This window comes from Arvicanthis niloticus, chromosome 1 (genome assembly GCF_011762505.2).
Source record: "Arvicanthis niloticus isolate mArvNil1 chromosome 1, mArvNil1.pat.X, whole genome shotgun sequence".
Taxonomy (NCBI): domain Eukaryota; kingdom Metazoa; phylum Chordata; class Mammalia; order Rodentia; family Muridae; genus Arvicanthis; species Arvicanthis niloticus.
The window spans coordinates 67,591,088-67,714,466 of NC_047658.1; the positions used below are offsets into that span (position 1 = coordinate 67,591,088).

The 123,379-nt window shown below is 39.5% G+C and overlaps 2 protein-coding genes and 1 pseudogene across 3 annotated transcripts; all 3 read right to left on the reverse strand.

Moving 5' to 3' along the window:
* Positions 1 to 228: 228 nt before the first annotated feature.
* B3gnt6 (UDP-GlcNAc:betaGal beta-1,3-N-acetylglucosaminyltransferase 6) lies at positions 229 to 10,760 on the reverse strand. The gene is made up of 2 exons (XM_034494755.2): positions 9,850 to 10,760; positions 229 to 4,264 (listed from the first exon to the last, which is right to left on the reverse strand). The coding sequence occupies exon 2, from the start codon at positions 4,262 to 4,264 to the stop codon at positions 3,086 to 3,088; it is 1,179 nt and encodes a 392-aa protein (XP_034350646.1). The 5' UTR covers positions 9,850 to 10,760; the 3' UTR covers positions 229 to 3,085.
* Positions 10,761 to 21,226: 10,466 nt separating this feature from the next.
* Positions 21,227 to 103,761, reverse strand: Acer3 (alkaline ceramidase 3). Of its 2 annotated transcripts, XM_034516349.2 has the most exons (11): positions 103,576 to 103,753; positions 73,882 to 73,992; positions 63,280 to 63,332; positions 61,042 to 61,094; positions 59,390 to 59,471; positions 53,378 to 53,413; positions 44,038 to 44,096; positions 33,550 to 33,651; positions 31,017 to 31,121; positions 25,855 to 25,900; positions 21,227 to 24,553 (listed from the first exon to the last, which is right to left on the reverse strand). In XM_034516349.2, the coding sequence occupies exons 1-11, from the start codon at positions 103,676 to 103,678 to the stop codon at positions 24,500 to 24,502; spliced, it is 804 nt and encodes a 267-aa protein (XP_034372240.1). In that variant the 5' UTR covers positions 103,679 to 103,753; the 3' UTR covers positions 21,227 to 24,499. The 2 variants fall into 2 exon arrangements, with proteins under 2 accessions (XP_034372240.1, XP_034372250.1); XM_034516359.2 differs by lacking the exon at positions 61,042 to 61,094 and having other exon boundaries at positions 103,576 to 103,761.
* On the reverse strand, positions 66,119 to 72,634 carry LOC117718605 (heterogeneous nuclear ribonucleoprotein A1-like 2; annotated as a pseudogene).
* Positions 103,762 to 123,379: the final 19,618 nt, after the last annotated feature.

A 123,379-nucleotide genomic window follows, 5' to 3' on the forward strand; every position in this document is an offset into this window, starting at 1 on the left:
AGGTAAATCTGGAAAGACCCCTCTTGTATTGAGGCAAGCACAGCTGGGGGGGAGGGGCAGCCTACAGCAGCCAGGATTAGTCTGAAATGACTGTCCCAGGGTGGAGAGGGCCTGTCTCGGGAAGACATTGCTAGGATGTTGATTTAATGATGAAAGACTGGCAGTTCCTCAAGCACTATAGGGCAAAAGCAGGGCCAGTCCAGCAGTGTTCAGACACTATAAAGATAACAGACAACCAAATTGCTGTCTGTCTCCTCCTGGAAGCTCCTGGCCTCTGCAGCTCTCTGCTCAGGGGATGAGTGACCAGCAGGTGTGGGGGCTGGTCAGAGCTCAGGAAGAGGCAGGAGGCAGGGTACTTAGTCCCTGATGCTCTGTAGATCCTTGTGATCTTGAAGAACGCTCCTGTCTACCTGGACATCAGTGTTCATCTTAACCACAGGAGACCGTAACAGTCTGATAGTTACTGTTTCTGGCGACGAGAATCCAATGAATCAGAGGTTTAGCTATAGCTTGATGACATGCTGTCTCTAGACATTAATTTACATATTTAAAGACATCTTAAAACATATTACTGTTTTTTATACGTGTCTTCTCATACTCAGTCTCAAGTATATTGATTTCTATTATACTGACATTTTACATTGTTTTGTTTTGGTTTTTGGAGACTTGCTCTGTAACCCAGGCTACCCTAGACCTTAGGCAATCCTCTTGCCTCAGCTTGAGCACTGGGATTACAAAGCATGAGTTCAGGACCAGCCTGGGCATGTGGGTGTCAGAGACTTCCATGTCCCTTCCATAGGCGTGGAACAACAGGCAACAGGGCAAGACCCTGTCTCAAAACACTGAAATAAACAAATGAAACCAAAATAAATCGACATCCACAAAGCAATAGCAAGCTTTTCTTGATGTCTTGATATAGATACTACATTTATTTTATACACTGATTTTGCATCTGGAAAAGGGCGTATTTCCTTACTAATTTAATCAGTTATCTGTCTGTGAAGGGTCTCTGTGCAGCCTGTCCTCAAGAAGGTAGTCTGCCCCCTAGAGGAATGTTTTGAAATATGTAGAGACAATTTTTGATATGCCAAAGTTGTACTTATTTTAACATGTTTTTTTGTTTAAACTTTATATAAAATTAAGCACTACATTATTTTTTTAAAGTGTGATTATGTCATGTAAGAACTTTATTCCAGGATGGAGGCCGGGGTGATATCCTTATAAAACGACTTAGAAAAGCAGCACTTGGAATTCCAGAGCAGATCAGGAATTCAGGGCCATTCTCAGCTATGCAACCAATTGTGCTTTCCCTGGGCCTTGTGAGATCATGTCTTTCTTACATACATACATACATACATACATACATACATACATACATACACACACATACACACACATACATTCATACATACATACATACATACATATTTTAAAAAGAAGTTAATTTGATTTAGCTGTAAACTTCTGAGGCTTAAAAAAATTGAAACTGTGTATGTACCTGGGTGAGTTCATGAACATTACGTGAATCCATGAGTGATCCCCCAAAGCCAGAAGACGGCACTGGACCCCAAGAACAGGGATTCTAGATGTTTCTGAGTCACCACGTGGCTTCTGGGAACTGAACCCTGGTCTTCTAGTATTAAGACCTCTTAAGCACGGAGCCACCACTCCTGTCCCTTCTAAGACACAACAAAACAACACCCCCCCCCCCCCCAATCCTCACACCTTTATTTTTGTGTATCTGCTGTCTGGCAGTAAGTGTCTTTAACTGCTGAGCCATCTTTCCAGGCCTAACTTCTGAGATTTTAAAAAATAATTTTGGAGGCTGGTTATGGTGGAGCTGGCTTATAATTCCAGGAATTGGGAACCAGTGGCAGAAAAAAAAATCAGTATTTCAAAGCCTTTCTCAATTCAACATGATTTCAGGCAAGCCTAAGCTTTTCTTTTTCCTCTCCTTTTGAGACAGGGTCATGTTATAGTAGTTTTAGCCCAGGCTTAGAACTTAGGGCCCTGCGCCTCAGCCTCAGGAGGGCTGGGGGGGTTGACATGTATCATCGGCCTTCTAGAGGCTATTGTATTTACATAGGATTTTTGGATCTATTGTCGTGAGTCAGGCATATCTTTTCCAACTCCTGAGGTCTTTGGGAAGTCAGAGGATGCTATGCTAGGCTTTTCAAAGCAGTCGGGGCACCCAGGGGTGGTCGCTCCCTGAGAGTGACCGTGCAGAGTGAGGGCAGGTGACAGGAGGTATGGTCCAGCCGCTATTCTATTCTAACTGTTCTGGTGCTCCCAGGAAACCTCAGCCCAGCTTGCCGGCTCAGCGACACCAAGGAGAAGAAAGAAGAGTCAGAGAAATTTGGCTGTAAAGAAACGTAGCATTGCTGGTTTTGAAGGAGAAGAACCTCTCCCCATAGAAGCTAGGGATGGGGAATGGGGGATGGGGGAAGTTCTCCCCTATAGAATGTTAGGGAAGAAAGCAGTTTTACCAACATCTTGACATTAGCCTAGTGAGACCCGTGTTGTCAGAGAACTATAGGATAAGTGCGCTTGTGCCTAGACTTCGAAAGTTAACGAGAATTTGTTATAGCAGCAACAGGAAACTAATATAATGTTCTCACAGACATACTCCACACCACTGGGACAGGTGGCCACTGTTCACTCAAACATACACTTCCTAAAGCATTGGGGAGGCAAGGCTGTATGGGAGTTCACAGAAAGCTGCCTCCCACTGCTGCCCTTAAGGGCCTTCGCCTTTTACTGACCTCACAAGAGTCCTGGAGCATAGTAGAAGCCCGGCTGCCAGACACCTCTTTAGTTCTAAGAGTAACTCTACTCATTGGTGGAGCAAAGAGTGGAAATGGCTATTCATAATTGCGCTGCATTTGGCAGCTGGCACTGACTTTGGTCACCATGCCTTTCTCTCGCTGCCCACAAAGAATTGAGGATAGAAGACAGATGCCCTGGAAGGCTGGTGTGTGAGGGTGAACAGATAGATATTCTGACCAAGAGGATCAGAACCCCTGAACTTAAGGGCAGGAACATGCACTAGGATATAGTGTTCTCCAGATCCATCCTCAAGGTGACATCAGTGTGAATCGGGGTTCAGCTCTCCTTTGGCGTTGGAAGACCCTGCACCGTGTTTGTGGCTACAGTGCAGTGTCGGGTTGTGCAGCGCCTTCCACATGAGCAGCATCTCATACGGCGCGAAGCGGTGCACCAGCAGCAGCTCGCGGTACACGCAGGGGTCGAAGGATGCGCGCTGCGCACCAGGCAGCTGCACGCCGAAGGGGCGGATGCCCTCGTGGCTGCTGGGCGCCAGGCCGGCCTGCTGCAGACACATGCCCATGTAGGCGTCGTCGATGGGGAAGAGCGGGACGTGGTGTGCCGCGCTGCGCAGGTCGCGGGCTGTGCGGCGGGACAGAAGGAAGCCGCCGCCGCTACAGTACGCAGGGTAAGCTACGCCCGAGAAGAGCTGTTCGGGCACGAAGTACTTGCTCCAGCTTTCGCGGATGGGCACAGAACCCACCATGAGCTGCCCGGTGAAGAGGTGGCGCTCGGGCGACTGCACCTCCAGGAAGCTCAGCACGTTGGCCGTGTGCACGAAGACGTCGTCGTCGCAGCTGAGCAGGAAGCTCAAACCCGGGCAGTGCTCCGCTGTCCAGTCGAGCAGGTGCAGGTGCTTGAGTGAGAGGTTGAGGAAGGTGTCACTGAAGTCCCACTGCAGCATGTCGCCGTGCTCGCGCGCCTCCAGGCTTAGCAGATCGGCCAGCTGAGGCTCACGAGCCGCCTCCTCCGGAGGGGAGGTCCCCACCAGAAAGAGGCGACGCACCTGCCGGCCGCTGTAGCTGCGCTCCTGGCCCCACGTGCGCCGGATCAGCTCGCGCCGCTCGTAGTGCGCAGGCGAGGACTTCACGGCCAGCAGCAGAAAGACGCCGCGGGGCCCCGCGCACTTATGCGGCACGTCCCACAGTTGCGGGAAGCGGCGGCAGTGGCGGTAGCGCAGAAAGTCTTGGATCCTAGTGGGCAGCAGCTGGAAGCCAGCCAAGAGGTTCACGGAGGCGTTGGCCACGCAGGGGGGCACCTGAAGGAGAGGCGAACGCTGCACCGCAGCTGCGGAAGACCCGGGAGTGGTCATGGGACCCTTGGCTTTTTCCTGCGTGTGCTCCTGGAGGAGCCACTGGTTCAGCACCAAGAAAATCACACCCATTAGAAAGAAAGCCAATGTCTTGGGACTCTTGAACCTGCGGCTGCTGGGCAAAGCCATCTGGCGGGGGGTGGGGGGGAGAGTCACAGATAAGCCAGGAGTCTTTTATACCAGCGGAATCCTTTATTCCTATCAGGTCTCTCCCAGAATCTGAATTAGGCCAGTAGTCTCTCAGCACATAAGAAGGAAGAGGCAGGAGGATTCAGATTTCAGGTCATCCTTCCATACATACTGGGTTACATGAGATCTTGCTTTAAAAACCAACTAAACAACCACCAACCAACCAACCAACCAACCACCCAACCAACTAACCAACCAAAAAGCCCAACAAAAGCCAAAAACCAAAAAGGCCTGCTTCTGTTGGTATAATACTATATCTAGCATGAAGGAGGTCCTGGTTTGTGTACCCCGCACTATATAAACTGGATGTGGTGGTTCAAATCTATAATCCCAGCATTTCGAGAGGCTGTGTCAGGAGAATAACCAAACTAAAACAGAACAAGGAATGGGGGTGAGGTGGGGTCCAAATTCCTGACGACAGTGAGCATCTTAGGTCTCCCACAGCTGAGAGTGACCTCACCTTCATAGCTGAGTTTATCATGGCTGATGCATACCTGCTTAGGTGTCACCCAGGATGACAGACACATATCCAGAGTCAGTCTCCATTTTGCTGTGAGTTTCCATCCAGCCCTTTCTCTGTCATTGGTACCACCATTCCCCGTTTGCTCAACCAGAAGTATCTCCACCCCACAATCTGCTGATTCTGCATTCTATATTTCTCTCAGGTTTATTCCTTCCTCTTCATTTCTGTCCAGCTGGATCCAGTACTGGCTGGGAGGACAATATAGTGGGACAAATACTGCTTGCTTGGGTTTAGATTCAGATTCTGATAAACTCTATGCAGCCAAATAATGGGGCATGAGGCCAGGGCATGAACTACATTTCTTGGTCATTGCTTGGAACTGTACCACAAGGAAGCCAATCAGATCTTTGGTCTTGATGTTCTCATCTATAATGAAGGATTACATTACAGCTCTCCGGGAATGTGGTGAGAATTGTGTATCCTGTGGCCACTGGATGATACTGGATCATGACTCTTTGGCAGCCTCCACTCTATATGCTTCTGTGTCTGCCTGTTGGTATTGGTTATTTTCCAATCCTTCAAGGTCTGGCCCTTTCTTGCAAGTAGCCTGCTCATATGTCCTCTGACCTAAAAATCCCAATCTCTACTCAATTAACCCTTTCTCTACTCAATTGTACACGTTGGCACTGTCATACAGTAGTTACTCTTTTTTGTATGTGTATTTATCGTGTGACCAAGGATCATACTTAGCCCATGCTAGTCAAGGATGATGACCTTTAACTTCCGATTCTCTTCTGTTCTGGCTAGTTTTTCTGTCAACTTGACATAAGCTAGAGTCATCTGAAAGGAGAGAACCTCAATTGAGGAAATGACCCCCCCCCCCCATACACTCAAGCTGTAGGGCAGCCTGGAGAGCATTTTCTTAATCAGTGACTGATGGGGGAGGGTCCAGCCCATGGGGGATGGTGTCACCCCTAACCTGGTAGTCCTGGATTCTATAAGAGAGCAGGCTGAGCAAGCCATGTGGAGCACGCCAATAAGGCCTTTCCAAGGCCTCTACAGCAGCTCTTAGAGTACCTGCCTTGACTTCCCTCAGCAGACTATTCAGGATATGTAAACCAAGTTGCTTTTGGTCATGGTGTTTCATCACAGCAATAATAACATTGGTTAAGACACTTTCCTTCACTTTCGAGTGCTAGGATTGCAGGAATGGGCAGCTGTCACTCCCTGTTTGAGGCAATGGCAGTAAACTTTGAGCATTGAGGGAATTTACCATCCTGCTCTCTCACCTGGCCATCTGAAATGCCTCCTCCTGCCCTGGAATTTTGTCCTGTACCTGGACTGTCCTGTGCCTGCACTGATCTCTCCTGCCTTAACTACTCTTTTGTAGTACACTTGGAAGAGGTAAACCCCGAGAAAGCTTCAGTGGTGGTTGAAGGAGGGCAGGCAAATTTGTCAGTTTGCCTCCCCTTCTTGCCCACCAGCACATCTGAGGCAACGATGAAATCTATTCTTCACCATTGTAGGCTGAGGGAACAGTGTGGTGGAAGCTGTTTACCCAGGTTCAAATCCTGCTTCTACTTTCCAGCTGCATGGTTAAACAAGCAGACATAGGCTTGTTTCATACCTAGCCCTCAAAAGGCTTTTTGTTTGCTTGGTTTTTTGTTTTTGTTTTTTAATTTTTGAGACATGGCCTCACTCTGTAGTCAAGTTTCAGATTCTGGATTTTTTTTCTCTGTCTCAGCCAAGCAAGTGTTAAAACTGGATATATGCTACCCCACCTGAAGATCTCTCTCTCTCTCTCTCTCTCTCTCTCTCTCTCTCTCTCTCTCTCTCTCCCTCCCTCCCTCCCTCCCTCCCTCCCTCTGTTTCTCTCTGTCCTTCTGTCTCTCTCTCCCTTCCTTCCCCCTCTCCCCCTCTTTCTTTTTCCTTTCTTTCTTACTTTTCATTCTTTTTTCTTTCCTTTTTTTCAGCATGTCTAGTATCCGGGAATCAAACTGAAGTTCTTGCACACACTAAGCAAGTGCAGTGCCACTGAGTTACTTTCCTGGTCCTCTTAGGACTTTTAGTGGCAAGTAAATAGTAATATGTACAAAGAATTCAGTACAGAAGCCAGGGGTGGAAGTTCATATCTATAATTCCAGACTCAAGGAGTCTGAGCAGGATAAGAGTTTAGAGCGAGCCTAGGCTATTGAGTGAAACTCAAAGAGGGCCAGTGAAACAAATTAGTGGAGTAAGGTGCTTGCCATAAATCCCAATGACCTGAGTTAGCTCCTTGGGATCCACATAAACTCCCAGATTGCCCTCTGACCTCTACACCTATGCTATGGCATATATATATATATATATCACAAATAACATTGAACAATAATGACAACAGTAAAAAAGTTTTTAAAACCAAAATGAAAATAATAACAATATAGTGTTTGGCACGTTAGTAATGTTAAGTTAGTAAATGTTAACTAGTAGGACTGTCAAGTGCTAAAGAATGTTCTAGAACATGTGCTTATTATATATTTTTAGATAATAGCTTGATATGTTAGGTATTACTGGAATGGACTGTGTTCTCGCACTTGTATATTACAATCCATACAGTGTCCAGCTCAGAACGAGCACCAAGCAGGTGTTCAGGGCACCAGTTAGTTGCCATGACAAGCAGAGGGCTGTGCATACACTTATAGGTGGCACGGCTGGGCATGTTAGAAAAACCAGCTGCAGATTTCCACTGTTTCTCAGTCCTGCCTCGGTGCTGGAGCATTAGAGGATAGTGACACATGGTGCCCATGTCACTGTCATAGCTACTCAGTGCATATGCCTGTGCCTAGCAAATTTGGGACAGTAATTTTATCTCAATTTTCTTTCTTTCTCCCTTTCTCCCCTTCCCAATCTTTCTACCTTCCCTCCCTCCCTCCCTCCCTTCTCCTTCCTTCCTTCCTTCCTTCCTTCCTTCCTTCCTTCCTTCCTTCCTTCCTTCCTTCCTTCCTTCCTATCTCCTCCTCCCCCATTTCTTCTGACAAGGTCTTAAGTACTCCAGCCTGGCCTTCAAACTCTCATATCCAAGGATACCTTTGAACTTCTGATCCCTCTGCCTCTACCTCCCAGGTGCTGGAATTACAGGTGTACAACACCATGCCCAGAGTATGTGGTACTGCTGATAGAACCCACTGCTTCATACATGCTGGGAAAGCACTCTACCAACTGAGCTACACTGGCAGCCTATAAAGACTTTTTCAGTGAATAAAAAGTATAAAATATGAATGAATATAGGATTTGGAGTCTGAATAACTGGGCTTGAGTCTCAGCTCTTTTCTATGGGTTAGTTAACCCCCTGGGTTTGAGTCCCCTTCCCCCAGAAAAACATAACATCTCTCAGTGATCATACAAATGATAAATGCCTTATAAATGGTGGTTAAACTGTTATATTTTACGTTTATTTTAATTTTACTGTTTGAGACTGGCTATTCTGAAACTTACTATGTAAACAAAGCTGGCCTGAAACTCACAAAGAGCTGGGATTTAAGGCTTGCACCACCAAGCCCTGGTTATTTTAGCTTTTTAAAGACAGGGTTTTATATGGCTTTGGCTAGTTTTGAACTTCTAATCTCCCTGCCTTTACCTATTCTTCTCATCTTAAAACATAATTTAAAGGCATTTCTCTAAATCATCTGTGTAAATCAGCCTGTAATCCAGCATTCAGGAAGGAGACTGAGACGTGCTGGACTATATATAACAAAAAATGTTTTTGTAGGTAATTTTGTTGTTGTTTGTTTTAATGCATGTTTTCAATTCTTTGAGTAGTCATTTCTAGAAAGAAAAATTTTCTCAATCTTAATGCATCAGTAGATTTGGTTTCATAGAAGAGATTTTTTTTTTTGTCTGTCTGTCTGAAGAACCTGGAGCATAGCCAACTTTCAGTGTATAAAGAGGGAAACGATGAGGAGACGGACAGGCATAGCCTATTCTGAGGGCGGAGCTAGCTTGCTTTGTGCTTAAGATGTACAACCTCTGACTTGGCTCTAATTTGAAACCAACTGTCTTCTCTTTGGTCCTTTCTGCTGCACCCCTCCCCCTTTTCTCAAACTACTCTTCCAGGTGCCTGGAGCCCCTAACCTAAAGCTCTGCTGGTCTCCATGGGCCCTGCTCCCTTTCCTCAGCTTGAACTCAGCTCCAGTACCAGCTCCTTCAGGTCACCTCCTGGTAAGTTCAGGTCAACAGATCTGTCTCCTTGGTGCTGTGGCTACTGAACTTGGATGAAAGAGGGCAATCTGTCTCTTGAGCCTTATCTGTGGGATTGGGCAGGTTGTCTCTATAGCCCATGCTAAGTACTTAGAAACATGTCTGCCAGGGGTTAAGAGCCACAGTAACTTTAGTGCTAATAAGTGCACCCTCCTGGAGCCAGGCTAGCCATCCTCTGAAGGACTCCATCCTCCCACTGGCGAATTGTGGTCCTTGGGCTGCAGCCCATGCTTATTGCTCTATACTTGTAATAAGGTTCTCTCTGCTCTGGATTTACCTTCTTCCTTCCTAAAAACTACTTAGGCTATTTCCTCCTTTGGTTTGCAGCCCAGATGGCAGGGCTGCCCCAGTCCTGCAGCAGCATGCCAGAGTGTTGTGGTGGGGGTAGTATTTGAATAGAAGACATAATAGGCAAAGTAACTTTTCTGTCTCTTGGTGTCTGGCCACTCCCCAGCACTCCACGAACCCCTTGGGGCTTCATGAACTGTGCAGTTTTCTTCTCTAAGAAGGGAGTGGGGTAAGAGGAGGGTAAATTAATCCCCCAAAGAATAACCCTGAGGTTTGGCAAAATGGTTCAGTAGATGGCCCTGCTGTCCCCAGGACTTACATGGTAGAACTTTGCAAGTTGTCCTCTGACCTCCATGTTCTCTCTCTCCTTCTCTCATTCTCTTTCTCTTTTTCTCTTTCTCTCTCTCTTCCTCTCTCCTCCCTCCCTCTCTCACTCTTTCCCTCCGTCTTTCCTTGACCCCTGTCTCTTTCTCACACACAGTAACAGAATACGTACTTATTTTTTCTCATTAAGAAGACCCCACCCACTCCATCTTACCTTGTGTGTTTGAGACAGAATCAGGCCTGTGCCACCCCAGAGCAGAACAACCCTTGCCCCACACTGGGTTCCACCCCTGTGACAGTGGCTTAGTTTAGTATTCTTGCATTTGACCAATCCAGGCCATCACTCCTCCTCCTCAGGGTTAGGGTGAAGGTAGCCATAAGCTTTCTTAGTCCGTGCAACTAATTGCTTGCATTTTCAGATCAAGCTTGGATGTTGCCTCCTCTGGAAGATTATTCTTTAACCCCTCTACCTGGCTTTTGCTGATAGGATCTGGGAGACAGACTGAGAAGGGAGGGGCAGTGCAAAGGTTTCTAATGGGCTGTGTCTAGAAGGTCAGGGGAGTCTGAAGACTTACTAGGAACTTCATGAAAGGGTGATGTTCTGAAGGGGCTGGGCAGGACCAGTCTCCAGAAGGGATTTCACCACATTCCTCCCCTGGACTGGGGCCCCCATTTTTGAGGCTGGGTAGTTGACTGGATTTGAGCCCATTTTCTGTAAGCTCCCTGAAAACTCTTAGCAGAAATATCTTCTGTGAAATTTGAGAGTAAGTTGAGGAAGGGAGAAGGATTCCTAGGGGTAAGGTTACTAGAATACAATGAAGACTAAGGCAAACAGTTATGACCTCTCTAAAGTTTCTGATCAGAACTGATGCAGACAAAGGTGTGGGGAAGAGTAGCTTTGAAAATGGATGTGCTATTCAGAGGGATTATTAAAGCAAATCAATTCTTTCTTAGTCTTTCCTTTATAGCAGGTGGTGTAAAAGGTCCAGTGTCTATTCTGCCACACCTTAGTGTGAAAGGCCGAAGTATCATAAGAGCCTTACTTATTACTTCTTCCAGTGGAAACAGATTTTTGTGGGCACAGCCAGCCCCTGATGTTTGTTCTGGGCCTGTACAGATTAGTGAGGGCACTAGGACAAAGGCTGGCTCTTTGTGTCTGCCCAGAAGTTATGAGGTACTCAACAGTCCCAGGCTAGGTAATGTTATGACAAGGATGTTGTTCAGAAGCTACTCCAGGATTTATGTTGCAGAATGCCAATCCTACATTTAACAGACATAGAATCTAAATATTAGTTAAGTGACTTGACCACAATTTCACAGCTCTTCAATGAAGGACCAGGCTCCTATCCCAGGTTTTCACATACACAGCAGGGAAATGATGTATCTGGCCAAGGATGGCCTGACAGGATTAACACCCCTGGGCTCCAGCTGTGTGCTAAGCTGCTTATGCCAACCCTGTCTAGCTCTGCTGTCAGCCATACCCTGCTCAGCCAGTGGGTCTCTTCAGGATTTCTTTGAAGTGTTTGAGGGTCTGTTGACTTTTGTTGGCCTATGTAGAGATTTGTGTCTCTATGACCTGAGATCTGAGAATCTGAAAGAATGGGACTGACTACAGTCTAATGCTGTAGACAACCTTACTTCAGGTTCGGTGTTTGTTTACACATGAATGTAACAAAGAAAGCAGTGATCCAAGGAATACTGGTTGAGTTCAGAAAAACATGATCAGAAAAAATATGTAAATAAACACCAGTATGCAGAGCAGCCCTTTCACAGAACTTTCTCAAGGCAGACCAATTTAAACACAATTGGCTGGCACATACTATAGATTGTATCTGGGAAAGCAAACAGAAGGTCATACCCAGATTCAGAGTACAGTAAGAACACTGAAAGGAAAAGTATTGGCTTAGAACCCCCAAGACCAAGTTCTCAGCACTAAGGAAACTTATTTGCCTCAGAGAGACAGAGGGATAGGGACAAAGACAGAAGATAGAGGAAGAGAGAGACAGGGCAGGGAACAAAGGAGAGGAGAGAAAAGGGGCAAGGTACAAGGGGAAGGGGTATTTGTCCTGGAGTGGGACAAAGGACTGTCTCTGGATAGAGAGCAGTCAGACATGGCACTCAGCATATCCTTTCAACAGACTGGGTTCTATAGCAACAATCTGACATTCAACGAGAATAAACATATTATAAATTGAATGCAAATATTTGTCACAGGAGATATGAAATTACATCCAAGAACAATCCAGGGAACAAAATGCACTTGAAGTAAAAGGCCCTTAGCCTTTTTCCTGGAGCCTCTCTCACAGTTCCTCAAGGCATTGTTCACCATGTATCATTGTTTTGACCTTGTTCTGACAAGGTCACTTTTCTATCACCATTGTCACCATTCCTCCCCCCACATCTTGGGGTGACTCAGTTTCTGGGTCTTAGCCAAAAATCTCTTCTGTGGGCTCCCTTATTTCCACTATTATCTATGTTCCTCAAGTTTATAACTTGACCTCAGATTTCAGCTGAATTTCAGACTTATTTATCAATATTATACTTCCCATCAGCATGCTCACCCTGCTGGGCACGGTGGCCCATGTCTGGGATTATTTGGGAGTAAGGCAGAACAGTCTAGAAATTGAGGTCATTCTGGGATACTGGTAGGAAAATTCACGATAAAACATCATGACCAAAGGCAACTTGGTGGTAGTGGGGGAGGCTTTATTTCAGCTTGCAACTTTCAGGTGACACTCTACTGATGAAAGAAACAGGGCAGGAGCTTAAGGCAGGAATCTGGAGGCAGGATCTGAAGCAGAAGGCATAGGAGAGTACTGCCGACTGGCTTGCTTTCCATTGCTTGCTCAGAGTCGTCTACCAGGGGTGATACTACCCACAGTGTGTGGGCTCTCCCACGCCAATCATTAAGCAAGACAATACTCCACAGATTTATCTATACGCCAATCAGATGGAGCATTTTCTCACTCAAGAATCCCTCTTGTCAAATACGTGTAGGTTTGTGTCAAGTTGACAAAAAACAACCAGTACAACTGAACTTTTGTCAACTTGACACACAAACATAACTATTCCATATTGGTTACTTTTCTGTTGCTGTGATAAAACACTGTGGCCAAGGCAACTTACAAAATAAAGCGTTAAATAGGGCTTACAGTTCTAGAAGTGTAAGTAAGAGAGCAAAAACTTCACCATACGGCACTGGATGGCAGTCAGGGTCTGCTTAGCTTTTACTCTGGATAGCGGGGATCTGTTTATTCTTGGAGTCCACCTTGGTGAAAGGTGCTGTCTCTTACAGTTCCCACATTTTCTTTAACAGCCTCAAGATTTCAAAGCCAGTGCTTAGGATCCACTTCGAGAATGGCACCTTTAATTTGAACTTCATGATAAACAGTGTCCTTACCACGTGCTGACTGTTTGGAACTGGGAATGTCTAGAAGCATGCTCAGACGTCTGCAACACCAACAGCTCACCCATGTGGAGCTACAGTCAGAGCTCAAAAAGGAAAGAAGAGAGCTGGGCAGTGGTGAGCACCTGAAATCCAGTTCCTCAGGAAGCTGAAGTGAGGAGGATCATGTGTTTGAGGCCAGTTTGGGTGAAGTAGACATGTACAAAAAAGCAAAATAAACAAGTGAATAAAATAATAATTTAAAAAAGATATCCTTTCCTTTCTTAAAGGAAGTGTGCTGATTTAAATATCACTGAAACTTCCCAGAAAAATGAATAATGGCAAATTTTGACTTTGCAGTTGCTTACATAAAGCAAGGGTAGGGTAACTTTCAGTAGTAGGAGAGGGAGGTGGACGGACTTTAAGATTAACTGTGGCTGCACAGCAAACTGGAGCCACTTGAGACCCTGACTCAAACAACTGCGACAATGAGATGAAAATGGCCCCTTCGTAAACATCTGGAAGTACATCTGCTTCAAAAAGTTATAAAATTTTAGTTACTTGCAAATGATGACTAAACTAATTTTAGAAGATGAAATTATGAAACCCATTACATCACTGATACAATGCAGAACACATTGACAGAGGTAAATAAACAGAGAACTATCACTGCCAACTATAATATCAACTGGTACTTTCTTCTTCCTCTCTCTGGTTTTTCAGACAGGATCTCACATAGCCTGGGCTGGCTTTGAACTTACTATGTAGCCAAAGATGTTCTTGAGCTTCTGACACTTCTGTTTCTACTTCCTGAGTACTAGGACTAGACAATGCATCACCATTTCAGGTTTTATGGGGATTCAGGGCTTCCTGTACGATAGGCAAGCACTCTCCCAACTGAGCGGCAAGTGGAACAAAAAATCCTGTCATGAAAACGTGGAGTGGAGTTGAGAGTTAAAACTGGCAGATTTAACAAATAATTGCTTTCAAGAGCTGAATAATATGGAGTGAAAGAATTCAAAACAAAACCCAAGACAAATGATTAAGACAGTTTTGGGGATGCTCGACAATTTCAGATGTTGGTATTATAGACATTTGTAGTTATCTAGAAATTTTTATGTACTGTGCATTGAAGGTTTTGTCTCCCCTTTTCTTTGACCTCTTATAAAAAAAAAAAAAAAAAAAAAAAAAAAAAAAAGTTCCCTGAATAAGGAAAACCCAGGATGAAGGGACTCTGGCCAGTTCTAGTGTGGCCATGGCGAGCATGGCTCTGGCAGGCTTTGTTCTTCTTTCCAATTCTCTTTGCCTTGCTAAAAGCCATTACATTATTTTTCTAAAGCTAGCCTCCAACATCTATTCCCTTATTTGGCCACTTCATCCTCCTGAGGCTGACCACCAAGGTCCAGGTATTAAAGTACTGAAACCCAGCAATCAAAAGCCCCTTTGGTTCTCCTAATTAACATGCTCAATTAAAATGAAACACATCCTAATTTTCCTATTCGCCACATCTTTCTCCTCTCTATCCAGAGGCAGTCCTTTGTCCCATTCTGGGACAAATATACTTGCCCCCTTTCCCTTGTTTCATTCCCTGGCTCCCTCATTCTCTATCTCCTCTCTTTGTCTCCTATTCCCTGTCCTCTGTCCCTTTAGGGGAAAGAAATCTCTGTGCTGAGAACCTGGACTGGGGGTCCTGAGCAGATACTTTTCCTTACACAGACTGCCTTGGAATTTTGGCTAAGGCTAAACTATAACATCTGATCTACTTCTGTTAGACTTGATACCAGTCTTTCATCTGTAGATTGTTAAACACATGCTTACCTATGATCTCCAGTATATCACAGGGGGAAAGGATTCCATCCTCTGGTGGGGATGTTTCATGACAGCACCAAGAAGAGGGTCTGCATGTATAGTTACTAATGATGCTCACCCATACCTTTCACTTAGTTTTTTTCTTTCACAAAACATTTAAAGTGGAATTGATTTCTGTTTTCTAGAGTGAAAATGGCAACACAGGATATTCCCATGTGCAAAGAGATGCCCCTTTTATAGTCACATAGTATCCATGTTTACCTTGATGGGACACAGACAAAGCATGGTTTGTTTACTAGGTATTTAACACTCTGGTTATGAGGAAGTCAAAGGAAGGGAAGGGAGGGTAATAATGTCGAAACCTTGTAATGTCCATGTGGAACCCACAAAGGAAAAACTAAGAGACATTGGAGTCAAAGTGAATTAGCAACAGCCAAGAGCCTGGCTTTGGCTTTCATATGGTCTGACTTTTAACAATAAAGTCTTTGAATAAGTGGTTGCAATCTTGTCCCCTAGGGGTATCTCCAATGAGGTGCTGGAAAGTTTATTCCAGTCATCCCTAGTGGTGATGCTGAGATGAACTTTCAAAAACCTGTTTTAAAAGCCCACAGCCTTAGGGTATGCTGCTCTATTCTTAATCTGACTTTGATGCTACAGAACCTGAGTCTTAAAAATTTAAGAGTTTTGTCACAAAGGATATGCCTCTTATTATACATATTTTATGCAGAATAACACTTGGCTCACCAGTACATAAATAAGTAGTGTGAAAGAAATGCATTCTTTAGAAGTTATCCCTCATGTCAGCTGCAAGTAAAGCACACTCAGAAATCAGAATTGTAAAGCAAAATACAGTTTCACAAACTGCTTTGGGACTCTTTGGCTGTATTCCCTTATAGAAGAGAAAGGAGAATAAGGCATAGATAGATGTATGATAAAACCAATAGCAAAGGAAGACTAGAAATCCTTCCAGCTATAGGCTACACACAACAAAAAGAGCATGTGCAGAAAAAGCCCTGTGCTTTTTCTGCCAGAGAAGATAAATCTACAAAGGACTGAACCTTGGACTGTTCCCAGTCCTTTAGGTTGGGAAGCACTTCTATTCTGAGAAGCATCATTGTTTTAGTAAAAGGCCTCTATTTTTAATCACTAACCATGTATCCCAGGTGCAATTCTTTGTTCAAATAGAGAATCTGGAAATCCCAGAGAGGTCCCTCTAGACTCTGATTTATGGTTATAACACATTTGGTAAGCACCAGCCAGGAATACAGATACACACGTACACCCATATGTATTATCTTAAGAACTTTAATTCAGGGGCTGTAGAAATGGCCTAACAGTTAAGAGTGCTTGCTGTTCTTCCAGAGGACTTAGCAGTTTCCTGGCACCAACTTAGGGCTATTCCCAACAGCAGTGTCCTCTTCTGGCTTTTGAGGGGCCCTCTCCTATACACGTGGAATATGTTAAACCTGAAATTCACTAGAGAAAATCAGTTCCACAATTTTGAGCCAAATTAATTAAATTAAATGCTGGCCTGGAAGATGAACTCAGGCCAGGGCCACTCCTGGCTTCCCAAGAAACGGATACAAGTAACATTTTGCAGAGGCTTTAAAAGTCAAAGCCCACACTGCATTTCCCATCAGCTTAATTAGGGGCAAGCATGTATCCTAACATATATGCTGCCCATGTACCTCTCGCCCACAAGCAAGCACATCTGGTATAAATAAACTTGTTTAGGGGAGTAAAAATATGTGGCTTGTTATTTCTCAAGAAGCATAGTCCCTAACATTCCAGGAACTTATCTATCCTTGGGCAAGTGGGGCTTACAGGTTAACTTTGGCTCTTACATATATATATTCCCACACAAAAACTAAACAGACAAAACTTTAAGTTAAAGACACACAATGCCTTCAAACTTTTTTCCTTACCAAGATTTCCTTACCAAGATTACCTTACCATGGAATATTCCTGTTTTCTATCCCCTCCTACTTTCACTTTCCCTGGAGCACTTGGGAATGATGGGCAAGCTCTCAACCAGAAAGCACCAGCTCCAAGCTAGCCCTTACCCCTTCTTTCCTGTTGTTGTTGGTTTGTAGTGTTTGTGGTGATTTGAATAAAAATGGCTCCCACAGGATTATATAATGAATGCTTAGTCATCAAGGAATGGCACTATTTAAAAAGATTAGGAGGCGTGGCCTTGGAGGAGGTGTGTCACTGGAGGTGGGCTTTGAGGTTTCCCAAGCCCAAGCCAGGCCCAGTGGCCTTCTCTTCCTGCTGCCTGTGAATGCAGATGTAGAGCTCTCAGCTTCCATGTCTGCCAGCTTGCTGCCATGCTTGACTCTATGAGGATAATGGACTAAACCTCTGAAATTGTAAGCAAGCCCCAATTAAACGGTTTCTTTTTATAACAGTTGCCATGGTCATGGTGCCTCTTCACAGCAACAGAGTGCTGACTGGGACAATGTCCTAAAGCCATAGACCAAAAAGCTAGAGGCTGCCAAGGAAATCCTGTACTTAAGACTGGGAAGATGAGGAGCTGACTTTTGTGCACAAGTAGAGTGTAGCTGTGAAGAGCAGGCCATTATGGAGCTGGCAATGTGGACTAACCATTATAGCACTGGCCACATACAACCATTACAAAAAAGGGTAAGGTTCACTCAGTGCCCCCAAAAGACTTGACGGAGTAGCATGCATCCTCCTCAAGCTGACACTTGGATGGGCTCCAAGTGAACAGGGCCTGGGGCAGATGGAAGGCCATTCCTCAGCAGCACTTAGCTATTTTAAGTGCACTGAGCCATAACTGGTTCCAGGCCCATGGGTGTGGGGAGCCAACAGACGGCAGCTATCATCCTTGCAGCCATCTTGAGCCATATACCCTGACAAGAGACTTGTTTACAATAGCCTAGAATAGCTGAGCACACTCTGATAACATCTTGTTTTAGATACCCAGGATCTTCCCTTGGGTGTGTGAGACTTAAAGGTGTAACTTAGAGACAAGACTTAAAGGTGTGACTTAAAGGTGTGGCTTAGAAGTGAGACATATAAAAGGCAAGAGGCAGACAGAAGGAATTATTAGACATTTGGCAATTGAGACTTGAGAATGGAGACAGAGCTGGAAACTTGGAGGCACTAGGAATTAGACACTTGTACTTGGAAGAGTACTTGAGACTTGAGACTTGAGGCAGGTAACTTGGAACTGGGAAAGAGACTAGCAACTTAGAATTAGGAACTAGGGACTTGGAACTAGGGACTTGGAGAGAAGAAGAGAGACTGAAGAATAAATGGGATTGGATCACACTCTGGTCTCCACTCTTTCCGTCCTCACTCTCTCTCTTGCTGAACCCTGACCCATGGACCTGAGCAGCTTTTGGCAGTGTGGATTCCAACATTGATAGAGAAGTCCCCAACATTTTGGCCCCCAAACGTGGCGTAGAGTGGTTCTCAACACATGGGAAAAGGAGCTGGGGTGGGTCACTCCGCCTTGGGCCCTGACAGTACAGGACCCTCATCTACCCAACATTAACTACCCCCATGCCCCTCATTCACACAGATGAATTTGCCTGCCAAATCCTGGGCCAGGACAGAGGCCTGCTCCTGTGCTTTTAGTAACCTGCACTTCCCTCTTGGGGATCACCCTGCTGTGGTTTCACAATGACATTCCCTGGGAGCAGGCCAAGCCACCTCTCCAATGGCAGAGCCATTCTCAAATGCCCACACTTTATTCACTGCTCATGGGATGGATTGGAGGCAGAATGAACTGTTGCCACTGTGCCTGGGCATACAGAGCTGCTGGGCTCAAATCATGGAAGTGGGGGTGGGAAAAGGAAGCAGCTAATTTAAAATCTACTGTGGTATGTTTGATCAGGATGGAATTTATGGGAGATCTAAGTGTTCAAGTTTAAACTCAAACAACTTTCCCAAAATGCCAGTTAAAGACAGTAATAGCAAGAGACAGCATTTTTGTTTTTTAATTAAACTTATTTAGTGTGTGTGTGTGTACCATGCCACATCAGTGGGGGTCAGAGAACAGCTTGCAGGAGTTGGTTCTCTCTTTCTACCACATGGATCCCAAGGATCAAACTCAGGTCATCAGGCTTAGCACATGTACCTTAACATACTAGGTCATCTCACAAGCCCATGCTGGGAGAAATGAATAGAGGAATGTGATGGTCTACAAAGCATCTTTTGTATACTGGCATGAGCTTCAAACAAATAAAAATTAAAAGAGGTAGCATATTCTCTCACTGGTTGTTTTCTCAATTCTAGTTCTACAAGATGGTTCAAGAAGTTCCTATTGCTTGAAGAGATGAATCTATGTCTGTAACACATTTGCAAACCTTCAGCAGGAGTAAAGAAGATCCCTTGGAAGTGGAATTACAAGCAGTTGGCGCTGCCTGATGTGAGTGCTGGGAAGTAATCCTGGGTTTTCTACAAGAACAAAAATGTTCTTAACTCTCAAGCCATTTCTTTAGCCCCATGTTCTGTTAACTATAAAAACATTATGAAGCTGTTACTGCATGGGAATATAGTATTTGGTCAATCTGAATCTGTTTCTAGGTCATGATCGCTCATATTTGGTTCCAGAATAAACTCTTAGTTCCCTTTGAAGTCAGATCTGTGTTGTGTGTATGTTTCTGGGAATTGAACTTAGGGCTTTATACATGCATGATGGGTAAGTGCTCTATACACTGACCTATACATGTATGATGGGTAAGCGCTCTATACACTGACCTATACATGCATGATGGGTAAGCACTCTATACACTGACCTATACATGCATGATGGGTAAGCGCTCTATACACTGACCTATCTTCCCAGCCCCATGTACAGATGTTTTGACACCTAACCATGGTGCTCCAAGGATGATCGCCTTTCACCAGAAGAGTAGCCTGGATTGGTGTTAGATACTAGAACTATGCCCAACCACTTAGTGTTATCTCCTCATATAGATATTGGTAAGCTTTTTCAGGGACTTGGACTTGTTTGGGCCACAGTCCTTTGGTTTATTCTGAGTTGGTGAGTAGCTGGCAGTATGGTGTCCACTTTTGATTTTGGTGCCTATGGTTTCAGAATGTTTGGTTTAATTTTGTTTTCAGAATATTTGGTTATTAACTTGCTAGCATTCAGCCTTTTATCTCTTTGACACTCCTCTAGTGTCTAATTTACAGAAGAATATTTAAAAAGTTGTCATTTGGCACCCCAGATGATTTTGTTTGGTAACTGTATAAATTTTTAACTTACAAATCCTTAAAAATTAAATAAATGTAACTATAGATAATTTGATTTTATGCTTCCCATAATAGGGAATACTTGATTCCTCTTCCCTCCCCCAACTAAATTAGAAGACCTGGGCAACAAGAATTAAAGATCACAAATGGACAGCCTACTTTAACTGATATTTTAAAATATCTAAAGAGAAGCTGAAGTTTTAATTTATAATTTTATAATTAATTGAGTTTTAAAACTATATCAAGGATAAAGATTATGTAAAAAACTAAAAATGAATTCTAAAAAAATAAAAACTTAAGCATTCTCAGGCTGTGCTTTCTGCCCTGACTGTTCTCTATCAAAGAACTACTGCAGTCTAATATAAGGATAAACCCTAAAGAGAAAAGAGATCCCATTCTAAACTTCCCAGTCCACCTAACAGTCTTGAGTCTTTCTCCTCTCACTAGCCCTTTCTTCTGTCTCACTGAGGTAGAGTTTTAATTCTACTGTATAGTACCTTTTGTTGGGTATAGCCTATTCTGACTGTGTCCTGTCTGCTCATGATAACTGTTTCATGACAGCACATTGTAATTTTGTATTCAGAAAGAACTAAATGACAAAAGTCTGTGGCCATTTCATCATACATTTTTTTTTAAAAACCCACTTTATTGTGTTTTTCTTAGCATGCTTAATTTTTTAAAACGTTTATTGTTTAAATGTTTTGTCTACATGTACATGTGTGTACTATATATATGCCTGGTTTCTTCAGAGGTCAGAAGAAGGCACTGGGTCCCCTGGAACTGGAGTTACAATGGTCATGAGCCACCTTTGGGTGCTGGGAATTTAACCCAGGTTCTCTGCAAATACAATGAATGTTCCTATTTGCTGAGCTATTACTGGCCCCCATTGCCATGCCTGTTTTAAACCACGTAAGTGAGCATGCATGTCTGACAGATATAATAAAAGGCCTGACAAGTACACACTGCCTTATAATAAATGTAGGTACTCTTAACTGCCTGAAATTTATTAAAATATTTTTTGCCTCTCCTATGTCTTATGAGACCTTAAAATGCTACTTAGGTAAATAAGACAAACAGCATTCTTTGGTGTCACAACATAAAAGCTTCATCAACTTACTAAATCTTACAAGGAATATATAAATTTTGGTAAAGATATTCTTCCAAAACCAGATCTGTGAAAGATTAAAATTTTATTTCATTTTTTTTTAAAGCCGGGGTAACAAAAATAAAACAGCATCAAAATGCTTTATATTGATCCAATGCTCTGAATGCCGTGTTAAGAATTCTTCTGTTGAACTAATTCCTTTTATAGGAGTGTTTTTAGTGTACAAGTGCTGGAGGCAAGATTTCTGATAAGGCAGAGGTACATCTAGAATGGTGGTTATAATTGTCAAAGATTTTTAAGTTGAACTTCCTTTCCATAATGAAAATTATAGGAATTACAATACCATCAAGCAGTAACATAGACTGGGTATACTTACTCTGTCTGTAATAAAAAGGACATACTATTAAGTCTTACCAAAAAGGAAAAGTCTTCCTTATTTTGGTTACAACTTAGCACATTGCTAAAATCTTATTTCTCTGGAGATCCTGGGCAGAGACAATATACTGTATCTGACAGGGTATTACAGTTGGCTAAGGAAGGGCAAGAGATGTCTGGAGACAGGATATAACCTGTTAGAGGTCATTCTAAGGAAGTGGCACCAGTGTCCATAAGACCCAAGTCCATAGCCTCAAAAACACCTTAAAGACAGGATACCTAGAATACAAGCTATTAAAAGGCTGAAGAAATTAAAGGATCTCTTCAGACAACAAACAGGATGCTTTAACTTATTAAAGGCAAAGTAACTATCAATAATTATAACTTTATGTTTTGGTTTTTCATTTTTTTCTTTTGGCACTATTAGTACTCAATTGTTATAATCCCATACTTTCTTCTCTTTAACCTATTTTGCTACTGGATTTTTTTTCCCTACACATTGTTCCTTTTTGTATTTTGCCATAATCTTAATGCATAACTATCAGTTTGGGTTTTTTGTTTGTGAATTTTGTTGTGTTTTGGTTGTTGTTGTTTTAACAGTTTTAATGGTTGTTTTAACAGGACCATATTCAGAATAATTTACATAAGCATAGCTATGCTTTTCCTGACTCTGATCCTTTCTGGGGCCAATGGTTAACATAATCATATTATTTTTCATTAATGATTTTTTGAAAATTTATTTATTTTAGGCATATGGATGTTTTTCTTATGTATATATGTGCACTATGTGCATGTCTGGTGCCAGCAGATGTCAGAAAAGTTGTTAAATCTTTAGAAACTACAGTTATGGATAATTGTGAGCTACAATGAGGGTGCTGAGAATCAGACTCAAGGCTTCTGCAAGAGCAATTAGTGCTCCTAAATGCTAAACCATCCCCCAGCCCAAATTCTTACTTTTTTTTTTTTTTTAAAAAATCATGTACAATTTATCATTATGATACAAAGATTCCAGCCAACTCCTAAAACAAAAACTCTGAAGCCTCCTCTCCAACTAACAGATAACATAGGAAGAGAGCTTCAATCTCTCTGACAAAGACTACATCCCTCATTAACATGGAAATTATACAAAATATATTATTATCCTTTAGCTCCTCAAAAAGATTTTTGGAACCACAGCTCTGAGGACAGGGTAAAGTGAGGTAGAAGAATAGAAAATTCTAGAGGCAAACAAACAAAAAACAATCCCAGAGGAAGACTGGAAACCTCTCCAACAGATCTAGTCATAACAAAACAACATGCTTTAAAAAACAAACAAACCCTGCCTTCTCTAATTGCCAGAAAAGATGAAGGCTATGCAAAGATTCCATAAAGAGCAGAGACTCTTTTGGTTCAAGGCTTTTCAGCCTTAGACCTTTCCTAGTCCTTAGACATACTCTCATTCTGGGGAATATTTTCCTTTCTTCCTAACAAAAGGTCTCTATTTTCATCACCATCCATGCGTCCCTGATCCAGTTCTTGTTTCTGAACACAAGAAACTGGGAAACTCAGTAGATGTGCTCTAGACTCTGGTCCATGCCTATAATCAAAGTACAACTAAGGTTCTCTTAGATTTATGTTTTGGCATGTCTTGCTTTTATAAAAGGTATGTTGTCTAATGGCCATCTGAGATGTAAAGGAAGAAAACTGGTACTTGGGCTTTAAAAAACTAAGGCCAGAGGGTGAAGGAAACGTTTTTGGTTTTATAAATATTCCAAGGCTACCTAATGAACCAAACACTATTTTTCTGTTTTGAGACAGTTTCACGATGTATCCCTGCCTGTCCTAGAACTACGTAGGCTAGGCTGGCCCTACATTCACAGAGATCTGCTTATCTATACTTTTCAAGTGCTGTGGTTAAAGGTATGCACCACCCAGCCAGGCTAAAGCTAGTTAATGAATACTGAAAAGATGAGAACATTTTAACATGAGAAAAAACCCTACTTTTCTTTTGAGGCCATAGCTCAGGATACAATCAACAGATATAACATATGATCTTTCATTTACTGTTTGTGATAAACAATTCAATTTTGTATACATTCAAATCCGAATTAGAACTATCTGCTTCACTATGCATACTGCATAATGTGAAAAGTAAAAAACTTACAACTTCCCCTGATAAAGTCAATTAAACTGTGTTGTCATACAGATTACCAGTTAAATTTGCTAGACACAATAATAATAATAATTTGAAGATCAAAGAAAGTAAAACAACAGCCTTTAACTGGTGAGAGGGCTACATTCCACAGGTGCCATGGGAAAGCTTCTGAAGGGGTGTTGGATGGCCCACCCCTCTGATTGGCTGCGGGCCACAGAGCCCAAGACAAAATCTTGGATGTGATGAGAACAGAGCCCACTCACTGGCAGGTCGGAGTTTGCTTCCAAGACTCCATCTAGCACCAAGGCAGATAGTAAGGAGCTGCCTAGAATTCCACACCTTTTCTTTTTTACTACTGGGAAGCCATCTGTGAAGTTAATCAAAGCTGACACGGCTAAGTGCTGGCTCACAGTCGACCATCTGGATATGGGATTTTGCCAGTACTTAATGACTTTGTTCAATATTTAATTAAAAATTAATAAAGGTACAATTAACATGCAACTCTTATAAAAATAGAAAAAAGAAAAATTATTAATTTTTCATGAATGATCAGCACAAACTGTTAACCTGTTAAGAAAAGCCCAACTTCTCCACCATTCTACAATATAAATATACACTTTCTGTTTCTCTCTAAGCATCTTAGGTCCAGGACAAACGAGATAAAGCCAGGAGCTAAACACCCAACAGACCAATTGCCCATTCTCTGTGTCTGAGTTGATCATCTCTTGTGATGGGCATGGTGTCTTTGTACAAGTCTTTGGGGATTTCTTGACCATCTTGGCAGAACTACATACAGTAGGCGTTTTTTGTTTTCTTGGTAGAATAATTCATCAGTGCTTCCTCTGAGGTTCAAACATGACCACTGGCCAGATTCCAAAGAGAAACTGTGGAAACAAGTGAGGACAAAATGAGATAGAACGAGATTATTATATACCTTAAAAAAAATCGAGGGAGAGCAATCCCTAAGGGTCTGGGCTGTAACAAATGTTAAGCTTGTTAGCATTAGTAGCCTGAACATAGCAACTGCCTTTCTGACATGCATCAGATCTCAAAAGCTACTTCCACTTAATTTATTTAAATACATTAGGCATCTACTTTGTCAAGCATGGAAGTGGCATTCATCTGTAACCTTAAAGAAATTTTTGTTGTGTGAGTGTGTGTGCACATGGGTGTGTATGTAAATGGAGTGCTTGTGGAGGTCAGAAGAGAGGGTGTGTGTGTGTAAATGGAGTGCTTGTGGAGGTCAGAAGAGAGGGTGAGAGAGTGTGTGTATGTGTGTGTAAATGAAGTGCCTGTGGAGGTCAGAAGAGAGGGTGTGTATGTGTGTATGTGTGTGTGTGTGTGTGTGTGTGTGTGTAAATTGAGTACCTGTGGAGGTCAGAAGAGAGGGTGAGAGAGTGTGTGTATGTGTGTGTAAATGAAGTGCCTGTGGAGGTCAGAAGAGAGGGTGTGTGTGTGTGTAAATTGAGTACCTGTGGAGGTCAGAAGAGAGGGTGAGAGTGTATATATATGTTTGTGTAAATGAAGTGCCTGTGGAGGTCAGAAGAGAGAGAGAGAGAGAGAGAGAGAGAGAGAGAGAAAATGGAGTACCTGTGGAGGTCAGAAGAGAGGGTGTGTGTGTGTGTGTGTGTGTGTAAATGACCTGCCTGTGGAGGTCAGAAGAGGGCACTGAGTCCCCTAGAGCTGGAGTTAGAGGTGGTTGTGAGGCACCGGGCATAGTGCTGGGAATGGATCTTGGTCCTCTGATGGAGCAGGGTACGCTTTATACTGCTGAGTCATATCTCCACCCCGTTAATCTTCAATTCTAAAATTAATGCTGTAATGTTGTACTTAACAGCTCCATTCTGTTGAGGTAATTCAGGCTTAAAGAAGAGACTTGTCTAAGGCATTACAGCTAGCAGATGTCCAGGTAACATCTAAACTGCTATTTGCTGCAGTTCCAGATTTAGTATGGGAAAATGTAGTACAGCCATATTCAATATTACAAGTTTAACTAGTAGGTTCTTTTGACCTTCGCATTCTTATTTGAAATACTAGGATAGTAGGATCACAGGATGGCAAATGGATAACAGACATTTCCAATTTGCTGTCTGTGCTGCCCCCGACTGCCCCACCCTTCTGCTGTCTCTTGCATCCGTCTGACCTTCTCAAGACTCCACCACCCTTCCCTTTACAACACACTTACCTTCACTTTTGGCCTGTACCTCAGGTAAAGTGTTCTTGTATATAAACTGAAAGACAAGTAGAAAAACTTCTCAGACAAATCAACTCATAGACTGTATTTCAGGATAGTTTAAAACCAAGCATGGCATTATAATGCTTCATGTGGTTGGTATCACAATTCCATCTTTGAAAACCGCAGCTGTAAGCATTCATTAAATAAAGGTGTGAGAAACCCAGAGAGGTAACAATTTTTTAGTGTCTGTCATTAAAGTGACTGCTGGAGGTGAGATTAGTTAGATCTGTAAAGTAGTGCATACAGCAAACATTGCTCAATTAGTCCTGGAAAGTCACTAGGTTGTCTGTAACATATGGCATATGTAGTTTTATGTATACTGCACTACTTAAATATATTTAAACAGTAACAAAATATTGTGACAACATATACAAAGCCTACTATCCTAGTATTTCAAATAAGAATGCAAAGGTCAAAAGAACCTACTAGTTACGTTTATAACATTGAATATGGCTGTACTACACTTTCCCGTACTAAATCTGGAACTGCAGCAAATGGCAGTTTAGATGTTACCTGGACATCTGCTAGCTGTAACACTTTGGACTTGTTAATTTCTGGTACTTTTAGGTATTTATTCAACAAAAAACATAAACAATTGCTTTTAGCAGAAAGTTTTTTTTAGCACAATCCAGACTGACATTCACTGGGCATGATGGCCTTTGCCTATAATTTCAGTACTTAGTAGAGAAAAGCAGGGGGCCTTGAGTATAAGGCCAATCTGGGACACTTGGTGAATTTCAGGTTATCATAATCTACAAAGTGGGAACACTATCCACTTCATGGATATAATACTGGGAGTCTCCAGAGAACCTGCTCAGCCCATGGACTGACAACAAAGCTAAGTGTGGCTAGCTGAGACTCTTGGTACACCAAGAAGCCACTAAAGTGGAGACAGTTCTACTGAACCTTAGACACTTGTCTAATGTAAGCTCCTCACCAGCATAAACCATAGCAAAGATGAGTGTCTACAAGCGAAGGTAGGCACCTTGTATCTATCATAGACTCTCCAAGTTTTGACAATATAGAAAGAAGCACATTTCCAAAGCTTGTTCTGTTTTTCTTTCCTGTTTTTTCTGCCTCTGCACCTTCTTTTTTTTTTTTTTTTTTTTTTTTTTTGCTTCATTTTTAGCAATATTTTCACTTTACTATATACATTTTTAAAAAGCAGATTCCCTATCCCCCCTTTTCTTGTTATTTTGCGGAAGGGTCATATGCAGTTCAGGCTAGCCTGCAATTCACTATATAAACGAGAATGGCTTTGAACTTCTGGTCATCCTGCTTCTATCTTTTGAGTGCTGGGGATGGAACCCAAGGCTCTGTGCATGCTAAGCAAGCGTCCATCAACTGAGCGACATTCCTGTAGCCTTTTCTTTTTTGCCTGATTTCCCTTTTCCTTCTTTTCTACTATAATATATACTTTTGCTTTGTCTTATTTGTTTTAGAGCTTTTATATTTTTATTTCAAAATTTCCTTTCTTACATTTATCTAATTTTGCTTTTAAATTTGAAAAATAGGAACCCTCTTGCTGCTGTTGTTTTGAGACAGGTTACCATATGAACAAGGCCGCTCTCAAACTCACTATGTACAGCTGTCAATGACCTCTGAACTCTCAAACTCCTGATCATCCTGCCCCTACTTCCCAAGGCCCGAAACTACAGATATGTGCCAGTGTGTGCTCAGCTTGTTTTTTCTTTTCTGATCTCTTAATCTTTCCCATTTTTTAAAAAAAATTAAAACAAATTAACTGGGAGGTATTATGTGTGTTTCTCTGTATGTGTCATGTGTGTGCAGAAGTCAGAAGAGAGTTTCAGGTCTTTTAGAGATAGGAGCCATCTTTCTAGTCTGTCTTGACTGTTTTTTCTTTCCCCTCACAATAGTCTTCTTCACTCTTCTTTTTTTCTGTTCTTTTATTTAACCTTGGTTCTCTTTTATTTCTTCTTTTTTGTTTCCTTCCTTTATTTCATTCAGCATTATTTTCACATCAATCTTAAGCAATTTTTAATTTTTATTAATTTTCTGAGAATTTTATACAATGTATTTTGAACATCTCCACCTCATCCTTTGCAATTTTTTAACTTTGTAGCACATTATATTACTTTTGCCATTTTCTGTTCTATGGTCAGTGATATAGAATTGGGTTTTAATCTATGCTAACTGTATTTATAGATACTTTAATCCTGTTGTAATTACAGTAGTCTGTTCTCTCTGCTGTCAGTGCTACTAGTGAACTGAGCCCTCAAGAGCATCCAATCCCAGAATAAAACTAGAAGACAGCTTGTCATGGTGTCACACATCTTTAATTCCAGCACACAGATCTCTGAATTTGAGGCCAGCCAGCCTCATGGTGAGATCCAGGCCAGCGAGTGTTCCACAGTAAGAGGCTGTCTCAACAACAACACCTCCACAAAAAATGCCAAATGAAACAGAAATCAAGGAAAAAACAAACTGGAAAGATATCCAAAGTAACAGCTTGTCAAATCACAACACACAAACACAAGAAACATGAAAAAGCAAGACAATGTGATTCCTCCAAAACACAATTTCCTACCCACTAAACTTACAGAAACCAGTAAAACTCTGGATAATTTGCCTTAAAATCGTTACATAGTATGAGAGTGATGGAGCTGCAGTAGGGACTTTAGTGGTGAAAGCATTGACTCTTCATTCTGCTTACACAGATCCAGGGATACTCTAAAACCAAACAAAAACCTGGCACTTCTGCCTTCATTTTGTAAAACCTGTATCCTTTGCTACTTTAAATTTTTGGATCAGAGGTTTTCTCAGATAATTCATGTAGACATGCCAAGTATTTAAGGAGTATTCATTTAATGTTGCTAATGCCATACCACACAAGGCTGAAAAAATTAAGGTAAGAGAAACTAAGTTATTGTCAAGATTTTACATTACCAATGGCCATCTTTTTATAGCATCCAGTTCTAGACAGTCAGGTACCTAGAAGCCTTCAGTCACTTGCCTTAAACCTAAATGCTTAACTAAGTCCATCTGTCCTGAAGTGGAAACTTCTGGTTTGTTTGGAAAGTCCGTTATGTCAAATGATGTTTTGCTGGGGCACACGGGTGAAAGGATGTCTTGCTGAAGCGGACACGTGAAAGAATGTTTTTCTGAAGCAGACACAGGTGAAAGGATGTTTTGCTATAGCAGCCACATGAAAGGATGCATGATGAAGGAGTATAAATATGACCTCACAGACAGTGGGAGAGGAACAGTGAGCACTGAGCACCTCACTACTCTTTGCTAACAGCATGCATGTATTGGTTCGCCTTACATAGAGCTGTTGAGCTTAGCTTGTGGTAATGCCATCATTGAAAGAAACTAGCCCAAGAACTGCTTGTGAGGTTCTGGCAGCTTCTGTGGCTTCGCCTCAGGCAAGTCGGTGATCCTTCCAGTTTCTTCAGGACTGGACAGCAGCTGCTGGTTTGTGTGTGGTGTCTGCCTGCCTCGAGGACTGGACTGAAGCTGCTAATTTGTATTAGTGTTTGCTACTGGACTGAACTGCTGACAAAGAAGATCAAGCTTGCCACCAAAGAACTATTGGTAAACAGGTCCACTTCCCCTTATCCTAATAACGTTTCCCTTCCACTACCTCTGGTAGGTAGTGGCAAGAGGAGAGGTTGAATGCTTATTAAAGTAGGTTACAAAAATTTTTTGTCAGCACAGTCTTTTCTGATTTTCTTTTCCCTCAGTCATTCTCTCCTAGATCCCAGGAACATTTCCAATCAATAGGTCTTATCTATAAACAACAACTTGTAATGATTCACAACTAGACCCCCACCCTCAGATCTATATAGCCATCAGAAGTTAATAATCAATAAGGCAAAGACTGCTTACCTATGCATATTTCTTGATCCTGTTCCTACTTTTGTTCCTCCCCAATTAAAACCAGAAGCTCTTTAGTACCTCAAAGATAGAACTGAAGCCATTAGGTCCTGTGATACTTTCTGGTATAGCTCTACAGAATATAGTCTATAGTGTCTTTACAAAGATGCTCAATCATACCAGAGATTTCCAGTGTACATCCAGAGTACTCCACAAAACTAAGACACCCTCCTAAGTTATCATAATACAACCTTTCTAAGCAGGTAATTAATACACATTCAAGCTATACCCTATTTCCATTTTAACTGTCCCAAGGACTTCCTTTTCTTTCTGCGCTAGGTTCTTACCCAGGCATAAGACATAGCAACAGGCTAAATGTGCCACTGGTGAAGATATCAGCGTGTACACATTCATTCATTAAACAAAATTATATACTGGGCACTGACTATGTGCTGGGCAACATTCTGCACATTTGAAAAGTGGCAATAAATAGGTAAGTCCCTGTTCTGTATGAACTTACACCAGAGCTAGGGAGGAAAACAAGTAAACATAACTAGTCATAAACACTTTGAAGACTCTGGAAAGATAGCTCAGCAGTTAAGAGTACTGGAGGCTTATAATCATCTGTAGCTCCAGTTCCAAGGGATCTGATGCCTAGGCACACACATGGCACACAGAAATATGTGCAGCTAAAACATAGAAAATAAAAATATTTTTTAAATCAAACAAACAAATAAATGAGTAGATGATTTGAAGAAGATAAGTCCTGATAAATGGGAAAGAATGATATGGAGGTATGACTGGGTGGGTGACCAGTGAGAACTTATATCCATTTTTGCTGTACGTGTCTCATCCTAAATAGTCTCTTTAAAGGGAACAAAAGGGATAAGGTAATAACCAACTTATTTCTGAAGAAGGGTACCCCTACTTAAGAAAGTCCAGATTGAAAACTCTAAGATCATACACCATAACACCCTCTTGCCACTCATCAAGACTTGGGTATAGCTGGGTCTCTTGGATACCTGTTAGCTGTGAGCCACCCACTTTCAGAATATACATAATAGAATACCCGATTATCAGCTGCTCCACGAATCCTTACACATGACATAAATGTGAGAAAGGATTTCTTATGGTCACCTAGTGGCAAAGGCAATGATGGGCTATAAATCCTGATTCTGTCCCCAACATTTTATACTTATACCTTCCTACTTGAAGTGTAAAGTCAAAAAAGCAAAATTCTTCCAATATTAGGTTAAAAAGTTTTTATTTCCTACCTGAAAAGAATGTGAAGATAAGAACCCAGGCCAGTTAGAATATGCCACCATGCATGAAACTGTGTTGCAACACCTAGGACAGGGGGCACTCTCTTTCGAAAGCTCCTGTGTGGAGGAGGAAACCACAATGTTACAATGAAGATATACTAGTGCTGACAACATTACATTTTGAAATATTCTAAAATATGGCAATTATTTTACTGTATTGTTTTCTAAAAGTATATTGTGGAACAAACAATATTTCCAGGAATTTTATGAAGAAATGACTCAAATCAATATAAATAATTTATTGACATCTTATTAATTTAAATGAATATTAATTAATTAAAGGTTTTGAAAAGTCTTATCATAGAATCTATCATTTTGCTCTGGGTACCCACTAATCCATGGAAATTGTTTTTTAGGTAATACTTATTCATACTCTGGAATTTTCTGAAACACACTTTGAGAAACCCTAGTCCAGTTAGTATCTGCTCAGGAAAGAATACATATGCACTTCCTTTCATCTCAGTATACCACTATACAGTCTATGAATTCCTATAATATCTATGGTCTCATATCTAAGTGTTTCTTTGAGGAAGCAGTCATTAGAAAAGCTATATATGGTAGAAACTTTAAAAAAAAAAAAGCTTGATTAATTTAGTTTTCCAGGTTGATACCTAGTAGTTCAAATGGGTCTCAAATCTTTTGATTAAAGAAGTATATATCATACTAATAATTTATTAAAGAAGAATACCAACGTGGAATGCCAACCAGAGGCCCAACCGTAGGCTAGTGGATCAGACCTGGGGATGACTATTCTCTCAGTATAAAGGCTTCACTCTCTTAGGCATTATGTTGGATATTTCTAACTCAGAAGCATGAATCCCAATTTTAGTCTTGTACTTTCTTCTTTTTACCCCACATCTAGGGTTTCATGTAGTCAGGCTACTGTCAAGTCCTGAACCTCCTACCTAAAGTACTGGGATTATGGGCATGCACTACTGTATGCAGCAAAATCTTAATGTTTAAGCAAGGAATGTATTTACTTGTCTACATTTACTTACACAACTGTTTTTTACTACACAGATCTAAACAAAGTATATAATTACTTAGCTACATTTAAAGTTTCACATTTTATATGAAACTTTAATACAGGAAATTATAGAAAATTTCAAACATATGCAAAGGCATGCAAAATAACAGCTATATGTGGTGGCATATATTTGTAATCTCAACACTTGGGAGATGGAGACAGAAGGATAAGGAATTCAAGATCATTCTTAGTTACTTAGTGATCTCAAGGCCAACCTGGTCCATGTGGGACCCTGTCTCAAAAATACAAAACTAAACCCAGAAAACAACAAAAACACTCTCCTCAAAAGTAAGCATAATAATAATATATCTATTACCAAACTTTAATAATTAATAAATTATGCTAAATCCATGCCATCTGAACCTTCATCTATGTCTCTATCACACATTATACTGAGGAAAATTCTAGGTATCATATTTTATCACTAGATATTTCAGTATATGTCACTAGAAAAATTCTTTTAACCATAGCTACAATGCTATTTTCACATGTAAAATATTAGTAATAACCCTTTAGTATAAAATAGTTAACTATTAATTGAGTTCAACATTTCTGTTTATGTTTTCACAGTGAATCAAGATCACAAAAGGCTAATAACACTGTAATCCAATGGCTTCCCTACACTCCTCGGTTAACACTGTAAACCAGTGTCTTCCCTACACTCCTTGGTTAACACTGTAAACCAATGGCTTCCCTACACTCCTTGGTTTTGTTTTTTGGTGGTGGAGATCGAACCCAGGATCTCATACATACCAGACAAGCACTCACCATATGAGCTATATCCTTAGCTCCCATAATATATCTCTTAAGTCTTTTAATCTTGGGTTATACCTCTCTCTTTTTTCCTTCCTGTAATTTATTTACTGTAGAGACCAAGTCATTCAACTTCTAAGTTTCCAAATAGTCTAAATGCTACTGATTAACACATTTCTTCTAAAGTTTTACATGCATTTTAAATGCCAATTACAAATCATTCTTGTTTACTTGATGAAGCAAACTAAGTAATTTGCTTTTTTGTTTTGTTTGTTTGTTTTTGTTTTTTAGAGACAGGGTTTCTCTGTGTAATATCCTTGGCTGTCCAGGAACTCATTTTGTAGACCAAGCTGGCCTCAAACTCACAGAGATCTGCCTGCCTCTACCTCCCAAGTGCTGGGATTAAAGGTATGTGCTACCACGCTAGCTTGATTAGGTAGTTTTCAAAGATATAGTAAATCTGTGATTAACCGTATAGTTTTGTGATGCACACATACAAAATAACTCAAGATTATAAAATATTCTGAGGTTTAAACTTTCAGGCAATTTAAATTGGTATTCCCATAGTTTAATTTTACTGTGTTATACAGTGTCAGCATTGGTAAAATTTTATTTTGGGACATTGTTGTTTCTACATGCCTACTAAAGTCTCTGTTTAATATAATGGTTCCAAATTTATTTTCTAGGAATGAAAATATATCTTACCTCAGTGAATCACAAAAGATGTTATCTACATTCCACAATAAAAACCCTAATAAAAAGATAGTCAAGGACGTATAACCTAGTCCTCTAAGCCATGGATAAACCCTGTGGGAAAAAGAAAAACAACGTGACAAATCTTCAAGTCATATCGTGATCAGAGATGAGAGCTAGAAGTCATCACATTTATGAGCAAGTGAAGTCCTCAGGAGACTAAGAGCAAACCCATTTATTAATGTAACACCTTTGACAACCATGTGTTACATACTTTAAAAAGACTTTTTGAAGTGTGTCTTGCTAGGCCATTCCTCAGGCTGGTCTCGAATATCAGGACTCCCACACTCCTCTTGCCTCAGCCTCCCAAGGAGCTGGGACTATAGCAGTTTACCACTGTGGCTGGATATTTGCTGAACACTTAACTATTTAAAGGTACTGAGAGAAAATGGTCCATCAAGATTGTTAAGTACATGAAGGAGATAATCCAATATACTTGCCCAACAATTTTTCAATGGCATGGAAGAGATAGGGGGAAGATGGGTTTAGAATTAACATAGGTTGAATCACATTTCCTGCCAGGTACTGAACTAACTCTCTCTCTCTCTCTCTCTCTCTCTCTCTCTCTCTCTCTCTCTCTCACACACACACACACACACACACACACACTACAGAACATACTAAGTTCTTAATGTGTCAGGCATTGTTCTAAGCCTTTCAGTGGGAAGTAGTCAATAAGAAAGCCCTGCTCTCAGGAAACTTCTAGTATGGTTGGGGCAGGAAATGACAACAGTATTGGTTATAAGTGTTTTGAAGAAAAGTAAAGGAATTTGGAAATGATAAAGAGATGTTTAGGTGGGGAATCTCTCTGTCAATTCTGTAAATACACCTATGATGCAAGTATTCTTTTCACTTCACTGTTAAGGAAGTTAAAGTGTAGTGAATTGCTTAAAATATATTAACAGCAGCTTAATCACTTTTTATAGTTTTAATAAAGTCAACTTATTTATTTGGTTTTTGAGACAGGGTCTTGCTAAGTAGCCTTGGCTGGCCTGCAACTAGGCTGATTAAGCTGACCTTGAACTTTTAACTATCCTCCTGACTCTGCCTCCAATGTACTAGGGTTATAAGCCATATACATACCTGGTTTAGAACATACATATTTATAAAGTACATACAGGGGCTAGAGAAAGGCTCAATGTTAAGAGCACACATAGAGTTTGGTTCCCAGTACACATGCTAGGCAGCTCACAACTGCCTGTGATTTCAACATCGGGGTTCCACTCCCTCTTCTGGCCTCTGAAGATACTGTCACTTGTCCCTACTCACCACACAGACACACCCACATAAACACAATTAAGGATAAAATAAATTTCTAAAAATGTACATATAAACTCAGGCTTAGTGATTTACAACTCTAATTTCAGACTTGGGAGGCTGACTCAGAAAGATGCTGTAGTGGGAGGCCACCCTGGGCTATGGAGAGAGAGCATGTTTCAAGACAAAAGCAGATGAGCAGAAGGTGCATGCAACTACTACTGTGATTAAAAATAGCATATCCATTATCTCAGAAAGTAAGAGGAAGAGAGGGGAGAAGAAGACAATGAGGGAGTTGGATACTGAGACTGAGGATGGAATCATACTCTGTGCTCCTCTTATTTTATGACTTCTTTCATTTGGTATTGATTCATCCATTCTGTCATTTATATAAATACATCAATTCTTTTATTACTAATCCTCCACAGCTTGGATATAAGACACCTTGTTTGGATGTCTAAATGTTGATAGAGGTTTTGTTTCTAGTTAATGAGTATTACAAATAAAGCATCTATGGACATTCCTAATTGAGACCATGTGTTGAAATATACTCTCATTTCTCTTTGATAAGTAGGTGGGGAAGGAATGGCTTGGTTGTATGAGATGAATGTTTAGCTTTTCAAGACACTATTCAAGCATTATCCCCCTTTCTCTTCTCTTATCCTTCTGTTCTCTTTCTTTTTTGGTCCTGGAATAAAACTAGGGACCTTAACATGATAGACAAGTAGTAGCCTACTGGACAATCCCTCAGACATTGGGGGTAGGTGGTGGTACTAATTTACATTTCTAACAGCCATGTACAAGTGGTTCCAGTTGTTCTGAATCCATATACACCTGGTGTGTCAGTCCCCTTTCATTTCAGTTATATCTCTAGTAGTGCAGTGGTATCTCATTGTGGTTTTTATGTACTTTCCCCCAAATTAGTAAGGGGCATTGTTCTGTTTAATTATCTGCTATCTTCCTCAATATTTATTGCTGTAATAATTCTTTATAAATTCTGGTGTGAGTCTTCTGTTGCATATATATTTTGGAGATATTCTCTCCAAGTCTGTGACTTGCCTTTTGTTTTTTGAACAAGTCTCTAAGAACCAAGTTTGTACTTTTTTTTTCAAGCTAAGTTCTTGCTCCAATTGCCTAGGATGGCCTTAAACTATAGGCTCAAGTTATCCTCCTGCTTGGTTTCTTATTCATGCCACCTACTCTCACAAAAGTTTGTTAATTTTAATTAGCTTCAAACTTTGAACTTATTGTTTTTCTTTATTGTGTCCTAATAAATCTTTGCCTAATTAAAATTTACAAAGACTTCTACTAGAATTTAATAATTTTAGCTTTTACATTTAAAGACATGACTCACCTCTGCTATATTTTTATAATGGGCTGATAACACAGTTCAGGGGTAGATAGGCATCTATGCTTCCATAGCAGGCACATATCATAGCAGGTATGTGGTTGAAGGCTATCTTCACTCACAAGATTAGGCATGGTGGCCCACACCTGTAACCTCCGTACCTGGGAGGCTGAGGCAGAAGGTTCATAAATTGGAGGTCAGTTTGGGCTACACACTAAGAGGAATTCTGCTTCAAAAAGAATTAGTACAACTAGTTGAAAAGACAATTTTTTCTATTAAGTTACCTTCGCACATTTTTATTGAAGATCAGGCCAGTGTGGTATGCTAGTCTACTTTAGATGTTTATATTCTACCCTTACCAGCTATAGTACACCACCACCTTGACTGGAGTAGTAGAATATATCAAGTTCTTAAGTTCTCTCCCACCCTCTCTTTTTGGTGCTGAACACAGGGTCGTGCATGCAAAGCACATACTGTACCACACCATAGCTCCAGGCCCCTAGGCTGTTCTTCTCTTTAAAAACCATTTCATCTACTCCTGGTCTTTTGTGTCCTATGTAAACATCAGAATCAAGTTCTCTGTTTTTTAAAAGAATTCTTTTATTTTATGTTTATGGATGTTTTGCCTACATGTATGCCTATGGACCATGTATGTTCCTGGTGCTAGCAGAGTCCAGAAAAAAAGACATCAGATCCCCTGGAACTGGAGTTACAGGGAATTGTGAACCAATATGTGGGTGATGGGACTTAAACCTGGGTCCTCTGGAAGAGCAGCAAGAGTTCTTATGGTGTAGAACACAGGGCCTGTGCATGCCTGGTGTGTGTCTGGCCTGGTTTATTTGTTTGTTTTGAGACAAAGTTTCATAATATAGTCCAAGTTGGTCTAGAACTCTCTTTATATCTTCCTTTTATTGTTTTGTTCAAGACAGGGTTTCTTTGTGTAGCTCCATTCTCCCTAGTCACATCACCTCTAGAGCAGTAAACAGGCACACATTTGTCACTTCTACCTTAAATATTTCATGATGTTGTAAATTGTATATTAAAATTTTCACTTTCCATTCATTCCCATTAAGATAGAGAAATGATTTCCCAACCAACTCAGGCTAGAAAGATGGTCCAGTGGTTAAGAGTGCCTGGTGTTCTTTCAGAGAACCCATGTTTGATTCCCACCACTCATATCCAGTGGCTAAAAAACTACCTTCAGCTCTAGCTTCAGGGGAATCTAATACCTTTTCTAGCATTCAAGGGTACCTACACTAATATACACATACACACGTGTACACATAAATAAAAATAAAGTGAATCTTTAAAAAACAAATTTTATTTGGAATCCTAATTAAACACCTATAATTGAAATTTTTCACTCACTTCTACTAGTTTTTAACTAGTCTTTTAGGTACATGTTTGTGGTTATGTTTTTGTTTGGTTGGTTTTTTTGGTGCATACTTGTATTCAAGCACCATGTTGGACAGGACTTCCATCAGCATAATACTGAGTAAAATGGCAATAATATAATAATCTTATTTTATTCTAGATACTACAAGACTTTGTAAAAACACACATTTTAGGTATTTTATATGCCACAGAATTTATAGCCTAAGAAAGTTCCTTCTTACTATTGATTAGTAAGGTCTTCTGTTTTTAGATTGCAAACATGTGCTGAATTTTATAGGATATTTTATGTAAATCTACAGGTATACAGTTTTTAATCTTTTACTTTTAAAATATGGCAGAGAGTAATATCAGATTTTCAAAAATTTTTATTGTTTTACTGTAAATATCTGCATGTAAATAGTAATTTATTTTTATGTATTTATCTGTATTTTGGGTTTTTTGAGGCAGGAGCAGCCATGTAGCTAAGGGTAGCCCTGGAACTCTCAGTGGATGAGGATCTTGAATTCCAGATCCTCCTGTCTCTGCCTACCAAGTGCTGCATTTACAGGTATGTGCTACCATCCTTGGCTTAATGATGATTTTCTAAACTTACCATGGCAAATCTTCAGTTCTCAGAAGAAGTACAAAGAAAAATTCTTCAGTAGGGTGAAATGAATGTCTTTGGTTATCCAGGTAGCAGGGCACGAAGGAGAGAGCAAGAACTTCATCAACACATGGTCCATTCATGCTCAGTACAGACAAGATTCTGGAGATACACTACCTATCCAGCACAGGACATGGGAATAAAATACATAGAGTTCTCGAAATATCTGTGTCTGATGTGATTAGCCTTCATGGTGGAAAGCTTTTATCTAAGAAATCCTTTCTCTTCTCCTTCCCTAAGGAATGCCTTCACCTCTCTCCTGGGTTAGTCTCTGTTTTCAATTCTATGCCTTCTTCCTTTTTGTATTGTTCTCTTTTTGGTGAAACAAATTTTCTAATAGAAGGGTATTCCTCACCAATAGTTTATTGAATTTAAACTTCTTTTGAAAACTTTAATATAGGAAAACATTTCTCCTTATTTTGTTGATAGTATAATTAACTATAGAATTCTAGGTTGGAAAACTTTCTTTAGAGAGAACAAAATCCTTGTAAAAATGGTGATGGGAAAAACAGTCCCAATTATCCAGGTTTTTAAAAATTATTCTACATATATTTATTTTGTGTGTGAATGTACACAAGTGTACATATGCATGAATGCCATGGTATACATGTGGAGGTCAGAGCCAATTCACAAGATTTTGTTCTCTCGTTTACCATGTGGGTCCTGGGATTGAATTCAGGTCATCAGGTTTGGCAGCAAGTGCCTTTATTCACTGAGCAATCTTCAGGCCCTAAATTAAAAACTTTGATTTTCTGTTTATCCTGAGGAGATTGAAACTAAAGATGTTAGTGTGCTGGTATTTTCCAGTTCCTTCACACTAACTATCATATAAACATTCATTCACCTTTACAGCTTCTTTAGATTTTTGAAGTTCTTCTTTTATCTTTTTAAGCTAGCTAGTAGTATTTAGAGTTTGTGTTCAATTCAGAATTTCTAGGTGTTTTGTTACAGAGGAATTTTAAGATCTCAGTCACAATTTAAAACAAAAATTTAAAAATTTCTATTTGATATGAAGAACCTTTACATAGAAGCATGTTCCTGAGTTCTAGAAATTATCAAGTTAGCTCACAATGAGCCAGGCTGTGGTGGCGCACATCTTTAGTCCCAGAACTTGGGAGGCAGAGGCAGGCAGATATCTGAGTTTGAGGATAGCCTGATCTACAGACTGAGTTCCAGGACAGCCAGGGGTACACAGAGAAACCCTGTCTTGAAACAACAAGAATAACAACCTTACAATAGTCAGGGTCAGATAAAGAGAAAATGTACAACACTAAATTAAATGATCACTAAACAGATAAAAGATAATTTTATTTCATAAAAACTGTCAATAGTAAATACTTTAAAATCTTTTTATTATATGAGAGGGCAGGTATCTGTGTATCTGTGTGTGTTTTGTTGGTACCTTGGCATGTTGCTTTTGAGGGTTGGTTCTTTCCTTTTAAATGTTAAAATTAAGATTTGACATGTGGGTCCTAGGCATTAAACTTAGACCATCGGGCTGGGAGGGAAGTGCCTTTGCATACTGAGCCAACTCACTGGCCCATTTTAAAAGATATTTGTGTTTCCCAGCATACCTATATCCTATCAGACTGAAGTTAAGTTGATAAATGTGTTTTACGTTTCTTTACATCTCCCTAAAGTGCTCATATTGAAAACAAAATAAAGTGGGAGTTTGTGCTTCTGAAAGATGGAGTAAACTGATTTTTTCCTATTCTTTCCACTAAATTCCACAGAATCCCATGTGTTATATATAATATTAAACAGACATTAGAAGAATTTGAAAGGTGGAACAAAGGAAATAGGGACCATGAGACCTGAAAAATGATAGTGGTAAGTTTCCTATGCTTTCTTTTTAAATTAATATTATTTTAATTGACAAATTACAAAACACAAATTATGATTATATATACTTATAGGATACATGCTTATGTTCTATGTATATAATGTGGAATGATTAAATCAAGCTAATTATTATCTCATTTGTCATTTTTCTGTGGTATCACATTTGACATTTATTCTCTTAACTATTTTGAAATGCACATTACCATCATAAACTGTTGTGCAATAGATCATGAAAACTTATTCCTCCAGTCTGATACTTGGTACTCTTCTACCAACATTTCTTCATTGTCTCCCTGCCCTACACCAGTCTCTGATAACCACCATGCACACTAAGAAAAGTTCAGCATTTTCACTTTTTACATGTAAGAGAGATTGTGTGGTATAGTTAACATTCCTTTTTTTCTTTTTAAAAACTGTCTTTTAAAATTACATTTATTTATTTAGTGTAATGTGTACATACACGTACAATGAGGCCCACATGAAGGGGAACTCATGGGAGTAAATTCTCTCCTGCTACCATGTAGGCCCCGTGATGGAACTCAGAATGTCAGTCTTGGTCGCATGCACCTTTTATCTACTAAGCCATCTTACAAGCTCAAGTGGTATTTCTATGTAAACCTGGCTTATTTCACTTAGCACAGGGCTCTTCAGGTTTATCTACCACATACATCCTTTGTTTTTTTTTTTTTTTTTTTTTTCATGGTTTTTGGAGACAGGCTTTCTCTGTGTAGCCCTGGCTGTCCTGGAACTCCCTCTGTAGACCAGGCTGGCCTTGAACTCAGAGATCTACCTGCCTCTGCCTCCTGATGGCTGTGTGTCACCACTGCTGGTACCATATGCATTCTTTTGAGCTAGTAGACTCAGAGTTGGAATGGAACAAGCCAGTAACTGAAGTCTGGGCACAGACAGAAAAGGTGCAAACAAAACCCACTTTCTCCAGCCAATGAATCATGAAAAGGGCCAGCCTAGCAAGACAGAAAATGTAAGATAATAATCAACTGCTATAGTCAGACATCACACACACACACACACACACGTAGAAATGTAGTTCCTTCCCCAGGCCTAGCAAACAGAGATCCCAGACTTCCATCCAGGAAGTAAAGGCAGAAGGATCACAAGTTCAGGGCTAGCTTGGGTACATGTCTTGTCTCAAACAACAAAGCCAGAAAATACATTTTCCTTGTGTGTGTGTGTGTGTGTGTGTGTGTGTGTGTGTGTGTGTGTTTTAAAAAAACATGTACTACAACTGAGGCAAAAATCTTAATGTTACCTGATGTGGTTCTAAATTTATATAGAGAAAATGTTTCATATAATTATATTTTAAATGGAGCAAGATAAAGACACTATACATGAATTATTTGAATTATTCTCTCCTCCATCCCCAAAATCCATTGAATTCTTTAGTACTTCAGAATGTGACTTCTAACTAGGATCACTGCTGATATTTTAAATGAGATTATACAAGAACAGGTCCACATTTCAAGAAGGCTAATGTCCTTACAAGAATATGGCCATCTGAAGACATAGGGAAAAAACCATATGACAGCAAAGGCAGAAACTGCAAAGTAAGTAAAGCCAGAACTGGCAACAAACCACCAGAAGACAGGAAGAGTGGAATGGAAGGAAGACACCTGCATTTGTACTTCAGCCTCTATACACAAGTCACTCAGCTTTCAGAACTTTGGTAGACAACTCCAGAAAACTAACACAGGCAAAAAAGAAGGTTAGGTTTCTGGACTGCACTAGAAACTGCCAACACTAGACATTAGCAGGCTGTAAATGTACACTGAGAGCAAACAGAATACAGAGCACAAGCACTACAAATATGCTGGATTGGAACTCTTAAAGCAGGGCCAGGCTGGGTGCATAGCATATGCCTTTAATCCCAGCACTTAGGAGACAGTGGCAGGTAGATCTCCATGAGTCTGAGACTAGGCTGGTGTACATAGTGAGTTCCAGGACAGCCAAGGCTACATAGTAAAAACCCATCTCAAAACAAACATTATATGAAATAAATAAATATATATGAAATAAAAACTGAAAATGACTTGAAAAGTAAGAATTTTTGTTTGCTAAAAAGATTCTGAAAAGAATATCAAAGACAAAGTTGGATTGTGGGAAATATTTGTAAACTACATATTCAACCAAAAAGATAAAATCTTAAATTTTTTTTTTTTTTTTTGGTTTTTTTGAGACAGGTTTTCTCTGTATAGCCTGGGCTGTCCTGGAACTCACTCTGTAGACCAGGCTGGCCTCGAACTCAGAAATCCGCCTGCCTCTGCCTCCCAAGGGCTGGGATTAAAGGTGTGCGCCACTTAAAATTTTTAAAAGTAAGAAAATATCCTTGTTAATTCTTGTAAATACAAGAAAAAATGAGCAAAGACATGATAGATATTTCACTAAAGAGACCATAGTAATGGCAAAAGAAAGAACATATGAAGATACATTCAATATCATTAACCATTAGGAAGATGCAAATTAAAAGTATAAGATATTAGTATGTACTTTCTTAATAGTTGGAATAAAAGTTGCTAGTGAGGATGCAGAGAAATACAATAACTCATACATTACAGGCAAAAATGGTAGAGCCACTCTGAAAACATTTCTGCAGTTATGAGAAAAAGTAAACATAAAATTACCATACATCCCAGCAATTCCACTCTGAGACTTGATTCCAGAAAAAAGGAAAGATGTGTTTTCATAAAACCCTCCACGTAGATGTTCACAGTAGCTTTATGACAGCTTCAATCTGGAAGTTGCTCAACTGTGGTACATCTATAGCATACTAATATAGAATACTATACAGCAAGAGAAAATGTCTATACTAGTATCCAGAGGATTTTACTGAAATTCAAAAAAAAATCTCTAAGGTTATATTCTATATGATTTTATTTATAAAACTTTACCATGCCAAAATTGTAAAAACAGAAGGCGAGCAGTTGTCCAGACTAAGGATGGAGTGGAGCTGGGGGCAGGGAGTAAATAAAGGAGCCACGCGGGGTCCTTCTGCTGACCTGCTTGTGTCTCAGTTGTGTCAGCATCAGCTGCCTTGTGATACTACACTACACGTGCATCTCTACATTGCCTCAAAGTAAAACAAAAGGTTTGTCTTACAAAGAAAACTGGGGAAACTGCACAGACCATACAACTTATTGAGCTGAGCACCACTGATGGCTAGGACCTGTTTAAAGTACTCTCATGAATATTATGTAATTTTCATAAATTTTATTAGAGACTATGTATAGTTCTTAAGTGATCCTATGAAATGTGCAGTGGGAGAAGGCAGGGCAGATGAAACTGGCCATGCGCCTGCTAGCTGCGGGCTGTTGCTGAGACGTTTTCCAGCCTGTGAAACATTTGATGACACTACAGCCTTCCTTAAGAGGTGCTATTTAATCTAGCCAAGCAAGTCTGAGAAAGAAACAAAATTGGTTTTTATTGCTTAAATTTTAATTTTAAAAAGAATATATTTTATGTATATGGGTCTTCTATCTTCATGCATACCTACATGCCAGAAGGTGGCATCAAATCCCAATATACATGGTTGTTAGCCACCATGTGACTGTTGGGAATTTACCTCAGGACCCCTGGAAGAGCAGCCAGTGCTCTTAACTGCTGCTGAGTCTTTTCTCCAACACAATGAAAACATTTTTTTAATGTTAGTACTTTTCAAAGCCTTTAACATCCTAGTTAATGGTATACATATTAAAGCCGATGTCTCATATATATTTTCTTCAGATTTCTTTAATTTTAGAACTCTTGCTTTTATATGATGCACATTAATAAGTCACCCAAAGAACAAGTTTTCCATACATCATAAATAAATGCTGGGTTATAGTTTTCTATCACTATCCTGCTACAGGTAGGTTTTATTTTATTCCAACTTAGAATCTAGACTTACTGTTATAAGCCTTTTATTTTATCAGAATGTTGATTGCAAACCCAAACTACTTACCATGTAACAATATAAATAGAACGAAGTACTAATGTAAAGACCAACATTCCATACATGACCTGAATAGGAATGAAAAAGAAAGTAATCAGTACAGCTCTTCCTTCCTTCCTTCCTTCCTTCCTTCCTTCCTTCCTTCCTTCCTTCCTTTCCTTCTTTTCCACCCATCATCCATTGTCTATCCATCCACCATCTATCTATCTATCTATCTATCTATCTATCTATCTATCTATCTATCTATCTATCTATCTTGTGGTGACAAGTATTGAACCACAGCTTCATATATACTAGGGAAGTATCCTGCACTGAGCTAATATATCCATAGTTCCCATTTCTTTTCCTTTTTTCCTTTTATTTCACACAATGGCTTACTACATAGACTAGACTGGCCTGGGACTCTGGATCTTCCTGCCTTAGTCTCAAAAGTGCTAAGATTATAGCTGTATGATACCACGTCCAGTTTAAAGTCAGTTTTTAAAAAGTCAGGAGAGACAGGTGTCGTAGTACATACTTGTATTTCCACTACTCAGGAGGTTGAGGCAGGAGGATCATTAGTTTGAGGGTAGCCTGGCCTATACTGCTAGACCCTATCTCAAAGCCAGTCAACCAACACATAGCACTGATCTTTCTCGTAATAAATAAGATTTCAAAGTAACTGGGCATCAGAATATCATATAATAATATAGGCTATAAAATTTTTTAAAAGATTTTTTTCTAGCTTTGTCATTAATAAGATGAGAAAAAGCAGACAAATCAATATCCTTTCAAATTCTCACTTATTTATACAGAAAGATATTTTAGTATGATACTGGTTAAATCAAACTATATAATATGCATGTGTACATATTTATATACATTGTAGCATATAACAGATCAAAATTGCTAGCTATCTTTTTTTCCAAATATGCTTATCACATTAGTTTTCTTACATTCCTAATTAATAATAAAGGCCTGGAGTGATGGCTCAGAGCATTTGCTGTTCTTCCAGAGGACCTGGGTTCAATTCCTAGCACTTCCTTAGTAGTTTACAACTATCTTTAATTCAAGTTCCAATGGATCCAACTCCCTCACACAGTCATACATGCAGGCCAAGTTCCCATGCACATAAAGAATATGAGATACACAGTTAATAATAAAATGTACAAAGAAACATAATAGAAAAAGTTAACTCAAACTATGCAGATTCTTGTTTTTTCATACTATTTACACTATATGCTTTAACAAAATCTGAGGGTCGCGTGAGAAAAGACAAGTCTCCATATACTGATGTACCACATTTGGGCATCAATCTTTAATAGACATCTACTCTGCCAGGAAAATTCAATAACAGCTCTCCTTGAGACAACACATGGGCTCACTCTGAGATATCAATTACTGATTTGTCAATTTGCTGCTAAAATGGCTTCACTGGCTCCTTAGGTATTCTTTTTTTTTTTTTTTAAATCTACTCTTACAAATGATTTTCTTTTTGTTTCTTCACTTTAAGATATACTGGTGTGTGTCTATTTAATGCAGCAGTGATGTAATTAGGGTATTACCTTATTTGAAAGACCATCACATTAAATCAATGAATCTGGGCTCTCATTTGGAGATCTTTGGATCACCTTGAACTTTATAGTAAAGTAGAATTGCTATCAGTACTTTCCCACTCATGAAACTGAATCCAGCTAGCTTTGCTGTTTATTAGCCCTTTCCTTTTAGTTTTATATCATGACTCATCTCTAGAGCTAAGTCAAATACCCTTTAGAAGCTTGTCATCATTTATCATGGGCAGGAATTCACATGTCATTTGACATCTTAACATACAGTTTTAAGATGTTCATTTATTTTATGAATATGAATGATTTGCCTGTATGAATGTATATTATGTGCATGCCTGGTACCTGCAGAGATAGAAGACATCAGATTGCCTAGACCTGGAGTCACAGACGGTTCTGAGCTGTCCTGTGGGAGCTGAGAACTGCACCCTAGTTCTCTGTAAGCACATCAAATGTTCTTAAGCACTGAACTATCTCTCTAGACCTATATAGGATAATATTAAATTGTACTATTAAGTTTAATAAATGTAACTATTAAGTTGCCTTCTTACATTGTTTTCATATGATACTTACAAAATAATACATTTTCTTGTTTTCAACATTTTACAAGGCTTTAAATGTACTGTTATTGGGTGTGTTTGTACTTGAGAAATGTGTGTGACTGTGGATTCATGTATGTAGAAATGTCATTCCATCATGGGACCTAGGGACCGAATTCAGTATCAGGCTTGCATGGTAAGTGTTTTTAACCTGCTGAGCCATTTTGCTGTCCCATTTTAACTATTTTTATAAATCAAGAAATTAAAAGCTTAAAGAGGTCTGTATGGCTTATGCAGTGTCCCAAGATCAAGATTCTAAACTTTCCAGCCAGTGTTTCTTTAGATAAGTTTGCTTTCCCTTCTTTTTCAAATAATGGATAGTTGTGTCAAAGACTAGATGACTCATTTACTGCTGTTTTTTTGTTTGTTTGTTTGTTTCTTCATGGTACAGGGATTCAACCCAAGGCCTTCTGACTCCTAGGCAGATATTCTACCACTGAAGTCTCACTCCAGCCCCACTAACCGTTTATCTTAAAATAAGCAATCCAATTCCACAAAAGCTGCCATTAGAAGAATGGAAACAGGCTGAGTGTGGTAGCACATGTAATCCTACACTTGGAAGGCTGAGGCGGAAGTAGCTCAACAGAAGACAACCTCAGCTATATAGTGAGACATTCTCTAAAAAGACCAAACACCAAGAAATAGTGAAAACATATGCCATAGTGTGGAATGGTATCTACTTAGTATAGCTGTCATCCAGATTCTGCAAACATTTAATATTTTGTCACATTATTTCTCTGTCTCTCTTTACCTAACTACTTATCTATAACTAAACATTTAGATGCATGTATCTCCTTAAACAAAGATATTCTATTACATATCCAAAGTATAAACACAGAGACTATAATATTGGTGGCATGATAATAAATAGCCTAATTTAAAACTTATAGTTGTCTTAATATTTGTAATAGGCAAACCCCAAAGAAAAATTAGTGGGGCATGGTTGTTGGTGCCTTTAATTCCAGCACTAAGGAGGTAGAGGCCAGCCTGGTCTACATAGTGAGCTCCAGGACAGCTAGACTGCATAGTATGACCATGTCTAACACATGCAAAACCACTATATGGGGCATGAAAGTTACATTTAGTCATCACACCTCTCAATTGTGTTGGTTGGGTTTTTTGTTGTTGTTGTTGTTGTTGTTGTTTTCCAACTTGACACAAGCTGGGGTCATGTGGGAAGAGAAACCTTAACTGAGAAAAATGCCTGTAAGATTGGTCTATAGGTAGATCTGGAGGGCATTTTCTTGATTAAAGATTGATATGGGGAGGCCCCAGCCCATCGTGGCTAGTGTCAGCCTTGGGTAAAAGTGGTCCTGTGTTACTATTAAAAAGCAAACTGAGGTTTTTTGTAACAGTCTCCATCTGTTGCAAAGAGAGGGTGATCTGTTGATGATGGGAGAAGATTACACTTACCTGTGGGTACAAGGACAAATGTTTATAGACTGTTGTTAGGGATTATGCTAGTTTAGTAAAGTAGTGGTTGTAGATTTTCCTCCAATAACCACAAGCAATCTCACAAGCAAAATGCAGAGAGGTAGAACCCAGTCCCAATAAATACATCTATAAAACAGTTCCCACGCCTGAAACTCAGGGAATATTTTGGATAAAAAGATAAAAATATTTTAGATAAAAAGATTGTAAGAGCAGAAAATTGGGGAGTTTGCTGTGACTATCCTAGTAATATCAGAAGCTACACCCATTAAGTCCCACCAACACAACTGTCCAAATATGAGCTGAACAAGAATGACACTGATCAGGATGCCAAACTGGACAAAGAAAAGCCCATGAGGCCTCAACCATACACAAAGAACTATAGGCAACCAAAGAAAGTTAGAAATAGGAGAAATGGCATTCCCAAGGGAAGAACACACACACCAACTGGTTGTCCAGTACCAAATAAATGATCACCCTGAAAACATATATACAGGTAGCAGTATATGGAACAAGCAGATTATATTTAAGAACATATGCATATACACATATACATACAATTACAATTAGTTTTTTTTTTTTTTTAAAGAGGTCATGAATTTGAAGGAGAGTGGGAGGAATATATGACAGGGTTTGGAGGGAGGAAAGAGAAGGGTAATTACATTATAATCTCTTTAAAAAAGGAAGAAAAAGCCAGTTGAGAAATCCACGAGGAGGTAGCCAGTAAATCTTGTGGTCTCAGCTTGAGCTCTACTTCCAAGTTCCCGCTTGAGATCCTGCCTTGACTTCTGTATATGGTGGACTTAAGCTGTATGATGAAATACACTTTTTTCCCTTTCAAGTTGTTTTTGGTCAAGTGTTTATTGCAGCAATAGAAGGCAAGCTAGAATACTCTCTGAAGTCTTCTTAGTTCACACTAGTTCCTCACTCTTTCCATGTGTTTGATGAATTTAGCTTTGTGGCCCACAGAATACTGTTACATGGCTGTAAAAGTAACTTTTATTCTCCAGTTGTAACTGTTATCTGGGAGGCTTACTGTCTCTGTCTGCTAACCTAGGCCTAGTCCTGGAAGCTTCCACCCTCTGTATAATCTGATCTAGGCCTAGAATGTTTTCAGCCTCTCAGACTTGCTGCTGAGTAAACTTAGCCTTTCTTGTTCTTTCTGAACTCTAGCTGGCTGGTTCAACTCAACTGTTCTGGCCTCAAATTCCTCTCCCAGCCGACTTACTCAATCTGGCTTTTCTCTAGGCCTCTGAATACCTTTGCTTGACTTCAAACTACTCTAGCAATCTTTTCTAGTCTTCTGGCTCCTTCTCATTCTCTTGCTTATTCTGTCTTTACCTATGTCAAGCTTGTTCTCTCTTCAATCTGTCTCTGTAAAACTCTCCCGGTAAACCTGCCTCCTTCTCCCTCTGTGCTGCTCTACTCTCCCTCTCAATTCTACTGCACTGCTCTCCCAGGAACTCTATTGTATTCCTGTGCTGTACTCTCTTCCTCCTGTACTGTCTGTCTCTCCCTTAAGTAGCTTTCCTTTCCTCTCTTTTCTCTTGAGAGTTGGGCATATCCTATTCTGTCAAATCTTTCTGATTTTGTTACTTTTTTTCTGCAACTCTATTAAACATCACATTCAAACATGGGTGCTTCCTTCTATAAACTAACTTTACTTACTTTGTTTGGTATTAAAGGAGTACTAAGGGTGTGTTTGACTTCCAGCCAGAGTAAAGGTATGTGCTAAGGGTTGAGCCACACCCTCACTAGAAACAGGTTCAAATATACTGTAACAAACACTTGGCTTAGGCTGGCTTGAATTTATAATCCTTTTCCCTAAACCTTTAGAGTTCTAGGACTACAGGCATATACTGTCTGGATTATGACTCTGATATTTTTAAAGGTTATAACCAAGTTACTCTGGGGAATTTCCTTTAGTTTGGGTTTGTTTTTATATCTCTTTATGATTTATTAAAATGATGTGTACCCTCAAGTGACAGGGATTCCTTATAATTGTCAAGGTCAAGAGACTGGAATGGGCCCATGGAACTTTAAAACAGTATCTTCATAAAATAAAAAAGGGGGAAGGTATATCCCTTTACACCATAAATTTATTTAAATCATGTTCTTTTTATCTTTTATTTAATTTTTTTTAAAAAAAATTTGAATGCCAAGGAACTTTCTGCTGAGTGTCTATGGCCCTCTACAACTAGGCATACTTATGCATAGGTGAAAGGAAAGGATCCACTTACTGGCATAAGGCATGATCCTGATCAGGTATTAAATATGGGGAAGAGGGCATGTTTGTGTTTTTTCTGCAGGATGCTGAAGAAGCATGGTGGCCATCAGAGGGAAGGGTGAGACATGCTGATGCCAAGACAAGGAATGATGCTGACCTGTGAGCTTGCTGACTGCCCTGACAATGGTGACTGGAAACTGTATTGGACATAAGTTCCCGACCCACCATTGCTTACCTATACCCCTGATGGGACAAGCTGCCTTGCCTCAAGTTTTTAGACCTTGTGGAACAGAGAATCAAAAAGAGAAGTTATAATGACTCTTGTATTGTTCTTAAATGTGACCAGTTATTCAGACTCAATCATGGACTGGTCTAGAAATCAATTCAATATTGGAAATAACAGTCTTCATTTGGAAGTTTGGTTCTGGACATTTTCAGAGACATATGGAAATTAGCTGCAGTTCTTTATGATGTTATTTTAGCAACAGATAAAGTTGGGGCAGGATCTGGATTTCAAACATGTGTTGGTACATGTGTTAAGGCTCTTTTAATTGTCAAGTTAAAATTACTTTTGTTTCTTCTACAGTATTTAATGTAAGTTGCATTGATTATACACCTTCTAATTGTGTTTGTGTTTTAAAATCTGGCATGTCAGTTACAGAGGTCTATCAATCAGCTTTTGTTTTAGTGCTCTGAGTATCACAGAACCTTGGTGTTCTAAAAATAGCTTGCAAGTACTGGAAGAAACGAGTTAAGCTTTAAGTAGAAGCAAGAGGGTAGTGGGCTTGATTATTGCTGGTATAACAGCTTTAATTACATTAATTGCTAACACCACTACTTCTGCAATTGCTGTGACACAAGAAGTTAAGACAGCTACTTTTGAAGCAGCGTAGTGGTGGCACACGCCTTTAATCCCAGCACTTGGGAGGCAGAGGCAGCAGATTTCTGCGTTCAAGGCCAGCCTGGTCTACAGAGTGAGTTCCAGGACAGTTAGGACTACACAGAGAAACCCTGTCTTTAAAATAAAAAAAAAAAAAAAAAAAGACAGCTACTTTTGTTAATTGTTTAGCAAAAAAATGTTACTAATGTGTTGAATATACAAGAGGATTTAGATAGGCATTTGGAACAACAGATTGATGCTCTTTATCCTATTCAAATTATTGGAAGGAGGTTCAGAGTTTAAGGGTAAGGAGCCATCTCGAGTGTTATGCCAAATACCATTGGATTCATGTTAGTTCTAAAATTTACAGTGGTAGTGAATCACATAAGAAGAAACATGATATCCATTTGATACCTATTACTGGTAATACTAAATTTATTGTAGATTTTTCTAAATAAAGCATCCAAACCAGGAGTTCATATTACTATTGACCTCAAATTCTTAATCCATTCTCCTGCTCCAGGCCCCAGAGTGCTAGGATTAAAGATGTGCACAACCAAGCCTAACTTTCTCATTCTATATTTGTAACTTCTTCCATTAGTGGGAAATACAGGTAGTTTGTTCAACTGCTTGACAGTTTATTGAAAAAACAAACAAACAAAACAGTACAAAGAGGGGCTGGAGAGCTGGCTCGATGGTTAAGAGCACTGGCTGCTCTTCCAGAGGTCTGGAATTCAATTCACAGCAACTACATGGTGGCTCATAACCATCCATAATGAGATTTTGTGCCCTCTTCTGCACTCAGGTGTATATGCAGGCATATATATATATATCATCTGACATCCCTGAGGGCTGTGTGTGTGGTAACTAATTTGTTAAAAGAATGGTTTCAGGAGTCATATATTAGTTACTTTCTATTGCTTTAGGAAACACCATGACCAAGGGAACTTACAGAAGAAAGGGTTTATTTGGGCTTACAGTTCCAGAGAGAGTCCATTATGCAGAGTGAAGGCAGCAGGCTAAAAGAATGGTAGCTAGAGTACAAAGCTCACATCTCTAACCACAAGAAGAAGGCAGAGAGCAAATTCAAAATGGCACTAAGTCTTAAAACTTTCAAACCCCACCTCTAGTGACATACTTCATCCAAAAGAGAATACCTCCTAAACCTTGCAAACAGCATCCTCATCTGGAAACCAAATATTCAAACATCTGAGCCTGTGGAGAATATTCTCATTCAAACTGCAAGTCATGTAAATCTAGGTTATAATTCTAGCTCTGCCTCATAAATACTGTATTTGTTGTGTAAAGGCAACTAATTTCATATCTGAGCTCATTTTTCTTAAAATACATAGTAATCCCTAATTCATAGGGCTGTCAGTGAGAAGAGAAGTTTGAAATTTGTATGATATCAGGCAAAAGACTCCATCTATAACCTTCACCTCAAAAAAAAATCCACTAAATATATAAGGGGAAAATATTTGAGGACTTTGCAGTTAGTCTTCTCTAGATCATAATATTATAAAGACTTTTTTTGACAGAAGATTTAATACAGCCTAAGCTGGCCTTCATCTCCTGAGCCTCTTTCTTCCATCTCCAAAGTGCTGGCTTTGGAGGTGTGTGGTTACCACATTAGGCTTCATAAAAAGATTTTATGCATGTACATATGCATGAATATCCAGGGTTTCTTCAGCTTCTAGGAGCGATACTGAACTTGTATTATTGGATATCAACATCCAGCTGGACTGTGACATTGGCTGTACCAGGTATATTCCTATTACCTAGACCTAACTCCTGTTTGCAGCTTTGTTTTGAAGTGATCTTTGTTTAAAATCTTTTGGGGGTAATGTCACATTTTAATCACAGCAGTCAGGCAAGAAGCAGAGGCAGGTGGATCTCTATTGAGTTGAAGGCCATAGAGCTCTAAGCCAGCCTGGGTATAGCCAGCAGTCATGTAGCCCACACTGGCTTTGAACTCACTTCGTAGATGAGGGTGACCTTGAAGTGCTGATCCTCCTGCTAAAATCTCTTAGATATTGAAATTACAGGAATGTGCCATCATTCTAGGCCAATGGTTCTCAACCTGTGGGTCATGACTCCTTTGGGGGGGGGTTGTGAACTAACCCTTTCACAAGGGTCACATATAAGATATTCTGCATAGCAGATATTTACATTATAATTCATAAAAGCAGCAAAATTACCACTATTAAGTAGCAACAAAATAATTTCATGTTTGGGGTCACTACAACATGTGGAACTGTATTAAAGGGTTGCAGCATTAGGAAGGTCGAGAACCAGTGATCTAGGCTAACTGTAAAATTTTGACATTTTACCACTTCATTTTCAAAAGTTGTATCTGCATATAACTTCCTAGAGAAGGGAAAAACAGACAACAGGCATGTACTGTTAAACAATTAAATGTTTCATAACTTAAAAAAACTATCACACTGGAGAAATGGCTTAGTAGTTAAGGGCACTTGCTCTTATAGAGAACCCAGGTTTGATTCCCAGAATCCACATGTCAGCCCCAAACCATCCATAACTTCAGTTCCACATCATCTAAAAACATCTTCTGACCTTCACTGACACCAAGCACACATATGGTACACAGACAAACATGTAAGCAAAACACTCATATAAATAACATGAATATATCTTTTTAAAAAATTACCTGATGGAATATAGGCTCTTTTACTTTTAGGTAAATCTGAAAAATATTAGAAGAAACGTAAGTGAAGGGAGGTATATAAAAACCTATTCCAACCACTCTGCAAATCCAAACTTCCTCTTCCCCAGTGTTATTCCAACCAGATTCCAGCCACATAAAACCAATCAGGTTAGGTGGCATGGCACAGAAGGACTAGCCCTGCCATAGCAAATGAAATAATGAAATACTTCAAATCAGTGATAGACTACTTTAGCATTGGTCTTAGTGTTACCATCAAGGAGGGTCAAGGATACAAGGTTATTCATGAAGGGTGAATAAACTACGTCAACAATCCCTTTATCATATCTGTTCTACAGTAGAAAGAAAACTGTATTCAGAGACCAGAGTAAAATTTCTAGCTCTGCTACTTGATTGCTACAGGCCTTTGTCAAGTGTCTTTTAGCTTAAAAGAATTGATCCTTACCTGAAGAATGGAGAATGTTAAGCCAAAGTACATGAAAGGATCTAGATATACTAGATTATCAGTAAGTGAAGACATTGAAACAAATTTCTTATGCCCACTTCTGCTTCCAAACTATTCACTACCTAGATGAACCTCCAGTTACACAAACCCAAGTTTCAGCCTTCAATGTTTTGTGGGTGTTAAGTTCAATGCCTCTGTAAAATTTAATATGTACACATTGTCCACAGATGCACATGTTTTAAATGACACAGTACAGAGGAATCGAAATTTAAATCAACCCTTCAATGACTCTTACACTACCATGACAAAGTTCAGGTTTCTCAACTTGACATCCAAAGCCTCCTGCCGCTCCCGCCTTTCTGTCTGGCCTCAGTGCTGTCTCCTCCTCATCTAATCTCCAGACAGCACTGTGCTTCTCTGAGTATATCACTTTCATGCTTCTGCATCTGTAAACAGACTGCTCTTTACTTTGTTCAGAAATATTCCCTAACTGGAAAATACTTTTAACAATTCAACACAAATTATTCCTCTTTGAAATCTTTTCTGATCTCTTCTACTTCCAACAGAAGCAACTATTCACCATCTACCTATAAGCTTTATGGCAGTAGCCTTTCTAATGATGTGACACTAATGATGTGCAGTTCCCGGTGTTGCGGTGACCATGACCATGCCATGACCATAAAATTCTTTCCTTGCTACTTCATTACTGTAATTTTGCTACTGTTATGAACTGTAATGTAAGCATGCAGTGTGTAGGTTATCTGTGATGAGCCACAGGTCGAGAACTATGCTTTATGGCATTCTACTGGTTTGTTGCTTTCCCCTATAAGTTAGCAATTTCTTTGATATCTAGAATTGGGGTTAGACATCTTTATGTCTTCATTTAATGTAATAATTTAATGAAACAATACAGTTTTAAAACTTAGCTGAAAATTTATATTTGAAATAAGTTTCTTACTATAAAAAGATCACAATTACTTCCTTTTAGCAGTCAAAGGGCTTTGACTGATATATTACCTGTAACTCTAAATCAATAAGGAGAATGTGTTTAATCTGTCTTTATTTCAAAATACTAACTGGAATTCACTATGTATCTTAGGCTGGCCTTGAATTCACAATCCTCCTGCCTCCATCTCCTGAGTATAGGGATTACAGGTGAGCACCAACTGGCCAGGCTTAAGGGTATGTTTCTAAAACATTCTGTTTTTTAGGCTAAGAATCATGGAGTCCTTATCACATGCCATGTATTCATATTATAGTTAGCAGAAAACATGTTCTATTCTTCATTTTATGGTAAGAAAAAACTAAAGGTGAGAAAGAACTAAGTAAAAATATTAGATCCAAAGTCACATCCAACTGATTCCAAAGCTTAATTTGTTTCTAATTATAACATCTTTTAACTTACAAATGGGTCTAGTCTTGATTTTGATGCCAATTTGCTACATAAACTTAGTTGGCTAGGCAAGTCACTGATATTCTAGATTTTATTCCCTTCATTAATACAATAGCATGACTTCTTTTCATCTCTGAGTCTGTAGGCTTCTTTCATTATTAACCAGTACAGAGTTTAGGCAAAATATAGAAACTCAGGAAAACAGTGAATATTCTATTTAGCATCTTAAATAGCTGACATTTTCCTTTAGTAGGTTGTTAATCTTTATTTTTCTTACGTACTCAGAGACAACTAATAGTTACTTTATCTTTTTCTATTGTATGTATGTATGTATGTGTGTATGTATATGATGGCATGACTGTGAAGGTCCAAAGACAACTTCCAAGGGCAAATTCTTTCCTTCCATTATGTGGGTTCAGGACCTGAACTCACGGTGCCAGGTTTGAAGGCAAGCTACCTTTACCTGCTGAGTCACCTTACCTTCCCTGCTTACTTTCTGCTTCTAGAAAAGGCTTCTATCTTTTCCTGTGTCTCTGATTAATGGTTTTATAGCCTCCTTTGCTGGTCATAGTTCTATGTGGTCCTTAAATGTCTGCATTCCGTAGGTTTGTATCTTTTTAGTTTTAATACCACACTTTATTTTGGTAATAGTTTACCTATCCCCATATTTTTTTATATAACCTACACCCAACCAACTCCTAAATCTACATCTTTAGTCCAGCCTACCTGTTAAGCCCTCGGAATCAATAATGAATACTTGAAACTCAACATATCATAAACCAAATTTATCCATTCCTATACCATAGCATAAACTTACTAATTATCTTTCCTGAAAAAGATGCTTATAGTTCAATCATTCAATTTCAATTAAAAACTTTCCCTTTTATTACATTTAGTGTGTGTGCATGTGTGTATGTGTGTGTGTGTGTGTTCATGTACTCATGCCATGGCATGTGTGTGCAAACCAGAAGACACCTTGCAGAAAAGAATTTAGCTTTCTTCCACCATTTGGGTTCCAATTATCAAACTTAGGTTGTTAGGCTTAGCAGCAAGTCCCTTTACTCACTGAGCCATTTTTGCTGGTCCAGTTTATTATTTTTTTAAGGGCATATAGCCCAGGCTGGTCTTAAACTCATTATATAGTTAAAGATGACCTCAAGGCAGGGCGGTGGTTGCACACGCCTTTAATCCCAGCACTTGGGAGGCAGAGGCAGGCGGATTTCTGAGTTCGAGGCCAGTCTGGTCTACAGAGTGAGTTCTAGGACAGCCAGGACTACACAGAGAAACCCTGTTTCAAAAAACCAAAAAAAAAAAAAAAAAAAAGACCTCAAATATCTGGTCCTCCTGTCTCCACCTTCCTAACTTAGGTTTTGAGAATGCAGACATCCAAACAATACTCTTAGTTTTATTCAGTCCTGAGGATGTAGTCTAGGGCTTTCTGTGTACCTGGTAAGCACTTTACCAACTGAATTACAACTGCAATTTTATTATTTTTTTATGTATTTTTTCTTTAGTTTGTTTTTGTTTGTTTGGGGTTTTGTTTTGAGACAGGGTTTCTCTGTGTAACTCTGGCCTTCCTGGAACTCACTCTAGACCACAATAGCCTCAAACTCAAGAAATTTGCCTCCTTCTCCCTCCTAAGTGTTGGGATTAAAGGTGTTCATCAAACTGCCCCACAAGTTAATTTTATATTTTAACAAAGGGACTCATATAGCCTGGCTCTGAATCTGCTATATGTAGTAAGAATGACCCTTAACTCATGATCCTCCTACCTTTGCCTCCTGAGTGCTGGGATTACAGGCCTGTCCCAACATGTTAGGCTCCATGTTTTAATTTTAAAAGAAGGTTTTGCTGTATTGTCTATGTTAGCTGCAAACTTGGGACTACCATGCCTTGGCCTGCTAAGTGTTGGGATTACAGGCATGTGCCGTCACTTACAGGAGAAGCCATTTTGTCTTTGTTCTGCTTCCATCTCCTCTACTCAATGGGTCACACATCCCACTGACTGTGTACTTCAGCTTCTTTTTATCTCCACAGCTATACTACTTCAGTCTTAGTCCCATATTTTACAAAGTATGCAATTTAATTTAATCTCCTTCATTTAATTTCCAGACTCCTTTAATCTACATTCTGTTATATAACAAGTATTCTTTCTAAAACTTGTCTGATTACATTTTTTTTTACTTCATGCATCAAAACTAAACTTAGACAAATGTAAACTCTTATACATAGCATGCATAGGACGGTATAACATGACATTTTGTCTAACTCACTAGCGCCATTTGCTACATGCCCTTACCACACAGCAATCACCTCTATAAAACCTCTCTCAATTATGATAACTTAATTGAACAATCAAGGCAAAGTATACAGTAAACATCTGGCACATAGTACATAATTTAAAAAACAGCAATTAAAAAATAGCAAAAATGCTATTCTAAGGTTTGTGTGTATGGAAATATAAAAGACTAAAAGTGCTTTACCACACTGTTGCCCAAACAACTGAAAAGCTCCTGTCCTTCAGTCAAAAATCTAACTCAAGAAACCCGCTTTGAATCTTGCCCTGAACTTCTCAAACAGTAAATTTTTTTGTTTCTGCTTTTGCTTCCTCAGACATAGTTTTGATGTACCCCGGGATAGCCTCAAGTCATCATGCCTTGTATAAGCAGTAATCCTTGTTGTTTGTTTGTTTGTTTGTTTGTTTTTAACTAAGTTCTAGGCTCAGAACAGAACATGATGTAGCCCAAACTGGCCTCAAGCCCATGTGTGATCCTCACCAGGCAGTTTTTTTTTTTTTTTAAATTAAAATTAGGAGGTTAGTGGGGCATGCTGAGACAAAGTCATACAACTGAAGCTGGTGTAGAACACACTATGTAGCTCAGGCTTATCCTTCTGCTTTAGCCTCCGCATACTGGGATAGTAAGCATATATCATCCATCATCTTGGCTTCAAAAGTAAATTACATTTTAAAGCAATTTATTTTATTATGTTTTGTGTGTGTGCATGTACACATATGTACACACATGAATGAACATGGCTGCACATGAGTGTAGGTGTCATGAAGGCAACAGGTCCATCAAAAGTTAGAGTTAGTTGCATATAATTCAAATGGTATAAAAGCAAAAAGGAGAAGGGGGATGGGATGGGGGGTTCGGAAATGGGAAAAGGGGATGACATCTGAAATGTAAATAAATAAAATATCCAATAAAAAAGTTAGAGTTAGAAGGTTTGTGAGCCACCTGATGGGGGAACCTGAGTGAAGTCTTCTAAGAAGGGTATGCACTTTAACTACTGAGCCATCCCTCCAGTCCCCAAATTAATTACTTAAAAAAAAATAAGGACAAAAATTACACATATGTATGATGTGCTAAATGCACTCACATGGTCTTAATTGATCCTCTTTTTTCCCATCACCAGACGACAGGTCTTGACCTTTGCTCTTGGAGTTACTATTTTTTGACGCTATTCTTTGTCACATTTAACTTCCCTAGTAGAATGAATTCTCTCATAGACAGCAACTGCTTCTGAGTTACTTCTGTATTTCTAGTACATGATATAGATTTCCAATGAATGTTCCAATTAATATTTTCTTAGTTCACGGTTAACAATAAAAACAGTTACTATAAGACCATTGTAGAAAACCTCATTTCTTGTTTTTAGTAAGTTTATCTTTAAGAAAATCATTTTTAACCATTGCTACTAACTAAATATTTACTCTTCAACCTTTTCTTCTTCTAAAAAAATTAAAATTTATTTTGGGGACTATAGACGAGAGATGGCTCATTGGTTAAGAACACTTGCCATTCTTGCAAAGGGCCCAGATTCAGTTCCCAGCATCTACATGGTGGCTCACAACCCTCTGAAACTTCAGTTCCAGGGAAGTGCCTTCTGACCTTTGGAGACAATACCAGTCACACAGCTGGTGCACATACACATAAACAAAACACTCAAAAATTAGAATAAATAAACCTAAAATAAACTTTTAAAGGTTTTTCAATTAAAGGTAATTTTTGAAAAGGAAATAAACATGCAAAGTCTAAAAATAAGACATTCCAATTGCATAAAAATATTTCAGTTTGAATAGCTTGACAAACACTAGAAACTTGACTGTTCCAATCTCCTACACGGCACACCTTACTGGAGATAAAGTATAACTTACCGTGGTTACTATTAAACTGAATAGAACTAGGGTAAAAAGAAGATGGTAGTTTATTGAGCTCTTTGTCTTGAAGCACTCAAACCTTTAAAATAAGAGAGAAAGAAAATTACTTTATAATGTATAGCCAGGAACAAACTGAATGCTGCTTACAACTTGCCCACATGCCTTTATGACTCAGAAGTATTCAGAATTTCTACCCTTCCACCCTCTGTGTTAGAAACACTAAATGCCAAGCAGTGGTGGTGCATGCCTTTATTCTCAGAGCTTGGGAGCCAGAGGCAGGTGATCTCTGTGAGTTCAGGGGCAGCCTGGCCTACAGAGTGAATATCAGAACAGCCAGAGATACACAGAAAAATCCTGTCTTGAAAAACCAGAAAGAAGGAAGAAAGGAATGAGAAAAAGAGGAAAGGGAAGGAGAAGGAAAGGAAATGTAAGGAAAGGGAGAAGAAAGGAAAGAAAGAAGAAAGGGAAGGGAAGGGAAGAGAAGGGAAGGGAAGGGAAGGGAAGGGAAGGGAAGGGAAGGGAAGGGAAGGGAAGGGAAGGGAAGGGAAAGAATATGGAACTATATACAGATGACAAGAGGCTAATGGGATCAGCAGTAGTCACAAGACTTCAGCAAAGTCATGAATGTCTTCTTCAAATATGGAGTTAAAAAAGACACCTAAGTCAATTAAGTAATGGGAGTTAAATGTGATATTAGATAGCCTGAGGCTGATATCTGGCAGCCAAAGTGAATAAACAAATGAATAATGAGCAGAAAAATAAACTGGATGGAAAGAAAAATAGAAGACTTAAAGCCATGTGGAAAGAAAAAAAATGAAGAAAAAGAGAGAAGCACAAGGACATGCCTTTCCAGTTCTAATGAGGTAAGATAGTACTTCCTCCTATTTGGTTTCATCGGCTGCCCTGTCTGGCTTCAGTGGAAGAGGATATGCCTAGCCTCTTAGAGACTTGATGAGCCACAGTTGGGGGATTCTCAGGGATGCCCCCACCTGCTCATAGAAGAGAAGGGGGATGAGAGAAGGATTATGGGAGGAGGTAACTGGGAGGGGGCAGTGAGCAGGATATAAAGTGAAAGTAAAAAATTAAATTAAATTAAAATGCAAATTTAAAAAAGTAAATTTCTTTAGAAGAAATTAGTGCTGGCTCAGTTTTAGAGTACTTGCTGCTCTTGCAGAAAAGCTGGATTCAGTTCCTAACACATCCATGGTAGCTCACAACCCTCTGTAACTGGTTTCAGGGGATCCATACCCTCTCTTGCCCTTCTTATACAAGGTATGCATATATTGCACAGACATACATGCAAGCAAAATGCTCAAACACATAAAATAATAGTCTTTTTTTAAAAAGTAGAAACTACAAAGAATCCATTCATACTAGAGTACAGAGACACTACCCTCAAACTTTTATGGAACAATTTTATGGTACAATTTGAACACATTCTTCACTCAAGAAAAGGAAAAATGTTTAAGTCAAGTTAAGACAGGCATTAGGGCTTTGAAATCATAGTTGTTGATATAAAACCTTACTGCAATTTACCAGAAACTAAACTCTTATTGATGTCACATTTTTTTTAATCTTTTACATTACACAGCCCAGTAATGTAATTGGACCATAAAACACTGAACTGATGTTTAACTGTAAGTACTCACATGCAGTATACAAATATGCAGCAACTGTAAATCATGGGGAGCTCATCCAACAGCTACATAAAGCAGAGAAACAAAGATGTGAATATAGACCAGCTACATTTATGAAAGTTAAAATAAAACTTCAGATTGATTATGATGGGCATCTCTTAAGCTAGGGAAATGCCTCAATTGCACAGTGCACTGTGTAGCATGCACAGGCCCTGGATTTAACTCCTAGTTGCTCCCCCTAAAATCATTAATTCTTATTTAATTTCTTTTACTAATATTTAATATATTCATAACCGCCAAATTTACTTGTACAGTTTGTTGTTTTAAACCATCAAAGTTGTCTATCCATCCCTTCTAAGGCTGACATATAAGTGACACATCTGACTGACTGACTTTCCCAAAGAGCAATCAGAGTCCAGGTCAACAAAATCAGAAATGGTTGTAAATGTGCAGATTTGAGAAATATTTAGAAAGTTAAATAAACAGAGATTTGTTTTAATTTTATGGAAAGGTGAAGAAAAAGAAAGTATAAAGGATATATCAAGTTTCTTGCTTAACATTTCAGAATATATTAGTACAGTTTAATGAGATTATGGAAACAGAGAAAATGACGAGAACAATTTTCAGCATTCTGAGTTTAAAGTACCTGACATAGATAATATATAGAAATGTCAATCAAGCATGAGAAGGACAAATTGTAGCTCAGGAGAAAAGTCTGAACTCCAAATATTTGTGGCTTACTTAAAAGAACTACATTTACAAAAGTATAAATATGCATTCATTGGTGTGCACATGGTTGTGAAAGCAAGTGGTGTTTTTCCTCAGGCACCCCCTATCTTGTTTTTTGAAACAAGAGTCTTTCACTAATCTGGAGCTTGCAATTAGGGTGAACTGGCTAGCAGCCATAACGCACCAAGAATCTACCTGTCTCTGTCTGAGACTACAAGCTTATACTACCAGTAACTCTTGGCACTTGTATGTGGATTCTGGGAATCAAACTCAGATTCTCACACTTGTATGGCAAGCACTTTCCTGACTGAGTTATCATCACACCTTATTTATTTTTGTTTTTACTTTATTTATTTAGCAGCAAGAGGGATATTATTGGGCATGCATCAGAGGACAAAGTATGGAAGTTGGTTCTCTCCTTCCACCATTGGGATCATATGGATCACACTCAGGTAGTTGGACTTAACAGCAAGCACCTTTCCTTATTGTATTATCTCACTAAGTTTCATCTTAATTGCAAAAGGGTGTTGGATCCCCTGGAACTGGAGTTATAGATAGTTGTGAGCTGCCATATGAATGCTGGGAACCAAATCTGGGTTTTCTGTACTTGGCATACAAATAATCAATTTTGAGTTTTAATAACCAGGACTTGACAGAGAAACCCTTTCTCAAAAAAACCAAAACAACAACAACAAAATGTATTGCTGACATTATTGTACTTGTACATCATTTTACTTTGTCCCTACTTGCCCTCATCACTCATCTGTTGGTGCTTTTCCTCCCAGCAATCAGTCCCCCTTCTTTCAAGTCATCCATTTTAAAAATTGAGCAATGCAAATACAAAAGTCTCATTTCAAAACTGTAAAAAAATTGAGACCAGCAAAAGATCAGAGCTCTGAAGTATGATGGTGTATGTTTATGAAGATAATCCTGAGGATGCAGCTGGTCAAGTGTTTGCCTAAAATGTGCTATGCCTGTGTTTACACCACAAACGGCAAAATCTGGCAAAGGCCAGGTCACAAAACTTTGCTCAAAATTTGTGAGTTTAAACTATGGGCAGAACTAAAGGATTAGTGATGATAAGCCAAAAGGTTCAAATGACTAGATATATAACCACTTTGAAGCAAAGCTAAAAAGGTTCAAATGACTAGATATATAACCACTTTGAAGCAAAGCTAAAAACTAAACAGGGTTCACCCCAAAAGAATGCCACCAATACATGAAAGGCTGCAGGCATCTAAGAATAAAATGTTTTTGTAAACTGCTTACAGCTTTTTAGGACACCTCCATGTAACTGTTTTCTTTAATGCTGTTCTAAAATTACATATGCCTGCATGGAGTTGGCATACATACATAGAAAGCCATAATACTTTATATGACCAATTTGAGTCCTTTGACTTGTGGAAGACTTCAAAGATGTCAAGTGCCTGCTTTTATTATCCTTTAGCTATAGGGTCTTTTCTTGAATTGCAAGCGTCTCTAAACTGAGAGAAATAATCATTAACTTTTGCCATTACTCACCTGCATTTCATATTTCAGAGTCATGTGGAAACACCAGGATCCCATTCCTACCACTGAAATTAAGACAGACAAATAAAAAGACTCAGAAGAAATTCTCTGGAGGCCAGAGTGACTTTAGAAGACACTAGAAAGTAGTAAGTTTATTAAGGTCTTGTGACAAGATACAGCTGATGCTGAGTTAGTGCTATGATTGAAGATTTTGGCATAGAAGAAAACAAGCACAGTATAATTTTTCTAAAATTCTCTCTACTAAGTAATTTAGTATACTAACAATACTCTATTATTTCTATGAAGTATTGAATGCTCAGGATAAGTTTTAATGTGTACAGTTGGTCAGCTTTTAGCAATCTCTGATCTATAAAACCTAGCAATATAATTTACAGAGTCACAATATCATCATATATACAAAACTACTGTAAAGACACATAAATGCAACTCTCTTAAGAACTTTTCTGGAGATACTGACACCTTTGGGTGTACTGCAGTCTTTATGTATAAATACTTAATTAACTTAGTTTCATTGTGACCCATTCTATAATTCTTTCCATGACACAGTTAAGGATCCAAGGGAACATCTCAGACACTGGTGGTAGTTTTGGGCTGTGTCTCTTTGCTATGTAATTTTAGAACAGCATTAAAGAAAACAGTTACATGGAGGTATCCTAAAAAGTTATAAGCAGTTTACAAAAAAAAAAAAATAGTTCTATGTATTGAAGTTTTATGCTATGCCAAATATGCTGACCAATGTATGCTCTAGTTCCTTTCATCTTTACAGAGAACCATTATCACTTACCATCTGGCCTTCATGTAATTCACTGGCAACAAAGGACTATACATGGCATTAAGTAATAAGGAAGGTATTCTAACTCAGGTTCCTTTATATAATAGTTTATATACAACTTAAATATGTAGGAAACAATTACAGAGATACGTACAAAAAGGCATAAAGATATTTTCAATTTTCTGGCCAAAAAGGGCTTTGTGAGCATGGCTAATAAAATTTTGCAGCTAGGTAGAGCTTTGATAATAAATATTGTATCAACAATCCATACATTCCACTCCATGCTAAGTGGAAGGAGAAAGAAAAACACCCCTCCTCCCTTTCTGCTAGTACTAGGGATTAGTGCTGTGTTCATTGTAAGCAAATGCTCTACCCCTGAGCATCCCAAGCTAAAGAGAAACTGTATCATGAGACAGAGTCTAAATTGTACAGATTGGCCTCACATGTATTACTATGTATCTAGGCAAGCGTCCCAAGTGGTGGGGATTATGTCCCACTACACCTACCAGGTGTGTAGCTCAATTTGTCTACTTTTCCTTACATCTAAATTTAAATTACAGAAAGTCATTTCAAGACGCTGGACATAAAGTCACACATTTCCTTTCAGCATTTTTAATATTTTAGTTTTAAAACTTATATTTCTGATCGATTTAAAATTTATTTTTGTGTATTGTATATATAAGGTATATAGTCTATTATTTTCTCTGGCATTTCATTTATGAAAATATTTTGCCTTCGACCCAATGACTGCAGATGGCATCTTTTTCAATATTTGGTAAACTGTGTATGTCCAGGAATTATATATTTCTATATTCATTTGTTGGCATATAACTATAATAATTTCTTTAATAATTTCTTTAATAATTTCTTATGATTCTTTTGTATTACTGTATCAATTGTAATTAATCATCTTCATTTCACTGATCATATGTATTTTTCTTTATTTTATTTGTATTGCTCTAATCTTTATTATTTCCTTCCTTCTAGTACTTTTTTTCTTTTATTTTATTGGATTTTTTTTAGTTACATTTCTTTATTTTATTTTATTTTATTTTATTTTATTTTATTTTTGGTTTTTCAAGACTGGGTTTCTCTGCTAGTCCTGGCTGTCCTGGAACTCACTCTGTAGACCAGGCTGGCCTCGAACTCGGAAATCCGCCTGCCACTACCTCCCAAGTGCTGGGATTAAAGGCGTGCACCACCACCGCCCGGCTACATTTCTTTATTTACATTGTTATCCCCTTTCCCAGTTTTCCCTCCAGAAACTCACTATCCCATTTCCCATCTACCTGATTCTATGAGGGTGCTCACCCACCTACTCACCCACTCCTGCCACCCGGACCTGGCATTCCCCTACATTGGGGCATCAAGACTTCACAGGACCAAGGGCCTCTCCTCCCATTGACATCCAACAAAGCCATCCTCTGCTACCTAGGGGACTGGAGCCATGGGTCCCTCCATGTGTACTCCTTGGTTGGTGGTTTAGTCCCTGGGAGCTCTGGGGGGTCTGGTTGGTTGATATATTTTTCTTCCTATGGGGTTGCAAACCCTTCAGCTCCTTTAGTCCTTTCTCTAACTCCTCTACTGGGGACCCCATGCTCAGTCCAATGATTGGCTGCAACCAGCAGCCTCTGTATTTTTCAGGCTCTGGCAGAGCCTCTCAGGAGACAGCTATACCAGGCTCCTGTCAGCATGCACTTCTTGGCATCCACAATAGTGTCTGGGTTTGCTGTCTGTCTATGGGATGGATCCCCAGGTGGGGCAGTCTCTGGATGGCCTGTCCTTCAATCTCTGCTCCATATTTTGTCTCTGTATTTCCTCCTATGAGTATTTTGTTCCCACTTCTAAGAAGAACTGAAACATCCACACTTTGGTCTTACTTCTTCTTGAGCTTCATGTGGTCTGTGAATTCTATCATGGGTATTCTGAGCTTTTGGGCTAGTATCAACTTGTCAGTGAGTGCATGCCATGTGTGTTCTTTTGTTACCTCACTCAGGATGATATTTTCTAGTTCCATTCATTTGCCTAAGAATTTCATAAAGTCATTGTTTTGTTTTGTCTTGAAAAAAGACACATTTATTCAGCGTCATGATTAGACTATTACATTTAGCAATCAACAGCATGGGTGAAAAAGGTCTACAGTAAAAACTTTTGTTGAAATGCTTTACGCTTTCCACAGAACAGAAACTAAAATAACCTATTATACAATTAGTCACAAATACAGTCCTGGAGTTTTTGCCTACACACATTTATTGTCTAAAACATGTCTTCTTTGTAACAGCTAGGCCCTGCCACCACTGTGCTTGGCTGAGTTCACAAACCTGTTATAACCTGTAGCTTCCCTGTCACTTCTCTGGCTCTCTTCTCCTGCTAAGCTTTGTTTCCTGGCTGTAATTAGAACCTCCTGCCACTGCCATAGCTACTGCTACTGCTAGAACCTCCATAGCCACCTTGGTTTCGTGGTTTAGCAAAGTACTGGCCTCCACTACCATAAGGGCCAGAGCTCCTGCCTCCAAAGTTTCCTCCCTTCATCGGTCCAAAATTTGAAGACTGATTGTTGTAATTGCCAAAATCATTGTAGCTTCTACTACCTCCAAAATTGCTTCTGTCATTGCCAAATCCATTATAGCCAAATCCACTAAAGCTACCAGGACCACTGAAGTTCCCTCCTAGACTAAAATTGTCATTGCCACCAAAACCGCCTCCACAACTACCACCAAAGTTTCCAGAACCACTTCAACGTCTCTGGCTGGATGAAGCACTAGCCATCTCTTGCTTTGACAGAGCCTTTCTTACTTCACAGTTGTGGCTATTCACAGTATAGTATTTCTGAATAACAATCTTATCCACAGAGTCATGGTCCTCAAAGGTGACAAAAGCAAAGCCTTTCTTTTTTCTACTGCCTCTGTCAGTCATAATTTCTATCACTTCAATTTTTCCATACTGCTCAAAATAATCTTGTAGGTGATGTTCTTCAGTGTCTTCTTTAATACCACCAACAACGATCTTTTTTAAGAGTTAAGTGGACATCAGGTCTCTGAGAATCTTCTCTTAACACAGCTCTCTTAGGTTCCACAAGTCTTCCATCCACCTTGTGCAGTCTTGCATTCATAGCAGCATCCACTTCCTCCAAAATGGCATATGTGACAAATCCAAAGCCCCTGGATCTCTTGGTGTTTGGATCTCTCATTACCACATAGTTAGTGTTCCCCATTATTGAAACTGGCTCCTCAGTCTCTTATCAGTTGTTTCGAAGTTCAGCCCTCCAATGAAGAGCTTCTGGCTCTTTGGGAGACTGACTTAGACATGACAGCGATGCTTCCTCAAGCAGTGTCAAAGAGCAGAAAGGCGAAGTCATTGTTTTTAATAGCTGAGTTGTACTCCATTGTGTAAATGTACCACATTTTCTGTATCCACTCCTCTGTTGAAGGACATCTGAGTTCTTTCCAGCTTCTGGCTATTATAAATAAGACTGCTATGAACATAGTAGAGCATGTGTGCTTGTTATATGTTGGAGCATCTTTTGGGTATATGCCCAGGAGTGGTATACCTGGGTCCTCAGGTAGTACTGTGTCCAATTTATTAGGAACCACAGATGGATTTCCAGAGTGGTTGTACCAGCTTGCATTCCCATCAACAATGGAGGAGTATTCTTTTCTCCACATCCTCACCAGCATCTGTCTCACCTGAGTTTTTGATCTTAGTCATTCTGACTGATGTGAGGTGGAATCTCAGGGTCATTTTGATTTGCATCCCTGATGACTAAGGATGTTGAACATTTCTTTAGGTGCTTCTGGACCATTCAATATTTCTCAGCTGGGAATTCTTTGTTTAGCTCTGTACCTCATTTTTAATAGGGTTATTTGATTATTGGGAGTCCAACTTATTGAGTTCTTTGTATATATTGGATATTAGCCCTCTATCGGATGTAAGATTGGTAAAGATCTTTTCCCAATCTGTTGGTTGCCATTTTGTCCTACTGACAGTGTCCTTTGTCTTACAGAAACTTTGCAATCTTATGAGGTCCCGTTGTCTATTGTTGATCTATTGTTGTCTATTGTTGATTGTTGAATATAAGCCATTGTGTTCTGTTCAGGAAATTTTCCCCTATGCCCATGTGTTTGATGCTCTTTCCCCTACTTCTCTTCTATTAATTTCAGTGTATCTGGTTTTATATGGAGGTCCTTGATCCACTTGGACTTGAGCTTTGTATAAGGAGATAAGAATAGATCAATTTGCATTCTTCTACGTGTTGACCACCAGTTGAACCAGCACCATGTGTTAAAAATGCTATCTTTTTTCCACTGGATGATTTTAGCTCCTTTGTCAAAGATCAAGTGACCATAGGTGTGAAGGTTCATTTCTGGGTCTTCAATTCTATTCCATTGATCTACCTGCTTGTCTCTGTACCAATACCATGCAGTTTTTATCACTGTTGCCCTGTAATACAACATGAGGTAAGGGTTGGTGATTCCCCTAGAAGTACTTTTATTGCTGAGAAGAGTTTTCCCTATCCTGGGTTTTTTACTATTCCAAATGAATTTGCAAATTGCTCTTTCTAACTCTATGAAGAATTGAGTCAGAATTTTGATGGGGATTACATTGAATCTGTAGATTGCTTTCCACAAAATGGTCATTTTTACTATAGTAATCCTGCCAATCCATGAGCATAGGAGATCTTTCCATCTTCTGAGATCTTCATCAATTTCTTTCTTCAAAGACTTGAAGTTCTTGTCATACAGATCTTTCACTTGCTTGGTTAGAGTCACACTGAGGTATTTTATATTGTTTGTCACTATTGTGAAGGGTGTCATTTCCCTAATTTCTTTCTCAGCCTATTTATCCTTTGAATAGAGGAAGGCAACTCATTTGTTTGAGTTAATTTTATATCCAGCCACTTTGCAGAAGTTGTTTATCAGGTTTAGGGGTTCTCTGGTAGAATTCTTGGGGTCACTTAAGTATACTATCATATCATTTGCAAATAGTAATATTTTGACTTCTTCCTTTCCAATTTGTATCCCTTTGACCTCCTTTTGTTGTCTAATTTCTCTGGCTAGGACTTTGAGTACTATATTGAATAGATAGGGAGAAAGTGGGCAGCCTTGTCTAATCCCTGATTTTAGTGGGATTGCTTCAAGTTTTTCTCTATTTAGCTTGACGTTGGCTACTGGTTTGCTGTATATTGCTTTTACTATGTTTAGGTATGGGCCTTGAATTCCTGATCTTTCCAAGACTTTTACAACAAAGAGGTTTTGAATTTTGTCCAATGCTTTCTCAGCATCTAATGAGATGATTATGTGTTTTTTTTCTTCCCTTTGAGTTTGTTTATATAGTGGACTACATTGATGGATTTCTGTATATTGAACCATCCCTGCATCCCTGGGATGACGCCTACTTGATCATGATGGATAATCATTTTGATGTGTTCTTGGATTCTGTTTGTGAGAATTTTATTGAGTATTTTTGCATCGATATTCATAAGGGAAATTGGTCTGAAGTTCTCTTTGTTAGGTCTTTGTGTGGTTTAGGTATAAGCATAATTGTGGCTTCATAGAACGAATTGGGTAGTGTTCCTTCTGTTTCTATTTTGTGGAACAGTTTGAAGAGTATTGGTATTAGGTCTTCTTTGAAGGTCTGATAGAATTCTGCACTAAACCCATCTGGTTCTGGGCTTTTTTTTTTTTTTTTTTTAATTTAATTTAATTTTTTTGGTTGAAACACTTTTAATGACTGCTTCTATTTCTTTAGGGATTATGGGACTGTTTAGATGGTTTATCTGATCCTGATTTAACTTTGGTACCTGGTATCTGTCTAAAAAATTGTTCATTTCATCCATATTTTCCAGTTTTGTTGACTATAGGCTTTTGTAGTAGGATCTGATGATTTTTTGAATTTCCTTGGTTTCTGTTTTTATGTCTCCCTTTTCATTTCTAATTTTGTTAATTTGGATAATGTCTCTGTGCCTGCTGGCTAGTCTGGCGAAGGGTTTATCTATCTTGTTGATTTTCTCAAATAAGCTCCAGGTTTTGTTGATTCTTTGTATAGCTCTCTTTGTTGGTTGATTTCGGCCCTGTCTTGTTGATTTTGGCCCTGAGTTTGATTATTTCCTGCCATCTATTCCTCTTGGGTGTATTTGCTTCTTTTTGTTCTAGAGCTTTCAAGTGTGCTGTCAAGCTGCTAGTGTATGCTCTCTCCAGCTTCTTTTTGGAGGCACTCAGAGCTATCTATGAGTTTCCTCTTAGCACTGCTTTCATTGTGTCCCATGAGTTTGGGTATGTTGTGCCTTCGTTTTCATTAAATTCTAAAAAGTCTTTAATTTCATTCTTTATTTCTTCCTTGACCAAGTTATCATTGTGTAAAGTGTTCTTCAGCTACCATGAGTATGTGGGCTTTCTGTTGTTTTTCTTGTTATTGAAGACTAGCCTTAGTCCATGGTGATCTGATAGGATGCATAGGATTATTTCAATCTTCTTGTATTTGTTGAGGCCTGTTTTGTGACCAATTATATGGCCAATTTTGGAGAAGGTATCAGGAAGTGCTGAGAAGAAGGTATATTCTTTTGTTTTAGGATGAAATGTTCTATAGATATCTGTTAAATCTATTTGGTTCATAACTTCTGTTAGTTTCATTGTGTCTTTGTTTAGTTTCTGTTTCCATAATCTGTCCATTGCTGAGAGTGGGGTGTTGAAGTCTCCCACTGTTGTTGTATGAGGTATAATATGTGCTTTGAGCTTTAGTAAAGTTTTTTATGAACATGGGTGCCCTTCCATTTGGAGCACAGATGTTCAGAATTGAGAGTTCAACTTAGTAGATTTTTCTTTTGATGAGTTTGAAGTGTCCTTCCATATCTTTTTTGATAACTTTTGGTTGAAAGTCAATTTTAGTCGATATTAGAACAGCTACTCCAGCTTGTTTCTTGGGATCATTTGCTTGGAAAATTGTCTTCCAGAATTTTACTCTGAGGTAGTGTCTGTCTTTGTTACTGAGGTGCGTTTCTTGTATGTGGCAAAATGTTGGATCCTATCTACATATCCAGTCTGTTTGTCTATGTCTTTTTATTGGGGAATTGAGCCCATTTATGTTAAGAGATATTAAGGAAAAGTGATTGTTGCTTCTTGTTATTTTTGTTGTTAGAGGTGGAATTATGTTTGTTGGCTATCTTCTTTTGAGTTTGTTGAAAGATTACTTTCTTGCTTTTCCTAGGGTGTAGTTCCCCCCTTTGTGTTGGAGTTTTCCATCTATTATCCTTTGTAGGGCTGGATTTGTAAAAACATATTGTGCAATTTGTTTTTGTCATGGAATATCTTGGTTTCTAGTACTTTTAGGGTCTATTTTACCTTTGGGGTTTTTTGTTGTTGTTGTTGTTGTTGTTGTTGTTGTTGTTGTTATTTCATGTGCAACATGAGGGTTTACTTGTAGTCTTCTTGATACAAAAGTCCTTTTTGGAACTGCTATTGTTATTTCTCACAGGTTTTCATATGTTATATTTCTACTTGGTTTTTTTTTCATTCTATTAATTTAGGAGCATATACCTTAGTTTCTACACATCTGTAGAGTTGCTAACATTTTTTCTGTTATTTATTTGTAGTTTTGCATTTAAATCATTTCAATTGTTAAGACTTGTTTTGTGAGCCAATATATGATCTGTCCTGGAGAATGTTCCATGTGCTATTGAGATACATATGTATTCTGTAGCAGTTGGGTGTAATGTTCTATAAATATCTTAATTGTATTTGGTTTATAGTCTAATTTAAATCTGCTGAAGTTTTTGTTAATTTTGCCTGGACAGTCTGACCACAGCTAAAGTAGGGTGTTGACATTTCCTTCTATTATTGCATTACAGTCTGTCACTTCCTTTATATTTGGCTCTCTGATGTTAGATACATAAATATATTTATGAGTGTTGAACTGATCTGTTTATTATTATGTGATGACCATCTTTGTCTCTTTCTACAATTTTTCCATCAAGTATTTTATCTGACATCAATGTAGCTACTCCTTTTTAGTATCTACTTCCACAGAATATCTCAGTTGGAGGCAATATACAATTACAAGTTTTATTTTTTAATCAACCAGTTATTCTGTGCTTTTTAATTAGAGAGGTTAATCTATTTACATTCAAGGTAACTATTGATAAGTAAGGGCTTGTTACTGTATTTTAAGCTTTTTATTTTGTATATACATCTTTCTTCTATTGCTCTTCCTTCATGGTAGTGACTTTTCTCTAGTGTTTGCTGATTCCATGTATTTTCTTTTCTTTTTCTTTGAAGTTACTATAAAACTTACCAAGAATGTCTTATAGTTATAATAGGTTATGCTAAGCAGATTAAAAACTCATTTGATCACATAAAAAAGCAAAAAAACCCATATTTTAACTTTTCCTAAATTTTAAATCCTGATGTCACAATTTTGTATTTTGTTATCCACATCATTATTACAGTTACCATTATTTTAGAAGCTTTGTCTTTTATCCTTCATAGTAAAGATGTAATTAACATATAGCTCACTACACCTCACTGAGAAATCCAAAATTTTACCGTATACTTTAATTGTGAATTGCATACCTTCAGACATTTAAGTTACTCATTGATGTCCTTTTCGACTGTTTAAAAAAAGATTCCTTTAGCATTTCTTGTAAGGCAGGCTTGGCTGTGAGTGTACACTCTCAGGTCTCAATCCTCTTAGGTCTCAGGCTATACTAAACTTGCTTAGCTTCCTATTCAATCCTAAGGCTTTTACTCTTGTCCATGGATAGATGTTATGTGAAACCTCTCATTACACTATACCATTTATGTATATTATCTCTCATATGTCACACCTTTTGGCATTTATTTCTTCATTTCAGACTGTTTGCTCAAGTTATAAAATTATAACATCTATTTTTAAATTATTGAGGGAAGAATTTCTGTCAACCAGAAGGCTTTGCTTTTGCTTTTCTATAAAAAGTAATTTTGTTCTCAGAGTAGAGAAGACTACTCTATTCAGAATAAAGGTTATGAATGGTTTAAGAACCTTAGTTCATGCTGCCCCCTTCTGTCAAAATAATAGAATTTTAAATATCTACAGATATCTATAATATTTTTATATGCAATAATTTTTAATTTCAAATAAATTCAGAAGTTAACAGAATGCTACAAACTATGTTTTGTATAAAAGGCTCTTGAATTTTCATTAATATAATTTTTATATCTTGTTTTATGACAAGAATATTATATAATTTTCCTCTGAAACTGAGTTTTGCTTATGTATACCATGATGGTCTCAAACTCTTGATCTTTCTGCTTCAGTCTCTAAACTGCAGAGATTGTAAGCATGTACCACCAAGCTCAGTCCCTATACATTTTTTTCACAGGTTACAGATATATACAGTGTAAACATAAGAGTGGGTAAAAAATTTTAAGATGTAATTTAAAATAGAGTTTAGTTCTTAGGGTGAGAAGCTAGACTGAGGAAAAAAAGGCAGAAATACAAGGGAAATTTCTATTTTATCTACAGTGGCATATTTTCCTTTAAAAAGAAAAAGTTAAGATCTGAAGCAAAGAAGAAAAACTTCTGATCTGGAAAAGTTGGGTAGAAAAACATCTGTTAATTTTATTACCTCTATTCTGTTTATTTTATTACCTCTATTCTGTACAGTTATAGTTTTTCAAAGAAGTTATTCAAAAGTACAGTTCAAGACACTGGCAAGGTCTGTGAAGTTTCAACTTTAATGTTTCAGAGTGTATTCAAGTTGTATACTAAGTAATTGCATTTAGAAATAAATGAGAATAACCATCCAATGCATACTGCACATTCTTTTTCAGATGAAGTAGTCTACATACCTGTGAGTGCTAAGTAAGCAGCAATATACCGTTTCTCCAGTCTATCTCTAATGCCTTGAATTGCACCAAAAATTGGAGGTATGATCATAATCAGGTTACTCACTGTATTCCCTACAGGAGAAAAAACAAGAAGATATTTAGATTAACCAGTAACATATTAAGGACATATTCATCTGGTCTTTAACAACAGTCAAATAAGAAATTCCCTGGAAAGACTGTGATAAGATATCAAAGTACTACAAAAAAGTCTTTATTCAATAAAATTTTCTCAAAATAATCAAACAAAACAAAGATATTTCCTTTAAAAAATGAAACTAAGAATGTTTTAGAGTATACCAACTTAAGAGAAAATTCTAAATTCTGAAAGCAAGGAAAGGATCTCAGAAAAATTCAGAGATAAAACAGTAAGCTAGCTGAAGATGGAAGTCTATACCAATGCTTTACAAAGTGTGGTTCTCTGCAAGTGAATGATAATATAAATACTGACATTATAATACAGTATAATATAATTAATGATAATATAAATAACTGGAATCATTTTGACTGTGCAATTGAAAAGCAATCAACTGAATAGTCATATTTTATGCATTTTTATAATATTTCATTTTTTTGATAATGTTCTTAGTTTCCAAGATACAAGACAACATATTTTTAATTTTTAATTTTTCTGTAATGCAATGGATCTTATGACTTTTGTTTTCATCTTTAAAAACACAAAGCTCTGAGGAATTCTGTACTAGTGAATTCAACCCACCACATACTGTAAATATTTTTTTTTCCGTTCTCTCATTTTAATGGGGGCTCTGACCCAAGTTGTCAGGCTGTGCAACAATCACTTTTAGACTGATGAATAATCTCTTGGGCTGAGCTGTGAAATTCTTTTTTTTGGGGGGGGGGGGGAGGTTATTTTATTTTATTTACATTTAAGATGCCATCCCCTTTCCCCATTTCCCCTCCCTAGAAAACCCCTGTCCCATGCCCCCTTTCCTTTTTGCTTTTATACAATTTTTTTTAAATGTTAATCAAAGGATTTATAAGTTTGGTAATGCTCAATCAGAAGGGTAATCCAATACCCAACCTAGATATAAAGACTATCTTTGACTGGTGGAGATCTGTGAACATCTGCCTCCATGCCCCCTCTCGATTTCTCTCTCTCATCACCTAGCTTCTCCTCTCCTTCATCTTCTCTCCTTACTCCATCTCTTCCTCTCAGTACTCCTTCCCACTTAGCTCCTCCTACATATCACTCTTCCTGTTAAAGTAAAACTTTTCTCTCAAAATACAGTTAGAGCATACTTATTCCTAATTGTACCAGTGAGGTATAAGATAGTTCTAATACCCAGTCCATCATTTTGTTGACTAACCAGAACCTCTGTCATCTCTTCTAACTAAAACACTTACTTTTGATCCTGGCTTTTTTTTTTTTGTAAATATTTTTTTAATGTTTATACTAAACACAGACATTTTCTTGTCTTTATTTCCCAATAATAAAGTAAATATTTACATTGTGTTAGGTATTATAAGTAATCAGACTATAATGCATACTGAAGGATTTGTACAGATTATGTGAGAATATTATGCCATTTCATATAAAGGATGAGCAACTGCAGATGTTGATATACACTGGCTACTCAGGAGAAGGCATAAGGTCCCCTGGAACTAGAGGTACAGGTCACTGTCAAGCACCAGGTGGGAACTGAACTGGGGTCCTCTGCAAGAGCAACAAGTGCTCTTAACCTCTGACCCAATTCTCCAGCCCTATGTTTTTAAAAAGCTTATTTTGGAGTTGGAAATTTAGCTCAGTGGTAGAGTGCTTGCCTAACAAGCATAACACCCTGGTTCAGTCCTCCAACAGTAGGGTGGAGTGAGAGCAATGGAACAACAGAAAACTATAAAGTTGATTTAAAACAAAAGATAAAAAATTGCTGTTTAAATAAGAAATTATACAAATGATAGCCAATTTAGATTTACTAAAAGAAAATAATATACATTACTGTAGACCCCAAAACATTTTTTTATTAAAAACTGCTATTATTCAGGTTCTAACTAGAATTGATAAGCCATGGAACAATCTAAGCAGGAAAAGTTTACAATAAAGAATTACTGGGGGTGGGGGGTAGGTGCTGAAGAGATGGCTCAGAGGTTAAGAGCACTGACTGCTCTTTCAGAGGTCCTGAGTTCAATTCCCAGCAACCACATGGTGGCTCACAACCATCGGTAATGAGATCTGATGCCCTCTTCTGGTGTGTTTGAAGACAGCTACAGTGTACTTATATAAAATAAATAAATCTTAAAAAAAAAAAAAAAAAAAAAAAAAAGAGTTACTAAATGGGCTGTTACTGAATGGGCTGAGATGTACCTCAGTTGGCAGAGTTCTTGCCTGTCATGCATAAGATACTAGATACTAGGAAGTAATTCCCAACATCACACTAACCAGGAATGGTGGTGCATGTGTATAATTCCTTTACTTGTGAGCATGAAGATCAGAAATTTAAGGTTTTCCTTAGATACATAGTGAATTGAAAGCCATCTTGGGATACTTGAGACTCAGTCTCAAAAAAAAAAAAAAAATGAAGCCAGGTCACCTGGTATAATATACCTATAATTCCAACACTTGGGAGGCAGAGGTAGAAGGATCTCAAAAGTTCAAGACTAGATTATTAATTAAAAGGAAGAAATTAGAGTAGCTAGTTTGTAAGAAGAGAACTCTCCAGAATAAAGGAATAGTAAGTAGGTACAAGGAGAGTAGAGCTACGAGCCCTACCCCCTATGGTAGAGCAGCAAAAGAGAATTCTTTCAAGGATGAGATGCAAACCAATACCCATCGTTCTTTGATTATTTTAATTATCAAAATGAAGGTGGTTATAAGTTTGGTGGTATTAATGACATGACTTATCTTCTGGGATAAGTCAGAGCAGAGCAGGCCCTAAGAAAAGGGAGGCTGCTAAACTGACCCCATCAATTTTGGGTTGCCGGACCAAAGACATTCTGTTTTGGGAGAGAGGCTCTGTATTTGTGTTAACAGGAAAAAAAAAAAGGCTTTGGAACTCTTCCAAAGCAATATGGATCAGATATGATAGGGAGAAACCACCTGAAGTTCCTGGGTACAGACAGAAAAGAGAAATTCAAGAAGACCAAGCAGGACAGGTAACATGATTTGCTGATGCCTCCACCTGGGAACCGCCCTGAAACTGCCTGAGACATAAAAATGTATCTAGCCATAACTTCAGCTTAAATTTCATCATGCCATCCTTCACATGGCATGAAGATTTATTACAATTGGTTATTGATCAAACTTTCACCTACTCAAACAAAGAGCAAAAATTCATTCTTAACTGATCTGTGCACCTGGTATAATCAATTCAAATATCTTTATAGAACTAAAAATTTGGTTGTAAGATTCCTATGTTGCCCAGAGAGGTTGGAAGAAGGCATCGGATACTCTAGAACTGGAGTTACAGATGATGGTAAACCGACATGTGGGTTCTGTGAACTGAAGCTGCATCATATGCAAGTGCAGCAAGTTCTCTTAACCACCGAACCATCTCTCCAGCCACATAGAAAAAAACTTAAATGAAAATGGCCAGTTCAATAAAGATTTCAAATCACCAATTCAAAAATATGCACCATATGATTTTTCTGAATTTAACATATAGGTTGCCCATACACACACACACACACACACACACACACAACTGGAAGATGATGTCCACCAGTGTGTTTTTAGGAAGCCCTTAAACTAAATAAATAAATAAATAAATAAATAGCCAAGGACCAAAGTAATCAACCAAGTGTCTTGTTACTTCATGTGGCCTACAACAACAAATGTTGGCATTTTGCTCTGAAGAAGAAAAAAGCATTAAGAAATACAGAGGAGGCAGAATGATGTAGTACACACATATATAAATTCTGGCAAAATACATACATAAAAAGTAAAATTTTTATAAAGTATTTTCCAAATGTTATGTCTATTCACAAAGCAGGCTAGTACCTATTTTTTTCTACATTGAAAAGTGCTGAATTACTCAGAATGGGAAATTACAAAAGGGCTCTTATTTGATTAAACAAAATCACTAGACATTGAGAGGAAAGACAAAAACAATGACTTGGAGGGATGTTATCTCAGCTACTTGGATAGTTAAGAATACCACAGAATCTAAACACAGCAGAGGAATTCACCTCAGTATTTTCATCACAGAAGGGTAAAGATGAGGACCACTCATGAAAATGAAACTTCTTCCAATGAAGACAGATTCTCTAGATTCAATGGATGCACCAAGTGTACCACAGAACAACTGTATCCCAAAACTCTATTCTACAATGTCTTTTAAATTTTCTAAAAAAGAAGCATGGTGCTATAAGATTTTAGGACTGTGAGTAAAAAAATAGCATACCTTGGGAAATTTTAACATATCAAAAACAGAGCAAATATCATAGAAAATATCTATGGTATGGGAAACAAAACATTTATGAAAAAGAACAAAATCAATAATTTCATCTCTTTGTATTTTACATTCTTAACAAAAAGTAGAGTACTTGAAAACACCAGATAAATGTTTTATGGATTCTGGGAAGAAATAGTTTTTAACTGCAAATTCTGTTATTAGCTCAAATACAGACCTTGTACATACATACAAATTTACCCTTTGCCCTTGAGGACACGAGGGAAAAATCTTTGCTTTTGCTTCATTTTGCTTTTTGTACTCAGTCTAATGATTTTCTATGCTCACCCTTAAAACATATCAGGTACATTCCATATGTAAGTTTTGTTAGTTAGGATTATCACCATTCATGTATTGACCACAGATAATCCAAATAATAAAGACAGGGTAGAATTATTTAATGAAACCAATGTGTCTGTGAAGATGTGAAAAATTTTATATGCAAAACCTTATAATGTCAAAAATCATTCTATATAGTCCCCCTCCCAAATTCATATATTGCAGAATGAAATGTCAAGATGCAGCTCTGACAAGATTCATCCTTAGAGATGCTGAAATGACCTGCTGCTCCAGCTCCCTGACTCACCTGAAGCTGTTTCCAGAGACTTGATCCAAAAACAGCTTCAGGAATAGCTGCCGATTCCTGAGGACCTCAGTTTATCCAGCCTTTCAGAATGATCCAGTCAGAATTCAGATAAGCCCTGAACTTTCAAGGCATACAAAGACTGGATAACAAATGCTAAAGCTAGCTTTCTTAAGTCTAACCAATTTTTCCAATTTTCCTATTCCTCCCCACCCCTGGGGGGGAAAAAAAAAAAAAAAGGTTCATCGTTCCAATTCAGCTGGAAGAAGCCATGGAGAGTTATCATCCCAATTTCCTGGGTCTGAATGTCTAGTTATGGTATTTTATAAATTATACATAGGTTGTCACTTTAAGGGATGATTTGAAATTGGACAGGAAAGAAATTAAATAGAGAGCTTAGACTCGGGGATTTGTCTTTCCTTTTCTCTTCTCTATCCTTTCTTTCTTAGGTAAAGGGAAGGAAGTTGAAAAGAAAAAAGGAGGATAGAGTAATATTGTAAGAAATTAGATATATGGGGATGTATTACTAAATTTACTCTTAAAGAAAGCATTTTATAGTCATAATCTTACATTCCAATTTTCCTATCCCTTCTCACCCCTTAAAAATTCATCTTTTACATTTTGATGCAGAATTGAAGTCTCTTACATTGATACAGTATTTATATATTGATATAGGTTTAAGGTTTTCATTGGTATAAATCTTTGTATATTGATATGAAATTCAAAAGTAATTTAATTACTCTTAGATAAGCATTGTGCCTATGCAACTCATTTAAGAATACAAGGCTTAGACCCAGTCCTTCTAATAGCTGCTATTACAAACTGTTTAGGATGATTAAGGAATGAAAGTTAAAGGTCAGATTGTAAACTCATGGTAATATTAGATTCTCATTAAATTACAATACAGTGTTTTCAAATTATTAAAAATAGTACATAATAAGTGTAGTCAAAGTTTAACAGTTCAGATATACTATATATAGTTAGTCTTCAAAAGCATCAGAGATCCACAGAATATGGCATTAAAATCATTTCATTATTAATAGATCTTTTGACTAGGAGACATGTATGCTCCTGACAGTACCCACTTCCCACTTCAAAGAAGATATTGAGCATCATTACCGCTAATTAGAGTCGGTTCAACTGTGGCAAGCTTAGCCACTGGGCAAGAAATACCCTTTCATTCTGCAGACAATGAGACAATTACTGTCCAAAAAGGGACACAGATTCAGGATACTCAGCTACTAAGCTCAGCCAAGACAGGGTAAGCTAGTCCTCCATGATTCCTGCTTCACTTAAGGTCTCTCAGATAGTTTTGGGCCAGAAGGCTGAAGAGAGATGTTCTACTGTTATAAGAAACTGGAGTCTGTCGGCAGTTAGCTGTCTCTACAAATTGTGTAGGTTTTGGAAGCTATGTCTTTGTGCTTCCTACATTTTCAAGTAATATTTAATTCCTTCTCAGATCTATGATGGGGTTGAAGACTAGTTATAGTCTTATAATTGAACTTAAGTTGTTTAGCATTGAATAAGATGATCTAGATTTGAAATGATGGTTTTCAGTTGGTAATACAAGTTAAAAAATCAAACCTAATTGAGGTACAAAGTTGTAAACTCTGATAGAATACTTTATCTAAACTGTTAAATATGATGAACTGGATATTATAGGTGAATATCATACCTTACAATTTACATAATTGTTGTAATTATGTTTAATGTATATCTGAGAGAAAAAAGCCCTTTTAATTGGACAAAAAGGAAGAACTGTAGTGGGTTTGGTCTAACACTGCTTGTATTCTAAGGTTAATTTTGGTCCCCAAAACTGCTTACATGAGTGTCTGCACATAAGACACTGAAGGACCAGTTGGTTTTGATTGGTAACTAAAGATGCCAGTAGACAACAGCAGGGGAGGGCAGACAGAAGCCCTAGGATTTCTGGGCTTGGAAGCAAGAGAGGAGAAAGAGGAGGATCCACCATGTTGGGGGGAGAGGAGAGATGCCATGCCTGAGAAGAGAGGGGAACATAGAGGCACAGCTGGCATGTGAAGGAGTCAGGAAATGTGGCCCACTTGAGCAGCCCTCTGGATTCAGAGCATCCAGATAGAACATAGAATTTAGTAAGTGATAACTAGGGATTATCTATAAGATTAACTGCATGAAGAATATGAAGTGGCCCAGCCATTGAACTGATTATGGCATATCAAAATATAAAGGCTGTGTGTGTGTGTGTGTGTGTGTGTGTGTGTGTGTGTGTGTGTCTTTCATTTGGAAACATAAACTTTTGAGGCAAATAGCAGAAATGCCCCACCAGGATTTATATATTAAAAATTACTACAATTGTGTGAACAGCCTGGGATATGTGAGACCCTGTTTCAAAAATACACACACACATACACGCACACCACACCACATACACACACACACACACACACACACACACACACACACACACACACACTATACCCATCAGAAATCTCCCTTCTAAGGTGCCAGTAAAAGCTAACCACCCAACAGGAGTGGGTGGAGAGAAGTTATTGGCTACTTTAGACTTTGGACTAAACTTTAGGACCTGGGTACTAGAGAAGCTTCCTGTACATGTGGGAGCTATATGCTACTAATACCACTTGGGCTAAGAAGTTGCCTGGCCAGCACAGCAACACCAAGAAAGAAAGGTCCTTACTCCTGTGTTGTATCCCTAGTGCCCTCTACTGATAAAGTTTAACTCCTACTAGTTGTCAAAGGAACAGTTAAAGATAGTATATAAAATGAGTACTGAATATGGACAAAAGAATAGGCAATAAATTAATATCTAGCACAGTTAAACTGCTAAAGATAAAAATAGAAAAATAATGCTAAATTACTTCTGCTAAGAATTTAATTAGGTTTGGTGTTAATACCTAGAAAATTATATTAAAAACAGCTTATTTTCTGGAAATAAAATATTCATTCACATACCACAGAATAGCTGATAGATATTAAATAGAAATATTGTTCTTGGATATAGATTTAAATGAATTAAACGATCTTTTATAAAAGGACTGGAGAGATAGCTCAATAAGTAAAAGTGTTTTCTTTATAAGCATGGGGATCTGAGTTCAGATCTCCATAAACCACGTAAAAGCTGGGTGTGATAGCATGTACCTATAACCCTAGCAATTAGGGGTAGGGGTGGAGACTGGAAGATTCCAGGGGGTCATTGGCTAGCCAGTCTAGCAGAAATGGTGAGCTCCAGGTGAGAGATCCTGTTTCAAAACAAAAAAGAGTAAGGTGGAGAGTGACTGAGGAAGACATCTAATATTAATCTCTGGCTTCTACACTCACGTGCATGGGTGAGTGAATGCTCTGTACACACATGCACACACACAAAAGTAATAATAATTCAAAAATCTAAAAAGTTTAAACAGTCTTTTTAAATAATACAATTATAAACCAGGATGGCAATATTCTAGTAATTCCAGAATTGCTTAATAAGAGAGACTCACATATTAAAGTTTGGTGTTATGATTTGAAGCTGAAATGGCTCCACCACAGGCTCATTACTTGACCTCTTATTTCCCTGCTGGTGATGCTACTTTGGGAGGCTCTGGAATGTGTAGGAGATGGGCCTTGCTGGTAGAAACAGGTCATTAAGGGTAAGTCCTTGAAGGTTATGCCTAGCGCCTGCTTTCTGTCATGCACTCTGCTTCTAGATCTACCACACACTCAGGCTTCTATGCCTACCCTACTACAGTAAGCCTAAATCAAAATAAATCTTCAAATTGTCATGTATTGTAGTCACAATGTCCACAAAGCAACTAATAATATATATGGAAAGAAAGAAGGAAACAGAGAGAGAGAGAAAGAGAGAGAGAGAGAGAGAGAGAGAGAGAGAGAGAGAGAGGAAGAAGGAGGAGGAGGAGGAGGAAGAAGAAGAAGAGGAGGAGGAGGAGGAGGAGGAAGAAGAGGAAGAGGAAAAGGAGGAGAAAGAGGAAGAGAAGGAGGAGGAAGAGGAGGAGAGAAGAAGGAAGGAAGGAAGGAGGAAGGGAAGAAAGGAAAGGAAAATATGCAAAGGATAAGTTTAGAAAAGAACTCTAAAGAAGATATACAAGCAAGATGTTTGTCTCAACATGACAGAAGGTGGAGCCAGTGTGTTCAGAAGGCTCACTGCCAGTATCTGGCAAAATACATAGGACCCTGAGATGACTAGATTCTGTAATTTGGAGTTTATATGAATTTACAATTATATAAATCATCTCACAGAGCTGTGAGACAGGGGATCTTGAAACTTAATCTCTCCAATTTATAGTAGGCAACATACTGTTCTATGGAGGCAACTTATTTATTAGTTAACATCTTAGTTTGACAATCTATAAATTTTTTTAAATAATTACATATTAAAGAAATATGTAATTTTCAGATAATACATTACATGTATATATTCAGTCTTAGTATATCCAATATCTTCTGGATCATGCATGGTGGTACACACCTTTAATACCAACATTTGGAAGGCAGAAGGAGGTGGATCTCTGTGAGTCAGCCTGGTCTATTCCAGGACTATGTAGAGAGATCCTTCACAAGACAAGACAAGATCAGAACTGACCAGACCAATGCCTTCTGGTCTCTAAGAGTACTTGCACTCATACACATACCCACACAGGAACACAAACAAATATTGCATAATTAAAAATAAAAAAGTAAAACAAGCAAAGAAACAAAAATAACTCCACCCTGGCTTATAAAAAGTATTTTTCACATTTTTAAATATTTTAAAGCCATAAACGATAAAAATGAAATATACATATTAAATTGCATTGGAAGCAGATTTTAGGCTTATGAAGAAACCCAAGTAAAGAGATAAGAGAGGAGCCAAAGCTCCATGAAATCGTGGCTAAGGAAATTTGACCTATAAGATGGAGGTTACAGGGGAGGGAACTCAGCAGACTAGTACTGTGGCTACATAATCTGCCTTAGAAAGGTCCAAGGTGAACACTAAACAATGAAAAGGACTTTAAACAGATCACACAAGTCAGAAGGACAAGAGAAGATGGTCTTCAACTCACTGAAAGAATATTTGTTGAATGGAATTATCAGATTTATCCACAGGTCAAGAAGGAAAAATTTTCAAACTGTGCTAAGCAACAAAGAAGCACAAGTGAAATGTGAAAATCTGAAAATGATTATTTTGAAAATCCCAACTTCCCTACATTTTAGTTAAAACTTTCAGAGCCCAGCTCAAGTCTACTGATATTAGGTGAAGTTTTTCCCAACCACCTTACAGAAAACTGACTGCTCTTCTTACAGCACGTAATGTTCCAACCCCTCACCCAGCACTCAGCTCAGATTACCTTGCATAGATCTCTTTTCACTATATGTGTTAGTATCCAAGGACAGTGGCCTCAAATTCATTCACTCACTAAAGTGCTAAAAGGCACTACAAAGTCATCAAGATGACACAAAGGATAAAGGCATCCGCCCTGACTCCTAGCTTGATGACATGAGTTCAATTCCTGGGACCCATACAACGGAAGAAAAGAACAACTCCTACAAGTTGTCTTCCCCTCCATACACGTGTTGTGCATGTGCAAATGCAAGCACAAGCACGCACAAACACACTATTTTTTAAAAGATACTATAAAGCAGTGATTCTCAACCTTCCTAATGCTGCGACCTTTAACTATAGTAGTGACCCCCAATCATAAAGTTATATCATTGCTACTTCATAATTGTAATTTTGCTGTTAGGAATCATAATGTAAATGATATGCAACCCCCGAAGGAGTCGTGACCCACAGGTTGAAAATCGCTGCTATAAAGGAACACAAAATTAAGACAGCCTACATGAAAATTAAACTAGCACCAAATTTATAAAGTACTCCAGAAACTTAAATAGATATCGGGGCTGGAAAAATGGTTCAGTGGTTAAAAGCACTTGCTGCTCTTCCAGAAGACATGAGTTCAATTCTAGAACCCACATAGTGACTCAAAACTGGTCTGTAATGCCAGCTCAAAGGGAATCCAAAGCCCTTTTCTGGCCTCCAGGAGCTCAAGGTACACAAGTGGTGCATAGATATGCATACAGGTAAAACATCCATACACATAAAATAATACCAATAAAAACTAGAAACTAAAATAAAATGAACCTATAGACATTATTTTAAATGCATTCAATTACAATTAATGGAGTCATTCCTTTCTCCCAAATGTATTTGCTCTAACAATTTCATACTTCAACTCTAACATCACTCACTCTTTATTTACTTATAATTGAGTTGTGTAAGGGGCTGGAAAGATGGATCCGTGTTTAAGAGCACTCACTGTTCTTCCCAAGGACCCAGGTTTGGCTCCCAGCACCCACAGTAGGTGGTTCATAACTAACTGTAAATTCACTCCAGAGGATCAGGTACTTTCTTCAGACTGCTTCTCTTCTGCATCCTCAGGCCCCTGCACTCACACTTTTTATGCACGGATATGTGCATGAAATTCAAAATGAAAATAAATCTTTTTTAAAAGATGAATTTAAGTTTAATTACTAAAATTTCATCAAGGATACCATTTATACTTTTATGATTTATTTTCATTAAAGCTTTTACATTGTCATGATTTACCCTTAAGACATATAAAATAGTGTTTTTTTTTCAATTTGTTACATCTATTTCTTTGTGTAAGGGAACAGAGGGAGCCTAAATGCCAAAGTGTGCATGTAGAAAATTTGCAGGACTCAGTTCTTTCCTTCCACCATGTGGGTTGTCAGGCTTAGGGAGAGGTGCTTTTTACTCACCCTCTGAACCACCTTACCATTCCAAAAAAGTTTTAAAAATAAACTTGAAGTAGTTACAAGAGAAAAAATATTTTCCTGAGTCCTAGTTAGTCTTCAAGACTCTTTAAGTATTCCCAAATATTAGTAGTATAGGTTCCGTAACTTAAAAAGTTTTCTTTAATATGTAAAGTTTTTTTTAGGATTTATTTATTTAATGTATATGAGTATATTCTCACTGTCTTCAGACACACCAGAAGAGGGCATTAGATCCCATTAAAAGTGGCTGTGAGCCACCATGTGATTGTTGGGAATTGAACTCAGGACCTCTGGAATAATAGCTAGTGCTCTTAACATCTGAGCCATCTTTCCACTCTATAAATATTTATTTTTAAATTATGTGTATGTATATGGGTCTGCATGTGGGTATGTGTACAAGAGTGTTGGTGTCTGTGGAGGCCAGAGGAGTCATCTACTTCTACAACTAGAATTACAGGTGGCTGTGAGCCACCCAATGTAGGATCTAGAAATGAAATTTGTATCCTCTGCAAGAGCACTACACACTGTTATCTACTGAACAATCTCTCTGGCCCCCTACCACTGCTTTTAAAAAGAGAATTGCAGAGTATCAAGCTGTATGAGATATTATAGTTTATGTGATTAATCTCTTTTGGTGTACACACACACATAAACACACAGAGACTAATATGCACACAAATAAAATTATGTTAAAAGCTTCTTATTTTAAAAAGCTGTTTAAAAATACTGTGAACATCCGTCTTGTTTCCTTGGGCTGCCATAACAAGCTACCATTTGTCATAACAAGCAATAATGTCTTTATTGAGAAGGCTAGAAACCTTAAATCTAGGTGTCAGCGGAGTTGTTTCCTTTGTAGAGGCACTGAGGAAAAAATGGTCCCCTCATTCCTCTGAACGCTGGGTGGCTACTGACAAATTTCTTGGCACTCTTTGGTTTGTAAATGCATCATTCCAATCCCTGCCTCCACTTTCCTCTGCTTTCTTGACTCTATGTCGCTATGATTTCTTCTTACACAGATACCAGTCATTAAATTTAGAACAGTCTAGTTCTGATATAATCCCAGGATTTTAACTTTATCTGAAAAGACCCTATATTCAGATCAAGTCAGACTCTGAGGTGCCAAATGGACATGAATTTCAGGTGAACATTATTTAAACCCCAAAATATCATTGAACATACTTACCAATGAACATAATATATTCTTTTTTAAACTAAAATGCTTTTAAAGCCAGGTGGTGGTGGTGCACGCCTTTAATCCCAGCACTTGGGAGGCAGAGGCAGGTGGATTTCTAAGTTCGAGGCCAGCCTGGTCTACAGAGTGAGTTCCAGGACAGCCAGGGCTACACAGAGAAACCCTGTCTCAAAAAACCAAAAAAAAAAAAAAAAAAAAAAAAAAAGCTTTTAAACTAAGGTATAACATTCATATAGTTTACCAAAAATGTGAAACAATAACAAAGAAATTTTTCCTGAGAATTCCTTAATTGCCTTATATAATAAACATAACCTAGAACATATACATATGTGTGTTTGCCTATGTGTATCACTGTTTTACCTGTGTTTACATGCGCCATACATATTCAATACCAAAAGATTCCAGAGGAGGAAGCTAGATTCCCTGAAACAATAGTTACACATGGTTATGAGCTGCCACATGGGTAATGGGAACCAAACCCTGGACCTCTGCAGTAGAGGCAAGTACATTTAACTGCTGGGCCACCTCTCCAGCCCCGAGAATATATTTATCTATATATTTTAGTAACGTATAGGATGAATTCCTATCAGTGGAATTTTCTTCTGGATACTACACGGAATTTCTTTTTAAGAGATGGCTCCCTGTGTGGAATGGCTGCAAGTTAAAAGACCATCTACAGTTCTACATTCCCCTGGCCAATTCTCACACCAATCCTAAACTCTTTGTTGTGAAAATTAGAATCACCTTCAGTAAATGCAGCACTCTTTTGGATATTTATAGGAAAGTGATGTAGTTAAAGTTTAAACATCTATATTTAGACCAAGTATACTATATAAAACAATAAGCTCAGAAAAATTTCCCCATAAAACACCTTATGATAACAGAGATTGAAAAAAGCAAGCTTAGTTCACAACCATTTATAACTCCAGCTCCAGGGGATCTGATGCCTTCTTTTGACCTCCATGGTAATCAAGCACACAGTGGTGCAAAGACATACATGCAGGCAAACACACACAAAACAAAACTAATCTATTTAATAAAAAACAGGCAAAAGAATCATTTCCCTTTTTTCTATTTATCCTTTTTACATTTTTTAAGTTTACACCTCAGTGTATGACATAAGTGGGAGAAAAAATATCTACTGTATAACATTGCAAAGCAACATATTTATTAAACTAAAGAATCAGCCAAGCAGGGGCTGGAGTGGTGGCTCAGCTGTTAAGAACACAAGCTGCTCTTCCAGAAGACCTAATTTTGATTCCTAGCACTCATATTGGGTAGCTCAAAACTGCCTGTAACTCCAGCTACAGGGGATCCAACACCTCCTGGCCTCCACCGGAACCAGCAGTCATGTGGTATATATTCACACTAACACACACACACACACACACACACAGAGAGAGAGAGAGAGAGAGGCAGAGAGAGAGAGGCAGAGAGAGAGAGAGAGAGAGAGAGAGAGAGAGAGAGAGAGAGAGAAAGTTTAGAAAAATGGCATCAGGAAAACAGTAAGTGAAGAATTACAAAAAGATGAAAAATTTAAAATATAAGTGAGCATTTTATAACGTTTAAAGAAATAAAAGGTCACAACAAAAAGCAAGCACAAAAGAAAAAGATGATTACCAACACTGAGACTTGGAAAAACTTAATCCTCTAGAAATGAAAACCTTTTTTAAAATTTTTTTTATTTATTTATTTTATGTATGAGCGCTCTGCTGCATGTGCACCTGCATACCAGAAGAGGGCATCAGATCCCTTTATAGATGGTCATGAGCCACCATGTGGTTGCTGGGAATTGAACTCAGAACCTCTGGAAAAGCAGCCAGTGCTCTTAACCACTAAGCCATCACTCCAGCCCCAAATGAAAAGTTTTTTTTAAAAAAAACTAAAATAATTGTAAATTTAGAAAAAAAATCAAAATAAGTCTGAATTAATCAAGTAGAGGAGATGGGCGGGATAAGGCAGGACATACCAATAGAAATGACCACTTAAACAAGTACACAAAGCAATGAAGCTGTGCTCTGTTTAAGAAAGTAACAGTAATACCACATAAAGTACAAGTGTTTACAAAACTGAGAACATTAGAAGAAAGCAAAGGCAGATTATGAACATGTTGCGATGTCATACCTCAACAGTACATTCCTATTATGCCAATACTGCTTAGATGGTTATTCTTTAAGCTCAGGAATAATTTCATTAGGGTTTAAAGAAAAACCCTCAGAGCAGGCAACCTGTAAATCTCAGAAGCTGTCGAGAGGAAAAGATTGAAGGTGAGAAGGAAAATAAAACCATGCAGTTCAAGTTGGCATGAAGGTCAAACACATGACAGAAAGGATAGCTTTATAGAGAGTAAGGAAGCCCAAAAGGTTGGGGAAGCTCAAAGCATTCTTGGAAAAAAAGATAGAAAGAAGAAAAGAAAAAAAAACTATGCTTTTCTGAATAATTTAGAAAAACCAGCAGACTAACAAAGCTATATGGTCACAACCCAATAAACTACTACCTAAATGACTTTCTTATTGCATATATCTATCCATCTATCTACATGCAATAAAACTGCTAGTTTTAAAATATATACATTCTTGGCTAACAGAAAATAGCTATCAGCAATATGCAGACAACCCAAAAATCCTTGCACTACAAATATGCAAACATGTTGGAAATTTTCAATAAATATATTCTTTGTTTGTTTTTGTTCTCAAGACAGGGTATCCCTATAGACCTCATTAATGTAGTCTACATAGCCTTGGCTAATGATTCATGTAAACCAGGCTGGCCTCAAACTCACAGAGGCCAGTCTGCCTGCGCCTGCCTCCCCAATGCTGAGATTAAAGGTATGTGCCACCACTTGGCTCAGTGAATACATTATTAAACAATATTAAAACTCAAGATACTTCTGAGGAATGTAACACAAAAGGAAATTAAAAACCAATATGGTAACCAGGTTATAATTGCCCCAAGAGTAAGGGGAAGGACATGAGTTGCCTGTTTTGGTACCACAGAAGGATGAGATGTAATGCTCATGTTGGAATAACACTGAAGCCTTGGACCACTGCAGGAATGAGCACTAGATTTGGGATTACCTGGTATACTTAAGGAGCTACCTATTTACAGCCACATAAAATTTAAAAAGTTACCATTAACTAGCACAGAAAAGCAAGAGAGCTGATTCATATTGACCTTGTTAGAGGTATACATACACACACACACACACACACACACACACACATAGTTGGGAAAAAACAATGTGTGTAGCAGGGCTTGGGGTGTAGGCTTGTAACTCCAACTACTTGGGCAGTTAAGACAGGAGGGTGGAAATTCAAGAATCGCCTAGGTGACAAAGTGAGTTCAAGGCTAGCCTGAGCAATTTAATGAGTGTGATTGTGTGTTAAGAACTAAAAAGAACTTTTATGTGGAATGTATGTAGTTCAGTGGTAGAGAATTTGCCTAGAATGTACCCCAGGCCAACTATGAAAAATAAAAAAAAAATCATAAACTTATTTAAAATATTATGAAGGCTTTAAAATTATTATCAGTGTGTGTGTGTGTGTGTGAGAGAGAGAGAGAGAGAGAGAGAGAGAGAGAGAGAGAGAGAGAGAGAATGCCGAGAGAGAGAGAGAGAGAGAGAGAGAGAGAGAGAGAGAGAGAGAGAATGCCCATAACACATGTGTAGAGGCCAGAGGACAACTCTATGGAGTCGGATCTCTCTTTCTACATTTATGTAAATTTAGGGGATTGAACTGAGGTGCCAGGATTGTGCAGCAAGCACTTTTACCTGAGCCGTCTTACAAGTCTCTTACAAACGGTTTCTTTGCTCATTTGTTTTGGATTGGTTTTTTTTTGTTTTTGTTGTTGTTTTGTTTTGTTTTGTAACTCATCAGTGTAAACTTTTTGGATGACACATCTCATAATAATGTCAAAGGGCTGAACATGCCTGTGAGAGCAACCTCTAAAGCCATAATAATGAGAGATAACAAAGAAGCTACTAGAACAGCTAAAATACCAAATGTATAAATACAGAGCTAAATTAATTCAAAAGACAACAGGAAAAGAATGAGAAAAAAACAAAGAACAAATGCAAAAGACAGTAAAAAAGATGATAGCCAAATCATACTAACAATTACATTACCTATAAACAGACAATGTATGCCAATGAAAAGACAGAAATTTAAACCAGGTGAGGTGGCTCATGCTTATAATCCCAGTATACAGATGGCTGAGACAGAGCATCCTGAATTCAAAGCTTTCCTGGACTATAAAGTAAAATGTTATATCAAGAAGCAAAAATAAAAAATAAGAAGAACATTCTGATGCTGACTAACAAATTCTCCACCCATGATAAGACTTCACTTGACATTTTGTAATGACACGCCACTGAAGGAGTTAAAGTGGACACCATAGACTTTCCATCTACCTTTCTCTAGAAGTTGCTACACATTTCCAAGTCAAAGAATAGCAGTGGCAAAGACACCGATTTTTATCTGTTAAGTTTTCCTTTTTCCTGTCTAAGTCTCCCATCTCACAGTGTTGGTCCGAAGGTAATTCTAGCATTGAAGAAGACAGACACTGACTATGTCAGTTCTCCATAGATAGTTTTAGTGTAATGCAGTTTGCCTTTCAGTCTTTTCTCATGTTGACTTTAAGCCAATTACCCAAAACAAAATACATTTCACCTTAATAAAAATAATCCATGTAAAAAAAAGAAGAAATTGCTAAACTGACAAAAATGACTATAAAGAGTCAATTATAAAGCTTATAGAACATGTGCTTTAGATGTATAAATATACAGATAGACTAAAAATTAAATGGTAGGAGAGAAGAGCAATGCCAACATAAACTATAAAACAGCTGGGTAACACACTAATATCAAAGAAAGCAGACTTCAGGACTTAGTTATTACCAGAGGAAAGAGATGACATGTCATAGAGGTAAAGAGTTAATAGTTCAAGCTTATCAGTGTTTACAGAGTCAATGCTAATACCACAATTTTTCTATGTCTAATTCGGGAATTCGGCTTTGCTCTGCTAATCTACCCAGTCACTGCTATTAAAAGCAGTCTGTTGTAAGCAATTAGAGAACATATCTAACAGTTCACCTCTAAGATGAGTCAACAATTGTTCCCAGCTCCGCAAACAAATGATTTCAACTTTAAGCTACTTACTCACTTTCAGTGGGTAAAATAGCTCTTTTGATTATTATGCATATATTATAGAGATGACTAAAAGGATGCTTTAAAATTCTAGGAAGATAAAACACCTTATGAAAGTGCTAAACTTTGTTCTTACTTTTTAGTCTCATCTTCTAAGGCTTAAAAGTCATAGTATAGGGGCTGGTGAAATGGCTCAGCAGTTAAGAGCACTGACTGCTCTTCCAGAGGTCATGAATTCAAATCTCAGCAACCACATGGTGGCTCACAACCATCCGTAATGAGATCTGATGCCCTTTTATGAGGTGTCTGAAGACAGCTACAGTGTACTTACATATAATAATTAAATAAAAACCTTGGGGCCAGAGCGAGAAGGGAAGGAGGAAAAAGTCATAGTATAATTTGGCATACCGAGTTTACACAATAGGAAATCAAAATTACTCAAAACTAAACTTCAAACACTATTTTCAGTTACTTATTGCTGAATAACCAACCCAAACGTCAAATTTTAAAAAGATAATTTATTATTGTCTCTCTTAGAACAATATGAATAACGAAAGGGTCACAGATGTATAAGGTATATGTAAATACCAGTTCTGAAAAGAGTAATGTGGATAAGGGGCGGGAGGAGTGGAAAAGATTGAATACCTAAGAATGAAGAAACTAGATAACATGACATGTGAGTATATGTTCACCAAAATGATTAAAATGAAATTAACTGAAGCAAAAGACTGACAGCAATGTGGACCAGATGATGTATGTGTAAGTCAGGCAAGGTGGTATATGCCTGTATTCCCAGTAGTCAGGAAGGCCAGTGTGGGCTGCATAAAAAGTTGAAGGCTAGCCTGGGTTACATAGCCAGATGCTGTCTAAAAAAGAAAGCCTGGTAGTTTCAAATGTAAGAAGATACATATTTGCTTTATGTCCTTTAAATATTCCAATTGAAAGGATATACCTATGAAAAATTAAAAAATGCATCTATTAGGCAGATGTGGTGACACAGCCTGCACCCCAGCACTTAAGAGGCTAAGGAAGGAACATTGGAAGGAACAATTTCAAGTCAGTGAGGGCTAACTAGAAATTCAGCCAGGCTACACACACAGCAAGACCATGTGAAAATAATAAATAAATAATAACAAAATAGCAAAAATGACTATGTCCACAAAAAGACTTGTTCAAGAATGTTCACAGCAGTTCTATTGATAATTATCAAAATCCAAAAACAGTCAAATGGCCACCCAGGTGGGAAAATTGGTCTGTGTTTCATTTATAGTAAACTACCAATACATAGCAACACAGATGAATCTCAAAAACATTCTCCTGAACAAAAGAAGTCTTACATCAAACAGTAAATACTAGATGATTCATTCTACTTACATGCAGTTCCAGAACAGGCAAATCTTCCTTATGGGAGGGGGAAAAAATCAGAACTATGGTCGCACTGGAGAGGGAGGAGGAGGAGGTGACTATAACACAGAAGGGGCATGAGGTTCACAGTGAGCAAAGCGCTCTATCTCTCTCTTTCTCTTCCTCTCCCCCGCCCCCCACATGCTGGAAAAAAAAATATAAGGCTTCTAGAACTTCAGACATGCTAAGCATCCACTGTACTATAGAGCTACAAACCTAACACAAAGCTGCATATCTTGACAAGGGCTCTGTTACACTGGTGTACTTACTTCTCAGCAAATACTAGTTTAATATTTATGCATTCCATTGAATGAGGACTTTATACAAAAATAAAAACATATAAAAAGTTGAACATTATATAATGAAACAACTGTGAAAGTTTTTAGGGAAAGTGTATGGTTGTCTGCAACTTACTTTGAAATGTGTCAAAAAATAAAATGATAGAAGAATCAATAAATGAATAAATATATTATAAAATAGTACAATAAAATGTTAAAGTAGAGCATAGGCATTGGGTAAATGTACATTCACTACAGTATTCTTCCAAGTTTGATGTATGTTTGAAATTCTCTCTCTCTCTCTCTCTCTCTCTCATGCAAGCACGCATGCACACACACGCACGCACATACACACGTGCACACACACAGAATAAGTTAAACTAGAGAGGTGACTCAGTGGTTAAGGGTACTACTGGTTGCGCTTCCAGAAGACCCAAGTTCAATTTCCAGCACTAACACAGAGGCTTACAACTGTCTATAACTCTAGGAGAAGATGTTATCCTCTGGCCTTGTTGTACATTAAGTATGCAAGTGGTAGACTGACATACACGCAGGCACGACACCAATACATATGAAATAAAAATAAACCAGATAAAACAACCAAGATATAAAGTGTTTATCTCACATGCCTGAAGTCCTAGTTCAAAAAGACATTTTATAGAAAATAAAATGATACAGAGAATAAGTGATTTACCACGGTTATAAGCCTAAACTAGAGCAAAGTTCCAGACTCTAGTGTACTGGCCTCTTTTATCCTGTTGCTTTCTCCACAGTAAAACTTTCAAGATTTTCATCTTACCATAATGATTCTTGCTGTCTCTTTCTGGTTGTCATTTTGTTGAGTTTTAGAATGTCTGTATTACAACACAAAATTGTAAATTTGCTGAAAACACTGACAATGGTTTTTTTTGGTTTTGTGCTTTTTTTTTTTTAACTTAACTGTGTGTTTCTCAAAAGTAAACTTTGTAGATGGCAACGCAATGCTGGTGTGTTGCAGTGTCAAAAGTTAGGCACATCTACAAGTCTTTATAAATCTGTTTCAGGTTTTAAGTAACACTTCACTCTGTTTCAGTGCATCCATAAATATATCCATCTCAACACCCAAAATCATTTATTTGCAATCTCTGAGTTGGATATATTAAACCTAAATCTTTTGTACACTAAATTTGGTCTTTCATTTGTCCTTCCTTCTTCAGCTGACTTATGGTGCTTTTGAGCTGTAAGTTGGATAAAGTACTGCCTATCTGCTCTTCCTTAGGTAAAGAATTATCTTGTGACATGCAAAGTGGCTCAATAGGTAAAGGCACCTGCCATCAAGTGTGAGGACCTAAGTTGATCCCCAAGCCCCAGGTGGTAGAAAAGGGTGTCCTTTGATGGTTACATGCATATGCGCACATACACAATAAATAAATAAATAAATGTTTAACAAAAGAATTATCTTCTTTAAGGTGTCAGGAATGTCACATATGCCAGCCCACAGATACCCAGGACTAAAAGACTCCTAATGAATACTCACTTATTTCAAGAAAAATGGAAAAAGCCTGAGAAAAGAAAAGGGGGAAAAAAGGTAAGAAACATGATACCCCCAGTGACATATGTATGACAGACATCTAGTTAAAGCTTTTCATACTGAGCTACATAGGAAAGGAAACAAACACCTTTCTCCCATTTAAGCAAATCTTATAACAGCCATAGAGACTGAGGGCTGCCTACTTCCTTCTGTGTGGGTCCTATAAATAGGACTCTAGAGTGACAACACATCCATTAGGAAACACAATACTTAGCTCAAACCATCCCAACTCCAGAACAAAAGGGAGATGAATCATTCTTTCCATCAGTAAAGGTACAGCCAATCATATTCCTCTGACAGATGAAAGTGATAACTGAGAATTTAAAATATTATTTAGCTTTTTGAAATATAACTTTTATAAAATGTAAACTCTTATACATTCTTCTATCAAATACATCTTTAAAGTGAATTTCACTTGAAAGGAGCAGTGTAAACAGGCCTGGTATCTCAAGCCTGCAGTCATAGCTACTACTCTGAAGGCTAAGGCAATAAGTAAGTTCAAGGCCTATCTGAACTATACATAGTGACTTCAAAGCTAGCTAGGGCAAATTAGTGAGATTCTGTCTCAAAATAAAAAAAAAAACAGACAGTTGAGCTCTAGCTCAGTGGTATGGATAGATAGATAGATAGATAGATAGATAGATAGATAGATAGATACATACATACATACATACATACATACATACATTACACATACATTTATAGAGTGACAGACAGAAAGACAGACACATAGAAATGTAGACATTTAAGTATAAATACATAGATACAGCTCAGCATGCATGCAGTCCTAGGTTCAACCTCTAGTCTTGGGGGGAAAGTATCCTACTGGCAGCCTTTCCAGCTATATGGACAGAGAGGCTGCCTATACATAACAGTTTTACAATCTGAGACAATGACTAAAGAGCTCAATAAATATTTACTAAATGACAAAAAAAAATTAAAGGCAAGGTCTCACAATGCCTAAGGTGGCTTCAAACTAGCTAACTAAGAATAGCCTTGTACTTCTGACTCACCTGTCTCTACTTCCCAAGCCCTGGAATTAAAAGCATGAGCCACCACACCCAGATCCCTAAATAATTTTTGACTGAGTAATTTCTTCTCTAAGTCAATAAAAAGCTTAGAACCCTCCTCTTCCTTTAGGAAATATTTCTTCCATTAAACTACTAGTACTTGAAATGCCACTTTCTGTAATGTGGTAGATTGAAGCACTAATTTCTTTCAGACCTAATTTCTCTTTTCAAAATAGGGTAGCATCACCTTCTTAATAGGAATGTTTGAAAATTATTAATACATAGACAATTTTCACTTAGCAAGCAGAGTTCCAATATGCACATATTTTAGTTTGACAGAATTTAGTTAAATAAAGCCAATCCAACTAAATATACTACAATCCTCACTGTTAAATCTTCAACCTACATATAACTACATAAATATTTTTTGTGAGCAACTAATAAGTCAATTCTTTCAAAGTTGGTTACTTTCACCGTCATTGAACAACTGGCCAATAATGGGGAAAGAGCAAACAACAAACTTCAATTGATAGAAAGTCCAAACAGATGTAAACAGAGATACAAGAGAAACAGAAAATCATGAAAATATTGATGCTGCTATCATTTAAGAGGCTAAAGATGTACTGCCTAAGGAATCAACCTAAAGAACACAACAGTTGTGGAGAAAAAGAGTGAGGATAACCCAGAAGAATGATACTGACCAACAGCAAAAAAAAAAAAAAAAAAAAAAAAAAAAACTAAGTCAATTCTAACTAAAGGAAGTCTTGAAGTCTTGGAGATATTTTACAATATGGAAAGTACAAAGAATAAAACACTAAAAGATTATGCAAACTCAGAAAGTATTTGTCAATGCACAAGAAATACATCTATGTGTGGCAACAGAGGAGCAAGTGGAGCGGTCAGGGGACTACTTGTCAGTTCTCACCCACACTGTATGTTTAGGGAATTAAACTCAGGTCATCAAGGTTGGCAGCAGGTAAGAGACCTATCTTGCCAATCCTGTTTAATAAAAGCTTTTAAAGTTTACAAAACAACTATAACTTTTGAACTATTGATTATAAGATTGCTTGGGGCCACCAAGCCTGATAAACTAAGTTTGGTCCCTGGAACTCATGTGGTGGAAGAAGAACTGACTTAGGCAACTCATCCTCCAGTCCTCATACAGTGTGGTACATGCACACTCCTTCTACCACATAAACAAAGTATCTTGCCCAGCTCTAGCTTGCACTGTTAATTGTATAGTCTCATATAAAACAGGAACCACTTATCCCTACAACTTTTGACACATTGAGGGGTTTGTTATTTCTTTTATTTTTTTTCTTCTTTATTAATCATTCCATTCGTTTACATCTCAAATGCTATCCCACTTCCCGGTTACCCCTCCACCAACCCCCCATCCCACATTCACCCTCCATCCTCCCCTTTGCCTGTATGAGGGTGCTCCCCCACCCACCCACACTTTCCTACCCCACAGCACCAGCATCCCCCTACGCTGGAGCATCAAACCTCCCAGGGACCAAGGGCCTCCCATCTCATTGCTATCAGGCAAGACCACCCTCTGCTACATATGATCTGGAGCCATGGATCCCTACAGGGACACTCTTTGGTTGGTGGTCTAGTCTCTGGGAGCACTGGGTGTTCAGGGCAGCCTATGTTGCTCTTCCAATGGGGTTGAAATTCCCCTCTGCTCCTCCAGTCCTTCTGCCAGCTCCCCACCAGGTTCCCTGAGCTCAGTCTAATGGTTGGCTCTGAGCATCCACACCTGCATTAGTCAGTTGCTGGCTGAACCTCCCAAGGCACCGCCACGCCAGGTTCCTGTCAGCAAGTGCCTCTTGACCACGGCAACAGTATCGGGTCTGGTGTCTACAGACAAGATAGATCCCCAGGTGGGGCAGTCCCAGGTTGGCCCTTCCTTCATTCTCTGTTCCATTTTTTGTCCCTTTTCTTCCTTTGGACAGGAACATTTCTAGGTTATAAACTTTGAGATGGGTTGGTGGCCCCATTCCTCCACTGGGGGCCATGCCTATCTACTGGAGGTGGTCTCTACAGGTTCTATCTCTCCCTACTCTGCACATTTCAGGTGAAGTCATCCCTGTTGGGTCCTAGGAGACTCTCTACCCTTTTTCCTAGTCCTTACAATCTTTTCAAATAAAAAGTTCTAATCAATATGGGCTGATATTTAAAAGATCAGGTCTGAGTGTTACCACTGCCGTATTTGTACACACACACACACACACACACACACACACACACACATCCCAAAGCTCAATTATTATTCAAAATACACATACTGAATAGCAAAAGATGGATGAGTAACTTGAATGGTAGCTCAGTTTGTCTTTTGTGATAATATAGGATTTCATGTCCATTCCCCCTTGAATGCAAGAGAAAAAAAAAAAAAAAAAAAAAAAAAAAAAAAAAAAAAAAAAACTGATGGAGAACCAAAAGGGCATAATAGATTTAGAATGCAATCTCAACTTAAAAAATATGCTCCTGTAGGGGAGGATGGCCTTGTCGGGCATAGGTGGAAGAGGAGTTTCTTGGTCCCATAAAAAAATAAACACAGAGTGGGGGAGGGGGAAATGTGAGGGTGGGGAGGGTATAGTGGGGGGGGGTAGGTGCGGTCACTGCCTCATAGAAGCATGAGGAGGGGGATGGGATAGGAGGTTTCTGGGTGGTGGGAGGAAGTGGGGTAAGGGGATAAAATCTGAAATGTAAATATTACAACCAATTTTAAAAAGGGGAAAAAAAAAGAAAAGTTGTTAGAACCAACATCTTTAAAAAAATGTCAGCCCTCTAGGGGGAAAAATTTTTTTTTTCTTGATACTAAAACTTGTTCTGAGAATTGTATATTGCAGAATACACAGCCTTGGTGTATCTGCTCATCAAGCATACTGAGCAGACCTGCCCAAACCTCAGATGTCCTGGAATTCCATCTGGATTCAGTGAAGACACAGCGTCAGAGGCTTATCAACTTACTCTTCCCCCAACCCCTCTTCTAATATCTCAACGCCCGTAATCAGCTTGAAGAAGTTAAAGAAGAGTCAGCGCCCCTATTCCCTGGGCTTGGGGACTAATGTGGTTAATAATGGTCTGTCTTTCTAGGGAAAAGTAGTGGTTTTGTTGGAACAGGGAGGATTAGCTAGGACTTATTGCATAGCCATAACCTATTTGTAGAAATCTGTATGATTATTATCAAGATGAAGTTATAATTTCTTAAATGGTATAAAATTTACTTTGATTTCAAATTTAAGGTTTTCATTGGTACGAGCTTCTTATTAATATAAAAGTGAGATGAATATTGATACTCTCATGGGCATTGTGCCTGTATAACACATTTAGGAATACAAGGCCTAGACCAGTCCTTCTTTAACTTTTTTAACTGATTTGGGACGGTTAACCTATGAGTTAAGGGACTATAGCAAATTCATGACTTTGAGTTTATTGTTAGGAGGTTTCCCATATTTTATTTAGAAATAGCTGAGAGGAGTGAACAGACAACAGTCCAGGTTACCTTACATGGATAGTTGGTTTTCAAAACGTCAGAAGTCCATAGAATTGATGATACAAATATTTATATATTAATGTCCATTCTGATTAGAGACCTGTCTGCTCCTGACAGCTTCCTGTCGTGGATTCTAAGAAGAAATTGAGCATCCTTGGAGTTACTCCAGTTGTGTGGTGACAGCCACTAGGCAAGAATTGCCTCTTTCCATCTACAGACAAATTACTGTCCAGAAAAGGACACACATGCAGAATAGTCGACTGATTACATCTGCCTAGACAGAGTAATCAGCCCTTAATAATCCTGCATCACTAAGGTCTGTCAGATGACTCTGGGCCAGAAGGCTGAAGATTTGATGCTCCATGGTTCGGTAGTATAGGGGCTTTTCAGGTGTTCAGCGGTCTCTATAAATTGGCTAGGTTTTAGAAGCTATGTTTAGTGCTTCCCATAACTTCAGTTAACTCAGTCATTCTGGATTTCTGATGGGGTCGAAGACCTATAGTCTCATAACCAATCCTGGCTATTTACTTTGAGAGAAAAGATCTGAGTAGATAGTTTTCAGCTAACATTCATTCTAAAGCAAAAAAAAAAAAAAAAAAAAAAAAAGCCAGGATCAAAAGTAAGTGTTTTAGTTAGAAGAGATGACAGAGGTTCTGGTTAGTCAACAAAATGATGGACTGGGTATTAGGACTATCTTGTACCTCACTGGTACAATTAGGAATAAGTATGCTCTAATTGTATTTTGAGAGAAAAGTTTTACTTTAACAGGAAGAGTGATATGTAGGAGGAGCTAAGTGGGAAGGAGTATTGAGAGGAAGAGATGGAGTAAGGAGAGAAGATGAAGGAGAGGAAGCTAGGTGATGAGAGAAAGAGAGAGGGGACATGGAGGCAGATGTTCACATGTCTCCACCAGTCAAAGATAGTTTTTATATCTAGGTTGGGTATTGGGTTACGCTTCTGATTGAGCATTACCAAACTTATAAATCCTTTGATTAACATTTTAAAAAATTGTATAAAAGCAAAAAGGAAAGGGGGGGCATGGGACAGGGGTTTTCTAGGGAGAGGAAATGGGGAAAGGGGTTGGCATCTGAAATGTAAATAAAATATTAAATAAAATTTAAAAAAATATGCTCCTGGGCCAGAGAAATGGTTCAGCCATTGAAGGCTAGGCTTATAACCAAAAATATAAGAAATATACACTCCTTCCAGGAATTGAGTCTCACTCTTGGGATGCTAAGACAGAAAAATACCAAAAGTTTGAGGTCAGCCAAGCCTACACATTGAACCCCTGGAACATCTGGGCTAGAGACCTTTCTCAAAACAAATCAAGCTAAAAATTAAAAATTAACAAACATTTCAAGTTTTTAGTCTGTGAAATGGGCATAATACCTTCTTCATAGAATTACTGTAAAACTCAAAAGAGATATAAACATATCAAACTATGGTATACTTAGTACTTAGATAATAATTATTGCTATCCTTGATAATATTATCATTAAAACTCACTAATGTACACGTAATAGAACTACACTTGTCAGGAATACACAGTATTATTAATCAGTTTTTGCTTGCTTGCTTATTTTGGTTTTGTTGTTGTTGTTGTTGTTGTTGTTGAGAAAGTGTTTCACAGAGCAGAGTCTGCTCTAGAACTCCTGTTTTACTGCTTCCACTCCCTAAGTGCTAGAATTGTAGGCATGTGCCAACACACTCAGCTTTTTAAATCTGGATACTATTCAAAGGCCAAATTCTCACACTCCAGATAACGATATATATCCACCATTATGTTATATGGTCAGACAATCTGACTCAACTTTCTTCAGGTCATCTTCTCCCAAGGGAGTACACAAAGGATTGCCAACACATTCATTTACCCTCTTCACACAACCCCTTTGATTGCTATGTCAAAACCTTCCTACAGTCTACTCAGTTTCCTTTTCTGAGGACATGAAGAAGTAAACCATTTCCCATTTCTCAGGGCTATTTGCCAAAACACTAGTATCTTCCTCTCTCACAGTTCAACTGTTCTCACATGACTTAACTGCCAGTTTTCTCTTTTGATTCTAATCTAAAACCTTGGTTCTAAACCAAAAGTCTTTATTACTACTGTAGATTAATAAAACTGCAAAAGACTAGTACCTTTACTATACGATTCCTCCTAAAATAACTGACTTAAGTGAGCGATGCCTATTTTAGCATTTTCAATGACAAACCACTCTTCCTCCCCTACCCTCATGCCAATTCGTCCCATACCAGTATCACTGCTTAGAAAGTTTTGTCTTATGTTGAAACAAAAAATTTTCCCCTTGTAGTTATTTTCTTCTACCCACTGCACCTAATCCTGCAATCTAGAGAAAATGAATAAACTCCAAGCCCATCCAATATTTGAAGACCCCCTAAGAGAGGAAAAATAAAGAGCTACACACTTCCAGCTCAAAGACCATGATTTTAAGTCTCCCTGGTGGTCATGAGCCTCTGGTACTCTTGCCAAAACTGTATAAAAAACGAACAAAGTGCTTCCTTAGCCAATGTTTGGGTTGCCAAGTAATTACCCTATAAATAATCCCCTTTGCCCATTTTCTCCTTTACTGTATAAAAACTATTAGTGGTGGTTCTGATGCTCAATCTAAATCGTGGTCTCAAGGGCATGGGACTAAGGTCGTGAAGAACTGCAAGACTTTCGGTGTGATCATCTGGCATGAAACTCGTCCTCCAGGACTCAAGAACAGAACTAAGAGCTAAGCGTTTTGCCTCCCGGCCTAATAAAGTGGGTCCATTCAAAAGAAGGCAGTAGCAACCAAAGACTATTCTCTGCTCCTTGCCAGAAACCAAAAAAGGACGATCAAACACCCTGTTCTCAAATGCTAACCAAAGTGAATGAAAGAAGTGGCTGATTTCTTTCTTGCCTGATTGGAATAATCATGTAGAAAACACACACACACACACACACACACACACACACACACACACACACACTCTCTCCTCATACCGAGAAAACCCAAATCTGGCCAGTAATTCTGGTCCAGCAGCAGCAGAACATGAACTCTAAAAGTGCTTTCATGGAAATAAGTGTCCTCAGATGACCACTAACCCCTAGAAAGTCTGATAAGCTGGATGCAGAGGGGAAGCAAGGAGAGTTAAAGTCTTTTGGGAGAGCATCTGGGGAAGGAAGGTGCTCTGACCTCCCTGCTGGTGCAAGATGAACAGGGATCTCTAGTACTTGAAGGCACCGGGTAGGGGTGGAAACAGGAGTGAGAATGGGGGCGGGAGGCTCCGGCACTGAGAAACGCTAACTGTCTCCTGGAAGTGAGAGTGGTCTAACGGAGAGATGGAGGGAAGGAAGGCCCCTGAAGAGTTTCCCAGACTGGGGGAGAATGAAGCCAGTAAGCGTCCCCTTCTCCGTGCCCGGCTGGCTGAGGCCAGGAAGCAGCAGTCGGGCTAGCGTTCAGGGCCCTCCCGGCAGAGACATCCTCAGCCCCGACTTCAGGGCGGGTAGTGCCCGGCCTGGCAGCAGCGGCGCTCAGGTAAGAACTCCTATTCCCTGCGGTGCGCCTCAGACTCTCCTCCGCGGTCCAGGCGAGGTTCGTACGTCCCTTTCGTCCCCAACCTGAAGGCCTCCTGAAGCCAGCCCGGGCACAACTGGCGGCCACGTCGGCTCCCCGGCTTCCCACGGCCGCGCACGCCCAGCAGCCGCTCCTGGGCCCGGCCTGGAGCCTACCCTCGCAGCCAGGTTCGCCCACTGCGTTCTCCACAAGTCTCCCCTCAGCGCGCGCCCTCGTTCCCCGCCTCAGGCTCCACTCACAGAACTCAGCGATGTACAAGGTCACCACGTAGTTCTCCTCACACCAGTCCAATGTGGAGGTCGTGGGGCCCCAATAGCCTTTGCGGTCCACAGCCGGAGCCATCTCGCCGACGCCCCACACTAAGCTGGGCCGCTCTCCAGCCGGCTCGGGCAACGCGCGCTCGCCGACTCCCTCCTCCCTTAGCCAAAGGGCAGAGGCGGGGCTAGAGCCGTCACTGAACCTGCCCAGCGGCAGGCCCCGCCCACCGAGCCTCCGGGTGGTCCCGCCCCCTACACAGTCCCACCCACCGCTCCCGGGGCAAGCGCACAGGACCCATCCTGATGGCGCTGGTTGACCTGTAGCTCTTGGGCTCTGGGTGGGAATGGGGGAAGTGGGAGAGGTTATCAGCGGGAGGAATTAGGGAAGGGGGAAAGGGGAAAAGCCCAGCCGACCTCGACGTACAGGTGGATCAAGAAGGCTTCCATCACCTAATTTTCTGTCAGGATGGGACCATGACTCTATTAGTGTGGGGGCGGTCTGTTTTAATTCTCTGTCAAGATTAAACCTGCACAGTGAGACACCTCAGTGTCTAACTCTGACCACAGACCTCAAACGAGGAGACTAGAAGCAACACTCCCAGGCAGCTCCAGAGATTCCCACTCTGAGTGTCCTGTACAGACAAAGGAAAGGGACAACAACTCAGAATGGTTAGAATAAAAAATAGGTGTTGGGATCCTTTAGAAGTATACACTGAGTAAAGCACTAAAAACTTTGTGGCTTCCCTTTAGGTGTCTGTGCACAGCGTTTTCTGCCTTCTTAAGTGAACTTTACTACCTTTTCAGACACAGGCCTCTTACTGCTGCCAGCATCAGAACTGAAATACATCTCAACCTCCAGATTGGGCTATTAAAGTCTGCAAAATGGCTCAATGCGTTTGGCTAAAGACATTTACCATGCAAGCCTGGCAGGCTGAGTCTGATCTCAGGAACTCATGGAAAATGCAAGGGAAGAACTGACTTCATAAAGTTGCCCTCAGACCTCCATACAGGTAACATCACACACGTGTCTTCACACACACACACACACACACACACACACACACACACACAGAGGCACAATAATAATAAGTAAAAACTTAAAAATAATAGATCTATCCTGTTGTTTTTTGTGTTTGGCTCCATCAAACTTTCCCCACGCTATGAAGATGCTGCTTAGTTCCTGAATTTGGCTGACTCCCCACTTTTCTTTAAAATTCAGCTCCTTGAAGACCTCCCTGACTTTCACACCTGAGAGCCTTTTGCCCATCATTCTTATCCTACACTCATGACACCATGAATAGGGACTGCTTCCCATACTTTGTGAGTCAGCCTGCAAGAATCTGTCTGGCCACACAGTACGAAATGAAGAGTACAGAACAGGGAGATACAACTGTTATTTTTTAAAATGAGTCTGATGAGCTGCAACCAAAGGGGAAGGGGGCCAGAGGTGAGCATTGTTATTCGCAATGGGATGTCGTTCAAACAGGTTTATCAGATGTGATCCGCTGAACGTCAAGGTACATCTGTATTTGCTTTAATATATATTTAATATACATTAAATATATATATTTATTATATTATTTATATATAAATATATAAATATATTTATATATTTAATATATATTATATTTATATAATATTAATATATATTTAATATATATTTAATATATATTAATATTAACAATATATATGTGTATATATATGTATATATATGTGTGTGTGTGTGTGTGTATACATACACACACACACACACACATATATATACTAGTTAAGCCAGACAGTGGTGGCTCTTGTCTTTAATCCCAGCACTCAAGAGGCAGAGGCAGACAGATATCTGAATTCAAGCCCAGCTGGACCTACAGAGTGAATTCTAGGAAAACCAGGACTACATAGAGAAACACTGCCTCAAAAAAAAGTTTTATTAGTTCATTTTTATTTTATGTGTATAAGTGCTTTGCCTGCATGTATATCTGTGCATGTACTCCTTAAGGAGACCAGAGAGGATATCATATTTTCCAACTGGAGTTACAGTTAGTTGTGAGCTGCCAAATGGGCGCTAGAAATCCAACCCAGGTTCTCTGGAAGAGCAGCCAGTTCTCTTAAGCACTAAGCTTGCTCTTCAGCTCCTATATTTACTTTTCAATTAACAGAAAGAACTCCAGTTTTGAAAGCTTTCAAACAGACTACTACTTCCCAAAGTGACAAAGAAGTCCGTTCCATAGTCTGTTTGGTTTTGTTTGGTTTCTCCATATGAAAAATGAATGACACCTGAAGTTTACCTCTGGCCTGCATACACACACTCATGCACATGTATCAGCACATACATGAACACTCACACGAGATCATATTACATGAGAACTGGTGAAAATGAATTGGACGTCTACTAGAAACCAAGACTTGAGCTCAGGGGTGGGAAGGCAGGGTAGGAGAGCAACATTTCTGTATTTTTAACTGCCAAAATGAAATGCAACAAGGCACCCTAACCAAGTAAGCTATCAAACTAGTATCGTGACAAATGCTTAATAAACACCCACCACGTATCAGACAGTGCCATAGGCAATAGAAGAGGACAAAGCAGATTTACATACCCCATGGATCCAAATGGCTTTAACAACCACAGTACCTAATGTACTCTGCTCCTAAGTAATTTTTAAATCTATTAGTCCTATAAATCAAGTATTGCCTTGATCCATATGGGGAAACTGACCTGGTGAATTAAAATTGTCTCCCTAGGACACCTAGATAATAGCTGGGACCCTAGGCAGTCTAATGGGAGGGTCATGTTTGTATATCCTGTGCCTTGCTGGTTCTCTGGGAGCTCAAAAGAACGGGGTCTGAGCTAAGATGATGAGAGGCCTGTGGGCTAAGGACCAGCACTGTGGTGGGTTCACTCTCCACCTGGTATGGAGAAACAAGGCTTGGCAGATCTTTAGGAACAATTCCATTTGAAGCCCAAAGGATCTTAAGCAAGAGCTTGATGTAGGTACATTTGCCAAAAAGGAAGGGCAGATAACATTGATGTGGGTACATTTGTCTAAGGGAAGGCAGGCAGATCAACACAACTGGGCAAGACCGGAAGCTCTTGAACAAGTGAACCACACCATTGATGAAGAAAGCATACATTTCCCAGATTCTCAACACATAGAACTCAGTAAGTTTTGAAAGTAACTTGAAGGAAGGGTTAAGGGAGAGGGACAAGATGGAGAGTCGGGCTCTAGCCATTGCAGCTGAGAAAACAGAAAGTGACTCTAGCTACCATGCATTGGGCAGTCTGTAAGAGAATGTGTGGAGAGACATTTCTGGGCAAGAAAACAGCATGCAAGGGCTTGAAAGGGCAAGAGAAAGGCAAACAGAATGAGGCATTTAGAGTGCCGTGCTTGTGTGCAGAAGTGGGGGCAGGGTTAGAACAACCATTAGCCCAAGGATTGAAAGCTCTGACCTAATGTACTGTAATGAGACTCTTACTGTGAGTAAGACAAAACAAAGGGGTAAATGTCCTAATGTGTATGATAAGCAGGGTATGTTTCTAGGTTTGGAGGGAAGAAACATCGGGCAAGTCGAAGGGCTGTGGCGATAATCTTGATGAAGGCTGGCCAGGTCATGCACCACAGCCCTTGGCCGTTCTTCTGCCACCTTTTCAGGCTGGACATCCAAGGCTCACTGATTAGTGAGAAACAAAGGAGTTCAGGGGTTTCCAGATCAGCACCTGAGCCCCAAATGTGCCAGCTGGGAGATAATCACAGGACCAGAGCCAGCAAAGGTTTGCTTAAGCACCTTGAATATGATAACGAAATAATGTCCTGGGGTTAAGGGGTCACTGAATAACCCCAAATGGATTGTTTCATTTTGAATGAGATTATGGAAATGTCAACAATATCAAAATTGCCTAAGGATTCCTGACCTATGAATAGGCATGCCCCCTTTCAACATCAACTAGGAGCCAGCCCTCTCGGTCCCTGAACTCGGAAGGACCATTTGCAGGTGTGTACTGTACCATTTGCAGGTATGTACCTCTAAGTGCCATTCTTTACATCTGCCTTGTACTTGTCAGTTACCACCTCCATACTGGCTTGAATCTAAATCTCTAAACCACATCTCTGTCTCCAGGGCTTTAGCTCTTGAACCAATTAAGATTATATTTTACTAGAAATGACAGCAAATGAAAGAACTGTTCCAGCACCTTAACTAAAGAAAGGATTTTTTCCCTCAAGTACTAGAGGGTCCAACTTCCTACCTCAGCTGCCCAACACAGAAAGTCTTCTGTTCTTACTATAAGGCTTTGAGCCCCATGCACAGGATAGCTACTGCTTGTCCAAGCATCCAACTGTGACCCAGCAGGAGGAAAGACAGGCATGGACAAGGGCAAAAGACACATCCAAAGCTGTCCTTTCTCATCAAGAAGACAATATCCCTTCTAGAACCTTCACCCAGGGGTATCCATTTACAACTATTTGGCCAGAAGCAATCATGAGAGCTCAGAAACTATGACAGAGAATCTAGGAAGACTGGGAGAAGAGTCTAGGAAATAGTTTGAACCGGATTATCACCCAAACAAAACAAAACCCCAAACAAAAATTTGGATGAGTTTTTCTCTTAGGAAAGACCTCAACCAAATGACCGTCTGAGCAGTCCCATCAGATATTTCATAAGGATCTCAACTTCAGTGTGTTTAAAAACTGACCCTGCCACTTCCCCTAGTGTGCTGGCTTCTCCACTGCACTGGTGCTGTCTTTATTATGGAATGAAATGTAGAACCAATGACCTAGTTTGCTGAAGAAAGAAGGAATGACCAACTGACAGCCAGTTGTCCCATCCCATCACATCTGACCAGCTCCTGTGGTCATTCTCTGTCCACTTCCCTCCTCCCTCAGCCTTGCCTCCTGCAGGCCTTCATTACCTATGCTCTAACAGCCCTGAAGAAAGTCTTGTCTTGTCCTATCTCATAACTTCTTCTTTATGTGATAGTTGCCAGAGAACCTCTTCCTAAACTCAAAACTATCACCATCCTTCTCCAAGTAATAACTGTGATTTCCTACTATCTATAGAATAAAGTTCAAACATCCTGACATTACCTGAAAGGCTCATTGTCACCCGGGTCCTGCCAGCTCTTAGGCCTTGTCATCAGATTTCTAAAATATTCTCTCTCCCCTTAAAAAGATCTCTTGATCTCATCTTGCTCCTGGGGAAACTCTCCCCATCCTTCTGTAACTTCTGTCTCTGTACTGTGATTTTCTACTGCGATCCTGTGTTCATCCCCCAAAACAATTACCTGTTCTCAAACTTTCTAGCAGAATTATGACTTGCACTATTTCACAAACCTGAAGAAGCAAATTCTACGGAGTGTGTGCCTTGAGCAAGCTACATTGGTCATTGTGAGACAGAAACCCAGAGCCTGGTCCAGACGCATCAGGACAAGAAAGACAGGACAAGTGTCTTGGTCCCCAGTATGTTCCCAATATTCAGAACAATGCTGGGTGCAAAGTTAACCACCTGTCTACCTCCAAACCATTGGCCTTACTCTCTTCTGCATTGTCTCAGCTACACAAAACAATTACAACTATGACAAATAGTTGCAGGGTAGCAAACTGATGTCAGCCATATCAACTAATGAATCGACCAGACTCTTCCAATAATTCTTGTGATCTTCTACATCCCAAGTTCTGGGATTACAGCTAAGTGCTACTTACGACGTCCGTTTTAGTTCATCTTGGTGCTTAAAACCAGGGCCTTGTGCACTCTGTCAACTATGCAACATACCCAGTGGTGCCTTTGATTATGGCTGAGGCTTTTTTAGCTCTAACTCTTTAGCTCTTTCTCAAAAAAAGAAAGGACAAAAGGAGGAAAGAAAGAAAGAAAGAAAGAAAGGAAGGAAGGAAGGAAGGAAGAAAGAAAGAAAGAAAGAAAGAAAGAAAGAAAGAAAGAAAGAGGAGATAAATCAAACATTCCACAAACAACCGTAACTCCATTCACAAGTGTTTAACACTCTCCCCTGGCCTCCATGGGCATCTGCACCCACATGATGCATAAACATACATGTAGGCAATCATGCATACACATAAAGTAAAAATCTTTCTTTAAAAGAATGTTAAGTACATTGTGGTGGTTTGAATGAGAATGGTTACCATAGGCTCTTTAAAGACTTGGTCCCCAGTTTGTGGAACTGTTTGGAAAACATTAGTTGGGTCCCCAGAACCCTTGTAATCAAAAAAGAAAACTGACTCCTGCAGGTTGTCCTCTGACCTCCACAAGAACACCATGGCAAAGGTGCAGGTATACAGACACACATGAGCACTAACTAAACAAATAAAGTAACTTTAAATTTAAAAAGAATTGAGCAGTGGTGAGCCACACCTTTAATCCCAGCACTTGGGAGGCAGAGCCAGGCAGACCTCTGAGTTTGAGGCCAGCTTGGTCTACAGAGTGAGTTCCATGACAGCCAGGGCCACACACAGAAACCTTGTCTTCGAAAAAACACTGAAGCAAATAAAGGTTGTTGACTATCCTTTATTCAAAATTCTTGGAACCAAAACCAATTTCATTTTATGTGTATTGATATCTTGCTTGCATGTGTGCCTGTTTACCACTTACATGCCTGGCATCCAAACAAGTCACAAGAGAGCATCGGATCCCCGGCAACTAGAATTACAGATAGTTGTGAGCCACTTTGTGGTTGCTGGCAATGGAATGTGTGTCCTCTGGAAGAGCTGCCAGTGCTCTTAACCACTAAGTCATCTCTCCAGCCCCTGTACAATATTTTTTATGCACCTACATTCCCACTACATAAGGCAACCAGTCATTGCTCAAAAAAAAAATTTAGATTTTAGAGATTGTTGAATTTTTTGATCAAGAACAGTTAATCTATATAAGAAAATACTTAGATGTTACTAAGCCGATTGAGTGTGGAAATCATGTTATTCTATTTGTGTGTGAGTGTGTGTATGGGTGTGAGTATGGGTGTGCCTTAAGTAGGTAATAATTCCTAAAAGCTTCCTTAAGAACAGAGATGCTTGGGAGTGCAGAACTGCTCCTGCTCTCCCTCAAGTCCTTCCCGCCTCCTACTGCCTGTTGACAGCTGCCTCTCTTGCTTCTTGGCTGCCTGGGATCTTTTAGGGACTTTTTAGCACTACTGTCTTCCAGCCCAGAGTCCAGCAAGCCTGGACAATTGCATGATCTGGTCTGCAGTTCCTCCCACTCCCATAGTGGGTACTCTAGCTCCCAAGTGCAGCTGAGCCTCAGCCTAGAGCCAGATTAGTTCTGGAGCCTTGCTGAGCCAGAGTCTGAATCTGACCATTGCCCTGTCCAACTCTGGCTAGGGTGAAGGCCTGAGCCATGGGGAGGCAGAGGTCAGCAGCCCATGCTCCATCTTGCCTGCTGGGCCCTGCCAGCTCTTTGTGTTCACTCTGGAGCCATGCATGCCTTGTGGTGAGTTGTGCAGTCTCTTAGCCTTGATATTGCAAACCTCAGCCAATAACAACAGGTTCACAGGACACCACAAATTCCCATTTTTAAAAGGTCAGGAGAGGTATCTCATTGGGTAAAGGTACTTGCTACCAAGCCTGACAACCAAACCCCTGGAACTCACATGGTAGAAGGAGAATCCCCACGTGCACATATACACATGTAATAAACAAACTTTAAATGAAAAGTACATTTACCCCTAAATAAATAAAATGTAATTAAAAATTTAAATACTAATAAAACAAAGGGTGCCATTAATGTGCTTTTTAAAAAAAAAAAAATGAAATCAGTATAAACAACTCACCCTGGGGCAGTGGTTTATAGATCATTTGGTTGCCTAAAATTAAGGTTTGAAATTATTATGTAAATCTCAATTGAGTGGCTTGCTTAATGCAAAGATTTGGTGGAAGTCTGGAGCAACTAACACATAGTAGGGCAACTAACATATAGTAGGGCTCATTCCCAATCAGGCTAAGGTCTCAGTGGAGCTAATAAAGTGTTCCCACTCGAATGAGGCACTAGCTGAGACTCTTTTCTTTCTCCTTGGGCAATTAGCACTAACTTGCCCACCAGGGTGAACTCTTCCAACGTTATTCTAGAATTTAAACAAAGTTCATTGAGAATTGTTTTCTACCTTGTAAAATATGAAACGTTGTTTTTCTAGGGGCTCCACGGGGCCCAGATTTAGTTCATTTGAGCTGTTATAATAAAATATATCACACTGGGTAATTTACAAACAACAGAATTTATTTCTCACTCTTATGGGGGCTGGAAAGTTCAAGTTCAAGGCTCTAGCAGACGTGTTATTATCTAAGACTCACATGATAGAAGGAGACAACCAGCTCCTAGAAATTGCTCTCTGACTTCTACACACATGTCATGGTGTGGGCCTAGGGATGTGACTAAGTTGGTAGGATACTTGCCTAGCATACAGAAAGCTCTGGATCTGATCATCAGTGCCCACATGCTTAGAATCCAAGCACTTGGGAGACAAGGCAAAAGGATCAGAAGTCAAGGTTATCTTTGGCTATATACCAAGTTCTTAGCCAACCAAGTCTATAGAGAGCCTGTCTCAAAAACAACCAAACAGCAACAAAAAACCAGTTCTTTTGATGGTGATTTGGGCTTTGAGGATCCACAAAACTTTGTAGCATGGTACCTGGGGATGGAATGAAGGGTTTCGGGTTTCGGATGAGAGAAGAGCTCGGATTACACCTTGCAGATAAAGTAAGCTGCACAGGGCTGTGGGTAAGCCCTGACACATATACTCTGAGAATTCTCAAAACAAAACAACCCCACACCTCCAATCAAGCAGACGAAGATAAAGAGCTATTATCTAAGAATGGGGAAGTTAATGTGCTCTTATTTTTGCATTGATTTTGCCTTGTCTCTTGGGTGGGTGAGCAATCTTCTGCATGCATACACTGCAAGCACTTTGCTTTAGGGCAAGGTGGTAAGAACTGCTCATCATCATGGGGATTAGGGGCAGATACAGATAGTGCGGGACCAAGCAAGGGACTAGCATTTATTGAACCCTATGTCTAAGGCATTTGATTCATCTTTTCCCATTAAATCCTTTATTTTTTTTGTTTTGCTTTATTTGTTTATTTGTTTGTTTGTTTATTGTGGTACTAGGAATTGAATACAGGACCCCAAGCATGCTTGGCAGGTGCCCTACCACTAAGCTAAATTTCCAGGGTTTTTGTTTGTGTATTTGTTTTCCTATTGTATATTTTAAAACAGTGTCTCACTAAGTTGCTTGGGCTGGCATTGAACTGCCACTATAGCCTAGGTAAGGCTAGGATTTGCTATTCTCCAACCTTTACCTCCTAGTGGCTGGGATTATAGGCCTATGCCACCAAGCCCAGAGGGATCCCTTATTCATTCATTCATTCATTCATTCATCCATTCATTCATTTGAGTTTATTGCTGCCCATTCATATACAAGATGCTCATCATTTGGGAAATTAGTAACTCGGTGAAGACCACCCAGTAACTAGGGATGAAAATGGACCTCGAAGGCTAACTCACCAAGCTGCCTGTCAACCCAATCCCTTAAATAAAGCTTAAATAAAGAAGTGGCCTCAGGTGGTAGAAAGCGAGGGCTCTGGGACAAGATATGTTGAACTTAGCTCTTTCATGGTGTACCTCTTATCTCTGGGCCTTGGTTTTCTTTTCTGTAAAGTCAGAAGAGTGACACCACACACATCGATAGTGCTGCTTAAACTTCAAGGACCTACTACATAAAGGATGATGTAGTGTTTAGGAAGGAAAGGGGACTAGGCCCAGCATGATGCCTGATGCTGGACCCCAGAGAGATGGAAAAGAGGGTATGGTTTGGCTCACCTGGAGCAGTATTTTAAAACAAATCATTAAACTGGAATTAATCCAAGCATTGCATGGGAAGTGGTTTGGGTGAGAATTGGTCCTTTCATAATATATGTGCCAGTTTCTTTTTACAAAACCATGAACTGGGAGAAGGCAGCAACTGAAGTAGGTTCTCTGTAACCTGAGATAGAGGGTGCTACAAGACCCTGGAGAGGTGCTCTAAAATCCCTGTGGATGAAAGAGCCAGGCCCCAGCTCAGAGAGCTCTCCGGGAGACCCACAGCTTCAAAGGACAGAGTAACTCAGTGATCTGCAGAGCTGTAGATGGCCAGAGGGCGGTGAAGAGGAGCTTGAGGACAGTGGCTTTGCACTAACTAGGTGGGTAGTTGGATCAGAGGGATCAGAGGACAGGGAGGGGAGGGGAGGGGCGAGGCTAGAAGGGAAAGCCTCGAGGGATACTGCGGGGAAGGCAATGGATTGTGCAGTTAGGACTTGTCTGTAGAGGCTGTGTCGATTTGAAGTTCATGGGAGGCTGAAGCAAGGTCGCAAGTTCAAGCCTAGCCTGAACTACAAAAAGCAAAAATAAAAGCCTGCTCAAGGGGCTATGGAGGTAGTCCTGTGGAGCCCTAGCAGGGGTGAGACCTCAATCCCACAAACAAAATCAAAACTCAAGGCAGATGGTGTTTTCCAAAGATGGCTGCATTAACTCATGATAGTCCCAATGTGATACTGGCACACTGCACAGACTTCCACTGACAAATGGAGTCTATTCACTGTCCTTCAACTGTGTGATCGAGTCTGTGTGACTGAGGAGATGGTACTTTGGTGCTGGGTCACACTTCAAGGGGGCAGACACTGGGTTGTTGTCACTGAGGGCATCAGGTGGTGGAACCTCCATTTGACTTGGAAGTGAAGGGAGAAAGAGGGATAGAGGAAGGACACTGACAGAAAAGGGGGAGGGGCAGAGATAAGAAGGGAGAGTCAGAAGAATATATAAGGAAGGATGCAGACATTCCAGAATGTGACTTTCTTCATGACTATGTTTAGAAGAAGCATTCTTCAATGAATATATATATATATAATATATATACATATATATTATATATATATATAGGCAACAATCTTAGGGGCATTGTGGCACACACCTTTTATCCCAGCACTCAGAAGGTAGCATCAGGCGGAGCTCTGTGACTTCGAAGCCTGCCTGGTCTACATAGTAAGTTCCAAGCCAGGCAGGGATACATAATGTAACCCTGTCTCAATTTTTTAAAGGAAAGACAAGAAAGAAAACCTGGTCTGGTGACGCATACCTGTAATGTTGATGTCCCTGAACTCAGCCACTCCTCTGCCCAGAGGTAACCATATAGGAAAGCTGCTGACAACAGCCTGCATACAAAATGATGCAGGGGTCCGTCTCCCTCAGCAGCCGCAGACTGGGAGGCAAGGAGCTCTTTCAGGGCATCTTTACAAATGAGAATAGACACCACAGAAGACTGGAGCCTCATCTACTGGATTGGGTTACATTTAGGAGTGTTCAGGAAAACACACGAAAGTGTAAGAGAGAAAGGAGGAAGGCGATGCAGGAGGCATGGGGAAGCAAGAGCAGTTCCTGATCACGAATTCTTTGAGTGCTCACACTCAAAGAATTCTTGATTCACAGGGAAAGGCCTGGGGTGGCCCTTGTATGAGAAGTGCTGCAGAGTAGAGCTGTGGGAAGGTGAGGAAAGAATCTTGGAGTCTTTGGGTGTGCAATGGTCTGGGGAGGCCACCATGGTAGGGCAACCCCGTGGATAAAGGTGCAGAGATGCCAAAGTTCAAGGAGTCCCTGTTTGGGGTGTGGAGCAGAGGCTCAGAACAGGCAGAGAAAAGACATGTCCAAGGCAGCCAGGGGTGGGGCTGGTGAGCCTCAAACATTGTCCTGAGGAGCAAGGGTGGGAAGGTCAGCCCCAGAGGTGCACAGAGGCATCTGAGCAAGGCAGTGGCATGGTCTGGGTTGTGGCAGGTCTCCTATGTTTGATACAGCCAGAGGACATCAGCAGATGGCAATGAATATATATGGCTGCTGTGGCAGATGATTATGTGCTCGGCAAGGTTTCCAGCAGAAAGAACACAGTCAAGGGGACAGTGATGTGGAATACAGCAATGATGGCTTTGACTGCACACACATGCTTGTTATTTGTTAACCAGGCTCTGCTGGGGTCAAGGGTGTGGGCAGATGGGGGCACAGTTAAGGATGCTGGGCTGGCAAGTTCATAGGCCACTGAGAAGAAGGCAGAAAGGAAACAACATTATTTGCCTTGGAATAGGTTCTGGGACCCATGCCAAACACTGACATCCCATAGGGTGGTCCCCTTCATTAACTGTGCTGCAGACAAGTTCCAAAGGATTATCTTCACTTTCAGGGGCCAAGGTTATACTGGCCATTTAGGCAAGCCTTCCAAAGATAGTGTTTTATCTTCTATGCCAGGTGTCTTCATGGAAGGCATCCAGATCTTTCTCTTATTTGCTTTCCTTATTACATTTATAATTGTCAGTAATGACATGATTGGGTAATATTTCACAAATACTGGGAACTGTTTCAGGTGCTTTAGCCATGTTTTATGTACAATACCTTAGTATCTTCAATAAATCTATCACCTAAATACCTTATTATCTTCATTACAATGAGGAACCAAGGCACAGAAAGGGTAAATAATTAAAAATATTTTAATTACGTGTCTACGTGTGTGTGGAGTGGTATAATGCATATGTCAGAACAAGTGCCCTTGAAGACCAAAAGAGGCCATTATCCCCTGGAGATGAAGTTCCAGGCGACTGTGAGCCATCTGATGTGGGTATGGGAAATTGTATTGGTTAGTTTTATTAAGTCAGCTTGACACAAGCTAGAGTTATCTAAGAGGAGGAAACCTCGGCTGAGAAAATATCCTCATCAGATTGGCATGGGGCCAGCCTGTAGGGCATTTTCTTGATTGCCAATTGATTTGGAACGGCCCGGACCACTTGAGCAAAACAGTTATCAAAAAAAAAAAAAAAAAAAAAAAAAAAAAAAAAAGGCGGGGGGGGGGGTATATAAAAGCAAACTGAGCAAGCTGAAGAGAGAGCAAGCCAGTAAGCAGCATTCCTCCATGTTCTCTGCTTTGGTTCCTGTTCTCCAGGTACCTGGCCTGACTATCCTTGAATGACTATAGCTGTGAGGAGAATTTAACCCTTTCCCCTCCAAGCTGATTGTGGTTATGGTGTTTATTACAGCAATAGAACGAAACCTAACTTGAATTCAGTTTTAGCATCATGACTACCTGCTGGGTAGACACTAAGCCACAGGTATGCATAAGCACAAGAGCTGGCCAAGGGAAAAGTAACTTCTCAGGAGGAGACCCGATGGTGCTCTGTCAGAGCATGGGTGTTATGACTTTGACCATGAGCTCTGTTTTTACCCCTTGGAGAGATAGGAGACCAGGGTTATGGACCTACCTCTTGGTTTCATGGATAACTGACACTGTGAGGTCTCTGGCCAAGTCTCTTCAGCTAGGTCAACATGATGTGCTCGGACTCAAGTGTTTCCATGAAGGTTGAGGCCCTACCTGTTTACATTTCTCTAAGGACTTCCTTAGAGAAATGCCTCCTAAACTGTGCCAATGCTCTGTATGACTCCACGTCCCTCCACAATGCCTTCTGCTACTTCTTCCAGTGTTAATCTTCCTTAGCCATGCACTGGCCTCCTCTTTGTCCTTCAAAGAATCAATCATGAGCTGTCAAGATAGCCCAGAGGATAAAGATACTTACTAAAGAAATCCGACTAGAGACCTCACAGGATCACTGTACCTGACAACCTCAGTTCCGTATCAGAGATCTGCATGGTAGAAGGAAACTGACTTCTACAGGTTGTCCTCTGATTTCCTCATACACTCTGTGGTATCTGCGTGCATAACACATTTGCCCACACCTCAGCAAGACACACACACACACACACACACACACACACACACACACACACACACACACACAATAATTGAATGCCAAGTTCCAAGGCAGGAAATGGTCATAGATTTTTTGCAAATCAATATTTTAAAATTTTATTATCTATTCTTATTAATTTTTGAGATAGGATCCTATACAGTCCATGCTGCCTTCTTGCTATGTAGCTGGTAATGGTTTGTTTGTTTGTTTTTTTGGTTTTTCGAGACAGGGTTTCTCTGTTAGCCTTGGCTGTCCTAGAACTCACTCTGTAGACCAGGCTGGCCTCGAACTCAGAAATCCGCCTGCCTCTGCCTCCCAAGTGCTGGGATTAAAGGCGTGTGCCACCACCGCCCAGTGCTGGTAATGGTCTTAAACCTCTGATCCTTTGTCTCCATCTCCCTTCGCTGGATTACAAGCATGCATTACCACTCCCAGGTTATGCCTCACTGGGGATTAAACCCAGGGCTTCATGCGTGCTAACTAAGCAGGCACTCTGCCAACTGAGCTACATTCTAGACTCTTATTATTTTTATTTGGATTTTCTTTTTTACTAATGTTTTAGTGAGCACATAAAATAGTGTACCTTTAGGATATTTTCATACATAATATATTAATCTTTGTTTTTAATCCTGGAGTTAGATGGTGTTGGGGTTTGGTGGGAGTCGTCTTGACCTCTGAGCCAAGTAGACATGGATTCTATGGCAGGTCTGCTACTTGCTGGCCCCACCAGGCCACCCTTGCTTCACTACTAGAACTGGAAGGTAATGTGACACCTCCATGAGGAGAGCATTAAAATTAGACATTGTGTATCAAGTGCCTGGGTGCAGGTGGTACTCAAGAGATAGAGTCTTGCAGAGGGCCTCTGTATCATGCAGACATTTCTATCCCCAGACAAACATCTTCTGAAGATATCTTGTCTTCATTACTTACTCTGTGGGACCTGCACAAAACTGATCTCCAGTGTGGTTTTATGAGCACGTGATAAAATCTACTCCAAGGCCATTGTCCCGATCCTGGTTGCTATACAAAAATCCCAAACCCAGTGGTTGAAAGTTACACACCTAGTTGGCTGGCTAGTACCCTTCTGGAGTCTGTAAACATAAGGCCGGGTGCCATCATGGTTGTGTTCTGGTGAATCATTGCATCCTCGTGGAAGAGAGAGGGGTGAAGAGTTTCTCTAGGGTGCCTTTACTGGGCACCTATCCCATGCATGGGGTGCCATCCTTATGACCTAAAAACCGCCATCACTTCTTGGCTCAGGATTTCAAACCATACACCTATTAACAGCCCTCATTCTACGAGTGATTTTGGCAGCAGGAGAGCAAGGGTATATCAGTCACATAGCAGTTGGGCAGAGCATTGCCTTGTGCCTGAGGTACAGAGCCATAGAGAGCCTGGAGCTTCTGCCCCTCTCGACTATGCTGCATCTGTCTATCCATTGCTTGCACACAGTATTCTGGATCTTATCCTAGATGGTAGAGACAGTACAGCTCCCTAGACTCAGGAGGAGTTTTAAGCTTCAAGGGAGCAGCTGGTAAACAAAGAGGAAAGTCTTCATAGGCTTCATAAAAAATGTTTAGACGGGGCTGGAGAGATGGCTTAGTAGTTAAGAGCACCGACTATCCTTCCAAAAAACCAGAGTTCAATTCTCAGCACCTACATGGCAGCTCATAAGTATCTGTAACTCCAGTTCCAGAGGGTCTGACACCTCTGGATATGCATGTAGGCAAAACACCAATGAACCAATACAAATCAATGAACAAAATTTTTAAAAAATATTTACACATGGGCTTATTATGGTAAACTCTCTCTGAAATAAACTCACCAACTGGAAATGCAGGCAGAGTCACCGTTTCATCACAGCCTCCAGCCCTGAAGCTTTGTCTAACTCATAAGCTTTTTGACCCGACTCAGAGCCCAGCCAGCTTTGTGCTAGGTCCTGAATCCTTGAGGACAGTACTACAGCCATGATAGGAGCATATGCAGACAATAAATTTGACATGCAATCTGAACCAAGAAAAGACAGGGAAATGCAAGAAACTAAGGGAGCCTGTATCCCGGCCTGGCAAGAAGGCTTCAGAGAGGGCCCTTGAGTAGTTCCTTCTCCCTTCTCTCTCTCCCTTATTTTCATTTCTTCTTAATAATGTGTTCTCTCTCTCTCTCTCTCTCTCTCTCTCTCTCTCTCTCTCTCTCTGTGTGTGTGTGTGTGTGTGTGTGTGTGTGCAAATGTCCATGGAGTCTAGAAGAGGGCATCAGATCCCCCAGAGCTGGAATTACAGGCAGCTGTGAGCCAGCCAGGATGGGGGTTGGAAAGCAACTGCAGTGCCCTGAAAGAACATGACTGTTCTTTATCACCGAGCCATTTCCTCAGCCTTCCTCAATTGTCCCTGAGTTTCCCAGTTCTGCTAATGTGGCCTGTATTAAGTCTGAAAAGCCTGTGCTCAAGAAGAAGTCAGAGACTCTAAAAGTCCTTCAGTTGTGCTTCATGGAATTTAAGTAACTTGAATTTAAGTAACTTGAAGATTCAAGTAGATTGTGTTTGCCCACTGGATCTTGATGTTGGTATTCTGGCTAGAATTCTTCATATTACTACAATCATACATTTTTTTAAGCCTGGAAATGAAGCAAAAAAAAAAAAAATTCTTCTGCAAAAGTTTACAGATTAAAATTTAGGCTTATCCACCTTATGCCACTAGTGAAAGGTAGTGGATTTTCTGCAGGATTCTGGTTTATTTTGTTTTTTGAATTTTGTTGTTGTTGTTGGTGGTGGTGGTGGTGGTGTGTGTGTGTATCACTGAGATATCACCACAGCTCCAAAAACACACACGCACACGCACATGCACACGCACACGAGCACACACACACCATATGCACTTATCCAGCAAGTATAAAGACCTGAATTAATGCCCAGAACTCATGTCAAGCAAGTTGCCATGATGGTACGTTTCTGTAATCCCAGTGCTGGGGAGGCAGAGCTAGATCCCTGAGGCTTGCTAGACACTCAGCCTAACCTACATACACACACTAAATAGATAAATATAGGTTGTAGCAACTTTCAAGTCTGGGATAGGAGAACTGCAAGTTTGAGGCCAGCCTGGGTAATTTACTGAGATTCTGTCTAAAACATAAAATTAGAAGGACTGGTGGCATAGGGAGCTTACCTAACAGTCCTGAGGCCCTGAGTTCAATTCCCAACACTATAGACAATCAAACCATCCTCTTAAGGGTTTTCTCAGTCTGGCCATAACAAAAGCAACTCTGCAGCAGCAGGGCTCAGTCACTCTGGTCACCTGTTCCCAGTGTCAGTCACCTCATCTGGCAGCTTTGAGTCTGCAGCACATGTTCTTTCTTAGCTCTGAGGACCAAACTAGAGCCTCACACAAGCTGAACCACTGAGCAGCACCCGGCCCGACAAACAATGACTTTGTACTTCCTGTACTTCCTCCCCAAGCTGGGCGTTGATGTCATTCACTCATAACAAACGCATCCAAGGGAGAAATCTGACCCAGGCTTAGACTTCTTCAAAATCTTAAATACGAAAGGAAGTATTTTCACAGCCTTTATGTCTACATCCTCAGCTTCCCCAGACCTGATCCCAGTAGAAAAGACAGCAACTGTTAAAGACACCAAACTAGCAACTCCTGCTACCAGTGGAAGGTGGGTGTTCTGCAGAATTTTTGATTTTGGGGTTTTGTTGTTGTTGTTGTTGGTGGTGGTGGTGGTGGTGGTGGTGGTGGTGGTGGTGGTGGTTGGTTGGTTGGTTTTTGAGACAGGGGCTCATATATTTCAGGCTGACCTCAAACTCATTAAGTAGCCAAGGATGACCTTGAACTTCTGATCCTCCTACTTCCACCTTTTAAGTGCTGAGATCACAGGCTTAGACCAGCAAACCTGGTTTATGCAGTGTTAGAATTCAAACCCAGAGCTTCTTGCATGGGAATGTGGGTGTGCATGTACCACAATGTGACCATGAAGGTTAGAGGTCAACCTTAGGAGTCTGTCCTCACCTTTCACTTTGTGACATGGTTTCTTTACTGTTTCCCCACTATAAATGGCAGGCTATCTGGGCTACTGGTTTCTGAGGGAGATTCTCCTATCTCTGCCTCATACCTACCTGTAGGAGTGCTGGCATTACAAACACTCATGCTATGTGTCTGGGAATTTAGACTCAGGACCTCATACTTGCACAAGGGCATTTATCTACTGACTAATTTTCCCAGGCTCCCCCAGCCCTGCTTTATTTGTTATGTTGTTGTTGTTGTTGTCGTTGTTGTTGTTGTTTGAGACAGGGTCTCACCATGTAGCCCAAGCTGGACTAGAACTTAGAAATCCTTCAACATCCCAAGTGTCAGGATCCCAGGCACAGCCAACATGCCTTGTGCTGAAGCAGATGCTTCTTTAGAAAAGTCTTCCCAGAAGCTCCCCTCAGCCCTGACTCATACTCTCACACACTCTCTTCTTCGTTTGTCACATGCTTTTGTGGATTACGATACACAGGTGGCAGACATCCCTGGCATTACTCCCTCTCAGGATATAAAAGAAGAAATTAATAACAAAAGCCAAGTGTTTCCAAGCCACAAGTCAGGCGCCTCCACAGGCCTAACCCTCTCCTCACAACAGCCTGTCGAGGCTGAGGAAGGTCTCACTTTTCAGGAGAGGAACAGGAGCCCTCAGAAATGTTTAAGGTCACCTTAGTAAGAGAAGACAGGGCCCCAAGGGAAAATAAGACCTGTGGTGGTGGTTCCTGATGCCTCAGGGAGGTGAGCCAGCAGAATAGATGAGGTTTTCTGCTTCAGAACCGTTCTGGTGAGGTCTGCCCAGCAGGAAGGACCTGTTGAAATAATGACGGCATTGGCCATCGATATGAGTGTTTATTCTAAGCTAGGTGTCCATTAAAACATGCCCTGAGGAGGCTGTTGCACCAAACTCACCTCAAGCCCCATGGAATGAGGCTTCATAAATTCAGGACATAAATCAGAGGGTGATGGCACCTGTAATGCCGTATTTGGGAGGAGTAGGCAGGAGGATTAGGAGTTCACTGTTATCCTTAGCAACAGAGCAGGGCTTCAGGGAACCATCTGGAGAGTATGGCTGTGTGCCTTGGTATTTAGTGGGTGGAGCAAGGGCTGGCAAAAAATGATAGAAAGTAGGCTTTGTCTGCACCTTGTCTCTCTCACGCACCTTTCCTCCTGCACAAGGCAGTGGAAGAAGAGGGATTAGGGTTGGTGGACTAGATGACAGGATGCAGCTACGGATTCCCCTGTTCAGAGACTGCTTAGTTACCTCCCTTTGGTGCCAAGGCACAATTATTGAAACAGTTCATTTTCTTGTAGTGAGGAAAGAGCCATGTGATGAATTGGTATTTTTAAACTTTATTACAATTGTAAGGTTCAAACAATATCCCTTGAAATTTTGGCCTTCCCCTACCCTGGATGTGGGAGTTGTACCCTGATATAGGATGTGGGAGTTGTCTGGGGTTCTAAAGGAACATCTGGTTGCAAAGAGACTGCTCAGTGCTATGCGTAGTCCCCCAACATCTGTGAGCCCAGATGCTCTGAGAGGGGATCTCATCTCCATGTTAGTTAGGAGCAGCCTAACATCACCATCAACTTTGTCCAGTGAACTTTCTCAAGCTCTCCAGGAGATATAGGTATTCAGTGGGGAGGGAAACATGGTGTGTACAGAGATTCAGGAAATGGAAATATATGTCCTGGTAGGTGGGGCTCTTTGGTAACAGGCCCAAGTCACTGTGATCCAAGTCTCCTACAAATACCCAGGGCTGCTTGTAGCTTCACATACTTTTCTTGTGACTCACTGGTGTTAACTTACTGAGGGTGTTCAGGGGGAATTGTGCCAAACTATCAATGGACACAGGAAACTCCAAATCAGACACCACTCACTCCCGGGACAATGGATGCATATTGAAGGTGAGGTGCTATGGCTGCTTCTGGGAGGAGACTACCCTGCTGCCATGCAGGGCCCTGCACCTGCTTCCCGGACCTAGGCCAGGGTCCGGTTTCACTGCTAGGCATCCCTGGGAATCT

Bases quoted from the DNA above. Each gene is read 5' to 3' on its own strand.
- B3gnt6 (XM_034494755.2), bottom strand. From the start codon at position 4,264: ATGGCTTTGCCCAGCAGCCGCAGGTTCAAGAGTCCCAAGACATTGGCT.
- Acer3 (XM_034516349.2), bottom strand. From the start codon at position 103,678: ATGGCTCCGGCTGTGGACCGCAAAGGCTATTGGGGCCCCACGACCTCC. The intron at 73,993-103,575 runs GTGAGTGGAGCC...TTTCTCCTGTAG, and splicing joins CTTGTACATCGCTGAGTTCT to GGAATACAGTGAGTAACCTG. The intron at 59,472-61,041 runs GTGAGTACTTAC...CTTATTTTAAAG, and splicing joins TGCATATTTGTATACTGCAT to GTTTGAGTGCTTCAAGACAA.